The 144,179-nt window shown below is 42.0% G+C and overlaps 1 protein-coding gene across 2 annotated transcripts; it reads left to right on the top strand.

Moving 5' to 3' along the window:
- The first annotated feature begins 69,721 nt into the window (after nt 1–69,721).
- Nucleotides 69,722–114,612, top strand: LOC124607199 (DEAD-box ATP-dependent RNA helicase 20-like). 2 transcript variants are annotated; one of them, XM_047139422.1, is made up of 12 exons: nt 69,722–69,780; nt 69,927–70,011; nt 70,205–70,408; nt 76,235–76,360; nt 88,176–88,287; nt 110,502–110,690; nt 110,928–111,280; nt 111,406–111,516; nt 111,600–111,661; nt 111,744–111,803; nt 112,013–112,252; nt 112,348–114,612. In XM_047139422.1, the coding sequence occupies exons 2-12, from the start codon at nt 69,980–69,982 to the stop codon at nt 113,022–113,024; spliced, it is 2,166 nt and encodes a 721-aa protein (XP_046995378.1). In that variant the 5' UTR covers nt 69,722–69,780; nt 69,927–69,979; the 3' UTR covers nt 113,025–114,612. The 2 variants fall into 2 exon arrangements, with proteins under 2 accessions (XP_046995378.1, XP_046995380.1); XM_047139424.1 differs by lacking the exon at nt 70,205–70,408.
- Nucleotides 114,613–144,179: the final 29,567 nt, after the last annotated feature.

The raw sequence follows: 144,179 nt of genomic DNA, 5'->3' as shown, positions 1-144,179 counted from the left end.
ATCTCTTACTTTAGAAACAGGCAGCAAAAGGTCATTATTCACAATGTTGATAACGGCTGTGTTGTGGGGTATCAGTGGGGTACTGTCAAGTGGAAGGTGCCCCAGGGATCAGTTTTGGGGCCACTCCTGTTCCTTATTTATATAAATGATATGACCTCTAGTATTACGGGGAACTCTAAAATATTTCTGTTTGCTGATGACACTAGCTTGGTAGTAAAGGATGTTGTGTGCAACATTGGCTCAGTTTCAAATATTTCATGGCGTATAGAAATGGAAATGGAAATGTCGTGTGGCTAGGGCCTCCCGTTGGGTAGGCCGTTCGCCTGGTGCAGGTCTTTCGATTTGACGCCACTTTGGTGACCTACGCGTCGATGGGGATGAAATGATGATGATTAGGACAACACAACACCCAGTCCCTGAGCGGAGAAAATCTCCAACCCAGCTGGGAATTGAACCCGGGCCCTTAGGATTGACAGTCTGTCACGCTGACCACTCAGCTACTGGGGCGGACATGGCTTATAGAAAATAAAATAACACTAAATCACAGTAAGACTCAGGTTTTACAGTTTCTAACACACAATTCAACAAAACCTGACGTTTTAATTTCACAGAATGGGCATATGATTAGTGAAACTGAACAGTTCAGATTTCTAGGTGTTCAGATAGATAGTAAGCTGTCATGGAAAGCCTACGTTCAGGATCTTGTTCAAAGACTTAATACTGCCATTTTTACTATTCGAACGGTATCAGAAGTGAGTGATCGTTCGACACGAAAATTAGTCTACTTTGCTTATTTTTGTTGTGGTTGGCAGGAGAGCCAACACCGTGTTACTAGAGGAAGCCGAAAGGCACGTGTTGTAGCTCACGCAGGCTGGCGTGAGGTCTGGAACAGGACAAGGAAATTAGAATTTAGAAAAAACGGACTTAGCTGGTGGAATACTTAACATTAATCCGTTAATGGTGAACGTCGCTCTTGACGTTACATGCTTCACAGTATCAATAGTAACTGGTAATGGCGCCTTGCTAGGTCATAGCAAATGACGTAGCTGAAGGCTATGCTAACTATCGTCTCGGCAAATGAGAGCGTATTTTTTCAGTGAACCATCACTAGCAAAGTCGGTTGTACAACTGGGGCGAGTGCTAGGAAGTCTCTGTAGACCTGCCGTGTGGCGGCGCTCGGTCTGCAATCACTGATAGTGGCGACACGCGGGTCCCACGAATACTAATGGACCGCGGCCGATTTAAAGGCTACCACCTAGCAAGTGTGGTGTCTGGCGGTGACACCACATTCCTTCCCCGCAAATCGGCATACGGTTGTGGCATAAGGTTTCCGCCCATCGTGGGGGGGACCCCATGTTGACCTATGCGACGAGATGGGGAGCCTAACAACAGGCGTGGCTGTGCCACCTGCACCCTGCGGTTCGGACCACAGAGAGCTAGGAAACGCCTGAAAACCTGCTCCGGGGTGCACGCCAACATGTGGTGTATGCGCCTGCAGAGAGACAGGAGGGGCCGAAGGGTCGACCTCCATCGGGCCAGGGCACCCGATGGGCGAAGACGACATATGGTCCGGAGCGGGCAAGAGTTCCATGTCGGAGGACAACTGGTCACAGGAAGCGATCAGCGGCGCGTGACCCAGGGAGGCGCCCGGCAGTCGCAGCGACGCGTCCACTGCGGATGTCGTTGGCGGGAGAACAGGCAGCGGCGGCGGCAGCGGCGCGTCGCCATGGGGCAAAATGGAAGGCAGCGTCGGTAACACCTGGGGCTGAGGCGAGCCAGTAAATGGGTCCCCAGGGCGCTGACCGGATGGCTCCGCCGCTGAAAGCAGATGGGGAGTGGCCGTTCCCATGCAACGAGAGAGGCGCAGCTGATTAAGATGACGACGCACCTCACCAGAGGCCCCCAAAACCAGATACATAGCGCGGCTGAGGCAGCGAAGAATGTTCCCTTCGAGCCAACGCCGTGAACCTCGACAGTGGCGGTAGTAGACAACGTCGCCTGGGGCTAAAGCAGGTGTCTGCCGCTGCACAGGAACCTGATGCGGCGGATGTAGCAAAGACATCAAGGTTTGATGAGGGCGGCCGTGGAGCAACTCAGCCTGCGAGCGACCATCTCGGGGCTGAGAGCGATACAAGGACAAAAAGAGCAATAACGCGTCCTCCCGAGAATTCGACTCTTTCAACTTCAACATCTGTGACTTGAAAGTCCTGTCCAATCGTTCAGCGGCACCGTCTGACTGTGGCGAAAACGGCGCGGACGTCAGATGTTGAATACCATTGGCCTTGCAGAGTGACTGAAATTCTGAGGACATCAATTGTGGACCATTGTCGGAAACAATAGTCTGTGGAAGACCTTCAATGCAGCAGATAACGCTTGGATGGTGGCAGATGACGTCGTGGAAGACATCTGGACAACAAAAGGAAAATTGCTGAATGAATCTACCACAACCAACCATCGAACATTCCAGAATGGACCAGCAAAATTGATGTGTAAGCGTTGCCAAGGGGAAGTGGCTTTTGGCCATGCAAAGAATGTCTGCGGTGGTACTGATTGTTGTTCGGCACACACCATGCAAGAAGAGCACATATTCGTAGTCGCGGCATTGATTCCGAACCAAGTACAGTGCTGACGAGCAAGTTGTTTCGTTCTCACTATACCCCAATGTCCTTGGTGGAGAAGCTGTAAGGCAGAGGACTGTAACGAACGTGGGACCACGACCCTGGACTGATCATTATCAGAACGCAACAGCAAAAAACCACGTCATACAAAAAGTCTCTCCTGGTGAGCAAAAAATCGGCGAACCAACAGATCCCCGATCCATGACTTTGACAAGGGCCATTGCATAGCAACAAAACACAGACCAGTAGCAAGGACAGGGTCGGCAGCTGTGGCCATAGCTACACGACAAAAATCAATCGGAAACGATTTGACCACGTCATCGGTTTCCGAATCAACGAACACGCAAGCAAGTTTGGAGGAATCTAATGCTCTATCCTCAGCAACAGGCAAACGGGACAACGCATCGGCGTTTCCGTGCTTAGCAGTGGGCCGATACAAGATATCGTAGCGGTACTGTGAGAGGAAAATAGACCAGCGAATGAATTTCTGCGCTGTACGTGGAGGTACAGGCTTGGTCGGATGAAAAAGCGATGTCAAAGGTTTGTGGTCTGTAATGATGGCAAAGCGACGACCATACAAGAAATCATGAAACTTTGTAACACCAAATACGAGAGCCAATGCTTCTTTCTCAATCTGTGAATAATTTCTTTGCGCAGACGAGAGCAATTTGGACGCAAAGGCAATAGGGCCATCGTGCGAACCATCTTTGTGCGCAAGCACAGCACCGATCCTGAAATCCGATACATCCACCATCAACAAAAGGGGCTTCTGGGGATCGAATGGCGTAAGGCAAGTATTGGAAAGCAACGCCGATGTCAACTGGTGAAAGGCGCATTCGCATTCCGTCGTCCAGACGAACGGAACACCTTTATGGCGTAAGCGATGAAGCGGAGCTGAAATGGAAGAGGCATGCGGCACATATCTGTGATAATAGTTAATTTTTCCCAGCACACTCTGTAGCTGCTTCAAATTCTGCGGTGAAGGCAAGTCTTGTATGGCACGGAGGTGCTCGGGACTGGGTTGTATACCTTGGGCATTGAGTACATGTCCCAGGTAGGGCAAGTCACGAGCAAAAAACACACATTTGTCCTTCCGAAAGCGAAGACCATGTTGTCGCAAGACCTGAAATAATGTTCGGAGATTGGCTAAATGTTCTTCTTCCGTCTTTAGGGAGACCACAATATCGTCCAGATAGTTTGCTGCAGTCGGGACCGACGCACAAACAATTTGTAGATATTGCTGAAACAATGCAGGGGCGGATGCACACCCGAATTGCAGTCGTTTGAATTGATACAACCAAGATGCATGTTAACCACCAAAACGCGCTGGGATTCTTCGTGCAGTGGTATTTGCAAGTACGCATCTGCTCGGTTCAACTTCGAAAAATATTTACCCGGGCACAGTTTGTCAAAAAGATCTTCCAGGTGGGGTAAAGGAAAAATTGCAGTCACTAGTTGTGGATTCACTGTTGCCTTGAAGTCCACACAAAGTCTCAATTTTCCGGAAGGTTTTGGCAAAATTACTAAGGGTGACGCCCAGAGAGAAGCCTGCACACGTTCAATTACTCCTTGTGATTCCAAATCGTGTAATGTTTTTGCGACCTCATCACACAATGCATGGGGAACATTGCGCGCTCTGAAAAATTTCGGTTGCACGTTTACTTTCAGTTCCAAATGTGCTTTATAGTTCTTAGCGTAACTGAGGCCCAGTGCAAAAATGTCTGCAAATTCTTAACATAGACGAGAATCACTGTCTGAAGGCACAGTCCGGTTCACTGATAGGACCTGATTTACTATAGACAAGTTAAACAACTGAAATAAATCGAAACCAAACAAGTTCACTGCAGAAGAAGAACGAAGGACGTAAAATGACACAAGTTGTGTTTGTCCCTTGTATGTTGCAAGAAGGCTGCACTGTCCTAACACAGGGATCTCTTGACCTGAATAGCTAGTTAACTTACATTTGCAGCACGCAACGAAGGTGTGCCCAGCAGTTGGTAAGTGTCTTGATTGATCAGTGAAACTGCAGCCCCGGTATTGAGCTGGAATGGTATCACATTGCCGTTAATGTCCAAATCCACAAAAAGTTTATTGCCCTGCTGACGACAAGAGCGACTGTCTCGTGCAACGTGAACTGACACTGGTACAAAATCACTTGCGACTTGACGGGAGTTCCGGCGATGTTGACGCACACTATTTGTGGGACAAACACAGTCACTGTTAGGGAGAGTGGCACTGGGCGGAGTTGAATGAACTATATGAATTTCCATGGGCAAAGTTTCGCGAGCCTGAGTATCCTCAGTTCGATTCCAATTCCGGCGCGAAGCAAAGCGCCTGGAATGATTTTGAGTTTCCGATCTGAGCTTTTTCTGGCAAACACTTGGAACATGTCCTTTTTTATTACAGTAAAAGCAAATAGCTTGGCGTGACGGGCAATTCTCACGCGAATGTCTAGTAGCTCACCGCGGACATGATTTTAGCACTGCATTTGCTTGCCTGTGCAGCACACATGGCTGAGAGCCTGACAGCACCAGTGTGGTTGGGCACGAGGGCTGTTTGCTGTTCCGTGCAGCTCACCCAGAGGGCCGGTTAACCTGACACACGGCTGGCGAAGTTTCAAATGATTCCTGAGCAAAGTCAAGTGTGTCCTGCCGATCCAATATGTCCATCACTTGTTGAAGGGAGGGATTGACTAGTTTCAAAATCTGTTCCCGTATACGAACATCAGAAACATTCTGTGCAATTGCATCACGTACCGTAGAATCTGAATAAGGGAGTCCACATTGACACTCAAAAGCACTATCCCAAGTAAGGCCTTGCAAGGTTGCAACCCACTCCCGATTAGTCTGACCTGCCATACGTTTTGTACGAAAGAAGGTATACCATTTGGCAACTACATTGACTGATTCTTTGAAATATGCATTTAATGCAGACTGAAAATTTCGTCGTAGGACAGAGTTGCTACGTCACGTTGGGGAAATAATTTGACTATCAAACGGTACGTTTGTATGCCGACCGAAGACAACAAAAACGGCTGCCGCTCGTTACCTTGAATTCTGTAGGCGGCGAGATGGAATCCAAATTGGCGTGACCACTCTGTCCAGCTTTCCAGTGCAGCATCAAAAGGAAGAAAAGTTGGTGCAACTGTGTGTTGTGGCTGCGTTAGCGGTGGAGCGGCGGCTGCCGCATTGTTTTGCATTGCACGTTGACCCTGGACGAGCTGTCCGAGGGCATCCAGTAAGGCCTGCGTCTGCTGATTCTGTAAGCAATAAAATTCGGACAGTACATCTGGAGATGGTGGCAAAGCCATTACATAAGTAAATCAGGGCAGTATAGTTAAGAACGCGGTATTGCCTTGTCACCAATGTTGTGGTTGGCAGGAGAGCCAACACCGTGTTACTAGAGGAAGCTGAAAGGCACGCGTTTTAGCTCACGCCGGCTGGCGTGAGGTCTGGAACAGGACAAGGAAATTAGAATTTAGAAAAAACGGACATAGCTGGTGGAATACTTAACTTTAATCCGTTAATGGTGAACGTCGCTCTTGACGTTACATGCTTCACAGTATCAATAGTAACTGGTAATGGCGCTTTTCTAGGTCGTAGCAAATGACGTAGGTGAAGGCTATGCTAACTATCGTCTCGGCAAATGAGAGTGTATTTTTTCAGTGAACCATCACTAGCAAAGTCGGTTGTACAACTGGGGCGAGTGCTAGGAAGTCTCTGTAGACCTGCCGTGTGGCGGTGCTCAGTCTGCAATCACTGATAGTGGTGACACGCGGGTCCAACGTATACTAATGGACTGCGGCCGATTTAAAGGCTACCATCTGGCAAGTGTGATGTCTGGCAGTGACACCACAATTTTCATTCGCTTATGTCATGTGGTATTATATTTTGGGGCAACTCTTCCATTCTAAAAGGATATTTTTGGCTCAGAAATGGGTGGTTCGGGAAATAAGTGGTGTGAATTCACGAACCTCTTCTCAACCTCTGTCCACGAGTCTGGGTATTTTGACATTGGCCTCTCAATATGTATATTCCTTATTGTCGTTTCTTGTTACCAATATTAGTTTATTCCCAAGAATAAGCAGCTTTCACTTGGTTAATACTCAGCAGAAATCAAACCTCCATTTGGATCCAACTTCCTTAATTCTTGTGCAGAAAGGTGTGCAGTATACTGCTGCCTCCATTTTCAATAAGCTGCCACTCGAATTCAAAAATCGTAGCAGTAATCCACACACTTTCAAATCCAAACTGAAGAGTTTCCTCATGGGTCACTCCTTCTATTTTGTCGAGGAGTTCCTTGAAAAATTAAGCTGATTCTTATTGTATTGCTGATAGCCTTTACTTATACTTATGGACTGACTTTTTTCAGGTTCATGAACGTTTATTTTTATCTGTTATTACTTTTATGTTGTAATTTCATGTACTGACACATTCCATGACCTTGGAGATTTTCTCTTCAATTTGGTCCTATGGAACTTGATGAGTAAATAAATAAATAACAAACTTCTTCATCAGCCCACATCATACCATCACTATATCACTATGAAGGTCTTTAGTGCTCTTTATTGGGCTGCGAAAGGAAGTTCTGCTTGTTAACATAACCAGCTAATGGAAATGAGCATTATCACTCATTGTGACAAGTAGTCATCAGTCATCAGTTGAAGCATTTCTTTCTGAAAATATATGCATTTTGCATAATCTTGAGTCTGTAGTTGTTGAACCACAGCCATTTTATAAGGATGGATGTGTAAATTATAATGAATTATTCATGTTACACCATGATCAGGGAGATGCATAAGTAAAGTATGTGGAGCAGGCCACAGACTACAAATATCTCTGGAGTGAGAATTGTGTTCTGTGCATGTTGTCAACATTAAACTGGCATTGCCATGTGATCTCAGGATACCACTGTTTGCATACAGTTTCTGCATGGTTCAAAACTTTAATATTAGATGTATTTGCTGTGTTTTTACAAGTTAATCATTCACAATGACAGTGATGAATTACTACGGTTGTAACAGCTGCAAAAAGAAATACATTAAGGAGAAAGGTTTGTGTTATATGATTGTAACACAAAGGAATTACAGACATTGGCTGTGAGTAGGCATCAATTTAAATCAATGGGGAAAGTTGAAAACTTGTGCTGGACTGGGATTCAAACCCAGGTCTCCTGCTTACTTGGCAAATTCTCTGACCACTAAGCCATCTGGACACAGTGGTCATTGTAACTGCATGCTTCTCATCAGACCTAAATTTTCAGCTTATCCACATTACTAATATAGTATCCTGCCCATTATTCTTGTTACTCATGGTATTTCATTGATTCATGTAAGAGTTTGATCGTGGTGTGCATCCAAAGTGAGGAGATTGTGGTGGCCTGCAATCAGAAGAGTGACCTATCTTTAGACTGCCTTCTTTGGGGCTTGCAGCCGATAGTGCATGGACCTTCAGTTTGTTGCGAAGATTTGAATTAGAGTGACTTTGTGTTGATGTATAACAGCATTAAGCTGATCATTAATGTACTTCTACACGTGGAATCTTAGTGTATTGATTTGAGCCATCGTACCTACTTCCACATTGGTGACCCCGATGACAAGTTCTCCAAACTGTTTTTGTGTTTTTAATATCATCTCTTGTTGCTACACCATGTGGCCTTTAAACAGCCAACAGCAGCTACCTTCGCTTTCCACGACTCAGGCACCTTACTTATCAATGTACCAGATGCCATCGCAGCTTCCAGCTATGCAACCAGAACTTTCAAACACAAACTTTCATCATTTTTCTATTGTGCCTGATATGTCTGCTTGTGACTATATGTGCGGATGGATATGTGTGTGTGTGTGTGTGTGTGTGTGCGAGTGTATACCTGTCCCTTTTTCCCCCTAAGGTAAGTCTTTCCGCTCCCGGGATTGGAATGACTCCTTACCCTCTCCCTTAAAACCCACATCCTTTTGTCTTTCCATCTCCTTCCCTCTTTCCTGATGAAGCAACCATGGGTTGTGAAAGCTTGATATTTGTGGGTGTGTTTGTGTGAACTGAGTGTGATCAGCTGTTCAGGTACCAATATGAGCAATGGCCACATTAAGATTCAATACCCTCAGCACAGCTGATACAGGGAAGGAGCAGCAACAACAAGCACAATGAATATGCCCCTCTGTCTACCTACTGCTGTATGGATAATGCAACTCTCCCTGTGCTCCACTGTCATTACGACCTCTACCCCGACAAAGATTCACGTCAGTGGAGTTGATGTATTTTTTTTCCTTTGGTTCTGTTTAGCCTACCATGATATCACTCATGTGCCAATCTCTTTTTATCAGAGGATCATTTACACCCTATCTCCTCAATTATTTGCTATATATATTCAAATCTCTTCTCCGAGAACTGTTGCTAACTATTGCTCTCTCTTGTATCACAGAAGTTACTCCCTGATATCTTAAGACATATCATATCATGTCTTCTAGTTACTGTTTTCCACAGTGCATCTGAGGACAATACTAGCATTCCACAGCCAGTTTTCAATTTTGGTCAAATGTTTGGCACTTTGAATGATATGCAGCTTGCAGATAATTAGCTAATGAGCTGTAATGTGTACATGCCTCAAGAACCAGATCTATGATTCTAGCTCCTAGAACTTTCTTTTGAAACCTACAAAACTGCAGATGACAACCTGCAACTCATATTGACAATCAGAGCATTAAACTCTCAAACCTTGTTATTGTTGTGTGATGTTGCACATAACACTCTGCAAGTGAACAAGTACACACACTTTAAGGACAATATGCTATGCTATATGCATAAACATCTGCATACAGCAAGTTTTACAAAGTGAAGTCATTGGCAACAAGTCACTTTTTGTATTCTGGCATCATCTCCAGTCTCTAGTTTCCAAAGCTGAAGTGACAGGCTAACCTAAAGCAAGTGTACATTCATCAAGTAGTGTAGTGGTAAAGAATGCTGTAGTTGCAAGTAACATCTCAAATCTAGACTCACAGTTGCTCATTGCTGACCACATACATAATTTGTTGTTATCCAATGACACAAATGGGGCTCCAAAAACTGGTTGTGGCATCACAAATGTAGTCACAAGAGACACTGCTAGAGGAGAGCAGCTTTCAATAGTGGAACTAGTTACATTGTTATGGAGCACCTTCAGTACTCTCATATGACACCTCTGGCAAGCTCCTATGATTCCCAGCAGCTACCATCTTGTCAAGTGATGTAATGTTTGTCATGACATCACCTGACACCCAGAACAATGTTGGTATCATTTCCACCTTGAATGGCTTGCTTGAAAATGCACTCCCCCTTGCAATTACCCAAACAAGGACAGCAGCTCTTCTAAAATTTCCTCATTAAACAGCCCAACGTCAACAGTGAACTCCCAGTTGGAAAACATACATCTCGTCTTTGTATTGGAAATGTGGTTATTTTTGGCATGCCTGATGGATGCTCTGTTATTAACAGTTTTCCTACATCACATCATTTGTACATTCAGGGCACCTGCAGTGCACAAAATTATTTAATCAGCTGGGAATCAGATGTTACATCCTTCCAGTGAAGTCTGAGGACTAACTTCTGTTGCATCCTGACTCATGGCTGCAAACAAATCTCAAATACCCACTTTCAGACAATGCAGTGTGATAGTGAGTTTGGGTTTCATGAAGAAGTCTTGGTGGACCTCCTTGATTGTGGATGTCACCAAATCTATTCTTGGGCCAACTTGTTCTTCATTTCCACATCAACATGTCCATATTAGCGGCTCAACTCACACTGAATGATGAAACTGTTTAGGAAAGTTCTACATGTTCAAGCAGTGCTCATAAACAGACAGACAGAGTGCTTGTGTGTTCATCTGTAGACATGAAATGACCATTATTAAAAGAACTTCTTACCACAAGGAACATTGCTAATGAACTCATTGGGAAAGTGACAACCACAGAGGAAAATAAAGAATGCATTATTGCCAAAACGTGCTGCATGCTCACATTAATGATGATACAGCTCACTTCAGATGGCTCCCCTTTCAATGCTGCATGTCTGTCATCCTGCTATTCTTTTTCCCCTCCCTTGTGGAACATGTCTGGTATATTTTTTGGGAATGTGTTCTGAAATTTCAGTGACTGGTCACCAGAATTGTCCTTTCACAACTTGTTCTTTCATTCTTTCTTTCTTTCTTTCTTTCCTCATTCTCCATCTCCTATCCTTCCTCTGCTTTAGCATTTCAGGTTTCTTCTTCTTCCTCCCTGTAGACTCCCGAAGGCCAACCCACACACCTGACACACAACAGATATACCAGGTGATTGGGTAATGTGTAGCTCCAAGCACCAGGTCAACAGTTAGGGCTTGCATGTACCCCTGGTACATGCCAGGCCCAGTGGGGGGTGATTTCCTGAGTTGTTACCTTCCCAAAATGCCAATTGGTCACTCTGTCAGGAGTTTGGGAGCTGTGATGTGAGGTGTGAACAAACACCAAAGGTAGGTGAGGCTCCCTCTGTGAGAATCTCCCAAGTTGAAAGGAGAACGCCACTGGAGCCGCTAGCAATCATGGGGGACTTTCTTGCAATGAGCCAATCGCCATGTCTGCTATGTCTACAAAATATAAATGGAATGAGGCTAAAGATTCCAAGAATCTCCCAGCAGCACCTCGATTGCATGAGGTATCATATACTGAAGAAGGTTAGTCCTTTGCTACAGCTAATCCATTTGTTATTCAAAACCCCCATGAACCATGGACCTTGCCATTGGTGGGGAGGCTTGCATGCCTCAGCAGTACAGACAGCTGCACTATAGGTGCAACCACAATGGACTGGTATCTGTTGAGAGGCCAGACAAATGTGTGGTTCCTGAATAGGGCAGCAGCCTTTTCAGTAGTTGCAGGGGCAACAGTCTAGATTATAAGCTGATCTGGCCTTGTAACATTAACCAAAATGGCCTTGCTGTGCTGGTACCGTGAACAGCTAAAAGCAAGGGGAAACTACAGCCATAATGTTTCCCAAGGTAGTGCAGCTTTATTGTATGGTTAAATGATGATGGTGTCCTCTTGGGTAAAATATTCTGGAGGTAAAATAGTCCCCAATTTGGATCTCTGGGCGGGGTCTACTCAAGAGGACATCGTTATCAGGAGAAACAAAACTGGCATTCTACAGATCAGAGTGAGGAATATCAAATCCCTTAATTGGGGAGGAAGGTTAGAAAATTTAAAAATAGAAATGGATACGTTGAAGTTAGATATAGTGGGAAGTAGTGAAGTTTGATGGAAGGAGGAAAAATACTTCTGGTCAAGTGAATACAGGGTTATAAACACAAAATCAAATTATAGTAAAGCAGGAGTATGTCTAATAATGAATAAAAAAGTAGGGATGCATATAAGCTACTACAAACAGCATAGTGAATGCATTATTGTAGCCAAGATAGACAAAAACCCCACGCCTACCACTGTAGTACAAGTTTATATGCCAACTAGATCCACAAATGGTGAATAGATTGAAGAAATGTATGATGTGATAAAATAAATTATTCAGATAGTTAAGGTAGATGAAAATTTAATAGTCAAGAAGACTGGAATTCGATACTGGGAAAACAAAGGGAAGGAAAAGTATTATATGAATATGGACTGGGGGTAAGGAATGAAAGAGCAAGCTGCCTGGTAGAATTTTGTGCAGAGCACAACTTAATCATAGCTAACACTTGGTGTAAGAATCATGACAGAAGGTTGTATACGTGGAAGAGGCCTGAAGACTGGAAAGTTTCAGACAAATTATATAGTGGTAAGACAGAGATTTAGGAACCAGGTTTTAAACTGTAAGACATTTCCAGAGGCAGGGGTCGACTGTGATCACAATTTACTGGAAAAAGGTAGGAATTTAGGGAGATGGGACCTGGATAAACTGAAAGAACCAGAGGTTGTAGAGAATTTCAGGAAGAGCAATAGGGAATGGTTGACAAGAACAGGGGAAAGAAATACAGTAGGAGAAGAATGGGTAGCTCTGAGAGATGAAATAGTGAAGGCAGCAGAGGACTGAGTAGGTAAAGAGACAAGGGTTAGTAGAAATCCTTGGGTAACAGAAGATATATTGAATTTAATTGATGAAAGGAGAAAATATAAAACTGCAGGAAATGAAGCAGGTGGAAAGGAATAAAAACATCTCAAAAACGAGATCAATAGGAAGAGCAAAATAGCTAAGCAGGGATGGCTAGAGGCCAAATGTAAGGATGTAGATGCATATACCAGTAGGGGTAAGCCTACAGGAAAATTAAAGAGACCTTTGGTGAAAACCATTCCTAAGCAAAGAAGGGAAAGCAGAAATGTGGAAATGTGGAAGGAGTCTATAGAGGGTCTATACAAGGGTAGTGTACTTGAGGGCAATATTACGGACATGGAAGAGGACGTAGATAAAGACAAAATGGGAGACATGATACTGCGTGAAGAATTTGACAGAGTACTGAAAGACCTAAGTTGAAACATTAGAACTACTGATAGCCTTGGAAGAGCCAACCATGACAAAACTCTTCCAACTGGTGAGCAAGATGTATGAGACAGGTGAAATACCCTCAGATTTCAAGAAGAACATAAATAACTCCAATCTCAAAGAAAGCAGGTGTTGACAGGGGTGAAAATTACCAAACTGTCAGTTTAGTAAGTCATGGTTGCAAAATACTATCACAAATTCTTTACAAACAAATGGAAAAACTGGTAGAAGCCAACAACACTGAAGATCGGTTTGGATTCTGTAGAAATGTTGAAACACACAAGGCAATACTGACCCTATGGCTTATCTTAGAAGGTAGGTTAAGAAAAGGCAAACCTATGTTTCTAGCATTTGTAGACTTAGATAAAGCTTTTGGCAGTGTTGACTGGAATACTTTCATTCAAATTCTGAAGGTGGCAGGGGTCAAATACAGGGAGCAAAAGGCTATTTACAATTTGTACAGAAACCAAATGGCAGTTATAAGAGTCGAGGAGCATGGAAGGGAAGCAGTGGTTGGGAAGGGAGTGAGACAGGGTTTAGCCTATCCCCAATGTTATTCAATCTGTACATTGAGAAAGTAGTCCGCCCCCAGTAGCTGAGTGGTCAGCACGACAGACTGTCAATCCTAAGGGCCCGGGTTCAATTCTCCACTCAGGGACTGGGTGTTGTGTTGTCCTAATCATCATCATTTCATCCTCATCAGCGCGCAAGTCGCCGAAGTGGTGTCAAATCGAAAGACTTGCACCAGACGAGCGGTCTACCCGAAGGGAGGCCCTCATCACACGACATTTCATTTTTTCATTGAGAAAGTAGTAAAGGAAACAAAGGAAAAATTTGGAGTAGACATTAAAATCCATGGAGAAGAAATAAAAACTTTGACTTTCGCCGATGACATTGTAATTCTGTCAGAGACAGCAAAGGACTTGGAAGAGCAGTTGAATGGAATGGACAGTGTCTTGAAAGCAGGATATAAGATGAACACCAGCAAAGCAAAACAAGGATAATGGAATGTAATCAAAGTAAGTTTGGTGATGCTGAGGGAATTAGATTAGGAAATGAGACACTTAAAGTAGTAAATGAGTTTTGCTATTTGGGGAGCAAAATAACTGATGATGGTCAAAGTGGAGATGATATAAAATGTAGACTGGCTTTGGCAAGGAAAGCATTTCTGTGAAGAGAAATTTGTTAACATCAAGTATAGATTTAAGTGTTAGGAAGTCTTTTCTGAAAGTATTTGTATGGAATATAGCCATATACGAAAGTGAAATATGGTCGATAAACAGTGTAGACAAGAAGAGAATAGAAGCTTTCAAAATGTGGTGCTATAGAAGAATGCTGAAGATTACATGGGTAGATGGGGTATTGAACAGAACTGAGGAGAAGAGGAATTTGTGGCACAACTTAACTATAAGAAGGGATCGGTTGGTAGGACACGTTCTGAGGCATCAAAGGATTACCAACTGTGTATTGGAGGGAAGCTTGGAGGGTAAAAATCATAGAGGGAGGCCAAGAGATGAAAACACTAAGCATATTCAGAAGGGTGTAGGTTGCAGCAGTTATTCAGAGATGAAGGTCCTCGCACAGGATAGAGTAGCATGGAGAGATGCAGGAAACCACTCTCCGGACTGAATACCACAATAACAACAACAACATATTCAGAAAGGTATTAATGCAATTGCAGGCACTACGTAATTCTGCTCTCATTTATGTAATAGCACTTTGCTTTTGGAGACCAATTGTGATTTTCAAGCCCAACAACTGCTTGCAGCTTTGCTCCTTCGTGGATATCCTGTTCATGTTGAGGCCCATCAAATGCTGAATCCTTCACATTGTGTTATTTAAACTATCCTGCTCCATCAGGTAATGAAGAAGGTTGATGCAACCTTAGTGCCTATGTGCACTCTTTTCCTCAGATTTGCTAGAGTAATGCTTCCATTAAAAATCAAAGCCAGCTATGAAGTCATCATGGTCCAACTGCACATTCCAAAGTCGATGTGCTGTTGCCAGTGTCAACATTACAACAACATTCGAATGCCCTGTCAAAGCATGGCCAAAAGTGTTACTTGTGGTAAGGATGCTCACAAGAGTGATTGCCTGCCTCCTTCTCCCTGCTATATCAATTGCAATGGGAACCATGCAGCCTCTTCCTGAGACTGTCCTGTGTATCTCGATGAGCGGGCAGTCCAGGAGATCTGAGTGAAGGAAAAATTGCCTTAACCTGTTGCTCACAAGTTGTTGGCTGGTCAAAAGTACTGTGTTTTACCATCTTACACTTGCAGTACTGTTCTTGCTATGTCTTGCTTCAAAGGACATGGCCATGCGGACTTACGACCTCAAATTCAGCAATGCAGTTGTCAAATTGCCCAGTGTCATGGTAGCATCCCTGACCCCTTCCCCTCCAGCTGTGCAGCACGCCACCAAATCTTCATCTTTGGTGATGAAATCACCTGCTACACAACTGGCAGATCCAAAAGGAGAGAAGGCATACTCTCACGAAGACTTTTTGTGTTCCTCCAGCCAACAGCCATATGAGTTTACAGCTACCAACCACAAAGGCTCTAAGAAATCAAACAAAGACAAATAGTCTCCTCCTTTGTTGACTCGGAGATCCTCTTACACAGTGTCGCCACATGATACTGTCACCTGGCTGACTTCTGTTTCGCTGGTGCACACTAACAACCATTTCTCTGCTCTGGAATCTTCAGACCAACCCAGAGAGACTGCTGATGCCTCTGTAGATCTCATGGAACAGGACCCTCCAGCCTCTGCACCCTGCACCAGTGAGTCTTTGAAGGCTGGCACTTGACAGCTGCCAAGCTGATGATCCTCCATTATTTACCGCCCTCCCCTTTCCCTGTCATGAATCTCCTCCAATGGAACATTCATGGCATTAGATCAAATACGGTAGCGTTATGGCTGCTCTTGATCACAGCATCCCCTTCTTTGCTACCTCCAGGACAAAAAATGGTGTCCTCGTGACCTCTTTGATCTCCTGCATTTCTTTCCAGGCTGCTTTGATTCCCCCCCCCCCCCCTCACCTCCACCCCGAGGATGGTATTCTTCCATTTCTTGTTTCTTGGGGGGGGGGGGGGGGGGTCATGCTGCTCATCTGGGATGACATTCACAGTCAAACCATCTTCCTGAACACCTGGCTGCAAGCTGTTGTAGTCTGTATTTTCCTTCCTTGCTTCACCTTTTCTCTTTGTAATGTCTACAACCCTCCTTCATTTGGTGTCACTCGGCAGACTTGCTCCAGCTTCTTTGTAAACTGCCTGAGCCCTTTTTGCTGCTCACTGACTTTAATGCACACCATCACCTTTGGGGTTCTTCCAGAATCTGTCCAAGGTGTGCCCTCTTGGCTGACCTTCTCAGTCAACTCAACTTCATCTGCCTTAACACTGGAGCACCCATGTTCCTTTCAGGCTCCAGACATACCTACTCCCATTTGGACCTCTCATTCTGCACTGCTCAGCTTGCCCATCATTTTGAGTGGCCCATTCTCTCTGAGACTCAAACAACCAGTTCCCGTGTGCTATCTGATTGATGACTCCTACCCTACCTATGTGTAATCCCAGTTGGCAGCTCTCTAAGGCTGACTGGAGGCTTTACTCCTCACAGGTGACCTTTGATGAACAACATTTCTCCAGTTGTGATGACCAGGTAGAGTACCTTACAAACATTATTCTTACTGCTACAAAATGTTGGAAATCAGTGGAAGAGGTCCTTCTTCTCTCAGAATCAAAAATGCTACAATGCCACCTTTACTATGAGGGAGCTAGATAATGCTCTCACTTCATCTCAGTCTTCCACCCCAGGGCCAGACAATATTCACATTCAGATGTTGCAGTATCTTTCTTTTGTGGGCAAGCACTTTTGCCTTCATACATAGAATCACATCTGGGCAGATGGCATGTTTCCTTGATGCTGGCGTGAAACTACTGTCATAGCTACACCTAAGCCAGGTAAGGTAAAGCACCTTCCTTCCAGCTACTGCCCCATTTCTCTCACCAGCTGTGTTTGCAAGGTGGTAGAATGTATGATTCATGCCTGGCTGGTTGGTGGCTCATGTCTCACAATTTACTAACCACTGCTCAAAGTGGATTTTGAGTGCACCATTCTGCAGTTGAACATCTCATCACTTTGCCATACCATGTCATGAACGGTTTTCTGTGGAAATACCAGACTGTGGCCATGTTTTTTGATTTGGAGAAAGCCTAGGACACCTGCTGGAGGACTGGTATCCTCCATACTTTCTACACATGGGACTTCCTAAGCTGCTTGCCCCGTTTCCTTCAGGAATTTTTAAAAGACAAGATTTTCAAGGTATGTGAGGGTTGTGTCTTGTTGGACACCTTTATCCAGGAGAACAGGGTGCCACAGGGCTCTGCCCTGAGCGTTGAACTCTTTGCCATTAACCCTATTACGGTCTGTCTCCCATCAGGCATATCTGGCTCCCTTTTCATTGATGATTTTACGATCTAGTGCATTTCCGCATGGACTTGTCTCCTTGAGTGGTGTCTTCAGCGATGTCTCAATCATCTTTACTCATGGAGCATTGACAATGGCTTTTGCTTTTCCACTGATGAAACCGTTTAAGTTTCTGGTGGCGCAATGGGTTTCTTTCACCACCTTTACATCTTGCACCTGTTGCTCCTGCATTCTCTGAAACTACAAAATTCCTGGGGCTCACGCCTGATAGAAAACTTTCTTGGGCCTCCCATATATCTTACCTGGCTGTTCACTGCATCCAGAATTTCCTGCATGTCCTAAATGGTGGTTCCTGGTGAGCGGATCAAACCACCCTACCCCGTTTGTACCGATCCCTTGTCCATTCAAAGGTAGACTATGGTTGTTTCGTTTATGCATCTGCACCTCCATCCATATAAACACAGTCCACTATCATGGAATCTGTTTGCCTCTGGTGACTTTTGCACTAGCCCAGTTGAGAGTCTCTATGCAGAAGCTGCCAAACTACTGCTGTCATACTGGAGTGATGTTCTCTTAATGGGTTCACATGCCATTTGTCTGCCATGCCCATCCATCCATCTTATGACTCCTTCTTTGATGACTCCTTTGACTGCCACTATGTGCTGCATCCCTCTTCTCTGCTATCTCCTGGAGTTTGTGTTTGGCTATTGCTCCAGTAGCTTCATGTCATGCTACATGCCATTTTCCTGATGGGTGTGAACTCTTCACTATACTGACTTTGGCTGCAACCTGTGTTCACTTTGGACTTCATTTGCTTCCTAAGGAAACTATTCCAGGTTTGATCTGGGACTACAAGTTTCTTGACCTTTGACTCGAGCTTAGCAATAGTACCTTTGTGTACACTGGTGGCTTTCAGACTGATTGTGGTGTCAGGTGTGCCTTCATAATTGGCACTGATGGTTTTCATTGTCAGCTTCTGGAACACTGTTCAGTATTTACAGGAGAGCTCCTTGCCCTCTATCAGACCACACAATACATTCAGTGACACAAGCTTTTCAATTGTGTCATTTGCTCCAATTCTCTCAGTGCCCTTCACAGCCTCTGTGTGTCTTACACAGTTCATCCCTTAGTACAATGTGTCCAAGGAAGTTACCACTTGCTCTCTCTTGAGGAATCCACTGTGATGCTTGTGTGGGTTTCAGTCATGTCATTCTGATGGTAAATGAGGCTGCTGACACTGCTGCCACAACCTGATAGTTCTTTCACTCCTTCCAAAGATATCTGTTTTGTCATCTGTCAGCAGATGGTGTCACTTTGGCATCACTGGTCTTCACTTCATGGGAACAAGCTCTGAGGAATTAAACCTCTTCCAGCTGCTTGGCCAACCTCCTCTCGGTCCTCTCATTGTGAGGAGATCTCGTGTACTACGCAGTCATTTGAGCCATTGCCACTTGTTAACTGGTGATCCCCCACCATTTTGTACTCACTGTCATCAACCTTTGACTGTTTGCCAGTTCCTGACTGAGTGCCCTTTGTTTAACCACTTACATTCTAATGTATATTTGCCATCTGAGTTCTTAGAATACGCAGGCTGTTGACCATATTTTACTGTTTATCTGTCACACCTCTATTGTCTCTGCAACATGTTTTGTGGACATTTCTCCAAGAGGAAGTCCTTGCTCTTAGCTCTCTTTCCTTCCATTGATTGGGCTTAATGTGTAGTCTTTTTTAACTCCTTTTTTGTATTCATGTTCTGAGGTTCTGACTTAGGTATGTCTGACCTTAGATGTTTTTGCGCCCCTCCTCCCCCCCCCCCCCCCCCCAAAAAAAAAAAAAAAAAATTACCTGCAGTGCCTGTGTTGTTCAGAAGTATAATGGAAGTTTGAGTCTGGCTGTGAGTCATTCTCAGATAGTGACTGCTTGCAATAAGCAGAAAATCTGGGTTTGAATCTCGGTATGGTACAAATTTTCATTGTTGTCATTCCATTATACAGCTGTCGGCTGTCCATGTTCACAACTGTAAATATGTTATAGGAATGCGTGGTGTTCCTAGATGAGCAATGGCTCCACCTTCTTCAGGCAGATGCACAAGTACATCCGACCTCCTGTGGGAACTTCAGAGTAGTGAGCATGAAGGAAAAGGACAGGGACTGCGGATAGGTGGTGCTCAGTGGGAATGTGGATTGGCTGTGAGGTGTGCCGAGATAGCCCATGCAGTTGCAATAAAACTGTGTCCCAGATGGTGCAGTGGTTAACACACCTGCCCTGTAAGCAGGAAATCCCAAGTTAGAATCCTGGTCCTGTACACATTTTTGCTCATCACCACTGATTACACAGAATGCTCCGATGCAGCTATCAATAACCCCTCACTGATGCCCTGTCTGGCCCAACTTCCCAAGGACAACACTCCTTAACATGAAAATCAGCAATGTTATCTGAATTTGAAGATATCAAATCCGTCTTAAGAGATCTTGTGCTCCTAACAGACACTCTTTCTTCCGTACCACTAACAATAGTTATGAATGTGTGACGGACCTCAATAGGAGCTGTTCTACAATAGTATGTGGCTGGTATATGACAGTCGTGTGGGTTCTTTTTCTGTAAATTGACAGAAGCACAGATGAAATGGAGTGCACTTTTGGCAGTCTACTAATAATAAATGTGTTTCCTTGGCTTTCTCCAACCCCTCCTCCTCTCCCCCATCCCCCCAAGACTCTTTTTCACTATGGCATTTCCACCACATACAATTCATTAGCCAGTTTACTACTGACATTTGTCATTTGTGTAGTGCTGCTAATGTTATGGTTCACTGTTTTTCTCGAATAAATGCATTTTCCATGAGTGTTGACTTCAAACAACTGGCTGCAGCTCAAGACACCAACGTGCAGAGATACAGGAATTTCTCAAGAAATCAAACACAGGACTACATCTACAGTTGTTGTCAATATACAATTTCTTCATGTGGTGTGACATTTCTCAAAGCCGATCATATCCTTTCGTACCATCAAGTTTTCAGAAGCAGGTTTTTAATGCCATTCATGGACACACTCATGCAAGAGCCAACACCACTATACAAATGGTAATGGATAGATATGTGTGGCTGGCTGTGTAGCATGATTGTCAAGTGTGGGTTAAAATTTGTTTGGCTCGTCAATCAGTTAAACTGGGATGCTATGCCCACCAATCAATTAGTTAGTACATTAAAAGAGCCTACAAAGCATTTTTCTCATGTCCATATCAACCTTGTAGGGTTACTCCAGGCATTTCTAACAATGTGGATCTTGCAATTTGGCTGCTCTACAAATGTAATGATGGCCCAGGGCTGCCAATCTGAGTCAACATTGTTTCGTGAAATGGCAGATTTATGTGGTTTTATACATCATTGCACCACAAGCTAGCACCTGTCTATCAATAACATGGCACTGGTCTTTCAAGTCAGTCCTAATGTATCACAACTCTTCTGGTTGATGGCCTTGCCCCTTGCATTACTTGGTTTTGTGCTGCATTCAAACCTGACCTTGGTACATCATTTGCTGCATTTGTGTACAGCAAGAGCAAATTTTTCAGTGAACAACAGAACTACCCTCCTTGAGGACCCCCTTCTTAATTCAATGTATCAAAAACTGCATTTCCAGTTTCTGCCCATCCACTGTGTCCCATCATGTGCATCCTCCCATTTTTATCTAAAAAAACTTGTCTACTCATGTATGCACTCTCATGTGATGCTGCCAAAGACTCCATTAGGCTTCCTTTGCAACCACATTATACTAACCCACATTTGGCTTTAGATGGTAGTACTCACAGAATGACAGTTTGAATTAATGTGAAACACACGAAGGTCTACATTCAGAGTGTCAAGCTGGCTTATTTATTACAGACGTATGATGCTGTAGGTTGCCTCCTCTAATGTCACCCAACACCTATGTTGCTGCATGCTGCAGCTGACCAATCTACACCATTGAATTGCCAGGAGGATCCACCTGTCTCTTACCTTTGCCAGATGCAGCTATCAACAATGCTATGCTGCCACAAGATCTCTCTCAGTGCTGTGTCTGACTTTTTAGGCACTGAGGTGGTTAGTAATAAAACAGTTAATCAGAACACTCTGAATAAGTAATGCTGTATTAGTTACAACAAAACTTATCTTTGCTTACCAGGCTCAGCTGTAGCTATGAAACTACACATGTGGACTTGTGGTTCAGAATCTCTCTGGGGGATACTACCTTGAAGTAGCATTGCCCATGTGGGTGGAGAGGCTTGTGTGTTCATGTGAAGCTGAGGGCTATGCCGGCTGTGGGAACCTACAGTCGGTAAGGTCTTGGTTGATGGACCAGCCTAAGTGTCTCCCACAATGACCTGTCATCCCACATCCATTCCTTGTCCTTTCCCAACTTCTCAATACCCAACCCAAGGTGCGATGTGATCCATGCTGAGGGGTGCGTGGCACATAGGAAGATGTGTCACGAATGGAGCCTCAGGGATACCGGGCGACCTCCCTGTGTAGTTAGCCTTGCACCGCATGGGGTTTCTGTGGTGTGGACCGATTGGATCCCCAACTCTCATGGGACCAAAATGGACACGATATAAAATAGCAGTACTGAGGGGCAAGTTGAGACCTCAGACACCCAAACATCGGGGCTGGAACTGACGGAAAATATCCACTCCGCTAAACAGGGGGACAGACCTGTTCAAGAAGTGGGAATGATTACTAAGAAGTTGGATCAGATTAAGATCAAAGACTTGTCTGGGGCTCAGAGGAGGAAACTTCTTAGAGAACAAAAGCTAAAGGAGGGAAAATAGGCAGTAAGAGAACAAGGGAGGAATCTAAGACTCCCACTTCTCAGGATAAGCATATCCAGAAAAAAGCAAGACAAGAAATAGGGAAACAGACCTATAGTACTGCAATCTCAGTTTTTAGGATGGTGGTCATCCAGCAAGGCTATCCGCTGGTCAAGATCACCTCGCAGCAGGAGGAGCTCGTGCAGATGTCTCTCTTTGAGAAGATTGGGGGCAATGCTGGTCCAGGACCCAAATTCAGGAGAGTCTATCTGAATCACAGTTCTCTTACCTTTGTCTGTGAGGGGATGGGTACAATGGACTGGCTTAAGGAAAAGGTGCTTCTAATATCACTGTGGGAGGATGCAAAGCTCCTGGTAAAGACAGCGGCTGAGCTCTTCAAGGCCACAAAGATATTAATCTGGGTGTCAAAACTCCTTAAGGATATCCCTCCTGAGACTCTGATTGATAAAATAGGTCTCAAAACCCGAAAGTCTTGACAGAGGATTGGAGGGTAATCAGCCGGAAGGTTGCACCAAACAACCAAACCCTTGTGGTGGAAGTCAGAGAGAAGTCCCTGAAGGCAATGCGGGAACAGGACCTGAGACTATTCTTTGGGTTCTCGCAGGTTGCCATCAGGGTAATTAAAGACATCAGAAGCAACAATGGCAGCAAGATGGAGACTGAATGTGCTGCAGATAAATCTGCAACACAGTATAGGAGCCACTGCTGCCCTGAGTTGTCTACTGGGAAGACAAGATGTAGCTGTGGCCCTGATTAAGGAACCCTGTTTATATAAAAGGGGTGTATTGCTCCTTGGTGGCACTGGAGGTAAGCTGGTTTATGCTAGAAATATAAGAAACTCCAGAATGTACATTTATGTAAAAAATTGAATCACCTTCATGCTGTTTGCGGTCTTTTGTTCTAGGGACTTAGTGACTGCCAGGATGCGGCAATGTGAGGAACATGGCTACACTCCATACAAATACTTTCAGAAACGACTTCCTGACACTTAAATCTATACTCGATGTTAACAAATTTCTCTTCTTCAGAAATGCTTTCCTTGCCATTGCCTGTCTACATTTTATATCCTCTCTACTTCAACCATAATCAGTTATTTTGCTCCCCAAATGGCAAAACTCCTTTACTACTTTAAGTGTCTCATTTCCCAATCTAATTCCCTCAGCATCACCCGACTTAATTCGACAACATTCCATTATCCTCATTTTGCTTTTGTTGATGTTCGTCTTATATCCTCCTTTCAAGGATGAGATCTCTGTGAGATATTGGTTTTCAGGGATTCAGAGGGAAAACTGGGAATCTACCAAAGAATGTGTTGACCGTAGTAAAATCCAATGGATGGTGGGAATGAGGTGTAGCGCTGTATAACCATCCTGCCTTGGAGGCGGTTAAGTGGGAGATGTGTCTCAGAGCTGGATAGTGACAGATGGTGACTCGAGACTGGATGCGCATGTAGTTTATGTATCAGCCGTTAGAGGACAATACGGGATAGGGGACTGATTTAGTTTCGATTGTGCCCACTAGAGTGCACTAAAGCAATAGAATGTTTTTCATAAACTGTTCTAGTATTTTCATAAAGTGTTATTATGTCTTTTTGTGTAGGTAAAATGTTATAAATGTGTTTTGGCAGTATGAATGATGCGTGAGTGTGGTTTAAGGTTAATATGAAGATAATTGTTTAGCAAGTTATGTAGCAGGATTTAGTGCGGGAACATATCGAAGAAGTATGGATATGGACAAAGGGGATTTTTGTAGAATAATTTGTAAAGTAAGTTTATGGTAAAGGGAAAGTTAATTCAGGTATAAATAACAATAGTAAATAACTTCAAGCATAAGCAAAACTTCAGCATATTAGATAATTACGTCGGTAAAAAGTGCAGTCATTAGGTTTATTATTTTGCGATTGGTTATTGATGAAAAGTGCGGATTGACGCAGGAGAATGTTGTTTTGCTATTGGCTGTTGAGTGAACTGACCAATGGTAAAGCAATATTCTTCGCGCGCCGTTTCCTGCTGGTAGAGAAGACTTAGAGTATTCTAGAGTAGAGTGGGAGCCTAGACATGAAACAGTTCGGACGTGTGTAGTAGTAGTTCCGCTGGAAACGATAAGTTGCCGGACCTAGCAGTGTTTCATACATCAAAAGTGTTAGAAAGTGATGGTATAATTATTCCGATGTGTGTGTAGAAATTTCGGAATTTTTAAGTGAATTTTGTGACGAGATAAGACATATATTCCACGTGGCATATTGAGCAGGTCGGTGGCTAAAAAACTGTGACTGCATTTGGTACCAGCGGACTTAATATTTGGTGAGCATTCTCAGTCAAAAACAATCAGTATTTTTGTAGCTATTAGGTTTTCGGGAAATGCAACACCATAAGCTTGCTAACATGAGTGGAAGGGATTGTGAGTGACGGTGTTAAGACTAGCATGGGCTTGGCAGTGATACTTGTTCACCTAAGTTTCAGAATATATTAATTGAGGACAAAATTTCAGCGTTTCATTTCGTGTTTCTCCTAAAACGTAGATTAGTGACTTTAATTGCAGCCTGGTTCACGTCGAAGTACAGTAGGTTTCACTCGGCTTTCCTACTGATGATCTGCTGAGACAATGTTCACAGGTAGGTGCAGGCCCGTCATAAAGGGACGGAAAGAACCATGCCACCGTAGGAACACTCCAACTGTTCAAGTCACATGGCCCAAATGGAATTATTCCAGCACTCCTGCAACAAGCAGGAGTGAACTTAATAAGATTCCTATGCAGGTTATTTAGGATTAGGATAGCAGTAGGAATAATTCCTAACGTCTGGAGGGCAGTGAAGGTTGTCTTCATTCCAAAGCCAGGGAGAATTGATCACACCAAGGCCAGTGATATGAGACCAATCAGTCTGTCCTCCTTTCTTCTTAAAACATTAGAAAAACTGGTCAATGTGTGTATTAGGGAGAGGAGGTTGACTGGGGCCCCTCTACACATAATCCAACACGCATACCAACCACAAAAATTGTGTGAAACTGCACTCCACTAACTTGTAGGGAAGATGGAGAAAGCACTACACTTTCAGGAAAAAGCCCTCTGCATCTTCTTGGACATTGAAGGGGCTTTTAGCAACATGACCTTGGAACCCATGGTTAAGGCAGCAGAGGTGCATGGTTTGGAGACCACCATTTGCAGGTGGATTAGAGCCATGTGTAGTGGTAGAAAGGTAGAAACCACCATGATGCAAGAAAAAATGGTAATAAACACCACAAGAGGCTGTCCACAAGGAGGAGTTCTGTCCCCTCTACTGTGGAACCTTGTGGTGAATGAACTCATTGTAGAATTAAACTCTAGACAGAACTTTTGCCAGGGATACGCAGACGATCTTGTCATAGTAATACTTGCCAAATTTTCAAATCCAGCTAGAGCAATGGGACAAGGAGTATTGAACATTGTGCAAAATTGGTGCAGGGAACAGAATATAAGGGTCAGTCCTAAGAAGACTGTTGTAGTACCATTTACAAGGAAGCAGATCCAACACACATATTGGAATCTCAAGCTTCTTGATGAAACTCTACCAGGGGATAGTGAAATATCTAGGGGTAACCCTGTATGAGAATCTACCATGGAACCCTCATGTAAGGAGAACCTGTCCCAAGGCGAAATGTACCCTAATGAGTACCAGGAGAGCTTGTTGTAAAAACTGGGGCTTAAGCCCCAAGAGCATGTATTGGATACACAGCACAGTAGTAAGACTTATGATCACTTATGGGCTACAGTGTGGTGGAAAAGGTAGAACAGCAGGTAGCTACTAAAGAACTTGCTAAGGTGCAGAGATTGGCCTGCTTAGTCATTACAGATGGAATTAGCAGCACACCCACAACTGGGATGGGAACCATGCTGGACATGCCCCTGTTACACCTGTGGGTAAAGATGGAGGTGGCAGCTGGAGCATACAGATTAAAGACTGGCAAAAACTGGAACTCACTGGGGTATCCAGGATCTCACACTAAAATACTGAGTGAGGAAGACATAGGTATGGTTGGGGAAGTGCCAGCTGACTATGTAGAATAATAACTCCAAACTGCTTCAACAAGCCTTTCAATGTAGTAACTGGAAGAAGAGAGCTCTGGGAGAACAAATTTCGACACCGTACTGGGTACATAGTCTGGTTCACTGACAGTTTGAAAACAGACAAAGGTTCAAATGGTTCAAATGGCTCTGAGCACTATGGGACTTAACATCTATGGTCATCAGTCCCCTAGAACTTACAACTACTTAAACCTAACTAACCTAAGGACAGCACACAACACCCAGCCATCACGAGGCAGAGAAAATCCCTGACCCCACCGGGAATTGAACCCGGGAACCCGGGCGTGGGAAGTGAGAACACTACCGCACGACCACGAGATGCGGGCAGACAAAGGTGTTGGGGCTGGGGTACATGGAGTACAGCCAAGGTTGGAGAGTGCAATCTCTCTAGGGAAGATGGGTACTCTGTTTCAAACAGAAATATCTGCTCTCAGTGTGTGTGTGGAGGAGAATTTGTGGTGGTGCTACAGAGGTCATAGCATTTTCATTTATTCAGACACCCAAGCAGCCTTGAAAGCACTGGCAGCCTCTGCAATAAGACCAAAGATCATGGCAGAATCCCACAAAGTCCATATGGAGCTAAGGGAAAGCAGTAGGGTAAACCTATTGTGGGTCCCTGGCCACTCAGGGATTAGTGGTAATGATCAAGCTGATAGGTTGGCTAGGAGGGGCGATGACACCATTTATTGGACCAGAACCTGTCCTGACAATCACCAACACAATGATAAAATAAAACTACGAGACTGGACAAGGAGACAGCATGTAGAATATTGGGCTATGGTCCAAAAGCAAAAACATGGCAAGGTGCTGATGCTGAAGCCACGTTCTAAGAGAAGTTTCTCAATCCTGGGCTTGAACAGGAGAGAAATGAAACTCATGGTTGGACTGTTGACAGGCCATGGGGATTTCAAAAAATCCTGCATACAGTGGGGATAATAGAAGAAGATCCCAAATGTAGGATGTGTGATGTGGACGAGGAAACCGTATCACATTTGATCTTCGAATGCGAGGCATAGGAGATTAAAAGACACGGAATATTTGGATCAACCAGAGCTTAAGAAATTGTGTCTAGCAAAGCTCTGGTAAAGGATCTCCTTGCATTGACTTTATGAGAGACACAGGGAAAAATACTCCACAATAAACTCTGTTTTGGTGCGGACAGCAATGGGCTTGACCAATGTTGTTTTTGCTTTCCTGATAAAATCAAATCAAATCAAATCAATGTGGTTCAGAACATACTAAATGGCCCATGATTCCTGAGTGGTAAATTGCTCCAAGTTCAGAATGGCCATACTTCACTGCAGTCACTAGAAAACACAAGTTCATAGACGCTTGTTGACACAGTTCTGACAGTGTTGGCACATAGGCACAGTTCACAGGAGGCAGAAGTCTTTTCACATCCTGATGGTTGACACAGGCTGTGTCACGGAGAGAAGCAGCAAAATGATTTTTCTCTGACAGGAACTTCCTGTAAGTGGGCAGGATCTGACATCAAACAGAACTGCCCTCCTGGCTTCTGGTGGTGATATTTCATGGCAGAGATACAGCATTGGTGCCTCAGAACTACAGGAGGCATGGTTTCTTCCTAGCATCTGATTGGATACAGTGGTGGTGTCTCAGAACTACAGGAGGCATGGTTTCTTCCTAGCGTCTCATTGGTACCTCATGATACCACTTTCTGTAATGTATCTCTTTGGTGGTCAATACTTCTTATTCTTATGCCATTCTTGATACCCAATGACACTGCATTCCCCCCTCCCTGCAAACATCTGCCCCAGCATTGGGTATAGAGATGGGACTTAATGGTATTGGGGGAGGATGGAGGGATGGAGTGCCGATGCAACCGCGGAGGTAGGTGCCGAAACTTAAGTCATTGCAGATCACCCATTCACATCCCAGTATCCACCTTGCAAGTGGCTGGAAATACCAATTGGGAAGCCAGCCAAAGGGTGCTTGTCAGTGGCTGTAGTCACAGAGGCAGATATCCTATTGCTGGCCACATCACAGGCACCAGCATGACTGTGACACTGGTGGTGGCACAAGGTTGATGACCATGGATGTCTCCTGCTGTGGTGATGACTGTGCTGCCACAAGTGATGTCTGCAACTGTGACAATGACCACTGCATGCCCTGGCTACATGCTGGATCTGTGAACAAAAGGGAGTGGTAGAATCTCCTGAGTGGATTGGCTGAAGTTGGTTCCAATGCTGCCCGTGCAACCCTTGACAGGGTTGTAAATGATGTAGGTGGAATGGTACAACACCTCAGACAAGACACCCTGTTCCCGTCTGCGACCCCTTCCAAGCACATGAAAGAACACTGGTTGCTGAGGCTGAAACTGTGAATCAGAAGAAGGGACATAAGGTATCTGTGATACACATATCAAATAGAGCAGAGTCCTATGGCATCAACCATACAGGAGCGCTTCTGGCGACTTTCCAGTTTTGGGCAGGGAGCGATACGATGACAAAAAATCTTTCAAAGCCTTGTCCTGTATGTGGGTGGCTCAAATGTGGCTCAAAAACTTGTCCATCTATGATTGAAGGTCCTTACGAAGTGTTTTGATTCACCATTTGACTGCAGATGAAAGGGTTCTGTAAGGATATGCTGAATACTGTCTGCACAAAACTGTTCAAACTCCCAAGTCATGAACTGCGGCACATTATCCGGCACTATCACCTCATGTAAGCCTTCAGTGCAGAAGCCTTCAATGTAAGAGCTGACACTGTGCTGCTGGTGTGGTAGACTCCATTGGAATGGTGAAGGGAAACTTGTTGTACACATCTATAACTACTAGCCAGTATATGTTCCAGTATGGCTCAGCAAAATGTGTGTGCAGACATTGTCAAGGCCCATCAGGACATGGCCACTCAAAGTACCACTGTGGGGGAGTAGATGGATACTCTGTACACATTGCACACTCTGCATCCATTGCCAGCCATGTACAATAGCACCTTGCCAACTGCCTGGTGTAATAACTGCCTGGTGCAACAACGGCTCTTCATCGTCACTTCTGGTACGCATCAAGAGGACGCCCATCCATATGGAGATGGCATGCTGATGACAAAGTAGTGACCAACCACCACATGGCAGATCATCTTCAGGCTCCTCTACCACCCACGACAAAAAAACTCGAGCGTCACCTGCAATGTCGCATCCGATGCCATCGCTTGCACCACATACAGGAAGGTGGCCAGAAAATCTTCCCAAAACTGGATTTCTTCTGAATCAATGTGATGACAGGAGTCCTTGGAGGAATCAAATACAGCATTGGAGCCAATAATGAGTCTCAACAGGAGTTTGGCATTGGAGTGTTTTATGGTGGTTCTATATGACAATTCATACTGGTAATTGGACACAAGAAGGGCCCACCGTTGTGACTTCTGCACTGTACATGCTGGGACAGACTGGGAGGACCTGAACAGAGCCATCAATGATCTGTGGTCCATAACTAGAGAAAAGAGGCGGTTGTACAGATATTGATGAAAATGGGTGGCCCCATAAATGATAACCAATGCATCCTTTTCAAGTTGGCTGTAGTTGTGCTAGGCCTTAGTGTCTTTGTGTCTTTGACTCACATGCAAGTGGCCAGCCACTGGATCCCATTCAGTGTGACAACACCACACACACACTTAAAAACTTTGCAACCAGGTTTGTATGTTTTTGCACTTTGTTTTTGAGTGTCTTTCATACAGTTGCATTAAATAAAGTTTCTGTAGTGTCGTTTCCAAATACTAACACATAACAAAAAAATACAAATACAATTAGAAAACGCAGTTATCCTATCCATTTGCTGACATGCCATTATCGTCAGTTATAACATTATAGTCTGTAACATATTCTCTCCTCTTTTTATATATATTTTCATTGTTTGTCATTTTGTTTTAGTACATTTTGTTAAATTACAATTTCATTACATTATTTGATTCCAGTTATATGAATACACATTTTACTCTCATTTGGTTATACATTCATCATATAACATTCATACAATAATACGAGGGTAATCCAAAAAGTAAGGCATCCTATTTTTTTATAAGTACATAGACCTGTTTATTCCTTCAATGGTTTACATCAGTTTACAGCTTGAACATTTAGCTATTTTTCGACATAATCACCATTTCTGTCAATGCATTTTTGTAGACACTGTGGCAGTTTTTGTATGCCCATGTCATTCCAGCTCGCCGACATGCTGTTCAGAAAGTTATGAACCTTTCCTTTCACCTCATCGTCAGAGCTGAATTGCTTTCTGGCCAAATGTTCTTTTAACCTTGGGAACAGGTGATAGTCAGGAATATAAGGTGGGTGCGTGATTATGTTCCACTGCAACTGTTGCAGGAGAGAAATGGTTTGCCGAGTGATGTGTGGGAGAGCGTTGTCATGGAGAACGTGTGCACCCTTGTTCAACATTCCTCTTCTCCGGTTCTGAATTGCCTGTTTGAGTTTTTTCAGAGTCTCACAGTACCAGTCAGCATTAATTGTGGTCCCAGTGATTCAGCTCCGATGACGAGGTGAAAGAAGAGGTTCATAACTTTCTAAACAGCATGGTGGCGAGCTGGTATGACATGGGCATACAAAAACTGCCAGAGCGTCTTGAAAAATGCATCAACAGAAATGGTGATTATGTCAAAAAATAGCTAAATGTTCAAGCTGTAAACTGATGTAAAACATTGTGGAAATAAACAGATCTATGTACTTATTAAAAACAGGAGACCTTACTTTTGGGATTACCCTCACAGATTCTGTTTTCATTTATAGCATATATTGATATGTTGATCTACACACTACAGGGTTGAGGCAGTTCCACAGAAAGGCCTTTATGTGCTCAGTTATGTCTCGTTAATAGACTTAACTGTTATCCCAAGAACAAAATAGTTTGTTGTTTATAAGCACAACTCAAATCAGACGATACAAATCGTATGAAATACTTATTCATTGTTTAAAAGTACAGCTCAGTATTTACTTGTTATGTTCAATGTATAAAGGATAACCATGTGCTGAGGTGTACGGAGCTGTATCATCAATATGATATATTACATACAATGATAGTAAAACAGTTTTTACATAAGTAACAAACAAGCATAAAAATTTTGATGTTAATCATGTGTTTGATGTTTTCGTGGGTAGTCAACACTCACAGTAGTTAGGTTTTGACCCCTTAATTATTTGGTAGTGTTCAACTTTAGTTCAGCATCACAATATGTGACATACTGCATCTGTTTTCTTCTTCACATACTTTAACACTATCCCATTCATACATATCATAAACTTATGACTATATTTATCTTGTGGTGTGTCCTCTCTTATATTTATGTGGTACCTAACACTCTACAAGCATTTATCTTTCTTTTCTTTAGGGTGTGTCAATGCATCATTCCCTGGAAGAAAAAACTTAATACTAACTTAAAACTAAATCTTCATTTGATGGCTACTAATACCTTTTTCATATATTCAACCATGTATTCATTCACTCCAATGTGCAGTCGTGCTATCTCAAAACTTTTTCAATGTCATGTGTTCATCTCTACTTACCTTGTTGTTGTTGTTGTGGTCTTCAGTCCTGAGACTGGTTTGATGCAGCTCTCCATGCTACTCTATCCTGTGCAAGCTTCTTCATCTACCAGTACCTACTGCAACCTATATCTTTCTGAATCTGCTTGGTGTACTCATCTCTTGGTCTCCCTCTACGATTTTTACCCTCCATGCTGCCCTCCAGTGCTAAATTTGTGATCCCTTGATGCCTCAGAACACGTCCTACCAACCGGACCCTTCTTCTAGTCAAGTTGTGCCACAAACTTCTCTTCTCCCCAATCCTCTTCAACACCTCCTCATTAGTTATGTGATCTACCCATCTAATCTTCATCCATGTTTCACTTCCATATATGGCTACACTCCATACAAATACTTTCAGAAACAACTTCCTGACACTTAAATCTATACTCGATGTTAACAAATTTCTCTTCTTCAGAAACGCTTTCCTTGCCATTACCAGTCTACATTTTATATCCTCTCTACTTGGACCATCATCAGTTATTTTGCTCCCCAAATGGCAAAACTTCTTTACTACTTTAAGTGTCTCATTTCCTAATCTAATTCCCTCAGCATCACTTAACTCGACTACATTCCATTATCCTCGTTTTGCTTTTGTTGATGTTCATCTTATATCCTCCTTTCAAGACACTACCATTCCATTCAACTGCTCTTCCAAGTCCTTTGCAGTCTCTGACAGAATTACAATGTCATCGGTGAACCTCAAAGTTTTTATTTCTTCTCCATGGATTTTAAAACCTACTCCGAATTTTTCTTTTGTTTCTTTCACTGCTTGTTCAATATACAGATTGAATACAGGGTATATAGGTCCACACAAACCTGTTGAATTGCTTAAACACCCTTTCTATGGGGGGATGCTTTGGGATGAAATTTGGATGCTAAAATGTGTTTGATTTGGTTGGAACCTACAAACTCTTTCCATTTACATCCAACAAAATATAACACATTATCTGTTAACATGACTACTGGTTTTCCTACTCTTGCAAAATAATCCTCTTTGAATTGTCTTGTAATTGAACTGGCTGTAATGTTCTGTACAGCATTCAGCTTTATGTATTTGGTGAAAATGTCATACATATTTACTATATACTTTACTCTCCTCTTACCTCTAGGATAGGGTCCAGCCACATCCAGCTACGTCTTTTCTAGAGGTTTTTTAGCCACAATGGGATGTAATTTTATCTGTTTGGAAATATTACTGTTTTGCTTTCTGGCAGACGATACACTTTCTTACCAGCTGTAGTTCACTTCGTCTAAGGTTGGGGAAATAACAATGTTTTTCTATTTTGTCAGTGCATTTTGTAGTTCCATAATGGCCCCAAGTATTGTGTGTGTATAAGAGAAAAAATCATCCACGTATTCCTCTGCAAACACATGCACCATTGTTCTTGTTCGGGATGGTTCCTATAGAAACAGAACACCTTTGTGAGTAGTGAAAAGTCTTTTTAACTCACCATTTTGCGTAAGTTTCACTCTTACCTTACTCCAGTGTGTGTCTTCCAGCTGTAATTGCTCCACGTATTTACACATGTGGACATAATATGGGCAGAGTGTTTTGTCTTCCATCAACATAGCTCTTATTTCACCATCCTGCTATAAAAGATCATTTAATTCCTGTAAGCCTTGTGGTAATTCAGAAAGGGCATCAGCTATTATGTTTTGGTTTCCTTTTCTGTACACGATTTCAAAATTGAATTCTTGAATTTATGCCCCACCTGGTGTAGCCCCATTGGTGTAGCAATTTACAAATTAACAAAAACAATAGGAACTGATGATCACAGTACACTTTTTTGTGTTTGACCCAAAGGAAATATTCAGACTTTTTAAAGAACCAAATTACAGCCAAACCCTTCAACTCCATAACTGAATATGAACATTCAGCTTCAAATAAGGTGCGGCTGGTGAAGCTAATTACTTTAGGGATGAGATTTCCCTCTTCTTCTACCATTTGAAAAAGGCACGCACCCAGACCTTGTGAAAATGCGTAAACAAAAATTCTTCTTCATGTCTGGATGAGATAAAATATTAGCATTTAATAAGTCTTGCTTGATGTTCTTGAAATCAGTTTGACATTGCTTGTCCCATAACAAGGTCTGTTTTTCTGGAGAAGATTGAGTAAAGCATCACTGTTCATAAGTTTGTTAGGGATGAATTACCTGAAAAGTGAGACTAGGCCTAATTATACCTTTAATTGCCTCTTGTTTTGAGGAACAGGGCAGTTCCCAATGGCATCAAGTTTTTTAGGATCTGGCAGTATGCTTTATGAAGAGATTATGTGTCCTAAAAATTTTACCCTTTCTTGTCCGAAATTAGATTTCTTGAGATTTGCTGTTGCTCCATATCCAGAAAAGCGGCTCAATACTTTTTCAATTATCTTAAGTGTTCTACCGAAGTTTGTGTAGCAACTAAAAGGTCATACACGTATACTGTTACCTTGGGCCCTGGCACTTTGTCTAGTGCAGAGATAAATACACCTGCCCTTACGTTCAATGCAAATGCTAGTACTTGAAATTTGAAGCTCCTGCCCCCACATATGAAGGCGAAATACTTCCGACTTTCTCCATGTAGTTTTATTTGCCTATATGAGGACCAGAGAATGATTACACCAAGAAATTTAGCATCATGGAATTTTATAAGCTGGATCGGAAATCAATTATAGTAAGAAATTTCATAAACTGTTCCTCTAAGATGTTTGGATGTGTTTGGACTGGTACAATAATCTTATTATGAGCATTGAGGACCAAGCACAACTTACCATCTGGCTTACTCATGGCCAAAATAGGACTGCAGTAAGGGGAAAATGATGGTTGTATTATGCCCCATTCAAGCATCCTGTTAAACTCTTTTCTTACTGCTTCCCTGTTTGTCCAGGGTAAAGGGTATGAAGTAGAACAAAAAGTTTTGTGAGGATATACTTCTGTTTTGTACACAAAATCCTTAACAGTACCTAGTCTTTTTTCAAATACATGTATATAAGCAAATATCAGTTCCCTATGTGATTGTGTCTCCTGAATTTGAGAATATGCTTCACTAATGTTTTGTAACTCACCTGCAAGTTGTTGCTGTTTATTGTCTACAGATGATACTTTTTCCATTAACGTATTTATATTCGAGGACACATGGGTAATTATTTCTTGTTTAAGTTGTTTACCAGGTTCTGTCAACTTCCTGAATAGTTCATCAGATAATTAAGGGTTTATAGTTTTGCTCACCTCACTGAACTGTTGACTAATAATATTCTTGAAATCATTAAATGCTTGATTTTTCTGTGTAAACTGTTGTTCTATATTTTCCTGATGCTTTGTGAACTGCTGTGTCATACCCTTAAGTTGTTGTGTTACACTTTCCTGAAATTCCTGTTGTTTTGTAAACTGTTGTGTGATTTGTTGCATGAGTTGTATCAAATTGTGTGTCTCACTAGTATTTACATTGATTTTATGAACTGTTTCCTGTTCTTGCATTTGCAATGTCATGAGCAAGTAATCAAAGGACTTTTCGCTGTCGCGTCCTTCAGTTTTACTATTTGAAAAAATGTTTCCTGATGAGAACTGAGAAATTGTTTCATCGAGTGTCATAAAAGTGACATCATGATTAGATATACTACCAGTGTCATCATTTTTTGATAGTGGGACACCATTCTCATTGTTTTCATTGCTATTGGCCAGTTCACAAGTTGGTGCATTACCTTCAACTGTTGCTAAGCTCGGATTACCGACATCTTGGCATATTGCATTTTGTAATGAAGTTTCAACAATGGCCATTTCCTTTGACTCCATTGTGAGTAGTTTTAACAAAATTATCAATGATATTTTTTTTCAAAAATGAAATTTTGTCTGTAGCAGTGCTTTTCAATTAAAGTAAATTTAGTTGCATATTCACTAATGAACCTGATTATTATCTGACACAGTCTTATAGAATTTGAATGACTTATCTTGCACTTTAATGATGACTTTGTACACATTTTCATCTTTTTTGTAGAAATGCACTTTCCGTAAAGGATGTTAATTGGAAGGAAAAGAGATTATCTACTGCCATAGAGATGGCGCCAAACAAGCCCATATAAGCATACAGTGTAACAGCTTCGTACCTTTACTGCTGAAATCAGCATTCCTAGTGCATCTCGTTTATAGGCAGGATTTAATTTTAATTTGCTCCTTCAATGATTTTCTTATTCCCAATTCCACAGACATGTAACAAATACAATGAATGTTTCATTAGTTTCTTGTAACAATAAAATTAATCATTTATCTCAAAAAATTTTTTATCTCAACAAATGAAAGGTATGTTCATATTTCACTTGGTGCCATCCTTTAAACAGTCACCATTGAATAGTGGCATATGTGTATGGTCAAATAATAGAAATTAATTAATAATTGCTGCTTGAATAATTGAAAAAAAAAATTGATTGGAAGGAATAGTTGAAAGAAATTGGAAGATAATTTATAAATTTGTATGCATATCCTGGGTGAACTTTAACTGGTACCAATGTCAAGAGACCTTCAATATCAATATATTTAAGATCAATATTCATAATTTGATTTACATACTGTTTCTTATTAATTCCATTGTGTGCAGTCCTGATTCGAACAATGCCACTGCAGGATCACTCCACCGCTGCTCACACAAATTCCTCTTGTCTACCCTGAACCTCCTGATGCAGGATCTTGGCGGTGAGCGAAATGATGAATGGACAGGTGAAGTCATTGTGAATGAATGAATAAACTTTGCTTTCCTAAAAATTTTTATAACACTTTCAATGTATGGTTGAAATACACATTTTTAAACAATACTGATATAATGGATCTAATTGTATGTCCGCCCACTGCCACTTATAGAAACAAATAGATGAAGATACAGGAATTAATAAATTGAACAGCATATTTCTTCCTTTTTTCATGCAAATGTATCAAAACATTAACCATGCCACAAAACAATTCATTAATTTATCTTTTTCATGGTCTATAAGTCATTCAGTTTACATATAGCTTACATGTATGAAAAGAAAAGGACGGAGAAAAAATTATGATTCAACATAAATGTACATCTACATCTCCATCTACATGATTACTCTGCTATTCACAACAAAGTGCCTGGCAGGGGGTTCAATGAACCAATCTTCATGCTGTCTCTCTACCGTTCCACTCTCGAATGGCACGTGGCAAAAAACGAGCACTTAAATTTTTCCATGCGAGCCCTGATTTCTCTTATTTTATCATGATGATCATTTCTCCCTATGTAGGTGGGAGAAAACCGGTGATTGAAATTTCATGAGAAGATCCCGTCGCAACGAAAAACGCCTTTGTTTTAATGATTGCCACTCCAATTCATGCATCATGTCTGTGACACTATCTCGCGTATTTCGTGATAATACAAAACAATCTGCCCTCTTTGTACTTTTTCAATGTCATCCGTCAGTCCCATCTGATGCGGATCCCACACCGCACAGCAGTACTCCAGAATAGGGCGGACAACCATAGTGTAAGCAGTCTCTTTGGTAGAACTGTTGCACCTTCTAAGTGTTCTGCCAATGAATTGCAGTCTTTGGTTTGCTCTACCCACAATATTATCTATGTGATCATTCCAATTTAGGTTATTTGTAGTTCTTCTGATGTTCATATGAATATGTGTGTGTCAATATATATGTGTGACAGTAGCACTAATTATGTCCAGTGAGAGCTTCCATTTCTTTGCAAGAACCTGTTAGCCATTTTTGGTTCTCTTTGAGTAGCAAGTGGATTGTACTGGAGCAGCAAATATGCTCGTGTTTTGTTCTACTTAATTTATTACCAAGCTTCAGATTTTTTATTTTAATTACATTGCATTTTACAATAGTGCTGAGTAATTATTGTAACATAGCTAGTGTTATTTTTTTAATAAAGCCTCCTTCCTCATTACATTTTGTTGTATAGTATTAAGCATAATTGTCCATGCATTTATATCCGTTTGCACTAACTCCTGTTGCAAAGATTTGGCACACTTAATTAAAAAGAATATTTCTATTGGAATCAGGGAACTGAACTGCAGCAATCACTTCCAGTGTGCCAGGGTGCAGACATGTCATTCATCACTGCATGGCAGTCTTAATTTATTTCCTCGAAGTGTTAGCTCATATGTCACAGTGGTGATTATGGAACTCAAATTTTGTAGCTTCGTGATGAAGTTCATGTGGTTAACTGTTGTGACTGTACCATCTATATATATAAATAATGACATGTTATGTTTATAATGTTTCTACTCAAGTATGGGAATGTTTCCGTACAGCTTAAATTGATTTCTGATTCTGTATCTGTATAATGTGGATGTATCTGTACACCAGGCTACCTCTGTATGTATGTTTTTAAATCTGTGTGTGGTCATCATTAACTGACATTAATAACTTGACTGATAAAAGCTTGTATATCATGACTGTTATTATAATAATATAAATATTTCCTTGATCACTGAAAACTGTACTGTGACTATGTTGACTCATGAATTATTTTATTATTATCATATTTTACAGACTATAAAATGCATTTTTTCTTTGAATAATTTGCTCCAAAATTCGTGTGCACCTTACACTTGAAATTAAAATTAAAATGTCCACTGTTTGATTTAAATTCTCATCAGTCTCTGTCTGGCAACACTAATTTCAACTGGCAGCAGCAGTGCACTGATGTGACAAATGAGTTTCGAGGACTCAAAAAAGTTTGCTAACACTGTCCTTCACTTGCCCCGCCATCACAATCCAAGAACGCTGTCCAGCCTATGATGTTGTTGTTGTGGTCTTCAGTCCTGAGACTGGTTTCATGCAGCTCTCCATGCTAATCTATCCTGTGCAAGCTCCTTCATCTCCCAGTACCTACTGCAACCTACATCCTTCTGAATCTGCTTAGTGTATTCATCTCTTGGTCTCCCTCTACGATTTTTACCCTCCACACTGCCCTCCAATGCTAAATTTGTGATCCCTTGATGCCTCAGGACATGTCCTACCAGCCGATCCCTTCTTCTAGTCAAGTTGTGCCACAAACTTCTCTTCTCCCCAATTCTATTCAATACCTCCTCATTAGTTATGTGATCTACCCACCTAATCATCAGCATTCTTCTGTAGCACCACATTTCGAAAGCTTCTATTCTCTTCTTGTCCAAACTATTTATTGTCCATGTTTCACTTCCATTCATGGCTACACTCCATACAAATACTTTCAGAAATGACTTCCTGACACTTAAATCTATACTCGATGTTAACAAATTTCTCTTCTTCAGAAACGCTTTCCTTGCCATTGCCAGTCTACATTTTATATCCTCTCTACTTCGACCATCATCAGTTATTTTGCTCCCCAAATAGCAAAACTCATTTACTACTTTAAGTGTCTCATTTCCTAATCTAATTCCCTCAGCGTCACCCGACTTAATTCGACTACATTCCATTATCCTCGTTTTGCTTTTGTTGATGTTCATCTTATATCCTCCTTTACTGCTTGCTCAATATACAGATTGAATAACATCGGGGAGAGGCTACAACCTTGTCTAACTCCCTTCCCAACCACTGCTTCCCTTTCATGCCCCTCAACTCTTACAACTGCCATCTGCTTTCTGTACAAATTGTAAATAGCCTTTCGCTCCCTGTATTTTACCCCTGCATCATTACAATCTACGGTGCCAGTGAACTTGAACTGAAAGTGATTTGCGTTACTGGTAAGAATAACTAGTCCTGTAGTGGAATAAAAATAAAAGGTACTGATACAATGTGGTCTATAAATTGAAAGTGATAGTATATGCAAAAGAACATGGAAACATAGCAGCTGAGCAGCATTTTTGCCCTCCACTAACAGAAAAAAACATTCACAATTCATGGGTTAGTAAGAAAGGAATGAAAGAGTAACAGAACTGTTGCCATGAAAGGTGCTAAAACTGTAAGTGTAAAAACAAGTGGATATGAAAAAATGCAATACACTTTGGCCTTTAGTGTTGTGCAAAACATTGCCAAAATCTTCTACGTATATGAAAATTGTTGAATGGACGAGGCTGGTATGAAATAATGGATTAACAGAGTGTGGAAGAGAAGGTGTGATAAAGCAGGCTGGGATCTCTTTACTACCTCCCTTGTTTTGTCATCTGCCTCCTTAAATTCATTTTATTTTCATTTTTGTCTAATTACCATTAACATGCATGAGTATACTCTGAATTTCCACAAAAGAGAAAAATTGGCCCCCAGTCTTATGGAATATAGCACCGTAACTAATTTTGTGCTTAGTCCTGTGTATGTAATTAATTTCCTAATTTATTTTGACCATTCCTAGTTAATGTGTTTTGTTATAGGCTGAAATCAGTAATTGTTTCATGACTTAGAGTCTATTGTTGACTTATAAACAAATATAAATTCTGTACTAATTGTAAACATTTGTAAGAAGAACTACTAGGATTCTTAAAGTATTTATTTGGCTCTACTCAAAAACATATTAGCAAAGCCAACCCTTAATTAATTACAAAATAATTACCAGGTTTGTCAAAAGTATTGTTGGTATAACTATGTCTGTTAATTTCATTATTTAAACAAATAATTCAGACTAAGTTTTGTGATAGAACGAACTGTTAAAAAGGAGGAATTTTTCGATGTATTCAGTTAATTGAGTAAGTTGTGTTTTAATTATAATTTCTGTAACTTAAACATCAAACAATGTATAGTTTCAGTGCCTATTATTGTGAGGATATATGTACAGGATGGACGGATGGGAATGCGGTGGACATAATTAAGTCATCAGGATAATATTTAGATGAAGGCCATTTATTCGCGAAAGCATGTTAAAAAGGAGTCACATAGCCAGGCCTAGGGAGGCGAGGGTGAGCCAGAGCGTAGTGTTTGCCGAAACATAGTTCGTGAAGCTAACAAATGTTGGTGTCTGCCAGTCGGGTAAGTTCAAGCGGCATGCCGGCTGTGAAACTAAGTCCATGGTACCGCAGCACCGGGAGGTGTTCACTGCTACAGGGCGTGCGTCCAAGAGAGTGGGCCCAGTGGCTGGCGACTGAGTACTTCCAGCACAGCCACACAGCTTCCTCTGCTGTGATTGGTCAGGACCAAGAAACCTGCAGGGGCAACAATAGAACTTTCCAGCAGCAATGGAGCATTCCAGAGTGTGGCTTGGTCAGCGAAGCCTGGGACGACATTACTTCGTCAGCTCACGAGGGAGGCGCATGATCGAGTTTGCCTGCCTTGCTGCTGACTTCCTGTTGCTAGACTGTGGGACGAGAAAAATGAAGTTACCATGTGAAAGCTCATATAATAAAGTAATATCTCCTACTGTCTGGCTCATCCTTACACTCCTTCCCCTTCCATGGGAGCAAAGAACGTAAGTGAATTCACTTAAAAAGTGAGTTATTTAGATGTAGATCATTTTAGGTTGCAGAACAACATAAATATTACTTGGATATTAAAGGTTCCCACAGTAAAGACCTCCTAGGGGTCACTAAAGTGCTTACGTATGTCAACAGTATTGTGTGTATACAAAAGCAAGACATAAACATTACAAAACATCAGAATAAAATCACATTTATTGCGAAAACTCAAAACAAAATTAAATGAGCGCACAAGTGTGGTTTGAATGTGGTATACATGCCAAATGTTCTCTCTCTCTTTTTTTTTTTAATAAAATTAACATATTCACATCACCACAAGAATCACATGCAAGGCAAGTGGTGCAAGGTGGCGAGGTGTGTTGTCCTCAGTGGCAGTGCACATGCTGCCAGTGAGAAGGGGGCATGGCTGTGGCCAAGCCCATTCACTGGGACTCAGTGCAGTGGGGTGTGAGGGGAGGTTCACACGTTTCGTACACATTTAAAAAAGGAGTTAACACTGGGGGAGCACTTCACTACGCTACACTAGTTTTTCCACCTTAGTTGATATCACAATTGCACTCTTAAAACTAAGGGAGGGTACATGCCTGATAGATTCTTTCTTCTAGTAACAGTGACTGGGGTTACTGTGGCATTGGGTACAATGGTGGTATGTAGTTCAATGGCTGGTTGCCTTTCATCTAAGTGTGCTAACAGGTGATTGTAAGAAATTCGTCCTTTCTCATGTTTTAAAAGGTCATCGATTGACGTTAAGAGGTGATTATTTGATATATTAGATAAAGCAAGCAAATCAGTTGACAAGGGAATCATGAATGAGTTTCCAGGTATACAAAACATAGGTAGATGAGTGCGAATAGTAAGTGAGTAAGCCATAGTGGCATGAAAGGTTATAAGTGGCATAATAATATCACAATAAGAATGGTTGTAACAACGTAAGGCTAGTGTGTAATGTTGTAATAGCATTAATAAGGTGATTAGGAGTGCGGCAGCTGATTGCAAGGCTACACTGCATCAGCCATGGCAGCTGGCTGCAAGGCTGAATCTTGTGCTACATCAAATGGCATGAAGACGATTATTTCCAAGGCCAGCACAGCAGCTGAGAAGTGACACCGACCGTCAAACGCAGACTGCATGCAGTGCGCATGTGCGCTGTGCAAGGAGCACAACACAACACTGCACAAAAACTTCCAGATTGGAGTAGAGATTTATAGGTTTCAGAATGAGCAATGATGAATACGAATGTCACAAAAAGAGGGGTATAGCATTACTGAATAAAGGGGAATAGATGTGCGTAATCGGTATGGTTTATTCGACGATGACCAAAAAAACAATAATTATGGCGTTACGTCAGAGCAGCGCACGACAGAGGTGGGATTATGCATGACATCACGCTAGATAGGTTGTTACAGTGGGTTCTGTTTAAAATTACATTATGCATTAGAAAATTGGTTCATAAGTGACAGATACGCTGTAATTAACACTAATATTAATACTCGTATGAACGAATTGTGCATACAGAATCAAGACTTATGTAGTTAAGTGTTATAGATGAAACATATTCAAATAAATTCAATATCTTCAAAAGTGCAGAAGTGCTAGCTTGTTACCTAGATCCTCCTATATAATAGGCTTTAGTCAACAATGACAAGTGTCGACATGATAATTGAGAAGGGTCTCAGCAATAGAGATGTAGGCATGTGGACAGAGGGGTGGATACCTTGGTACTCTGACAAGAAGTAAGAAATAAAATAGAAGATTCGGAGTGTTGGAATCGAAGGAAAAAAGATGATAGACCCCAAAGACAGGAAAACCACCCCCACCCCAAGATCCCCTACTGTTCCAGTACTTCACTGTGGCGCCAGAGGGTGAAGTGTGTTCAGCATTCCCTACAGAATGGACTTGCCACAGCTTCACCTTCCCAGTCCCCAAAAATTAACCCCCAACACTCCCTATTAACTGATCAATGAAGAGTAAACAATTAGCATTCTTCAAGACAAAGTAATTAAAGCTTTTAACATAATGTCAGTTACATCCCGTACCAAAATTCCTATGAAATCCATTTTAGCCCGAATGTAATTGTTACATAAACACGAAAATATAAAAATGAGGTACACAAATATCATGTTACATTGCTGCATATGCTATATCAATAAGTAAACAAAGTTAAAAGCCTCTTTGGGTTGACCGTCCAAGTGTAATAACATTTCACATTGGGAAAAGAAATTGACAAAGAAAAAAAGAAAAGTGACTCCAGTTTGGTGCAGATGGGGCATCTCATTGCCTGGGACTATGATAATGTTGTTGATAATGAGAGGAGAGGGGGGGGGGGGGAACCTCGGCGAGAAGCTAGAGACTTTCATAGTGGAAACAGAAAGCATAAGGAATTGGATTAGAAAAGACTAAATTGAGCATAATTTCTGAAGGACTTTTCCTTTGTAGAAGGTGTAGTGCACGGTGCATCACTGACACAATGGTATCGCCTACTTAACTGGGTATACAATAATGCTGCGATTCCAAGATAGCTACTACATACTTATTCTTAAAACCCGATCTTATCCTCTATCCTTGGGTATATCGTGGTGTCCTGAGAAACATCACACAGTTAAGTAATGCTACTTCAGTAGTCGATATTCCTTTGGAAAATACAACCGAAAAACAGTGTCAAAGAAGGCTCAAGTTTTGAACGGAGATTTTCGCTTACTGGCGGTTTAGCTTTGGGCTAGACGTGGTTCATGTTTGATGGTGCCTGATCAGCTGTTGTCAGAGAGCACAGAACACTGTTCCTGTGAACTCTTCTTTGACATCAAAATTAAAGGCTGTGTTAGTTCACCTGAATTGAATAGTTCTGCTGCTAGTTGAAAGATGAAGGTGGTCAGGGTGGACTATGCCACAAAACTGAAAAGTTAAGGAAAGGCACAGACAGCTAGAGTTTGGCACGGTTGCCAGTCGCATCACATCAGGTACATGTCCTTGCGGGAGTTGCATGACTCTTCATGTCTTGTTCTGTTGAGAGAGGAAAGATGAAAGTGAGTAGGATGGACTATGCCGTGAAATTGAAAAGTTAAGGAATGGCACAGACTTCTAGGGCTCCGCGCGACTGCCAGTCGTGCCACGTAAGGTACGTTCCCTTGTGGGATTGGTTCTCTTGTTCATCCAACAGACTAGGTATGTGGCCAAAGCTTGCTCATCCCGTGGGTATGATTCACTCTATTTACGTTACCTATCACAGGGGTAGACATGTTGTATGTCCCTCCAGATAAATATTCAAATACAAATGAAATAAAACATGATTACATCTTAAATTACCCTTCCACAGTAGTTGCTTAACTAGAATATTATTAATAAACACTTAAGTAATTGAGAATACTCTGGAACTTGCTCTGGCATAATTGGAATCCCACAAATTGAATAATTATCCCCATAATTCTAGCTGCAAAGTAACACATTAGGTTCAGGTTCAGGTACCCATAGACTAGATTACCGGTGCTGACAAAACTCTAGCAAGTCTCTCCAATAAACTGATAATAACATAAACAAAACATGGACAAAATGAACAATAGTAAATATAGTACATCGAAATAAGTAATTGGCAACTCATCATGGTGACACAAACGCTGGCAAAACCTCAATAAAAGCAAAAGTACAAACTATTATTTCCCTTACACAAAACTCCCTTATTCTCCAGTTACATTTCATAGCAAAATAAGTGCAAGCATTCTCTGTTATTCCCTTATGCCCTTGTTTATATTTCCATACTGAATGACATGGCTTGAATATGTCTACCTACAGCAAAGCTGTTGTTGAGTTATGTCAATGTTATGAGAAATGCTGTGGAAGAATGAAGTGTTCCGTTAATATTTTCTTTAGAGATATTTAATTTAAAGTAGTTTTATGTCTCCTTCAGTTAACAGATCAATATTTACTAAACATTTTGTACGATATTTCCTGTGCTGATTTGTACTCCTTGTCTCAAAACTGTGATTATTGGTGTTTATCAGTCGCCCAATCAAATGTTCAAGGGTATGATTGTTGTTCCTTTTGTTAATTCTCTCACCTACCTGCTTCCTTATACTCATTATTGACAGGCTGATGAAGCTAGCTGCATCTCGAAGATTTCAATATGACTTACCTGTTGGTGCTTTTGTTTTTATTAGAATTAGAGTACAATTGTCATGCGTAGAGTGTATAGGAAGGAAAGTAAGTTCCTTAGTATTGAAAATGTGCGTAAAGTTATTCAAAGGATTCGTTACATAATGGTTAAGAATTCTGTGTTGGGATCCAGCGCTGCTTAGAGCAGTAAGGCATCGTGCTCGTGAGATTGTATGTTGCTGACATTATAGTTGACAGTACGGCTGCGACCGGTTTCAACTGGCTCTGCGGAAGTACTGGCGTCTGCATGCATGAATGCCGAAGCTACTATACTACGCTGTGGGCGGAATTAAGCCTTACGAAATGCGGGTTCAGTGATTGTTTTATGGCATTTATGGTGGCTACCAATGTGCCGTGTACTTAATATCTTAAATAGAGGTGTAGATGGCTTGTTAAGTAGCTCTTTTACAGGTCATGGAACTTTTATCCCTCCCTTCGTTACAACTCCAGATTAATACATACATAAAGCATTCCCAATCTTGCTGTTGCAACAGTTTACACCTTAATTTCAATAGAATAGCGTTAATGAAAGTAAAAAATGATCCCTTATAAAGTGAAGATTTCAGTTACTTCCTGCTTTTACTATCGTCGTATATTGCATTAGACGACATAGCTCAGATGCTGCCTGAATGCAGACAATGCAGATGGCCAAGCCTGGTCCCAATGAGGGGTGGCGAGGGTGAAATAGAACTGAATAGGCCTTTGTATGTGGGTGGCTGGGGGATCTTCTTGCTACATGTTGAGTTTAGTTCTTCGGGATGGTCACAAAATTTCCTTCCAGAGTTAGCTTCTGTTGTTCACGACAGTTATTCATGGAGGATGTTTTCAAGGAACTCAGATAACTCAATCGTTAAAATTTGCGAAATTATGAGGACTCGTATATTTGCTTGGATACTCTGTTTTTCTAAAATGTACATAATTTATGAATTTTTATACTTCTGTATGAATTGTGAAGAAGACTTGGCTCTCTTAGAGATCACTTACTTGAAACTAGTGGCTAATAACTTCTGAACTGGACACTAATGTTAGGGTTATTATTTGGAACTAACATTGACTTGGTTGCTACTTGACTTTACTGTATTGCACGTTGGCATTTCGAACTCGATCCTTTGGCTGACGGGTTTCCCACACAGCGTTCGTTCACAGAATAAATATCACGGCAAGGGCCAGCTTCCTTGATGCCATGTCGACCTGTTTATTAACCACAAGAGAGGTAATACAACACAGCTGGAGACTGGTCTGAAATTCCAATGTCTCCTACTTTTTGGTGGTGTAGAGTGTTTATAATGAAAAAAATTTCTTTTCACTCTAGGTTTTATTCTTTACTCAAAATTAAAATAAACGTCACAAATAGATTTCCATTATTGGGTAAAACTAGCAAAATCTGTAAAGCAATAGTAAGCTGGTGGATTTTTTTTAACTATCTTCTTGGATTTACTGGTTATGCTGCAACGGTATGAATGTAGTGTAGGTGCTGGACCCAGCGTGGCTGAGGCATGTGGCCTGCAGGGCGAAGGGGGGTGGTAAGGAGGGGCGAGGGGAGAGGTGCAGATGCTGCCCGTGCCAACGGCTGAGGTGGGGGCCGGGGGAAGGGGAACCGTAATGGCCGCTCACTCGGTGAGAAGACCTTTGGGGAGAGGGGACAGGAGTGGGGAGGGGGTGGGGGGGCACTAAGCTGCGAGGAGCAGGGCTTGTTGTATGCAAACAAACTGCAATGACTGACGTTAACTGAGCAACTTCCTTCTTGTCATTTAATACACAGAAATACATGGTATCATAAAAACTTACCTTGTTGTCTCTTCAAATCGCATTATGAAAACAATAAATCAAATAGAACTTAAGGAAGACTCCTTGTACTTTAGAGTAACATATTTGTTGTTTAACTTGGACATACATATTCTTGTTATTATTGTTGTGTGATCATTTAGCAAAAACATACATGTAATAGTGTGTATTTCAAATAGCAGGTAGATGGGTAGATGGCAGCATGTTGTCACTGATCTACTGGCAGTTACAAAGGCGTGTTACTATCATGTTTTTATGGTAAAGCTTTAACAGTATTCACTAAATCAACACATGAATTGTGAATCCCTTTGACATATACAAGATTAACTGATCCTTAGCTCAGCATGTTCTATTGGCAAGGACAATTTTCCCCTTAAATCCAGTATTTGTGTTTTCAGTTGTTGACTGCTATGACAACATTACTGGAGACGTTAATTGGCACAAGACAAAATGATTACAAATACTTCAATCACTTCCATTAACATGTGACTTCCTAAATTCTATTACCAATGGTTGCCAATTCTTATGTCTACTTATAACTAACATGCACAACTTAAATGAATATATAGTAATGACGGTATTTTCCATCAATTAATTCCCTTACTTAACACAGGACCTTTCCAACTGTTTACATTTCATCTCAGATCTAACTCCTGGAACATAAATCATAGGGGTACTTTGACCTTAGAGCATATCTATGTTGTGGTCTAGGCAGTTGTATTACCTTCTTTCTTGCTTTCTTGGGTGGAACTACTGGCGTAATAGGCCCTGTTTCGCTATCGAGTGGGGGTGGCTCAGAACCTTTGTACAACTTTAATGTGTCGAAATCTGCGGCTGCTAAAGCCCAAAGGCAAGTGGCTTTTGGTACTTGCTGTAAGGGCACTTTCGGTGCATTCTGCTAACTGAATTTCCGCATTTACTGGTGAAGTAAGCCGGATGATACGGTATGGTACTTCATAAGTAGGTGTAAGCTTCTTGGTTCTTCCCTTTTTTACTGCTGGATTGCTTAAAATAACTGGGTCTTCTACCTTGTACACAGGCGTTTTTGCTTTCAGATTATCCCTCTTCAACTGTTGAGCAGTGGCTTTTGTGTTATTCGCTCTCACTTTTTCCAAATGGCTTTTTGACATCAGGCCAAACCTTTCACATCTTTCGATTTAATTCCAGGGGGCAGTTTGTCAATCTCAAAAGGCGAATTCATAAGGCAGCCATATACTGCTTCATAAGGGGAATATCCTGTAGCTTCATGTACATGGCTATTATATGCTGATGTGATGTATTGGACATACCAGTCCCAGTCAGTGTGATTTTTATTGACATAGTAAGAAAGTATGTGCGTAACGGTGCGATGGACCCGCTCTAGGCGTCTGTTCGCTTTTGGGATGAAATGGTGTCATTCTCCACTTGTTGATTCACAACAATCGAAAGACTTCTGTGAACAATGTAGACTTAAAATTCATGCCTTGATCTGTAAGTACAGCTTAAGGACTTCCATAGGGCAACACCAAATGGGTGACAAATGCACGAGCCGGTATGGGAATGAGAATTAAGAACCTGGAAAAATGACCTATGATGGACACTATATATCTGTTATTCTGTGGACTCAGAGGGAAAGGACCAACGATATCTGCGGCTGCTATAGCCCAAAGACAAGTGGCTTTTGGTACTTGCTATAAGGGCATTTTCGTCTGAGGTGGCAATGACCTCTTAACACAAGGCAAACAATTTTGTATATAGCTTTGCACATCTCGCTGTCTGCCTTCCCAGAAGTAAAGGGTGGCTATTCAGCAATTGGTGGCATGAAAACCATTATGACATGCTCGCAGACTATTGTGACATTGTACTATTATTTTGGGACATAGTTCTTTTGGAATTACCACTCATTTACCCAAGGGGGTCTTTCGATATAAAATTCCATCTTCAACAGAAAATTCAGGCAAAGCCTCATATTTCTGACATTTAACATCTCTTTGCTGTGCTTCCCACAATTCTTCAATTAAAACATCATTAGTTACAATCACTCTGACTTTCCGACTTAATGCAACGGCGTTTTGATGCAACTTGCCCGGTTTGTGTTTTACCTCATACTCAAATTCGCTCAATTTTAAAGCCCAATGAGTTAACCTGCTGCTAGAGTCTTTCAGGCTTAGCATCTACTGTAATGCAGCATGATCGGTGATGACAGTAAATTTTCTCCCATACAAATAACATCAGGAATAGGTTACACCAAACATGAGAGTTAAAAGCTCCTTCTCAGTGATACTGTAATTCAATTCTGCTTTGTTAAGCAGCCAAGATGCATAACCAATTGGTCGTGCCTCTCCATCCAATTCTTGTGACAGGATGGCTCCTACAGCAATCGGAGGCATCTGCTGACAGAATGAAGAGCTCTTCAAAATCTGGGTATGCTAGTACAGGGGCTCTAGTTAAGACATGTTGGATTTGTTGCATTGCTTCATCACATTCCTTGGTCTAGATAAAACTAGCTCCTTTTTTCAATAATTTAGTCAAGGGCTTCGCAATGATAGCATAATTGTTCACAAAACGTCTGCAATAATTTGCAAGGCCTAGAAATGACTGTTATTCTTTGATATTTGTTGGTGTTGGAAATTCCTTTACTGCTGTGGTCAAATGGGGATCCGGTTTGACATCTTCTTCACTTATTATATGCCCCAAATATTGTACCTTCATTTGAGCAAAGGCACACTTTTCCAGTTTCACACTCAATTGAGCTCCTTTCAACCATTCCAAAACATCCCTCAGCCTTCTGTATGTTCTTTGATAGTTTTAGAAAAAATAAAAGTGTCATCTAAATATACCAAGCATGTAGTGGGTTTCAATCCATGCAACAACAAATCTGCAAATGTTTGAAAAGTGGCGGGTGCATTCCTCAATCCAAAAGGCATTCTTACAAATTCATATAATCCTGTAGGTACGACAAAAGCAGTTTTACGGCGGTCCTGCGGTGCAACAGGGATTTGATTATATCCAGAGCACAAGTCAAGGGTGGTGAAATACTTGCAGTTGCCTAGGCAGTCTAATGTATTGTCAGTGTGTGGTAACGGATACGTGTCTGGTGTCATTACTCGGTTAACTGCCCACATATCGACACATATCTCCATTCACTGATTTTTTTAGCACAACAACCACAGGGGACACCCACACACTTGAGGAGGGCTGAATGATTCCTTCAGCTAATTGCTGCTGAATTGTATCTTTGACTACAGATTGCAAATAATACAGTATACGATATGGTTTTTGTGCAATCGGCCGTGCTTCACCGGTCGGAATTTCGTGCTGAACCAAATCCGTGGTGGGTAAGAATTGCCTCTCTTCAAACAACCAAGAAAATTCCTCTAACACTGGCTGCAATACCTTCTTTTCCTCAACGTTTAAATGACTTAAATTCTCTGACAATTGACTCCTTCATGATGACACGACATAGCGCACTTCTCTAACTGAACACTTCTTTCTCCTCCGTCCCTTGTCATCTTTACTTCGTTGCAGCTCTGCTCCTCCTACTCCTTCAAAAGTTTCCTGTCCTCTAGTAACAATAGTACCTTTCAGTATCACAACATTTTTCACACTAAAATTATCTATACTCACCGGTATGGAAAAACCTTTCTGTTTTCTTTCCGGTCAACAAATACTTCTCTTTATTTGTACTGATTGACGATCTAATACATCATTCTGGGTGAGCGGATCCACCAGAATGTCTGTCTTCATCTGTGTATGATTTTTGACATCTATCCAAAGAATCTTTCCGCTTCCACTTCTTATCGTTACAGACCCTGTAACGATAAGAATTTTTATAGTCCACATCTGTGGTTTTATGGGAGACTGTCTATGGCGCCTTTCACAGCTTCCTCCTGGCTGGTGGGATGGTGCACCGCTGAAATGATGAATTGCTTCACCGAACTGCACAGTGCGTATTCGATAATTCACTGTCCCCTGATAACGGTGCAAGAAGTCATTCCCTAATATGATGTCAATATCACCTTTCTTTAACCTTACTATTTCCATTTCTCGACTATTTACCCTCGTCTATTTGCAAATTCACTACACACGAACCCACAAGGACAATTACTTCCTCTCCACGGCCACTGATATGGAATCGGGGTGGCTGTAACATCCTTTGATCATTTTTATCTACAAATAATACACTAATTTGTGCAACAGTACCAACCAAAATTCTAACTAATTTGTTCCTGAGTATGCCATTTAAACTAACATATTCCACCTCTTGACATTTTTGGGTCCTCACCAGGTGTATTATTTTTGTCAGGGACACAGGTGGGTGGTGGAGCCTGCCCCCCACGCGTTTCCCTGATTCGACCCCGTGTTGGGGCAGTGGCCAGGCATCTGATTAGAAAATAGTGGCTTTGTGGGGCAAACATCATTGGTATGGCCTATAGTCTGGCAAATAGTGCAGAAAGGTGTGTGACTGCACATTGCCATGTGGTTGGGTCTTCCATAACATTGACAAAATACTTCCCTTGCTGAAACTGGTACTGGGTCCGGTGGACCTGGTGCAGCAGCGCAGAAGCGCAATAAATCTTCACATAGAATTGCCAAATGAACAGCTTCAAACATTGAGGTGGTGGAGGCTGCTTTAACTTCTCCTCTGATGCAGGGATCAATACCGTGAACAAACACATCAATTGCACACACTTCTGCTTCTGAGCGCAAAATTCTATTTTCACTGGCATTTTCGCCTAGCTTGTAGGTGTGACAAGATACAGCTTGTATGCGATCCTTAAAGGCATCAAAATCTTCGTTTTGCTTCTGCCTGAGGGTTGATAATTGATCTCTATAGTATACGGTACCTCTGGTATCGGTATAACGCATAGTTAGTCTGTGGGCCAAAACTTCAAAGTCACACATATCACACAATTTGTCCACTGTTTCTACAAACATTTGGGCTTTCCCTCTCAACTTCAGTCTGGCTACATTGACCAATAGATCATCCGGCCAGGCACAAGTGCAATCCATATTGCTAATATTCTAGCCACATTTTTATGGGATTTCTGAGAAAAGGTGGGAACGAAATCAGCTACAGGAAAATTACTTACAGTTGCCACGTTAGCTGAGATTGTGGCAGTCGCATTAGTGACAGAATTAGTGTTAGTGACCATGGGTTGTGCACTTGTTACAGGTGAGGAACTAGCCATAGGTATGGAAGTTCGCACACTGGCTTCCAGCGTCTGTTTCAAGACGTGGTTTTGCTTAAGTAATGAAAAATGTATGAAAAGAAAAGGAAAAAGAAAAAAAATGATTCAACATAAATCTTCCGATGTTCATATGAATATGTGCGTGTCAATATATATGTGTGACAGTAGCACTAATTATGTCCAGTGACATTTATTTTCCATTTCTTTACAAGTAATTGTACACCATTTTTGGTGCTCTTTGATTGGCAAGTGGATTGTACTGGAGCAGCAAGTGTGCTCGTGTTTTGTTCTACTTTATTTATTACCAAGCTTCAGATTTTTTTATTTTAATTACATTGCATTTTACAATAGTGCTGAGTAATTATCGTAACATAGCTAATGTTATTTTTTTTAATAAATTACATTTTGTTGTGTAATATTAATCATAATTGTCCATGCATTTATATCTGTTTGCACTAACTCCTGTTGCAAAGATTTTGTGCACTTAAAATTAAAAAGAATATTTTTATTGGAATCAGGGAACTGAACTGCAGCAATCACTTCCAGTGTGCCAGGATGCCGACATGTCACTCATCACTGCGTGGCAGTCTTAATTTATTTCCTCGAAGTGTTAGCTCATATGTCACAGTGGTGATTATGGAACTCAAATTTTGTAGCTTTGTGATGAAGTTCATGTGGTTAACTGTTGTGATTGTACCATCTATATATATAAATAACGACATGTTATGTTTATTATAATGTATCCAATCAAGTATGGGAATGTTTCTGTACTGCTTAAATTGATTTCTGATTCTGTATATTGTGGATGTATCTGAACACCAGGCTACCTCTGTATGTATGTTTTTAAATCTGTGTGTGGTCATCATTAACCAACATTAATAACTTGACTGATAAAAATTTGTAGTTCATGACTGTTATTATAATAATATAAGTATTCCCTCGATCACTGAAAACTGTACTATGACTATGTTGACTCATGAATTATTTTATTATTACCATATTTTACAGACTGTAAAATGCATTTTTTCTTTGAATAATTGGCTCAAAATTCGTGTGCATCTTACACTTGAAATTAAAATAGATATGTCCATTGTTTGATTTAAATTCTCACCAGTCTCTGTCTGGCAACACTATATTCAACTGGCAGCGGCAGTGCACTAATGTGACAAACATGAGTTGCCAGGACTCAAAAGTTTGCTAAAACTGTCTTCCTCTTGCCATACCATCACAAACCAAGAACACTGTCCAACCAATGATACATCATTACAGTCTACAGTGTCAGTGAACTTGAACTGAAAGTGATTTGTGTTACTGATAACAATAGCTAGGTCTGTAGTGGAAAAAAAAAGATACTGATCCAATGTGGGCTATAAATTAAAAGTGATAGTATATGCAAAGAACATGGAAACATAGCAGCTGAGCGGCATTTTTGCCCTCCACTAACAGAAAAAAACATTCACAATTCATGGTCTAGTAAGAAAATAACTGAAAGAAATGAGAAAGAAATAGAGGACTGAATGCAAAATGAGCAAAACTAGATGAAAATGCATTGAAATGGATTCAAGGACATTATCAAAATGGCACTGGAATGAATATAAAAATGATTTAAGTACATGATCATAAGCTATCACTACCATTCAACTTAACAGACTTTAAGGGTGGAGTTGGTTGGTGCTACAGGTTTGTGAAGCATCATGGACGTAATGTGTGAACCAAAGCCACAATATCTCACAAAATGCCACAATAGTATGAAGAGAAAATATTATCTTTCCATTGCTTTGATTGTCCAACGTTGAAAGAAAACCAGTGTGGAACTAAGCAAACAGCGGACATGGATGAAACTCATCTGACATTTGATGTGCCGAGTAACAGAACTGTTGCCATGAAAGGTGCTAAAACTGTAAGTGTAAAATAAGTGGACATGAAAAAATGCACTACACTTTGGCCTTTCATGTTGTGCAAAACAATGCCAAAATCTTCCACGTACATGAAAATTGTTGAATGGACGAGGCTGGTATGAAATAATGGATTAACAGAGTGTGGAAGAGAAGGTGTGATAAAGCAGGCTGGGATCTCTTTACTACCTCCCTTGTTTTGTCATCTGCCTCCTTAAATTCATTTTATTTTCATTTTTGTCTAATTACCATTAACATGCATGAGTATACTCTGAATTTCCACAAAAGAGAAAAATTGGCCCCCAGTCTTATGGAATATAGCACCGTAACTAATTTTGTGCTTAGTCCTGTGTATGTAATTAATTTCCTAATTTATTTTGACCATTCCTAGTTAATGTGTTTTGTTATAGGCTGAAATCAGTAATTGTTTCATGACTTAGAGTCCATTGTTGACTTATAAACAAATATAAATTCTGTACTAATTGTAAACATTTGTAGGAAGAACTACTAGGATTCTTAAAGTATTTATTTGGCTCTACTCAAAAACATATTAGCAAAGCCAGCCCTTAATTAATTCCAAAATAATTACCAGGTTTTTCAAAAGTATTGTTGGTATAACTATGTCTGTTAATTTCATTATTTAAACAAATAATTCAGCCTAAGTTTTGTGATAGAAGGAACTGTTAAAAGGAGGAATTTTTCGATGTATTCAGTTAATTGAGTAAGTTGTGTTTTAATTATAATTTCTGTAACTTAAACATTAAACAGTGTATAGTTTCAGTGCCTATTATTGTGAGGATATATGTACAGGATGGATGGATGGGAATGCGGTGGGCATAATTAAGTCATCAGGATAATATTTAGATGAAGGCCATTTATTCGCGAAAGCATGTTAAAAAGGAGTCACATAGCCAGGCCTAGGGAGGCAAGGGTGAGCCAGAGCGTAGAGTTTCGTGAAACATAGTTCGCGAAGCTAACAAAAGTTGGTGTCTGCCAATTGGGTAAGTTCGAGCAGCATGCCGGCTGCGAAACTAAGTCCACGGCTCGCAACACCTGGAGAAGCAGAGGGTGTTCACTGCTACAGGGCGCACTTCCAAGAGAACGCGCCCAGTAGTGGGTGGCCAAGTACTTCCAGGACAGCCACGCGGCTTCCTCCGCCCTGATTGGTCAGGACCCAGAAACCCGATGGGGCGGCAATGGAACTTTGCAGAGTGTGGCTTGGTCAGCGACGCCTGGAACAGCGTTACTTCGTCAGCTCACAAGAGAGGCACATGATCAAGTTTGCCTGCCTTGGTGCTGACTTCCTGTTGCTAGACCGTGGAATGAGAAAGTTTACAGGCAGCTGATGCTGCTGGCCAAGGTTTGACCGTAACAAGAAAAATGAAGTTACCATTTGAAAGCTTATATAATAAAGCAAAATCCTCTACTGTCTGGCTCATCCTTCCATATATAAAGGATCAATTTTTGGTCCCGTGACAGAGAGTCCATGGCTGATTTTGAGATGCCAACCGTGTATTGTTTAGGTTAACAACAATGCATCAACTTAACAGTGGAATAAGTGTAACACAAATAAGCCATGCATGAGAACAATTAATCAAAATGTCTGTTTAATTTATTTGAAAAATAGTATCACATGTACTGTATTATTCTGCAAAAACTGTGAATGGTGTGGTTAGGTTTTTACTTCTCATAGATATTCAACAGCAAACTGTTGTAGCAGTATGCTGATGTTGTCTGCAACCTATTAATAAGGCTTTTCAACATTTACCAAAAGTGAACTGGCCATATAATTGTGTAATATTGGGGAGTTGTGAACAGTGAAAGTAAAGAACTGTGAAATGCAGTTGTGCAACTGTCAACTGTATCATTTACAGTATTCAGTGTTGAACTTCCACCCCCCATTTTTCAGGGCAGTATAAAAATGCAGTGCATTGACGCCCAAGACTATCAGCAAAGAAACAAAGCAGGCAAACCTCACATATGATGTCCTTTTGGGCGAGGAATATTGTATTTTGACAGAAGAAACAAGTACTTGTGAACTTTGAACAGTGAACAGTGCATTTTGAATGAAGTGACTGAATTTAAAGCACTCGTGGTACCAGTATTATTGAGGACAGTGAATGGACTAATTGACAATGGAAAGTAATTACGGTATTCCGAAAGTTTGATTGTGTATGAGCATCACCAACACAGCATAAGCACAGAAGATCGCTGGCTGAGGTTATGGAGGACGGCCGCGGTGACAGCGGCAGCAGGAGATGGGTGAATAAAAATAAGGTATGTGGCACATAATGACTGGCCTTAACGAACAAGACAGTGTGATGGAGGAGGAAGGACAACAGGGGAGTGATGTGACTGATAACAAAGCCATAGGGGTTAAGTTTTTAAATGAACAGAAAAACTTAATGGGGACTGCTTTGCTAGATGGTAGTGGTTATAAAGCAAACATGAATGTAACTTTGAATGACGGGAACAAAAGTCATATTGTAGATGAAATGATAAAAGTGTCATCTACATTGTGTGGTGATGTGAGTGAAATGGACGAAAACAGTAATAAAGTGGGTGAACTCGTTAAGGCTAACGAGGAAGAATCTAGTAGCGAATGTCAGCAAAGGCAAAACTTTATGGCAGACAGAAAATTGGAAGCAATGTCAAGGCAAATTATGAGTAGTTTGAGTAGTATGAGTACAAAAGAAGCCATTAGTAGAATGGAAAATAGTATGAAAAAAGACATTAGTAGGGTGGAAAATAAAACGGATAGCATTAAAATTGACATGACTAGCTTAAAGGATGACCTGTAGAAAGAAATTAAAAAGGAAATAAAGGTAGTCAGCTCTAATCTTTCAGCATTAAATAAGAAGATTGAGGCAATAGTGAAAGATTGTGATGAAAAGATAAAGAAAGTAGTACAGAATACTAATGAGAAATTTGTTATAACTTCAAGTTGAACAAATATATTTCAAGGAAGACGCAATACATGAAAGTCACAGATCAGGTAAACAGAGTAAGACGTGTGTACACTTTAACAGTCAAATCATAACTGAGTCCGAGTCTAGTGGCTGCTGGCTGGCTGGCTGCTTAGGTGGTGCTGCTGCTGCATGGCTGGCAGACAGCGCCGCATGTAGAGGACGCGCGTTACTGCGCGGCGGCACTTTGAAAGATCGGCGAGTCACAACACTTTTCCCCCCTTTGAAGTTTTTGCACAGGTCTTGATGGAGGTGGCCTGTAGATTGCTAACATCCATAGGTGTTGTTTGACTGGCCGTAAAGTCTTGAGGAGGAGGCTTCCCGTACGGACGGAAGTGTCCCCGATGATAATGGGTCGAGATGACAGAGACGTGGGGGTCAAATGTGCTGGGGCCCCATGCACCAATCTGCCCGTTGCGGCAAGTCTGGTTGTTATAACAGGAGACATGGGTGATGTGTCCGCATCCGTAGGAGAAGGAGGCGAGTAGAGTTGCTCCGACAGATGATGGTCATCTGGGTCCTGCATGGGCACGTCTCCTGGGGGCGTCAGTTCTTGTGCTGGCACCGATATGATGGTGAGAGGACTGCGTTGTGAGTAATGAGAGATTCCAGTATCCTGAGCACCAGTTAGAGCCGAAGGTGGTGTAGCGGCATCCGGAACAGGCGTTGCCAGCACACGAGGCCGAAGCTGGTCCGAATGACGCACTGCAACATCTGTGTCCATCTGGATTTCATACCGGCGTTGGCCACAGCGTGGTGTCGTAAGATGCGGCCAGGACTCCATTTTGGCCGCCTGCCATATCCCCGCACCCACAAAAGGTCGTCGGCGGTGAACCGGCCAAGCGAAGGCACCCGCAGCCGTGAGGTGGAAGGCCGCAGAAGGTGAAGTAGCTTGCGGGGCTGTCGGTCATGTAAGAGCTCAGCCGGGCTGTGGTCGCCCATGGGGGTGAAATGGTAAGAAGCCAGAAATTAGAGAAGCGCATCATCAGCAGCAGAAGAAGTCAGGAATTTCCTCATCTGAGTCTTAAATGTGCAGACCAGTCGTTCAGCCTCACCGTTTGACTGTGGATGGAACAGAGGGGCTGTGACATGACAGACGCCGTGACGGGCACAAAAATCGGCAAAATTGGAAGAGGCAAATTGCGGACCATTATCAGTAACAAGAGTAGAGGGAAGGCCTTCCAAAGAGAAAATGCGAGCTAGAGCATTGGTGGTTGCCGCGGTGGTAGGCGATGTGCAACGGACAATGAAAGGAAAGTTAGAGTAGGCGTCAATAACGAGAAGCCAATAAGTACCTAAAAAAGGTCCCACTAAGTCAGCATGAATACGCTCCCAGGGCTTCTCAGGTGAGGGCCACGGTGACAAAGATGACTTCGGGGTGGCGGCCTGTGACGCACAAGGGCCACAGGCAGCGACCATGTGTGCGATTTAAGAGTCGATGCCGGGCCAGTACACATGATGGTGCGCCAGAGATTTTGTGCGAAAGACACCCCAGTGCCCTTGGTGAAGGAGGCGCAAGACCGAAGCACACAAAGACGCAGGTACCACAACACGCGGCAAAGCATTTTCGGTGGAAAGGAGGATAACACCATCCCTAGCCGTGAGGCAGTAACGCAAAGTGTAGTAGTTCCGCAACGGATCAGAAATCTTAGCGGACAGATGACCTGGCCAACCCTTCTGAATACAGCGTAAAACCCTGGAGAGGATAGGGTCAGAACCCATAGCAGCCGCCAGCTGGTCCCCGGTGATGGGGAACCAGTCCACAACCCGCTGCTCGGCAACATCCAGGTGGAAAAACAAAAGTTCGTCCCTATCGAATGCCAGATCAGGACCCATGGGAAGGCGATACAATGCATCAGCATTCGCATGTTGAGCCGTCAGCTGGAAATGAATCTCATAATTGAAACGAGACAAGTAAAGAGTCCAATGCTGGAGGCGGTGTGCAGCCTTGTCGGGAAGTGACATTGATGGATGAAACAAGGGAACAAGTGGTTTGTGATCCATAACAAGATGAAATTTGGATCCATAGAGAAAAACACCAAACTTATGAAGAGCATAAATAATGGCCAAAGCTCCTTTTTCAATTTGAGAATACTTTTGTTAGGCATCTGTGAGCGTTTTGCAGGCATAAGCAATGGGTTGTTCAGAACCATCAGAAAAATGGTGCGAAAGGACTGCACCGACCCCATATTGAGAGGCGTCCGTGGCAAGAACAAGATGTTGGCCAGGTCGATAAGTAGCCAGGCACAGGGCCTGTTTCAGCATAGTCTTCAATTTCTGGAAAGCCGCATCGCATGACGCAGACCAGTGAAAAGGCATGTTTTTATGCAACAGGCGATGCAACGGCTGAGCCACCGAAGCAGCAGATGGTAAAAACTTGTGATAGTATGCTATTTTCCCCAAGAAGGCCTGCAGTTCCTTAACAGATGTAGGGTGAGGAAGGGAATCGATCACAGCGACAGTTTGCTGAAGCGGACGAATACCATTCTGAGAGAGTTGAAACCCCAAGTATGTGATGGATGCTGAAAAAAATTTTGATTTCTGAAGATTACACTTAAGACCGGCAGTCTGTAAGACATGAAAAAGTGTGCGGAGATTTTGAAGATGTTTGTCAGTGGTGGAGCCAGTGACAACAATGTCGTCCTGGTAATTTATACACCCAGGGACAGTGAGCAATAATTGTTCCAAGAATCGCTGAAAGAGAGCAGGGGCACTGGTAACCCCGAATGGCAATCGTTGGTATTGATAGAGGCCAAAAGGCGTGTTAAGGACCAGAAACTGCCGGGAAGCAGCATCGAGAGGAAGTTGATGATAAGCTTCTGACAGGTCAAGTTTAGAAAAATACTGGCCTCCAGCAAGTTTAGTCAACAATTCTTCAGGTCGAGGCATAGGGTAAGTGTCGGTAAGGCATTGAGCATTTACAGTGGCTTTGAAATTGCCACAGAGATGAATATCACTATTTGGCTTAGCAACGACAACAACAGGAGAGGACCACTCACTGGAAGCGACAGGAAGCAAGACCCCTGAAGCAATGAGACGATCCAGCTCCCATTTGACCTGATCACGAAGGGCTGAGTAGTGGGTTTGAGTGTGATATGAGCTTCAAAGTCATTTGCACAGCCTAACCCAGGAGAAAAAAGGGACAAAAATGTCGTCAACAAGGAATCCAATTGAGCATAAGAAATAGCATCAGAGACGATATTGACAGAGTCATCTATGGACCACAAATATGGGAACAGTGCAAACGACAGATTTGTAAGATAACTCAGCATAAAATTGTCCCAACAGAGAAATCTTCTGTTTATTGTAAATCTGTAATTGCCTAGTGACAGGTGACAGGATTGGAGAACCCAACTGAAGATACGTCTGAGAACTGATGATAGTGGCAGCAGAACCAGTATCCACCTACATGCGAACATCTCGACCAAGTATTTGGACAGTGAGGAATAACTTCCTTGAAAGGGAAGAAGTACAATTGACAGACAACACAGAATCAGAATTAGCGTCATGTTCATGAACATCATGTATGCGGTCGGATTTGCAAACGGATGACACATGACCCTTTTTTTTTGCATTTGTGACACACAGCCCAACATTGTGGACAATCTTCTCGTGAATGTTTCGTAAAACACCGTGGACATGAAGGAAGTTACTGTGGGTTTTGCTGCAGTTTCTTAGAGGTTTGTTTACGGTTAGGCCGAGGCTGCACTTGGGAGCGCAATGCGGCCACGTCGGCCGGCGGGGACACACCACATGCTTCGTCAACATCGCACAGAGGTTGTATTTCCCCGACGTTGCCCCATGCCTCTATTTGTGCTCCAGCAGTGCAAGAAATTTCAAAAGACTGAGTGATGGATAGGACTTCATCCAGAGTTGGATTTGTCAACTGAAGGGCATGTTGCCTAACTTCTTTGTCGGGCGCCGATCGGATAATAGCATTCCATACCATGGAATCAGCGTAGGATTCTTTGTGAACTTCAGTAACAAATTGACACTTTCTACTGAGGCCGTGAAGTTCAGCAGCACAAGTGCAATAGGATTGATTTGGTTGTTTTTGACAACGATAAAAGGCAACATGAGAGGCCACCACAAGCATTTGCTTTTGAAAATAAATGGACAGAAGTGAGCACATTTCAGCAAAGGACAAAGACGCAGGATCTTTCAAAGGAGCCAATTGCGACAACAACCGATACATTTGAGGTGAAATTCATGAAAGGAACAGAGACTTACATGTTTGTTCGTCCGTGACATGAAATGCCAAGAAGTGCTGTCGAAGATGTTTTTCGTAATCAGACCAGTCTTCCTCCGTCTCGTCGTGAGGAGGAAAAGGAGGTAGAGACAACGACGAGAGATTTGATGCTGCGTCGAAATAACAAATCGCATTTATGAGAAGCGATTGCTGTTCTATGAGACCTTGCAATAGTTGCTCTAAAGTAGCCATGGAAACATGTGGGTCAATGATGGAAAAGAAAAATCACTACCTCGTCGCCAGTTGTTATAACTTCAAGTTGAACAAATATATTTCAAGGAAGACGCAATACATGAAAGTCACAGATCAAGTAAACAGAGTAAGACGTGTGTACACTTTAACAGTCAAATCATAACTGAGTCCGAGTCTAGCGGTCACTGGCTGGTTGGCCGCTTAGGTGGCACTGCTGCTGCACGGCTGGCAGACAGCGCCGCATGTAGAGGACATGCGTAACTGCGCGGCGGCACTTTGAAAGATCGGCGAGTCACAACATAATTAACATTAATGAGTAGTAAATGTGTAGAAGAGAGAAAGAAACTTTGTGATAACTATAGAAGTGTGGAGGCTTCCGCGAAAGTGTAAAGATGAAGTCAAAGCTGCCAGGAAACTTTGTGCTTAAAGTAGGATTAAACTTGAAAACGCAGTCGGTCAAATTAAAAATGATTTAGAAACAAAGGTAGAACCCAACTGTGCAGTAGTGGTAAAGGAAAAACTGGTAAAAGTAAAAAAGAATGTAGATTCAATATTGACTGAAATGGAGAAAAAGGTAGAAAAGGTACGAAATGTAAAGCATAGAGTATGTAGCATCCCAAACAATCCTTCATTCATTAGTAGTATGAAATTTAATAATTTTGAACCATATAGTGAAGTGTCTCCACTGGATTTCATTAGGGAATTTAATGATTTTCCTGAAACATGGAATGACAAAGAGAAAACGTCATTTGTGAGAGGCTTTTTGAAAGGGGATGCTTATGGATGGGAGCTCAGTTAGCTGATAGGTGTACTTTGTGGCATAGCTTTAAGAAAGCATTTTTGGATGAGAAGCGGCAGATAATTTTGAATGAATTTTGGGGAGGGGAGAGATTTTACTCTAGGAAGGGCACTGTAAAAGTTTTCGGTCAGTTTTGGATAAACAAATTGAAATACGTGGACAAAAAGCTAGGTAATGAATAAATAAATATGGGTTTAGAAACTAAGTTGCCTCAGAAAGTTATAGAATTGCTTGTACCTGCCCCTAGGGGTAATGTTAATGATTTTTTGAATTGTGTTGTTAAAGTGGAGACAGTGAAGCCCACAGTGGAAGATTGTGGGAGGAATTTTGATGATAATAATCAATCAGGGAGAGAGTCTCAGGTAATAGGACAAACATAACTAATTGTAGTAGAAATTCAGGGAATGGTTGGGTGGAAGATAGCCAGAATGGGACAGAAATGGTATGAGAAATTCAAGGAACAGATATGGAGGGGAGATGGTAATTCTGGATTAAACCATTTAAAATAAACACGTAGGGGGCTCAACATTCTGTGTTGGATTCAATTATGGGTGCAATAATGCTTACCCCAGCAGTCTGTCTCATTTTTTGTGTTTCTTGAAGCAGTCAGACTCTTCTCCTATCCTATCTGTAGTTTATAAGTGAATCAGAAACATTCTATCTTCGAGTTTCATGTGATTTTGTACAGAAGAATTATTTAGTATAGGAATATTTTAAAAAGGTTTCGCCAGTGTTATCTATCTACATATTGTGTTGTGTTAGTGATAAGTAATGGAATCATAAGAGGATGGAAGAAAAGGCAATATAAAGGAAAAAAACAGCAGTGGTATTCGATAAGAATCTATGAGATACTGTGTTTATCCTGGTTTTATGAAACATGAAGAAAGTAAATTGGTGTCAAGGTTACCAGAATTTCTGTCAAACAAAGAGGAAAAGTAAACAGAAAATAAAAGGTGTCAGCATATGTGGAGGAGAAGGTGCACATTATTTGAAACAATAATTAACATCTGAAGTAATCATCTCATGGGTGAAATTAGTATAATTTGTGCAGCAGCAGAGGCAATATGCAGTAAAAATCATCTTGAATATTAGGTCTTAATATTAATTATGGTATAATAGAAGTGTTTGTGTTCAGTGGAATCAGTATACGGAGATAACTATCTACCTATAGAAGCTTGTCATGGTACAGCCTCTTCTAACATTAAGGAAATAAAAGGTTAAACATAGATGCCCAGAGTAATGTGTGTGGAAAGAATAGGCAACATTTTTATGTATATCGCCTTTCAGGCTAGAATCTCAAGCAATTTGATGGAATACAGTGAAATAATAATTTTTCTAAGTGATAATTTTGTCTGATCAGTAATGAGAGTTGAGTTTGCCTTAGCACAAGGATTTGTTACTGTGGAGTATTTTTCAGGAGAATCAATTTTGTATTGGATAAGCAGAGCAGGTGTTTATTTATTAGATAGTGAAGCTATAATGAAATAATGAATAATGTTAGGGTCTTAATGGTTAGGGCCCCTGTCTCTGCAGTAGGGTCATTTTTTGAGAACACACTCCACTAGCTAACGAGGTAAAAAATTGTAAGTAAAATAATGGAGCTGACAAACAAGATTGAGTAATGAAAAAGATAACTGTATAAAAACAAATGTCAAATAGTCATGTAGTGCTACATTATTGGATCTATAGGTTATCTGAAAACTTCTATTTGTGCTCTAAAGAATTATGAGCTTAAAGTGGTAATACTGGAATGAAGAAAAGTAATTTTGCTGATTAACTGATAACTGTGGTGCTAAAGTGATGTGAATATTCTGACAGGTCAACTATTTGGTAACATCGTGTGAGAATTTAATTTTCTGCTTGATGAGAGTAGTACTCGGAGTTGAGTGGAGAAGTAGGGCAATGATTTGATATGACTTCCATCCCCTTAATTCTGATGTGTGTAGTAATTAAGTTATGTGATGGCGACTTTATTCTTTCCAATAATCTAATGATTAGTAAATCTATGCTACTGCACATCACGAGTTTTTCCTAGAGGTAATGTACATATTTTGGACATTAAGATGATAAGTCCATAAGTGAAAGTCCCCATCTTTCATACTGTAGTCAATTTTAGTGCTAATTATTGTGATGTTATGAGAACTGTGTAATGTATTTATTTGTGAAGTAATGACCATTATTTGCCATTAGTATGAGGTCACAACTGTCATGTTGCTGAGCATGCTCCGCAACAGTATATAGTGTGTTGCCAATGTGCACTGAAGCACCAAAAAGACTGATGCAGGCATGTGTATTCAAATACAGAGATATGTAAATATGCAGAATATCACACTGCAGTTGGCAACACCTATATAAGACAACAAGTGTCTGGAGCAGTTGTTAGACCAATTACTGATGCTACAACGGCAGGTTATTAAGATTTAAGAGAGTTTGAACGTGGTGTTATAGTCGGCACATAAGCAATGGGACACAGCATCTCTGAGGTAGCGATGAGGTGGGGATATTCCCATACAACCATTTCACAAGTGAATATCAGGAATCCAGTAAAACATCATCTCCAACATCGCTGTGGTTGGAAAAAGATCCTGCAAAATGGGACCAGTGATGACTTAAGAGAATCTTTCAACATGACAGAATTGCAACCCTTCTGCAAATTGCTACATATTTCAATGCTGGGCCATCAATAATGTTAACATGTGAACCATGCAATCAAACATCATCAGCATGGGCTTTCAGAGCTGAAGGCCCACTCATGTACCCTTGATGACTGCCCAGCCTCACCTGGGCCCATCAGTTCTGACGTTGGACTGTTGATGACTGGAAACATGCTGCCTGGTCAGATGAGTCTCATTTGAAAATGTATTGAGTGGATAGATGTGTACAGGTAAGGAGACAAGCTCATGACTCCATGGATCCCGCATGTCAAGCTGGTGGAGGCTCTGTAATGGTGTGGGGTGTGTGCGGTTGGAGTGATATGGGACCTCTGATATGTCTAGATATGACTCGACAGGTGACACATATGTAAGCATCCAATCTGATCACATGCATCCATTCATTGTGCATCCATTGTGTATTCTGACAGACTTGGTCAATTCCAGCAGGACAATGCGACACCCCACCTGTCCAGAATTGCTATAGAGTGGCTCCACTCTTCTGATTTTAAACACTTCTGCTGGGCCACCAAACTCCCCAGACATGAACATTATTGAGCATACTTGGGATGCCTTGCAGTACTCTGTTCAGAAGAGATCTTCACATCCTCGTTTTCTTATCTATTAATGGACAGCCCTGCAGGATTCATGGTGACAATTCCCTCCAGCACTACTTCAGACATTAGTCGAGTCCATGCCACATCATGTTGCGACACTTCTGCATGCTCGTGGGGGCCCTACACAATATTAGGCAATTGTACCAATTTCTTTGGCTCTTACGTGTACATCCTCTGCCTATATGCCCTTTTATCCTAACTCAAAACTTGACAGCAGTCTTGCTGACATAAAAGGCTGAATAGTGTTTACAGAACAGCTGACACATGTCATGTATTATTTCATAGGTGTCTCTCTATTTAATAGTATATGTTTTGTCAGTTAAAAGGCTGGTGTAGGTGGTGGTAGAAGAGTGCGTGGGGACATCTTATGGAAGGTAAGCTCACAGGGGTAGGAGCCACAGGGTAGGGAAATAGGTGCAGAAGAAGTATAGGATCTGGCAGGATATTGTGGAGATTGAAAGGCAGATGAAAAGCTATTACAGATGTGGTGGGCAAATGTCAGACAGAGTGGACCTCATTTCAGGGCATGATGTTAAGTAGTCATAAACTTGTTGAAGTAGTTGATTAATACTTTCAAGACCAGGATAATACTGAGTGACAAGAGGTGCACTCCTGAGTTATTTTTTGGAGGAATCAGCAGTACCAGGATACTTCCAGGTCTCCTAAGGATATTGTTATCTGGAGTGGATGGATAGTCACCTAATCTAAAATACCCTTGTGTCACCCCACATATAGTCAGCTACCTGGATAGCAGCCTTGCATGTATAGGGCACACCTTATCCACTTATGGGGACTGGACAGTTTTCAACCCTGTGGCACAAGTGTAGGAAGTCAAAGTTTAGCTAGTTTCAGAATCTTGGAAGTCTCTGGTTCAAGCCTTCCTCTCGACTCAGAACCAGGAGGCAACAATTCATTCTGCAGGCAATGCTGCAGACTGTGAACTTTGTTGAAACTCTGCGAAAAAGACTGGTATTCTCAACTTTCTCTGCCATTCACTGGAATGAAACAAGTATGACCTCGGAGGCCAGACAACAGGCATCATTTGTCCCAATGCCCCTGTGCCCTCGCTGACTGACAGAATAGGCTCGACAACACGTTGAATGAGGTCTCTAAGCAGACACACTGAGTGCATGTAGTGTTTGTTCTCAACCCTTGCTGTCATTTTCCTAAAGGGTGCCATTATTCATCATACATTTGGGCTGCCAATGATCAACAGACCCCTGCCATTTTGTGTCCCCCACTCCCCGCCCTCTCCCCCTTGACATGGAACACAGTACATTTTCCAATTGGTGAAGTTAGTCTCACTCGCTCAATTTCAGTGGAAGACCACATCTCAAGCTTGTTGGTTGGGGTGATGGGAGTAACATCCTGAGTTCTTCCTGGACCCTTTCTCTGCTGCGCAGACCTGCCACTGACATGTCATCACAACCAAGTGGACTAGTAGTGATACACTCTTATTTCCTGTAGAAGAGACAGTATCAACAGGAAAGGATAATAACTGAGTACTCTTGGTATCTCTGGTACATGACTCTCAGTAGCCCTCAAAAACACACCCATTCATAGCAGCTCCCTATCGCTTGCTTGGCAGTAGTAAGGGTGATTTTCAGATGCTTGTGAACAGTGAGTAATCATCCCATGCCCAAGAACAGCATGCACAGTGGGCCTGCATTATGCCTAGCACAATATTTAAGGAACAGCAAACTAATAACTTCAAATGAAGCTTACTGATTCTCTCTTCATTTACAGGTACAACATGCTACAAGTATTACCAGTAGCCTTTTAGAACTGAAACGAACTCTGGCACATCTTTACTACTGGTACCTCAGTGCACAGTTATAATTTTTATTATATTTACTCTTCTCCATTTGGAGAATTTTGCATATATACAATTTAACTGTGCAGTGAAATATGTAGCAGGTCTTTTCAAACAAATCTTTGTTGCTTATCCTTCCTCATGCCTTTATGTTTAACTTTGTTGTACACATTTATTGTGTGTAATAGCTGCCTAATAACAAACGCATCTTGGGCATACATAGGGCAAACTGATGGACTTAATTGGTTATCCAACTGTTACATGAAGTGCATTATTTGCCTATTTTATGTGCCACAATGACAATATATCACCATTAATAAAAATCTTAACCATTTGTACCATAATAACTTTGTGTCCTGCATTTAACCTTTGAATATACTGTTAAGGGCCAATAGCTGTAAAGCCATTTGCGAATACGGCTATTACAGGGCCTAATTATATGGAAGTAATGTAATTTATACTACGCAAAATTCATAAGGCAGGTGTGATGAGGTAACTCTGCAACCTATAAAAGTAAATTTGAAAGACGTATTTTATGTGACCAAAACTCTTAAGAATTAAAGATGGGCTCTCTTTCCAAGTGTACAATTAATGATTTATTTTTTTATTTATGAGAGAGCAACTGCCAGACCATCAGGCACTAAGAATGGAGAGTCAGACGATATTGAATCCGCGGTGCTCAAGCAGAAAACAAGAGATAAGTGCTAGCAATTAAATTTGGTGCAGGGGTCTCTCTGTGTCAAGCAGTGGGTAGCTTTTTAATAAGAATTAAGTCCTAAATATGAAAATGTGCATAAAAAAGTGTCAATTTCGCAAACCCTAACGAAATATTCGTTCACCCATACACCCTTTGCTAAGCTTCACACATACACACTGCCAGTATCACATACTCAGCAATATCTCTGATAATACTGGCATATTATATTGTATGTTGGGATGTGAGAGCAATGTTCAGTCTATCAGTTGCCTGGATTTTTTTTCAGCATTTTATATTATTAAGTAGGTACCAAACATCCTAATAGAATGAATGGGCACAAGTAAACTGTCTGCATCATAAACAACCAACACTCTGTTACTGAAATGCGTTATGGAACAAAAGCAGGGGTCTGCATACATGTTTCATTACCTGTGTAATATGAATCATGTTTCTCAACTCCAATGTTTCTAAATTGGGAATCTGGTTCTTCAATATATAATTAGACATTACTCTCTACATGGTCTTAATTAACACTAAGTTTCTCTGTTCACTTCTACAACTTATCTTATCCAGTTTCCTATTTACGTTCTTCATATATGTTCATTTTTGTCTCACATTATTTGTATTTGCTCCTCGTTTAGATATTTTATTTTCACTATCATCATTTACTCTTACTATCCCCGTAACCCACCATTTGTAATCTGCTGTCCCAGTAACCCACCATTCTTATCTTTTCAAACTCATTTACCTTTCTTTTCCTTTGCTCTCTGTGATTTATTAAAAGTGCAGAATTCTTTTTTAATTCAAGAACTATTAACAGTTTACTATTAGGTGTACTATGAAATATGTTTCTGAATGTTGGTTGAGGGCAACTAAGCATGCATATTGTTCTACTGATCAGTATTTGGCACATTTTTTCTTTTCATGCAGTACCTGCACATCTTACATTTGTTATTTCTTTTTACATTCAGATACTGAGAGGTTATTATTGGTTGAAAATTCTAGGCTGCTAATGCGTTAACTACTTGCCAATGTCACAGAATGACGAGTTGGTATGAAAAATATTTTCTAACGAGGAGAAATTGTGGTGCCTTGGAAAAATAAAAATATATTCCAGTTCTTCTCCAAAGATCCAGTGCTCAATAAGGGCTTGTCGTGCCGAAATGTTTGTTTTGGCAGTCTAACGCTTCTGGTAATCTTGACTTGCGAATATCGTTACAAACATCCCGCAAAAGAAAAGTGTAGCTTCCTTTGATGTTTCCAGAGCCTGCATCACTTAATTCCTCATTAATTGTCAGTAAATCTGATTTTGAATAAATATCTCTGATTCAATATGCAATTTTCAGACGAAATGATAACGTTGACAAACCAACGAAGTCTCAAACGACCCGCTTGTACCGAAAAATGAGACCTCTGCCGGTTGCAATGAGGTTGTGCGTGCTCTGGTGTGATTGGTCGAAAAGTGGCAGGCTTAACGAAGGTTAGTACTGCGCTGAGAGAGTCAGCCATTATCGTTTTGTTCGCCGGTCAGGTGAGTGGAGGTGTAGAATTCAAGGGAGTGAAATTGGTCTGTTGTGTCTAGAGGGCTTAATTGTCAACGTTTTTGCATTTTATAACTGCAGTGAGAAAAGGGGTAGCAAAGATTATTCGTACAATCATTTTTTTTTTTTGTTACAGAGTTGGTTGGTGGCAAGTGACACTTGGAAACCAGTCTGCAACGTTGCTGTAAAATGTGCAGCAACGGCTATTCCAACCAAACTATGTACGTATTTCTTAAAATTTGCAGTTTTTAAAATTGTTTTAGCATTGAGGTAGTTTGTTGCGTGCTACTTCTTAGTGGCTTATGCCGCCATTTTTCTCGGATGTTCCAGTAATACGTCAAATTTTGCGAGGATAGTTAGTAACAGAAGTAAGTTGAATAGCTTTGAAGTGTTTGAGTATTACTTTTATTGTAGGTTTCGAGGGGAGAGAGATCAGTTCGTGAATAAAAATCGGTTTTGGAGCAATCAGAACTTCGCCAGTAAGACAGAAGGAACTGCTGCAAAAAATGGAAAGAAAAAACAGCCCGGAGAAAACCTAAAGAAACCGCAGTGGGATACAACCGCGCTTCAGCCCTTTTTGAAGAACTTCTACGTCCCCCACGCGAATGTACTTAATAGGTAAGTTTTTGCCCCTTTTTCGGAGGGATGGTTGTGGGGAAGCTGTCAAAGCACTTAGTTACAACGTGCAGATGTTTATCGACACTTGACAGCTGACAAAGATAAGACACTTTGTGTTTGACTTTTGGGTTTTTTTTTCCCTTCTTCTAGCAGCAATAACTTCTGAATGGTATCTGTCAAAATACCTATTCAGTATGGTAAACATTGCTGCTTGTGAATGCGGATTATTTATGTAGTATTCGGTTTAGGAACTCCGGAATGAAACTTAATGAAAAATCAGATTTAGAGTAAATCTGCGAAGCTAGGTCGCAAAAATGTTCTCCATACTGTAAACTTTGAAGCGGCGTGGTAACATTAGAATGTTCTCGAAGTATATTTGTATGAAGCGCATTATCTTTGGATTTCTGGTAGTGGCCATATTCATTGCGGTTTTGCGTCTTGGGATCTTTGTCTTCTTCAGAGTCCCATGTTTATATTTGTGTTAACTTCTCGCAGACAATTTTGGCTACGTTATTAGTATGTGAAGATTTCAGGGAAGAGCTAAAGATAGCGCCTGCGCTGTGGTATTTTTCATAAATTTAGTTACAAAGGATTTTCTTGTAGGAGAGTACGGAACAATTGCAGAACCTAGATGTAGGGTCATGCTGCAGACAACCATTGGTATGCATGTTTATTGGCTTTGCTTATTCTTAAACAATTAGCTTTTAATCCAAGCTAAGCTTCAGAATACCGTATGGTTCAATCTGCTGTAAGTAAGGTTTCAGATGACATGGGCTACTGTTAATCTTTAACATTTGTTAGAACTGCTTTTGAGCTTACTGACATATATACTTGCACTGTGTGCTAATCGTTGCATATTCCTAAAGCTAATCCGCCACTGTGACAAAAGAAGTATCACTGCACTGTTCCCCTTCTTTCTTAGGTTGAATAGGTGTGCAAGTTGCTCTGTCCCACAAGTGTCCAGGAATTGGGGGGGGGGGAGGGAGACAAAATCAAAATACACTTGCACCCCAGATCAATCGCTTCTGTAGTAAATAGAGATTTTAATTGCATATATCTTGTCAGTATGTAGTCACTAGTGTGTAATGATTTTATAATTCGGCAGTCGTGGTTCAGTTGCAAAGATTCCTCTGCAAAAGGTATTGGTGTTACTGTTGTTGGTTGTTTAGAATTGCATTTCTTGAATTTTTCCCTACTGTGGCTTTAGTCTAGAGCTTGATAATTTTGTTTCAAATAGATCAGGAGTAAAGATCTGCAAGGAGCCCTCCTAAAACGTTCTATAACTGAACTGACAACATCCAGTTAAAATTTGCTGAACTGCAACCTGGGTTTTTGTTGAACTCGTGTATGGGTTTTCGATGTTTACTTCAGGGAGTGGAGGTCTATTGCTAGATGTGGACTTGTATTTTTTTATTTTATTTATTTATTTTGCCCTTTCATTTTTAACAAAACTGATGGAACTGTTATTCCTTAGATTTTAATGGTTCACAGTAAGTGTCCCTCATATTTATCATAGTAACATATGTACATAAAATGCAGCAAAGGACTTGCTGGAGTCTTGTCCATTATCTGATATCATTTTCTGAGTGTACCTTGCAGTTTTAGCTTCTGTGACAAAAATAACATTAAATATGGCATGTATGTAAACATTGGTGTATACTACAGACCAGTCTGTCATCACAGCCTAAGATTCTGAGAGGGGGGGCTGGTCCAGTATCACATTATAGCTCAAATCTGTCTGACCCTAGTTACAGTTGACTTGGCTTCACTAATTCGTATTTAGACGAATGCTGGGATAGTTTGAAAATGATGCAGCAAATTTCCTTTTCACACATTGTTTTCATTCTCCTATTTAAGATTGTTCACTGTCGTAAGCTCTTTTGATGCTGAGATCTTCTTCGTTAGTTACTGTATGTAGACTAGAGTAGTGGTAAGGTTGATGGAATTGGTGGTGGCTTTTGAAGACCGTTGCTTGCACTAGGGAACCCTAGGTTTATCTACCCAAAATGACTGTAACTGTCCCCTAAATATTTCAAACAGCAAATCAAAAGCTTGAACTCCAGTAGCGACATCAGTGGTTGCTTCCTGACATCTCGCATTCTTATTGGCTGCTGATTTTAGGTAGGATAAAATGCTAAATTTAAACACATTGTGTTGATGGTGTTTTAAATAATACAGCAATAAAACAACATAAGAATTTATGCTGAGTTGTTTTAAATCTGTAAACTTATTATGAAAATTCGCTGCAGTTTTATTGTTGTATTTAACATTAAAAATGTGACTCAGTAGATTGACAAGGGAATAAAACCTGTTAAATTATATACAGTTTGCCACCTGCTCAGTGAACAACTTAATAGGTGGTATTAAACTTTTTTTACTTTGCCATCTAGTGTAAGCATAGGATTTCTATGAAATACTGTACTTACATAATTCTGGAAAAATGTTAACAACTCAAAGTAGAGGCATGGAGTTAAGTGTTGTGTATGCTTGCCCCCCCCCCCCCCCCCTCCCGCCCAACTCCGTCTGAAGAGCTCAGGAACACCCATACCACCTTAATTGTACCCTACAGAAACAAATACTGAGTGATCAAAAGTAGCCAGACACCTGGCTGAAAATGACTAGTTCGTGGTGCCCTGCATCAGTAATGCTGGAATTCAACTGGCCCACCCTTAGCCTTGATGACAGCTTCCACTCCGCATGCATACATTCAATCAGGTGCTGGAAGGTTTCTTGGGGAATGGCAGCAAATTCTTCATGGAGTGCTGTACTGAGGAGAGGTATCGATGTCGGTTGGTGAGCCCTGGTACGAAGTCGGTGTTCTAAAACATCCCAAAGGTGTTCCATAGGATTCAGGGCAGGACTCTGTGCAGGCCAGGCCATTACAGGGATGTTATTCTCGTGTAACCACACCCCCACAGGCCGTGCATTATGAACAGGTGCTCGATCATGTTGAAAGATGCAATTGCCATCCCAGAATTGCTCTTCAACAATGGGAAGCAAGAAGGTGCTTAAAACATCAATGTAGGCCTCTGCTGTGATAGTGCCACACAAAACAACAAGGGGTGCAAGCCCCCGCTGTAAATCTCAGTTTTACTGTTGCCACTAAACACGCTGGCAGATAATGATCGCCGGGCATTTGCAACACACATACTGTGTGATTCGTCACCCCACACAACAGTTCCCACTGTTCGATTGTCTAATGTTCACGCTCTTCACACCAAGTGAGGTGTCGTTTGTCATTTACTAGAGTGACATGTGGCTTATGAGCAGCTGCTCGACCATGAAATCTGTTTTCTCACCTCCTGCCGAAGCGTTGTAGTAATTGCAGGGGATCCTGGTGCGGTTTGGAATTCCTGTGTGATGGTCTGGGTAGAAGTCTGCCTATTACACATTACGATCCTCTTAAACTGTCGGTCTGTCAGCAGATGAGGTTGGCATGTACGCCTTTGTGCTGTATGTCCCTTAAAGTTTCCACTTCACTATCGGATAGGAAACAGTGGACTTACGGATGTTTAGGACTGTGGAAATCTCGTGCACAGACATGACACAAGTGACAACGTTTGAAGTCCGTGAGTTCCATGGAGCACCCTATTCTGCTCTCTCATGATGTCTAATGACTACTGAAGTCGCTGATAGAGTACCTGGCAGCACAATGCACCTAATATGAAAAATGTAATTTTCTGGAAGTGTCTGGATACTTCTGATCGCATAGTGTAGCTGTGTGCAGCTTTTAGCAAGTGATAGTTTTAAGGTTAAGGGAAGTTGAATGCAGAAAACTGACCTCTGGAAAACAAAGCACAGAACAAATAATGAAAACACTTTCCCTTAGCAACAATGTAAATTCATTATTTGGAAATCATTCAGGATTATGCGACTGTCGGAGCCTTAATTATGACTATAAATGTTATTAATGGTTGAATGCACTTGTGGTGTCTGTGTAGGTAGTTGGAGACAGCTGCAGCATATCAAATGAATCAGTATGAGATGTTCCCAAATTATTTGGATCCTTTACTGAAATACTTTCCTTGCTTTGATGTGGCTATCACTATAGACAGCCGACCTCAACATGGTATTGTCACACCAGAATACTTCATAATTAGGCCTACCATTTGTATTGTCTCTGGTCAACAGTGAGAAAGCGTTTTCACCTCCCTCTCTCTGTCTGGATTTTGATTTCCTTTTTCTTTAAAAAATTAAAGCAAATGTGATGTGCTACCCAAAAGGTTCCAGAATAAGTGTATAGCTGATGAATTCAAACTAGTATGGCAAAATTCTGCCAAAGGCAACATCATATTTTAACAATGAATGGCTCAGTTGGCTTACTAGGTGGTCATGTTTGTAGTTGTCAGCATAAGTTGAACCCTAACAGTTGCAGAGGGCTGGGTGCAGCATCTTCTTTGGGCTGACTCACCTAATAAAGTAATAAGATTTTATAAAAGGCTAATTGGCAATGCCTCAGTGTTGTCATAGCCTCTGTAGATGGCTATTGTTTTCGCCTGCAGCCATTAGCACTGTGGAGTTGAAACTTGGCAACAGCACTGTGATCTGTCAGGATATACTTCCACCATCTCGACTAGTTTCTGTGCACTATTTCCCATTCTCATATGTTGTGTGGCTTGTGAAATTGATGGTGGTGTGTGTCTACGAATGATATCTGGGCATGAATCATTGTTTCCAACTCTGAAAACTGCTGTGTAAACAAATACTTTGAAGCAGTTGAGAAGGTGGCTTAGGTCAGTCATAACTGCTATAATTGTTTCCAAGATGGCAAAACATTTGACAGTCTCCATTCAGGATGGCTGTAACTGGAATTACTGGTGGAAATGTCGCAGCTGTTGGAAATACGGTGCTGGAAGACCATAGGAAGGTCAACCAGGACGTATGCAGTGTTGTGGGGCTGTCTTATGGAATGTATCGGACGATTTTCTCCGACAAAAGTGGCACATGCACTATTGTTTCCTCCAGCATGACACTGTGAGGTCACACTTTGTTGATTACTGTGCAGTTTCTGGTGATAAACAAAACAGTTGTTTCCATCTGTAATATTCACCCATCCTGGAACTGATTGTTTTTTATTCCCCAGAATGAAACTAAAGTTAAAAAACAAATTTTCACACATTTGATATTAAGACTCAGAAGTTACCGTAAAAAGGCTTATGAAAAATGCATTCCAAGGAGGTTTGAGTTCATGGAAAAATTGGAGTGGTATATAAACCCCCAAGGGACTACTTTAAAGGTGATCTTGATGAATAAGATCCACTTACTGTAATTTTATATGCTGTATTCTGAAAACTTCAGAGTAGCACCTCTTACCTCACTTGAAAAAGGATGCAGTTTCTTTTCACATATTTACCTTGTCAGATCTTGGTTTCTTAGACTGTATTTACAGTATATTGTAGAATATTAGTCTATGATAAATATAATTTAACGTTGATACTAATGTACATTTAAGACTTGTTCAGTTCTCCAATTTTTGGCTTTTTTCATAGTGCGAGCAGTCTTTTGCCTCAGGTATAGACAAGTCTACAGTTAGATGGCATGATGCGCTGCTGCTTACTATTGTTCTTCCTCATATCTGTAATTGTAGGAAATTATTTGCAGTGTTAGCATTTGCTCTTTTGGTGTTTAAGAAATTATTATGATTGAGGTCCACATCGAAACAGCATAACCTGATTAAATACTTTAAATCCTGGTAGTTTATTTTCAGGAGTATGAAATTGGCTCATTGGTGTAAATGGACATTTAGTACGTAAGAAAATTAAACAATTGCCGCATGGAGATGTTACTGTGCCCTAGATTGAATTAAAATTGTTGATTTGTTTGCAGGACGGTGGAGGAAGTAAACAAATATCGAAGTAACCATGCAATTACTGTGAAAGGAAATAATGTTCCTCACCCAAGTCAGTTTTTTGAAGAAGGAAATTTTCCTGATTATATAATGCAAGAAATAATGTAAGTATGTCAAGAACATTTTTAGCACATAATGTTGATTGTAACTGTAAGAAATTAGTGCACCATGGTTTGGAACAATCAAACGAATATATATACTTTAAATCCTGGTGTATAGAGGGAAACATTCCACACGGGAAAAATATATTTAAAAACAAAGATGATGTGACTTACCATACGAAAGCGCTGGCAGGTCAATAGAAACACATACATACACACACACAAAATTCAAGCTTTCACAACAAACTGTTGCCTCATCAGGAAAGAGGGAAGGAGAGGGAAAGACGAAAGGAAGTGGGTTTTAAGGGAGAGGGTAAGGAGTCATTCCAATCCCGGGAGCGGAAAGACTTACCTTAGGGGGGGAAAAAAGGATGGGTATACACGTGCGCGCACACACATACAGACACAAGTAGACATCTATATGTATATGTCTGCTTGTCTGTATGTGTGTGTGTGTGTATATATATATATATATATATATATATATATATATATATATATCTATATCTGTGTGTGTGTGTGTGTGTGTGTGTGTGTGTGTGTGTGCGCGCGTGCGCGCTCCTTCCCTCTTTCCTAATGAGGCAACAGTTTGTTGCGAAAGCTTGAATTTTGTGTGTATGTATGTCTGTGTCTGTGTTTCTATCGACCTGCCAGCGCTTTTTATATAGATTAAAGCCTATGGATCTTCCCAGCAGGATTCAAATTGGGGAAAAAAACTTTGTAAAATAAAAGTGCAGCATCTAAGTAGAGTGATGGTGGGCACGCATTGTTAGATTTCCCGCAGCTACTGTGGGGGTGGAATACACATTACAGGCTGCAGACTAGAAAATGTGTGCTGAGATACTTTTTGGCAGGAATTCCAGCTGTCTGAGCAATTGCACAAGCCATTTTTCAATCGGTGTTTCGTCATTTGCACACATCAGATGAGAACATATCACTGTTGATGTGCAACATAGATTACGTGAACAGTGATCACTTCGTTCTGGAGGTAAAGTGTATTGATGATAAAAGGTGCCTTGACTATTAAACAGGAGTGTAAAGATGGAGTTGTGATTGCACTCACCGTAACAGTGGGGAGACAGAGAAAATTTAAATGGAAACTCGTGTTTAGTGTAGGACAACCCCTTAGACCTTGGGACAGGTGACTGACCAATGACTAAAACAGAAATGGTCTGCAAAGTAGTCTTTCAAATTTTAAACTTACGTTGGTCTTAGTTCTGCATATAGACATACTTGTGGATTGAGGCACCTTTAATGTCGAATTTTTTTTCACGGGGTCAAGTGCTTCGAACAGTTTGGGAGTTCCCCATCTGGGGACTTGACATGTATGTTGAGCATGGGGATCCAGCACTTTATTCCTGTGCTGCTATCTGTCCTCTCACTCACATGGTGGTAGCCTTTAAAGTTGCCCCAGCTGTTCCCTGGGTTTTGTTTTCATTTATCAGACTATACATTTATTTACATCACCTTTGACTGAAGTAATTTTTTGTTCCCTTCTGAGTTTTTCATTTTCAAAATTTTTCCTACAGTGGGGGCCGACTGGAAGAACCTTAAATAACGCATGTAAGCAGTGTTAAAGATAAGTGCAGAATACTGGCATAGACTCAATGTGCTGTAAAAACAACACAGTAGCCTCTGACATGGTGGGCTTATGTACCCCTTTCGCGTGAGGCCCTGAGAAAACTTATCAAACTGCTGATACCTATTCTGCTAGCACATATCTAAGCTGCCAGCATCCAACTCTGGCAATGGCAGTTGTGCCATACGGTCATGGGTGTGGGTGGATGGTGTCTTTGGAGAGCTGTTGGAGCAGGTGCCACCAGGGCAGATGGACATGAAGCATATCAGATTACACCAAAACAGGGGCTGCCTCACCAACCAGTATTAGACATTTATGTGGTAATTTAAACTCCTGTTGCATTCCATACGCCGGTTACCCACATCTGGGAGTGAAACAATTTATCCAGTACTTTGTAAGTACTTGAACTGACAGGGATACTTTTACTGCAATATCCCATCCCAAAAATAGAAAAAGCTAATTGACTTGAAATACTAAAGTTAAATTCTCGCAAAAGCTAATTGTTTCGAAGTGTGATATATTTTATATTGTCCGCAGTAGAACAAGGAGAGATGCCCTATAATACATTAATTAAAAAGTGAATCTCCCTACAGCTGATGAAGTGAAACTCTTCCATTACTAGATTTCATAGTGGTCAGGTTAAGTCATTGTTTGGTGTAAGTAATTTGGTGATGGCAGACTGTTATAATATGAAGCATAATGAAACAGAATACTTTGCATTATACTAGAAACTTTGATCGAAGTTTGATAAGAAATTTAGACTGCAAGGTCTGATTTTTAGGGTGCAAATCTACACAAAATGAAGTGAAGTGCAACATTAGTATAGTATAGTTGTATCATTTCAGCAATAAAATGTATATAAAGTCCTTATTGTTGTCATTGAGCAATAAGGCCTGTAACATCTCATTATTACTATAATTGCAAATTTACAATGAGCAACAAAATGGCATGCTTACATTATGAGATGAAGACAGATAAAATTCAGGAGACAATTTGAGCCTCAATTAGTTTTTGAAATTGTCACTCATGTTAAACGGTGTCAAAGATACTAGATACATTTAGAATTTTGGGTTAAGCATATCGGATTAGTTTATTACAAACCTGGAAGTTTTTTTTAGGGAAGTCAGTATCCTGTGGGGGTTGTTTTAATTTTTTGGAATACACAATTTCTCACTATTAGCTAATTTTGCCCTTAGGGCATTTTCAAGCTACTTGGTGGTGAAACAAATGGCAGAAGTTGTAGCAGCTTAAAGAACCAAAAAGTCAGAAATACACATGAAAACTTCCTACATCTGTGACACAGAAAGACTGTAATCCCATCTTATCTTACACACATTAATGTGGGGAAGGACCACCTCGTAGTGTAACAAATAAAGGTTGCTTGTGAATGTATTGCTGATGAATACAACCTGCGTATACATCACTGAGTACAGTTCACATAAAATATGAAAAAATATGAGTTGGGTGTGATAATGGTAAATGATTTCAACTTGCGCAGATGTGAATTCCATATGTAAAATTGTAAAATGCAACCCATATGCGGGCATTTGTCGCTTTGTCAGTAAACAACAGTAATAAATTGACACACTGAGAATTTTCTCACTGTGGGGTGATATGTGCATTCATTCTTCCCTAACTGGGCAGCTATGCTTTTTGTGTTACTTGATGCGTGGAGGTGGTCATATTCAGACACCAGACCTTTTTAAGTGGCACAAGTCCATTCTTTTAAAATGAGATATCATGTAAAATAATTCTACTCTAAATTACAAACTAGGTGGTACATCATTGAAGATTACACACAGTTGTATTGACATATTTGTCGTGTGTGCCTGATAGGTAATACATTATATGAGGGTTGCCTGGAAAGTAATGCACCTCTTTTCTTCTCATCTAAAAACAATGCTACGAATGTGAAATGTTTCATATGTATCATTTGAAGTCTCCTGAGTTAGCACCAAGATTCTGTCACTTCAGACACACAGTGTAGCTGCAGGACAGTTTCAAAATGCCATCTGTAATGTGATGTACGTTAAAAAGCAATGTGCTGTCATTGAATTACACTGCAGAGAAAGGAACTGGGGAATGTTCACAAACACTTATGCAAAGGCTATGGAGCATCTGCTTTTGACAGAAGTACAGTTGGTCACTGGGAACAGAGGGTGAGGTCATCAGAAGGTGATTTGGCAGAGCCACGATTTTCAGCGATTGGTGAGACCATCCATAGCTGTTACACCTGACCTAAACCTCCTGGGCTTTCACTTGTTTGGGCCATTAAAGCATGTCATTCAGGGAAAATGTGTTGAGGGCGATGAGGTGGTGACTCGCAGGGAAGCCCTGACTCCGCGACCAGAACAAGGATTGGTACTGACACGGCGTATGCACCCTTCTTTCGTGCTGCAGGAAGGCAATAGAACAGTATGGAGATTATGTGGAAAATAGGGTGTAAAGATAAAAACACCATTTTTGTGTGTAATTTTCATGATGTTCAATAAAGAATTGTTGAAGAAAAAAATATGGTGCTTTTACTTCCTGGGTGACCCACATACATTAGTGTATTGCTGTGACCACAATTGGTGGTTCATCAGTTCAGCATGAGCCACAGTGGTACACTCTACTCACTGGGAGGATATAGTGTGAGCCACCCGTGGTACATGCTGGCACGAATATGTTGAAACATGGTAGTTGATATTTCAAATAAAACTTCACATGACATGGTCAGTGTCTAAAACTCAAATGGCATACATATTAACAAATTTAATTGTGCTTATTGTATGATAAGAGGTATAAAAACACATAGCTTAAACTAAAGAAATAACCATTTGCTCAAAGCAGTTACTTCATATATCAGAACTAAGTTACACACGGACTCTCAAAATTTTAATAGCCTTATATCGAAAATATGTGAAACATTACATTGAAAATATGTGTTCAGAGAAGCCGGGGAGTGCACGAGGCAGCAATGAACCAGCCACATCGACAAAAACACTGCTCAGTCAGAAAACTACTAAGATATGTGTATAGAGCGAGAAATTATCAGTCTTCTGTCTGCTTGATGAGTGATTGAATGTAATACTCAGCCAGTGAGACCATTTCATCCAACTGTTATGTTACCTTGTAAAATGGGACAGCTTAAAACAGTAGTACAGGTAACGAGCAAAATACTAAATCCTGGATACAGATATGAAAGCAGTATAAAATTCAAACATCTGGGAATCGTGTACCATTTGTGGCAGAATGTCCAATATGAAAAGTTATATCATACATTTAAGTAGAAAGATACATTCCAAGCACATGGGAAAATGCATTAAATTAAAAATGTTTAAAAGTTATATGTACATTGTCTTAAAATCAAATTTTCAACTTCTGTTCATTTGAAATCTCTTCTTTGTGTTCATTAAAATGGTTAACAATCTTGATCTCTGATTAAATATTCACAAGACAACCTGTACCTAAAATAAAATTTTCACCCTGCATTGGAGTGCACTGGTACGAAACTTCCTGGTAGATTAAAACTGTGTGCCAGACTGAGACTCGAACTTTACCTTTTGTGGGCAAGTGCTTTATAGGCTGAGCTACCCAAGCACAACTCATGTCCTATCCTCACAGCTTTACTGCTGCCAGTTTCTCGTTTGCTATTGCAAAAGACAAACATCGTGAGGTAGTGTTGTCTGGCACATTTTTAATGTGCCAGGAAGTTCCATCCTTCATCTATTTCATGTAATGTATGCAGAGCATTGTCAGTATCTGGAGTGGCACTGCTCTGTTCTGAAAATGCCCCTCGGGCAGAAAGATTTTAATAAGGAATTAATAATGACGTGACCAATTGTAGTGATGCAGTGATCCATGCTATTCATGGAAGGGCATGTAGAGCTCAGAGTAAAGATGTGTGTGATTGCAATTAGTTTGTAAACATTGGGCCACATAATATGGGAAAGTATTACCAAACAGTTGCAAAATCTACCTGCTGGAGAGGATTTGTAATCTCTGTGGAGCCAAGATGAATGAAGGACCTCGGATACCATAGATTTCCAGCACTGAGGAAGACGAATATGATGTATATAAGCCATTGTTATATACTACTCACAGAAAGCTAATGAGAGGTCGTTGAGACAGTGATATTAGTTTGTTCCCATATAATATATAGCCTTCTGTCAGAGGTTGTGACAATATGCAGAGTTAATGGGAACCAGTTTTCTTCTTCTGTTGGGCTTCAGACCTTGGTGAGCCTTGTCTTTTTCGATGATTTACCTCGATATTTCTCGGTTTGTTTGCCACTCTTTTTCCATCCCTGGACTCGGATGCTGGTGAGGTCCACTGTCTCAATGCATCTTCTAGGTCTCCTTTCCCACTTATGAGTGCATTACACCCTTCATTATTTTCTTTGGACTTTTATCGTCTGCCATTCTCTGCATGTGTTGTCCATTTACAGAAATCTACATGGAAGGAAGTAGATGTATGCAGAGGAAGAACAGGGCACAGCATAGCTGAACCCTGAGGTAAATAGTTTGTAAGGCTGAATGTCTACACCAATGTAGGAAGGGTGTTCAAGTAGTAGTGTTAGGTGTAGCTGCGAGCAGTAATACATCAAAAACAGATTTTGCTCAAGAAGTCAAAATATCACCGCACTAGCTAAATACAGCAGTCATCAGCGACTAATAAACACTCAGAAAGGTAAATTCAGATACAGAAATCCCTTTTTGTGTAGGGAATGTGAGTGTGATGGAAAGTGGGTGCACTGTTCCATACTGCTGCAAAATATGTGATAAAAGTTCCATAATATAGGGCGTGTCAAAAGAATCATCTGATTTGGCTCGTCTATATTTCTCAAACTAGTAAACATGCACAATTAATTTTTTCTTGATGAATGGGTAACTGTTTTCCATACCTTTCCATAGATGTTTAATATGCCCCTTGAGATGCATGGCAGATGTCAGTTTGGTATTAAAATTGTTCTCACACAACAGTGAGCATGTCTTCACTCGAAGCTCCCACAGTTGCTGTTATGTGATGTCTCAGTTAATTCAGTGTTGTTGGTAATGGAGGCCGATAAACAGTCTTTCATAAATCCCCGCAAGATAATGACATAGTCGGGTCTGGTGACCTTGAAGGACAGTAATGTAAGGCTGAACCATTTGATCCAGTGGGACCCATCCATTGTTCAGAAATCCTTTGATTTAAAAATTCCTGCATTTCCGGGTGCTAGTGTGGTGGAGCACCATCCTGTTGGTAAATGAAGTCATTCAAATCAGTCTCCAGCTGTGGGAAAAGAATGTTCTGAAGCATATAGAGATATATGCATCCTGTAAAAGTGTTCTCAGCAAAGAAAAATGGACCACACACCCCTCCATGGCTGCTGCCTTGGCATACCAAAGACATTGTAGTACCTGTTCAGGATAACTGAAGAGTCCTAAAACTTTGATAAGTAGGTCTGCAAATGATGACACTTTCAAACAATTTTGCGCCAAAGCTGATTTAAGTAGACACAGTAAGAAGGTATGCTGGGAGTGCTAAGTCTCGTCCCTGGGTGTGTGCACCTTGGTGTGGGCCAAGCTCTGTAGTCTTCTGGGCCACCAAAGATCCATAATTGTACAGTCTCTTTCATTCAGTAGGGTGTCTGTACTGAAGGATAGACTATTGCTGAACACTTGCAGTCCACATTGCAATGGCATTGGTGTCATCTCACGCAACTGCCTTCCAGATGTGTGACAAACTGGACATCAGAGATTTGCCTCTGCAGCACACGAGGTTGATCTTCATACCCTTCCTTGAAGACGATAGATCTCAGCTGACGATCCATCCTCCTTGTAAAATCTCTGTTGCCCATGTGGCCAGTATCATCTGGTGGATGCTCCCCATAAATTGTTAATCAAAATGTTTCTATATCTGTTACTATACCAACTTTGTCTGAGGCCTTGCTGTTCTTAAGGCTATTGATAATTTATTTCTTTCCTGTTCTGTGGTATGAAGTTGGTTGGTGGAAGGATGCTCATGGAAGATAAATCTCTCCTTAGGTTCCTCTGTGTTGAGAAACTTGGAAGTACCCTGCAAGGGTATTGGTGTAGTATTTAAATGCTTTACATCAGGTTTGCAAACCTGAGGAGTGGGAGCTGTGTGTGGTGTGATCTTCTTGAATCATAATTACCTTGGATTTAAAATGACTGCACACTTTTTCATATGTACACCTAATTGCATGTGGTTTGGAGTAAATTTACTTAATACTGTTCAAAGGGTACTTTAACCCGAACACTGCTTCAGGTGTGCTTGCCGCATGCTGTAGTGTGTGATGTCTCACTAGCTTAAGCTGGCTACCAGTGCCAGGACCCATCTATGACCGACAATTTCATGTTTGTTGAGTAATGTACTCTGGCCTGTATGTGCTGTATTGAACAACTTCGGACTTAGTTTGCGAACTAGGTGTGTAGAATCCAATTTGTCTGCCCTCTTGGTGCGTGCAAGCAGGAGGAGTCATCCAAAAAACAATGCACAAGGGAAATGAAGTGCTTACTAGAACATACTAATAGCAAAACATCTAGAATCGTTTACTTATATACTCTAAATTTTGTTAAATATAAAAATATCTTGTACTTGTTTTCTTTTTACATGTGGTGCATTTTTGTTTTCAAGAATCGGGAAGCACAGAATTTTTAAAGTTGAAATGATGAATGCACAAAGATTTTGCACACCAAGAGCATTGGACAAGTCCTATTTCATGACAGTAATAGGAAGGAAGAGGTGAATTCCCCTCTTTCTCTTGGTTGACCAGCTGTACCAAAGTGCATGGGCAGCAGAGGTGGGACAAGTGTTGAGGAAATCACTGTGTGTTATTATGCATAGTTTGTGTCTCTGATTGTGATGGCAGACATACCCAGTGTTGGATGTGTAGTCTGTTTTCTTAGCTTATATTTTATTGTTTAAGTGCAGTTATGTATACTGTTAAGTCAATGAAACAAGAAAATATTTTGCATTTACTGTGTACAGAGTTCGATCAGCTGCAATATAATGCGGAAACTATGACCACTAGCAAAGAAGTTATTGTAATCTAATCATTGAAATCTGATACTAAAGGTGTTACCAATAATGGCATTCATGGAAAGTCTTAAAACTTTTAAGGATAAATATGATAGAAGAGAAATGTGACAGACCTTGAGTAGGAAAACCATTACATTTTGGCATTGTTAAAAACAAATTTGAAGCTGTAAAATGTAAAACAGTCAGATTATATATATATATATATATATATATATATATATATATATATATATATATATATATAAAATCTAATGTTTGTACAAGGGGGAGGGGGCAAAAATTGCTACAGGTGTGAGGAGAAATGAAGCTATGTGTTTCCAAGTATGTATTCAATAAATTTGTAATTGCTGTGGACAGACCAGTACCAGTAAAATATCTGGATATACAGAAGTAGGCTTTATGAGGGTTGACAGTAATGTAACATTTGTTAGACTTCATCAAAATTGATTCATTAAAGTAAAACACTGGATTGTTTAAAGGACAATGAATAATTTCATCACTCGAGTACAAATAGATATTGAAGAATTGAAGAAAAAGGCTTATGAATTTGTGAAATTGAAAATTGTATTGATTGGAAAGGCCAGTGTGTAGAATTCTGACTTTGTAGCAAAAATCCCTTAACACTTCCACAATACAGCCCATTATATATTCAAGTGGAAATTTGTCAGCCTTGCTCAAAGTTTTGAAAGAAGAAAATTGCGAGCTGGGACCAAAAGTTGAAAGAGATCTATATGGAACAGATGAGAATCCTTGTGTTCACTTCTCAATGTTTGATACATTGACATTGGAGCTTATAAGGAAATGGTTTATGTAGGTTTATATACATAGTATGAATAAAAATCTGTCTTGTGTTCAGATTCAAGGATTGGAGAAAATAAGAAAAATATTTAACACCATTGATAAGCAGAGGAAGGAGGTGAATTTGATCCTTGGTGGAACAGATAATGTCAGCCATTAGACATACATTTCAGCTGTGGAAAATTTTCTTGAAAAATTTTTGCACATAATTGTAAAATTGATAACTTGCATTTAAGAAATAATACCCTAAAAATTCAATCCATCATTCACAATCAGTTTTCTTCTTCCAGATTGGTCAGTCTTTTTAATTATGCATGGTACTAGAGTGGTTACGTTAAATGGAAACTTGCACATCTTCTTGCTTTGAATACTGTGATCCAGCCCGTGACTCCTGTCATGAAACTGCAATTGTCTGATGTGCTTGGTGTTTAAAATCAGTGGATTCAGCATTTTTTGCCCCAAACAATGCTGTGCATCATTAATGTACAGATTTACAACAATGTACCCACAGTTCCAAATATGACATAATTGCATCTGAAAAGGTAGAAACTTCAAGGGGGAAAACCAGATGTAAAAAAAGAGAACACAAATAAAAAATTTATATTTCATAAATTAAAAGAATGATATAGGCATTGAAGCAGGCACATCAGGCATGAGTACAATGGTTTAGAGATACAGGGCTATTACAAATGATTAAAGCGATTTCATAAATTCACTGTAGCTCCATTCATTGATATATGGTCACGACACACTACAGATACGTAGAAAAACTCAGTTTTGTTCGGCTGAAGCCGCACTTCAGGTTTCTCCCGCCAGAGCGCTCGAGAGCGCAGTGAGACAAAATGGCGACAGGAGCCGAGAAAGCGCATGTCGTGCTTGAAATGCACTCACATCAGTCAGTCACAACAGTGCAACGACACTTCAGGACGAAGTTCAACAAAGATCCACCAACTGCTAACTCCATTCGGCGATGGTATGCGCAGTTTAAAGCTTCTGGATGCCTCTGTAAGGGGAAATCAACGGGTCGGCCTGCAGTGAGCGAAGAAACGGTTGAACGCGTGCGGGCAAGTTTCACGCGTAGCCCGCGGAAGTCGACGAATAAAGCAAGCAGGGAGCTAAACATACCACAGCCGACGGTTTGGAAAATCTTACGGAAAAGGCTAAAGCAGAAGCCTTACCGTTTAAAATTGCTACAAGCCCTGACACCCGATGACAGTCAAACGCTTTGAATTTTCGGTGCGGTTGCAACAGCTCATGGAAGAGGGTGCGTTCAGTGCGAAACTTGTTTTCAATGATGAAGCAACATTTTTTCTTAATGGTGAAGTGAACAGACACAATGTGCGAATCTGGGCGGTAGAGAATCCTCACGCATTCGTGCAGCAAATTCGCAATTCACCAAATGTTAACGTGTTTTGTGCAATCTCACGGTTTAACGTTTAGAGATAGGAGCAGAACAGAGAAGACACTGGAAATGAAAAATCCAAATCAGTGGAGACTACATATTCGTGGTGGTGGAGTTACACCCCCCTCCCTCCCACTTTTTAACTCCACACCAGTGAACTTCAACATGAAAAAATTTGCCCACATGCACTTATTCTCTCTACCACAATTTATTTCCAGGTCTGAGTCAAAACCCCCAAATAAACCATCCCTAGGGGGCAGAGGTGGAGGAAGGACAGTGGTGATTGAAGAGAAAAACAGCAAACTAAGCAAGAAAGTCTTTGGAAATGAGGAAGAAAGTACTGACAGTGGGACTGAGGGACTGTAAAGGTGGCTGAGTAGGGATGGGGAGGGGGGGGGGGCAGTGCCAGTGGGGGGAAAATGACAGTTGATGTGTAGACAGTAGCAGTGAAAAGATGTTCAGTGTGAAAGCTTCATCAGAAAGGGAGACTGGGTAAAAGGATTTAGAATTTCTTTGTGTTACAGAGTGTGAATATATGTGCATGCCAAAATTTTTGGTATCTTAGTGTGTGTGTGTGTGTGTGTGTGTGTGTGTGTGTGTGTGTGTGTGTGTGTGTGTGTGTGTGTGTGTGTGTTCTTCCTTCTCTAGTTGGAGACACAACCTAAAAAGTGTGTAGGCTAATAGAACTGCCTTGAAAGTTGTCATTCTGTGTCATGTTGAATCATATGCAGTGAATTATGTTCACAAAATCTGGTGTTTTCAGTTTATAGCCATTAACATTTTATGTGAATTGGTATGGTTGATCAAATTGAAGACAAAGTGGCTGTATAGTTAAAATATAGCACTATTTTCTCCTGTAGAGGCCAGCTGAGAACAGGATTGAATCATGTAGTTAGTATTAAAAGTTGTATGAAATTCTCTACACTAAATTTTCAATGATAAAGATATATATTGTTGAACCATTTAGGTATTGTTACTGGATTCTCATACATGTCAAAATTTCTTTGTAGGAAGCAAGGATGGTCAGAGCCTACAGCAATTCAAGCCCAGGGGTGGCCTATTGCACTGAGTGGCCGTGATTTGGTTGGAATAGCCCAGACTGGATCAGGGAAGACTCTTGCTGTAAGACACTATTTACTTTGAAGTTACTTGGATGTTGGGTTGTAATTGTAAATTATCCATTTGCTATTAAATGTTTTTACTTTTTGAAGTGTTACATTGAATTTTGTCAGTGGATTTAATATAGTTTTTTCCCAATCAAAATAGTGCTGGCTTGTCCAAGGATTGTACTTCAGCTTATTTGTGCACATTCATCTCCTTAGGTTGCAAGAAGTACTACCTGTTTACTGTTATTAATTGGATCAGACTTTCATGAAACTCTCAACCTCAGTTGAATTTTTTCATGTTACTCTTAAAATCGGGAGTTGAAACGAAATTTGCTTGACATAGCCACTCAGATGTGAACATTAGTTAATAATCCCTGTTGAAAATCGTAAGTCAAAACATGTTGAACCTTCCTGCATTTTATTACTACAAATCTTAAAATGTGTGCCTTCATTTGAGACGTTTCACAGTCCTGATTAGTCACTCATTTTTCAGTTCGTTTGCTATTGCTAGTGTACCAAGTCATGACAATACATTGTTGTATCTTAGCCATGTGGTAGTTTTTGTAGGTCCTAATTTACTGATCTCATGGTTTTCATTTTCTTGTTAGGACATAAGTGTTTCTAAATTAATTTGGCTACCTTTTATTGAATTAAATGTTTTAGGTTCTTGACTTTCACTAATTCAGTACCTCCGTCTTAGTAAACCTACCAACCATAGCAACACCTCCATTTGGAACAGCTGTCAGCCATTCCATACCAGGAAGCCCTTTCAATACAGCCTGTGTTCTCAAGTCTAGTGATCAACAGTCTCTCTCCATACATATCAAGGGTTTCAGTGAGACGGGTGAATATTATACAGAAACAGAGGTCCTGTGCCTTCTCTAGTCACCTTAAACCTCCCACATACTCACCATCTGGCTACAAAGGAACACTTCCCTCATGACTCAGTACTGTTCAAGACTGGAGCAACCGAATCACATTCTCTGCCAGGCTTTAGACTACCTCTTGCTTTGCCCTGAAACAAGGAATTTCATATCCACTAATCTTACCACCCCTCCCATAGTGGTATTGTCACCCACAAAATCACCTACTCATACTTGTCTGTCCCTACTCCAATCCTGCTCCCAATACCTTGCCTCATGTCTTGTATCCCTTAAATAGACTAGATGCAAGACCACCTTCAGTCTGGTCACAGCCATCTCCTATCCCTCACAGATGGGGCAACCTGTGATTTATAAACTAAGGTGCAACCAGTTTGCTGCTTTCTATGTGGACATGACAATTACGAAGCTGCCTGGCCACATAATAGCTGTCAACAAACTGTGGCCAACACACAGTTGGACAGCTAAACATATTTTCCAGCACAATATACCTCATTTAGTTAGTCCCTGTTCTCCACCTGCCTATCTCCTTCCCTGCTTCCACTCCAGCACAACACAGATTTCTATTCTGCCAGTGCACCCACCTTTTTCCCCCTTACCCCTCCCTCTCTTCCTCCCCACCTCTACTGTTCTCTCCAAATCTGACTGCACCTGGCAGCTCTACTGTCTACCTGCAGGCTCACAAGCAGTACTAATTCTCCCCCACCCTAACATGATATCCCCCTGTGGGTCCAGGAGTTAGGAGTTATTCCTGCCTGTTGTATGAGGCAACTAAAAGGGGTCTCTCACTTTTCGGCCCTACGAATTCAGATCTCATTCTATGGTTTGATCTGCCACTTCCACAATTCTACAGAAGTGCAGGCCATAAGGGGAAGGACGCCTTACGTGGTGCACGAGTTATCCTGAATCTCTTACCGTGGCTTTGCATCTCCACCTGCGATTCAAATATTTGGGCTAGGACACTTTCTGGTGTATGCCATCTTATGATGTTGTCTCCTGTCCTCTTTTTGCCCCCATGGCAAAACTGGATTTCTGTGCCCAATATCCAGCACAGTAGCCAGTCCATTGTGGTGGGGCCGTCATGTACCCATTTGGTGGTAGCCCACTGACAACGCTGTAATCACACTGCTGATGCCCAAGCTGTAAACTCGCCACATATGCCAAGGAGTAGATTTCTGTCTTCCTGGGGCATCAGGACTCCTGGCAATGCTCATCATGGCAGCTGGCCTTTGCTGTGGCTGTGTGGTGCCCGTGGGGAGAGCCCCTGATCGGAGAGGGAGGCATCAGGGTGGATGATACGCAATGAAGCAGACTGACAAGGGGAAGGCCTCGGACATGGCTAACCGATTCAGCTAAAGATTTGGCAGGTCGCTTGTGTACAACCTAAAAGGAAGGGCTCTAAGATATTTTGGCTCAACACCTAACTGTTTTTGAGAAAATCGCCCCAAAAGATTGACAAGCAATCGACTCAAAAGTGGTGGGATCAATAGATAATTGTAAATAGAGCATTTCTCATCATCAGGTATAGGGTCCACAAATGCATACTTTTCCAGAAATCGAGGAAATAAACTTACAGCTGCCGCTTACGTATCCATGTGGTAAAGGCCTTTCGCCGAGAGTGCCGATATGGCAATGGCCGAGGTAACTGGCTGGGATGTTATTCTTCTCATTTGTATTTTTCCTTATCTCAATTGATAGGGGTAGGAGGGTTAATGAGGCAAGTAAATCAATAAGGAAAGAGGCAAGTAAATTTCTTTTGGGATAGTAAACAGGTAAAATGTTACTCCTGGTCACTTCACAGTGGCTCTTCCAGTCACTGTTACATGTCCTCACTTCTCTTCAAACAACTACATAGGTGGTACTTGCAACAGCTTCCTCTGGCTCCTCTCGTGCAGAAGGGGTCCCTTGGGGACCCTCTTCCAATGTCTCAACTAATGCCATGGTGGACACTCACCAGTGGCTCAATGAGCCAAAAGCTGCTGGATGAAGAGCTTCAGTCTTCCTCTGTGCCTGAAGCTGCTTCAGAGAAATCTTCCCAGCAAGCCTCTAAACAGAAGCGAGAGAGCAAGCAAACTAAATAGTAGTCTGCTAAGAAACAGGACTGTCTGGTGGCCCCAACACTGTCACTCCCTATCAATTCTGCACCTGAGGATGCGGTGGAGATCTTAGCATCCCCTGCGGACCTGGATCGTACTGATGCCTCATCCACCATAGAAATGACTCCAAATACTCAATCGGTGACCCTGAGACATAATCTGCCTCCTTGAGTGCATGACTTCCCAGCCTTGCGCTAATGTCATTCTCCAGTGGAATTGCAGTGGTTTTTTTCCACCACCTGGCTGAGCTATGGCAACTCTTAAGCTCTACCCCTCAGGGGATCCACAACTCTTTTATGGATACGTGCGTAGCGAGCATGGGACCCCGAGCTAATGTGGCCTTCCTTCCTTTCCGGGCTGCATGCCTTCCCTTTCCGCATCCTTCCCCATCCCCCATCTTCGCCCCCCCCCCCCCCCTCACCTCTGGCTCTTTCCTTCCCTTTCTCCCCCTCTGGGAGTATGGTTTGTGCCTACGTCCGGAGACGGACGCTTGTAAATGTACCGCGTTCTTCACCTTCCTTGCTTGTATGTCTTCATCTTTCTTCGTCCTTCTCTTTTCCTTACCTCTTCTCTTTACCCTTTCCTCCGCTGCGGCATTTGAGACCTCTCTTCTTTCCTTTCCCTGTCTCTTTCTTCCTCCCTGTGCGTGTCTGAAGGCCGACCCACGCACTTCCATGCGTAGCCGGTGACGGGGTAACGCGTAATTCCCCACCCCGGGTAGACAGGTAGGACACGTACGTACCCCCTGGTAACGGCCAGGCCCAGGGAGGGGTGGTTACCCAAGCTGATACCTTCCGAAAGTGCCGATTGGTCCCTCCGTCCGTTTGTCAGGTGGTGTGACCTGAGGTGTGAACAATCACCTAAGGCGGGAGTGCCCTCAGTGAGGGCCCCCACAAGGGAGGAGCGCGCCATCGGAGACGCCGGTAATCATGGGGGATTCTTCCGCAATGGTTTCCTCAACTTCCACTATGTCTGCTCACAAGTGTAAGTTCACTGAGTCTCGGCCACAGACAGTTCTTCCATCGTTGCCACAGTTCCTTGTTGTTTCTCGGTCTGACGAAGGTCACGACTTCTCCACGGTCAACCCTTTCATTATTCAGAAAGGTGTCGACGCAATTGCAGGTCCTGTAAAGTCTTGTTCCAGATTACGGAATGGCACCCTGTTGTTAAAAACACACAGTGCCCTCCAGGCACAAAAATTGCTGCGTACTTCTCTGCTCCACACCTTCCCTGTCCGGGTGGAACCGCATCGTACCTTAAATTCCTCGCGTGGAGTCGTTTATACATGCTCCCTCGCTGGATTGTCTGACGAAGAAATTCAGCACTACCTGTCTGACCAGGGCGTAACGGCTGTTCATAGAGTTATGAAAAGGGTTGACACGAACATCTTTCCAACCCACACTGTCTTCTTGACATTTGACAAAGTTCAACTCCCATCGAAAATCAAAGCAGGCTATGAGATAATTTCCGTTCGCTCTTACGTCCCAAACCCTACACGTTGCTATCGATGTCAGCGGTTCAATCACACCAGCCAGTCCTGTTCCAATCCGGCCAAATGTGTTACGTGTGGCAAGGATACCCATGAGGGTGCTTGTCCACCTCCATCCCCTCACTGCATCAACTGTATGGGTGACCATGCTGCTTCCTCTCGAGATTGCCCCGTTTTTAAGGACGAAAAGCTCATCCAGGAAATAAGAGTGAAGGAAAAGGTGTCGATCTTTGCTGCTCGAAAATTATTCGCCAGTCGACAGCCCACTGCCTCAGACAGGAAAATACAGCACTGTCCTTGCTTCTCCTCGGCCAACAAAGGAGGCGGCCACGCAGACTTGCGACCTCACCTTTAGTGCCACGGTCGTCAGATCGGCCAGTGCAAAGATCGCCCGTTCAACCTCCCCACTCTATGGCTCACCCTTCGTCGGGTTCTGCTAAATCTCGAGCCCAAAAGTCAGACACAAAGTCTTCGAAAAAAGAGCATACTCGTGAAGAGTTTTTACGTACCACAACTTCACAACCATCGGTTCCTCCTTCATCTAAACATCATACTTCCAAGAAGGCTACAAAGAAATCCAGTTCCTCTCCTCCTCTGCCAAGGCGTGTCCCATCTACAGCACCACCTGGCGGAAATCGCCCTCGGCCGTCTTCTGTGTCGCCGAGGCGCACTGCTGGTGGCCGGTCAACCGGCCGATTGCTGGTGGCAGGAGCTGCTCCTGACCAACCTATGGATCAGGATCTTCTGCCTTTGGCTGAATGCCATTCCATGCTGTCAGTCGCAAGCTCTGAGCAGTCGTTGAGTTGACAGCGACCTTGGTCACAGTCCTCAATTTTCTGTTCACCCTATGTCCATTATCCACTGGAATATCCGCGACATTAGAGCCAATCGGGATGAATTGTCGATCCTCTTACGATCCTACTGGCCGGTCATCTTCTGTCTTCAGGAAACAAAGCTGCGTCCCCATGACCGCTTTATTCTCCCTCATTTTCAGTCTGTCCGATACGACCTCCCCTCTGTTGAAGGCACTCCAGCCCATGGAGGACTCGTGATTCTTCTCAATGATACTCTCCATTATCACCCAATCCCCTTTAACAGTTCCTTCCAAGCTGTCGCCGTCCGTCTTTCCCTTTCTGGATACACGTTCTCTCTTTGTACTGTATACATTCCATCGTCCACACCAATGGCACGAGCTGATCTCCTTCATCTTCTTGGTCAGCTTCCACCCCCCTATTTGCTGGTTGGGGACTACAATGCCCACCACCCGCTTTGGGGATCTCCACATCCTTGTCCACGTGGCTCCCTATTGCTAGATGTCTTCCACCAAGCGGATCTAGTTTGCCTCAACACTGGGGGTCCCCACATTTTTGTCTGCCTCCACGACAAATTTATCTCATTTGGATCTTGCCGTCGGTACTGTTCCGCTAGCTTGGCGCTTCGAATGGTTCGCCCTTGATGATACACACTCGAGTGACCACTTTCCATGTGTCCTTAGACTGCAGCCTCAACTGCCATATATGCGCCCGCGACGCTGGAAGTTTGCCCAAGCCGATTGGACACTTTTTTCGTCTCTAGCGACATTCGATGACCGTTGCTTTCCCAGCATCGACGATGAGGTCACACATATTACCGACGTTATTCTTACAGCTGCGGAACGTTCAATACCACGCACCTCCGAATTGCCCCGGCGCCCCCCAGTTCCTTGGTGGAACGAGGCATGCCGTGACGCAATACGTGAGCAGCGACGTGCTCTTCGCATTTTCCGTCACCATCCTACTTTGGCCAACTGTATCCGCTATAAGCAGCTCCATGCGCGATGCCGTCGCGTCATCCGCGATAGCAAGAAGGCAAGCTGGAAATTCTTTAGTAGCTCATTTAACACCTTCACTCCCTCCTCGGAAGTTTGGAGTCGGCTTCGACAGTTCTCAGGCGCGCCTAGTTTCTCCCCGGTCTCTGGGCTCACTGTCGCGCATGATACCTTAGTGGACCCCGTCACAATTTCTAACTCATTGGGTCAGCACTTTGCTGAGATTTCGAGCTCTTCAAATTACCCGCCAGCATTTCTCCCGAAGAAACATGCAGCGGAAGTGCGACATCTTGCTTTCTCCTCTCAAAATCACGAAAGCTACAATACTGTTTTCTCCATGCGGGAACTCCAACATGCCCTCTCTTCTTCTCGCTCCTCCGCCCCAGGACTGGATGGTATCCATGTCCAAATGTTGCTGCATTTATCCACCCATAGTCTGCGTTTCCTCCTTCGCCTTTATAATCGAATTTGGACCGACAGTACTTTTCCCAGATGATGGCGGGAAGCTATCGTCGTTCCTGTTCCGAAACCTGCAAAGGACAAACATCTCCCCTCTAGCTATCGCCACATTTCTCTCACGAGTAGTGTCTGTAAGGTTTTGGAGCGTATGGTGAATTACCGTTTAGCTTGGTGGCTGGAATCCCGCAGTCTTTTAACACCTGCCCAATGCGGATTCCGGAAGCATCGTTCTGCAGTTGACCATCTTGTTGCTCTCTCCACTTATATCATGAACAATTTTCTCCGGAAACGCCAAACGGTAGCAATATTTTTTGATCTGGAGAGAGCATACGATACCTGTTGGAGGACAGGCATCCTCCGCACACTGTTCTCTTGGGGCTTTCGAGGCCGGCTGCTCCTTTTTCTTCGCGAATTTATGGCAGAGCGCACATTTAGGGTGAGGGTGAACACTACTCTCTCCTGTACTTTCTCCCAAGAAAACGGGGTACCCCAGGGCTCCGTGCTGAGTGTTGTACTTTTTGCCATCGCCATAAATCCAATTATGGATTGTCTCCTTCCTCATGTCTTGGGCTCCCTCTTTGTGGACGATTTTGCGATCTACTACAGCTCTCAACGGACAAGCCTTATTGAACGACATCTTCAAGGATGTCTCGATCGCCTCCACTCTTGGAGCATCGAAACCGGCTTCCGTTTTTCTCCCAGTAAGACCGTTTGTGTTAATTTTTGGCGACGAAAGGAGTTTCTTCCACCCTCCTTACATCTAGGACCTGTCAACCTTCCGTTTTCAGACGTTGCTAAATTCTTGGGTCTTATGCTTGACAGAAAACTGTGCTGGTCCTCCCACGTTTCCTATCTTTCGGCTTGCTGTCTGCGATCCCTCAACACCCTCCGTGTCCTGAATGGTACCTCCTGGGGAGCGGACCGAGTGGTCCTTCTCCGCCTTTATCACGCCTTAGTGCACTCGAAATTGGACTATGGAAGCATAGTTTACTCCTCTGCTCGGCCGTCTATTCTTCGGCGTCTCTACTCTATCCACCATCGTGGATTACGTTTAGTGTCTGGAGCTTTTTACACCAGTCCTGTGGAAAGCCTTTATGCTGAGACTGCTGAACCTCCGCTGTCCAATCGGCGAGCAGTCCTTCTGAGTCGTTATGCTAGCCATCTGTCTTCCATGCCTGCTAATCCAGCCCATGACATTTTTTCGACGCCTCCTTTGATGTAGGGTATGCAGGCCGCCCCTCCTCCCTACTACCACCGGGAGTCTGCTTCCGTCAACTGCTCCATTCTCTTTCCTCCCGCTTTCCTAAAACTTTCTTGACAACTTGGGATACAGTACCGCCTTGGCTCCGTCCCCGGATCTGCCTGCTCAGAGACCTTTGTCGATTTCCCAAGGATGGTACCCCTTCACTTGTTTATCGTCGGGTATTTGCTGCTCTATGTGCACAAATGACGGACGCCACATTTATTTACACCGACGGCTCGAAAACATCGTTAGGTGTAGGGAGTGCCTATATTGTTGGTGACACCCCAAATCACTTTCAGCTTCCCGATCAGTGTTCGGTTTATACTGCGGAGCTTTACTCTGTTCTCCAGGCTGTCCACTACATCCGCCGCCATCAGCGGATACAGTACGTTATCTGCTCAGATTCTCTCAGCTCTCTCCTCAGTCTCCAAGCTCTTTACCCTGTGCACCCTCTGATCCACCGGATTCAGGACTGTCTGCGCTTGCTCCACCTGGGGGGCGTCTCGGTGGCGTTCCTCTGGCTCCCGGGACACGCTGGTATCTGTGGGAATGAGGCGGCCGATATAGCGGCCAAGGCTGCAGTCTCTCTTCCTCGGCCAGCTATTCAGTCGATTCCCTTCACCGATCTACGGAGCGTTTTATGTCGCAGAGTTGTTCGTTTATGGCACGCGCATTGGTCGACACTTCCCCATAATAAATTGCGGGACGTCAAAGCTCTTCCTTGTGCTTGGACCTCTTCCTCCCGAACGCGTCGTCGGGAGGAGATAATTTTAACTAGACTTCGGATAGGGCACTGTCGTTTAAGCCATCGACATCTTTTAAGCGGCGATCCTCGCCCACTCTGTCCCCACTGCTGTCTGCTGTGGACGGTAAGACACCTTTTACTTGAGTGCACCTATTTTACTCAGTTATGCGCCCGTCTACAGCTGTCGCCTGATATATCGTCCATTTTAGCAGATGACACACGCTCAGCCGATCGCGTTCTCGAGTTTATTAGTGCCAGTGAGATGACGTCAGTCATTTGAAGCTCTTTTTGGGGACAACCAACCCCTTTCTGTAGTGGTTTTTTAAGCTTTCCTTCTGCTTTTAGTTTCTCCCATTTTTTTGAGTTTCGTTCCCATTGCTGCCAGTTTCCATTTTCGTTTTTTACCTTTCCCTAAGTCACAGACCAGGTGCTAATGACCATAGCAGTTTTGCGCCCTAAAGCCAAACAAAAAAAAACTCTTAAGCTTTACACCTGCTTTCTGCATTGCCCTTGGGAAACATGGTTCCCGGAAACGTGGACCCCTGCCCTCCACGGCTGTCGGGGATATTACAAGAACCGTAGTGAACAGTGGCAGGTGGTGTTTGTGTCTGTCCGAACTCAGTATGCAGTGAACCTGTGCCCCTTCAAACTCCTGTTGAAGATGTGGCAGTCACGATGAGGACGAAGCGGGAAATGACTGGCTGCAATGTTTATCTTCCTCCAGATGGTGCAGTACCCCTGAACGCATTGGCTGCACCGATTTATAAACTCCCTAAACCTTTCCTACTTTTGGGAGATTTGAACGGTCATAACCCCTTGTGGGGTAGCACTGCTTAATGGCCCAGGCAGAGGCGTCAAAAATTTACTGTCACAACTCTTCCTCTGCCTATGAAATACAGGTGCCCCCACACATTTCAGTGTGGCACATGGCACATACTTGGCCATTGATTTCTTGGTTTGCAGTCCTGGTCTTCTCCCATTCTTTAGGGTGCCTCCCGGCGAAAGGCAGTCCCTTGGTGGTCACTGGAAGTTGCTGAGGCAATTAAGAAGTGCTGGTGAGCTCTACAGCGGCATCCTTCCCTGGTGCATCTCGTAACCTTTACATGGCTCCATGCCTGTGTTCGCCAGCTTATCAGATGACAAACAGGAATGTTGGGAGAGGTACATGTTGACCATAGGGGGCCCAACAGGTGATCTCAGTGTTAACATACATTACTTGTTATCTAATTACACAAACGCAATTGCCAAACATTTAGCTGAGAACTACGTTTGCACCTCTGCAGCAGAGAATTAACCCCCAAGCTTTCGTACTCTCAAACGGCGGATGGAAGTGAAAGTCCTCTTGTTCCCTTCATACCACAGTGAACCCTACAACGCCCCATTTACAGAGTGGGAGATCCTCAGTGCCTTTGCAAATTGACCCGACAGCTCCTGGCCAGATCGAATCCAGTCGGGTGATTAAACATCTCTCGTCTGACTACAAGCTAAGTCTCCTTGATCTTTAACTGGATCTGGTGCGATGGCGTCTTTCCATTGCACTGGTGGGTGATCATTAACCGGATCTGGTGCGGTGGCGTCTTTCCATCGCACTGGCGGGAGAGCAGCATCGTACCAGTGCTCAAACCTGGCAAAAACCTGCTTTATGTGGTTAGCTATTGGCTCATCAGCCTCGCCAATGTTCTTCGTAAGCTACTGAAACATACGGTGTGTCAGCTGTTGGGGTCCCTGCTTTCTCCGTGCCAGGGCAGTTTCCGCCTGAGTCACTCTACCACTGATAACTCTTGTGTCCCTTGAGTCTGCCATCTGAACAGCCTTTTCCAGATGCCAACACCTTGTTGCAGTCTTTTCTTATTTACAAGAAGTGTGTGACACCACCTGGTGACACCATATCCTTGCCACATTATAGGAGTGGGGTCTTGGAGGCCCACTCCAGATATTTATCGAAAATGTCCTGTTACTTCGTACTTGCATGTCCAAGTTGGTGCCTCCCATAGTTCCCTCCCCCATATCCAGGAGAATGAGGCTGGTTTTAGACATCAGATTGACTTGGCTTCCTCACCTTCATCAGCTTAAGTGTAAGTGCTGGCAGCACCTCTGCCCTCTGCTGCCTGAGCAACACCAACTGGGGTGCACCCCCCAGGGGTCCACAACTCCTTTGTGGATACGTGCGTAGCGAGCATGGGACCCCGAGCTAATGTGGCCCTCCTTCCTTTCCGGGCTGCATACCTTCCTTTTCCGCATCCTTCTCTATCCCCCATCTTCGACCCCCCCCCCTCCCCTCACCACCGGCTCTTTCCTTCCCTTACTCCCCCTCTGGGAGTATGTTTTGTGCCTACGTCTGGAGACGGACGCTTGAAACTGTAACGCATTTTTCGCTTTCTCTGCTTGCATGTCTTCATCCTTCATTTGTCCTTTTTGCCTTACCCTTTTCTCCCCTGTGGCGTTTGAGATCTCTCTTCTTCACCTTTCCCTTTCTTTGTTTTTCCCTTTCTTTGTTTTTCCCTTTCTTTGTTTTTCCCTTTCTTTGTTTTTCCCTTTCTTTGTTTTTCCCTTTCTTTGTTTTTCCCTTTCTTTGTTTTTCCCCCTTTCTTTGTTTTTCCCCCTTTCTTTGTTTTTCCCCCTTTCTTTGTTTTTCCCCCTTTCTTTGTTTTTCCCCCTTTCTTTGTTTTTCCCCCTTTCTTTGTTTTTCCCCCTTTCTTTGTTTTTCCCCCTTTCTTTGTTTTTCCCCCTTTCTTTGTTTTTCCCCCTTTCTTTGTTTTTCCCCCTTTCTTTGTTTTCCCCCCCCCTTTCTTTGTTTTCCCCCCCCCTTTCTTTGTTTTCCCCCCCCCCTTTCTTTGTTTTCCCCCCCCCCTTTCTTTGTTTCCCCCCCCCTTTCTTTGTTTTTCCCCCCCCCCTTTCTTTGTTTTCCCCCCCCCCCTTTCTTTGTTTTTCCCCCCCCCTTTCTTTGTTTTTCCCCCCTCCTTTCTTTGTTTTTCCCCCCCTCCTTTCTTTGTTTTTCCCCCCCTCCTTTCTTTGTTTTTCCCCCCCTCCTTTCTTTGTTTTTCCCCCCCTCCTTTCTTTGTTTTTCCCCCCCTCCTTTCTTTGTTTTTCCCCCCCTCCTTTCTTTGTTTTTCCCCCCCTCCTTTCTTTGTTTTTCCCCCCCTCCTTTCTTTGTTTTTCCCCCCCTCCTTTCTTTGTTTTTCCCCCCCTCCTTTCTTTGTTTTTCCCCCCCTCCTTTCTTTGTTTTTCCCCCCCTCCTTTCTTTGTTTTTCCCCCCCTCCTTTCTTTGTTTTTCCCCCCCTCCTTTCTTTGTTTTTCCCCCCCTCCTTTCTTTGTTTTTCCCCCCCTCCTTTCTTTGTTTTTCCCCCCCTCCTTTCTTTGTTTTTCCCCCCCTCCTTTCTTTGTTTTTTCCCCCCCTCCTTTCTTTGTTTTTCCCCCCCCTCCTTTCTTTGTTTCCCCCCCCCCCTCCTTTCTTTGTTTCCCCCCCCCCTCCTTTCTTCGTTTTCCCCCCCCCTCCTTTCTTCGTTTTCCCCCCCCCCTCCTTTCTTCGTTTTCCCCCCCCCCCCTCCTTTCTTTGGTTTTTCCCCCCCTCCTTTCTTTGGTTTTTCCCCCCCTCCTTTCTTTGGTTTTTCCCCCCCTCCTTTCTTTGGTTTTTCCCCCCTCCTTTCTTTGGTTTTTCCCCCCCTCCTTTCTTTGGTTTTTCCCCCCCTCCTTTCTTTGGTTTTTCCCCCCCTCCTTTCTTTGGTTTTTCCCCCCCTCCTTTCTTTGGTTTTTCCCCCCCTCCTTTCTTTGGTTTTTCCCCCCCTCCTTTCTTTGGTTTTTCCCCCCCTCCTTTCTTTGGTTTTTCCCCCCCTCCTTTCTTTGGTTTTTCCCCCCCTCCTTTCTTTGTTTTCCCCCCCCCCTCCTTTCTTTGTTTTTCCCCCCCTCCTTTCTTTGTTTTTCCCCCCCCTTTCTTTGTTTTCCCCCCCTTTCTTTGTTTTCCCCCCCTTTCTTTGTTTTCCCCCCCTTTCTTTGTTTTTCCCCCCCTCCTTTCTTTGTTTTTTCCCCCCCTCCTTTCTTTGTTTTTTCCCCCCCTCCTTTCTTTGTTTTTTCCCCCCCTCCTTTCTTTGTTTTTCCCCCCCTCCTTTCTTTGTTTTTCCCCCCCTCCTTTCTTTGTTTTTCCCCCCTCCTTTCTTTGTTTTTCCCCCCCTCCTTTCTTTGTTTTCCCCCCCCCCCTTTCTTTGTTTTTCCCCCCCTTTCTTTGTTTTTCCCCCCCTTTCTTTGTTTTTCCCCCCCCTTTCTTTGTTCCCCCCCCTTTCTATGTGTGTCTGAAGGCCTACCCACGCATTTTCATGCATAGCCGGCGACGGGGTAACGCATAATTCGCCGCCCCGGGTAGTCGGGTAGGACACGTACGTACCCCATGGTAATGGCCAGGCCCAGGGAGGGGTGATTACCCGATCTGATACCTTCCGAAAGTGCTGATTGGTCCCTCTGTCAGTTTCTCTGGAGGTGTGACCTGTGGTGTGAAAAATCACCTAAGGCGGGAGTGCCCTCAGAGAGGACCCCCACAAGGGAGGAGCGTGCCATTGGAGACGCCGGTAATCATGGGGGATTCTTCTGCAATGGTTTCCTCATCTTCCACTATGTCTGCTCACAAGTGTAAGTTCACTGAGTCTCAGCCACAGACAGTTCTTCCATCGTTGCCACAGTTCCTTGTTGTTTCTCGGTCTGACGAAGGTCACGACTTCTCCACGGTCAAACCTTTCATTACTCAGAAAGATGTCAACGCAATTGCAGGCCGTGTAAAGTCTTGTTCCAGATTACGGAATGGCACCTTGTTGTTAGAAACACACAGTGCCCTCCAGGCACAAAAATTGCTGCGTACTTCACTGCTCCACACCTTCCCTGTCCGGAAGGAAGCGCACCGCACTTTAAATTCCTCACGTGGAGTCGTTTATACATGCTCCCTCAACGGATTGTCTGACGAGTATATTCAACACTACCTGTCTGACCAGAGCGTAATGACTGTTCATAGAGTCATGAAAAGGGTTGACACGAACATCATTCTAACCCATACTGTCTTCTTGACATTTGACAAAGTTCAACTCCCATCGAAAATCAAAGCAGGCTATGAGATAATTTCCGTTTGCCCTTACGTCCCAAACCCTACACGTTGCTATCGGTGTCAACAGTTCAATCATACCAGCCAGTCCTGTTCCAACCCGGCCAAATGTTACGTGTGGCAAGGATGCCCATGAGGGTGCTTGTCCACCTCCATCCCCTCGTTGCATCAACTGTATGGGTGACCATGCTGCTTCCTCTCGAGATTGCCCCATTTTTAAACATGTAAAGCTCATTCAGGAAATCAGTGAATGAAAAGGTGTCGACCTTTGCTGCTCAAAAATTATTCGCCAGTCGAAAGCCCACTGTGCCTCAGACAGGAAAATACAGTACTGTCCTTGCCTCTCCTCGGCCAACAAAGGAGGCGACCACGCAGAATTGTGATCTCACCTTTAGTGACACAGACGTCAGATTGGCTGGGGTGCAGATCCCTGTATGCTGCTGCAGCTCAGCAGAGCCCTTGTTCAATCCTGCCTTGACTATGGGAGTCTGGTTTATGGCTCGGCAGCACCTTCAGCATTGCATTTACTCGACCCAGTGCACCACTGTGGTGGTCGCCTAGCGACAGGAGTTTTTAGTATGAGTCCGGCGACCAGTGTCCTTGTGGAGGCCAGTCCCTCCGTTGCAGGTTAGGTGTGTACAACTGCTGGCCAATTACTTTGCATGTGTTTGTAGTTCTCCTGTGTATCCGAATCACCTGTCTCCTCTTCCCACCCACGGCAGTTCATCTCCCATCAATTGAAGTTAGCCTTGGGTCATTTCTATCTGAACTGGAGTCCTTGCTTTTTTTACCACCTGCACTCGATGTGTACACCTCCATGGTGTACACCTATGCCGTGGCTTCGCCTTGACCTGTCACGTGGCCTTAAGGACTCAGTTAAACCCGCAGCTCTCCGCTGCCACTTCATCTAGACTTTTTGACATGTACCGAGGCCACAAAGTGGTTTACATCAATGGCTGATGGTCATCTCGGCTTCATGTATGTCCATGGAGGACATGCTGAACAGCATTCCTCGCCCTACACTGCAGAGCTGGTGGCTATATCTCGTGCACTTTGAGCACCTCTCTTCATATCCTGGAGAGTCGTTTCTTCTGTGTACTGACTCCTTCAGCAGCCTACAAGATCGACCAGTGCTACCCTTGTCATCGTTTGGTAGCGACCATCCAGGAGTCCATCTATGCCCTGCAACGGTCTGGTCGTTCAGTGGTGTTCGTTTGGACCCCAGGACACGTCGGAATCCCAGGCAATGAACTTGCTGACTGGCTACATGGAAACCACTGATGATGGAGCTCGGCATTCCAATAACTGACCTGCATTCATTTTTATGCCACCAGGTTTTTCGGCTTTGGGAGACAGAATAGCATAGTCTCAATACGCACAACAAATGGCATTCCATTAAGGAGACTATGAATGTGTGGCAGTCCTTCACACGGGCCTCTCACAGGGACTCTGTGGTTCTGTGCTGGCTCCACATTGGCCACGCTTGGATGACCCACGGCTACCTCCTGCGCCTTGAAGACCCGCTTCAGTGTGTATGCGGTGTCTGGTTGACAATGGCCCATATTCCGGTGCACTGTCCCATGTTGACTGTTCTGCAACAAAATCTTCGGCTACCAGACTCTTTGCCACTAATATTATCTGACACTTCATCAGCTGATTTGGTTTTACATGTTTTTTGTGAGGGTGGGTCTTATCATTGGATCCAAGTTTTAGTGCACGTTCTTTGTTCCTCTGTGTCCTCCATCCTAATGCTTTCAGGGTGGATGTTTTAATGTGTTGCAGTGTGTCTGGCTTCTCTTTTTATTCTCGTGATCAGTCAGCCATTTGTCGTTTAATGTATTCTACCTGTTTCTTGTGTTTCTGTGTTTTTGTTCTCCCCTTTTGTCCATTTAAGTTTTCGTTGCCCTTCCGCCATTCTTATGATTTTACTTTTCTGTCTGTTTTTGTTGTCAGTCTTGTTTCTTATTCTCATCCTTGTGGCATTGTTTTATTCGGAACAAGGGACCAGTGACTTAGCAATTTGGTCCCTCCCCCCCTCTTTTAAACAAACAAACAAACAAACCAACCAACTAACCAACATGCTATCCCTCCCCTCTCCTCCCCATGCTGCCTCCTTGCCCTCACCACCCACACCAAATTGCCACACCCATCAGGCAGTTAAGATGCATATGTAACTTGCTGGGTATATTATGTACCAGGAAATGATGCTGACAGCATTTAGTGGTCAAACCTTTTAATGTTAATGTTAACTGTAGTTAGCCTGCTGGGTTAACTAATTCCAGATACCGTAAATTAATTCTTGGTAATGTTGAAGTTTGTCTCCTAAGACAAATGGCTGCATTTATGAGCAGAATTTGGTTTGATTTGATTTTGACAGGGAAGCTAAAACGGCTTAGGTCTAACCCGCCGCTGCCCACACCGAAACGAAGTTTGTGCGGTATTGCTTCCTGTGTATCTAGTTAAGCCAACCAATGCCCTTAAATAGTGCAAGAAGTCCCTTTACCAGTTTTTTGTTACACAATTTCTTCAGGTCTAGTTGTCCAGAAGATTCTGTATCTTTTGTTCTCCAATGCCATGCATTTGAAGATTAGGTGTGATGCAGTTTCTTCACCCTCATCACAGATCCTACATTTAGGGTCTTCTTCCGTTATATCCATTGTGTGTAGGTGTTTTTTGAAATTCCCATGGCCGGTCATTAGTCCAGTCATGTTTGATCTTTCCTGTTCAATCCCAGGATTATAGAGCTTCTTTTCAAACATGGCTTGGGCATCATTACCTTACCATGTTCTTGTTTATGGACCTTTGTCAAATAGTATACATGCTGTTTCCTGAGCCATTTCCATAGTTCGTTTGATCGTAACCTTGGTGATTGTCAGGACACATTCCAATCCAATAAAGGGAGTTGTTACCCCATCCTGGCCAATCTGTTTGCTTGTTCATTGCCACAGATCCTGAGTGGCCAGGGACCCACACTAGATTTATCCTGTTGCTTCCCCCTAGCTCCACCAGAGTCCTGTGGCATTCTACAACAATCTTAGATCTTATTGCAGGAGCTGCCAGTGATTCAGAACTGCTGGCTGTCTGAATAGATGTAGATGCTACGGTCATTGTAGCACCTATGCATATTCTTCTCCACACATGCCCTGATTGCAGTAATTTCAGCTTGGAATACAGAGGCCAGTTTTCCTAGAGAGATGATGCCCTCCAGTCTGAGCCGAACCCCGTACGCCCTTGCCCCAACACCTTGGTCTGATTTTGACCCATTGGTGAACCAAACAATGTCCCCCATATGGTGTCGAACTGTTTGTTCCCACTGCTTCCTGCTTCCAATTATTATATTGTAAGGCGTGCTGAAGCAGTTCGGAGTTATTATATAATCGGCAGGCATTTCCCCAGCCATTCCTATGTTTACCTCACTGTTATTGTGTGATCCTGGATATCCCGATGAGATCCATTTTTTGCCAGTTTGTATGCCCCAGCTGCTGTGTCCATCTTGACCCAAAGGTGTAGTGGAGGCACGTCCAGCACGGCTTTCATCCAAGCAGTTGGTGTGCTGCAGCCTGTTATGCCTAAGCAGGCCAGTCTCTGCAAATTTGCAAGCTCCTTAGCTGCAACCCGCTGTTCTACCTTCTTCCACCACACCATGGCCCTGTAGGAAATCATATGTCTAACCCCTGTGGTGTATATCCAGTGCATACCTCTTGGGCTTAGGCCCCAGTTTTTACCACAAGCCCTTCTTTTACTCACTAGAGTACTTTTTGCCTTGGAGCAGATACTCTTGATGTGAAGGGTCCAATTTAGTTTCTCATCTAAGGTTACCCCTAGATATTTGACTATCCCCTTCACAGGTACAGTTTCATTGAAGAGCTATAGATTCCAACTTGAGTGTTGGCTCTGCCTCTTTGTAAATGGCACCACAACAGTCTTCTTAGGATTAATACTCAGATCATGCTTATTGCACCAATTTTGCACAATGTCCAATCCTCTGTGTGCCATATTTCTGTCAGTAAATTTGCCAAGTATTACTATGACAAGGTCATCTGCATATCCTTGGCAGAAGCATTGTCTGGAATTTAGTTCCTCAGTGAGTTCATTCACCACTAGATTCCACAATAAAGGGGACAGAACTCCTCCTTGTGGGCAGCCTCTAGTGATGTTACTAACCATCTTTTCATTCATCATGGTAGCCTCTACCTTCTTTCCACTAAGCATGGCCCTTGTCCACCTACATATAGTGGTCCCTAGGTCATGCACCTCTGCTGCCCTTACAATGGAATTGGTCATGTTATTGAAGGCCCCCCTCAGTATCCAGGAAGATGCAGAGGGCTGTTTCTTGGAAGTGAAGTGCTTTCTCCAGCCTCCCAACGAGTTAGTGGAGAACTGTCTCACATGATTTACCTGGTTGATATGCATTTTGGTTTGAATGTAGAGGGGCCCTAATTAGCCTCCTCTCCCCAACATATAGATTAACCAGTTTTTCCAATGTTTTGGGAATGAAGGACAGATTGGTTGGTCTCATATCCTTGGCCTTCGTATGATCAGTTCTCCCTGGCTTTGAAGACAACCTTCACTGCCCTCGAAACATTGGGAATGATTCCTACTGCTAGGCTAACCCTGAATAACCTGCATAGGACTCTTAAAGAGATTCTCTCCTGCCTGTTGCACTCTCTTAGAGTGTCTGAGAACCATTGTCTTGCTGGGATCACATTCTGGTCTGTGTTGTCCAGCAGAGCATATTGAGGAAAGTGAGTTTTGAGGAGCAGTTCCAGTGTCTCATGTGCTGTCTTTGTATGTTCCCCATTCTCCTTCAACGTACCTCCTAGATTGATTGGTACTCTAGTTAGGATTCTGTAAAGTGTGGCTTGAGCAGCTGTGCTCTAGATTTCCTCATAGAATGCCTTCCAGGATGACTTCTTTGCTTGTCTGCTTGCAAGGTTGTAGTTGACAAGGGCCTCACAATATTTAGCTCATTGTCTTTAACGTCTCGCAATGTTCAGCAGTCTTTGTACTGGTTTCCTGTTAATTTCCATGAGCAGAGTTCATTGTAGCAGTTATTGAATATAGGTGCAGTGGAACTTTGATTTTACATTGTCCGTTTCCACATTTTTCATGATGAAACATTATAACTTTGTAGCCCTTGTGAAAAACCCATAAGATCTGTGCTAAAAATTTGCTAATTTTACATTTCTTGTTGGTAATATTTATATCAAAAAGTTTTTACTTCACGTGTCACTTTACTTTGTCCCGTTTTCTTCCTATTGATCTTTGATGTGACTGAACAAGTGGCTCCAAAGGCAGATGGTTCGCATCACGGATGGTGGCGGAATTAGGGAATATTTTAGGCCATTGTGGAGAAGGGAGACATGAGACGAAATGCTGATGTATCCATGATTGATCTTTCTTGCACAACAATTCACAACTTAACTGTGCAATTTTGAAACTACTGCTAGGCTGCAGCAGTAATGGAAAGAGACAGTCTATGCAAAGTGTTCCGGACTGAGGGGCCTAACCACCACCTTTCCTTGTGCCTCTTATAACTCTGCCTCATCTTTTTGCATGTATTTCCGGTGTACTTTATTTGGCAACAATATTATCATCTCTTTTAAATTTGAAGAGTGTCTCTCAAGGAAACATAGCTCAGCCCATTTCTGGCTAGTTAACTCTCAATGCCTAGTGATTTAAGTCACCCAATAGCCATTACAGCCACCACACCACACTAACACATGTAAAATGAGCACACCTACTGGATGTGTGGAGAGGGGGTGTGGCTCTTCAGCAAATGCAGGTAGAGGTGAAAGCATTTTCTGAAATGCTGAAAATATACTTTCCGTGCAGACTGTTCTGTGACAGAGATGTTCATGGAAATATATACTTTGCACCATACACTGTAGATCGGGAAGATTGGCAGCAGCGATATAGGGCATGAAGTGAAACTGTAGCACCTGAGCTTTCTTTCAAATTTGCATTTTACACAGTGTACAGAAGTTCTCTGAGCCAGATTCTAATAAGCGTGTAATGTCACCTGGAAAGTAAACTCATTTTTTCAGGTCTGTTTCTCTCGTCGAGCTTAAAATAACACTTACGCTCACCACCGTTTATTAAGTGAGGCTCACAAGAAAAGCATTAACCCTTTAAGTGGGTATGACAGATATCTGTCCACACTCTGTTAATTCAGTGGGTTCAACGGATATATACGTCCACTGCGTTTTGTGGCTAGTAGAAAGTGGGATTGAAGAGATAACGGCCTGCCGTTTGACGCTGTGGTATTGAGCTTCATCCACTAGATGGGAGCTCTCTTCAGGCAATACAGCATGTTCTAGGCTAGTTATGACATTGTCTACTTGAGTGCGCATGCAGTGAAGCAGCCACAAAAGTGGGCCTTCTTCGTCTGTGTTTACTGCTGCGTTAGTGAATGATCTTTTGCAATGGCGAAAAGAAGTCATTTATCAGATTCGGAGATTTAACAGCTGCTTTTAGAAAGTGATGATAGTATCAGTAAGAGTTCTGAAAGTTTTCAAAATATGGAGAATTAGTTGACACATACTTTTCTTCAGGAATCTGGCTGGTGCAAAGCTGTTTCATCTTTTACTGAAATTCCTCCTCTTCGCTGACAATACCTCGTATGACCCACTAGGCACTATCAGCAGAAAACTATTCAATGTTCACCCCATTATGGAGCATCTGCAGTTTAAATTCAGATCAGTATACATGCCAGAAAGGAACATCACTGTTGACAAATCGTTGTTTTGGGAAGGACGGCTTGGATGAAGGCCATATATTCCATCAAAGCATAGCAGATTTGGCATCAAATTGTATGAACCCTGTGAAAGCAGTTTCGCTTATGTATAGGACTTCGTTTACACTGGAAAGGACACTAATTATGGTAGCCCCTATCCAGATGAAAAAAACCTCTCAAATTGTTTGGAGCTTGCACACGATCTACCCGGGAAAGGCCACTGCATTTTTCTAGGCAACCGGTACACCAGTCCAGATTTGGTACACAAACTAACCAGCAATAACACCAATGTTGTCGGTACAATGTGGCAAGACAGGAAGGGGTCCCCTGGCTTCGTAAAAAAGGAAAAACTGAAGAAAGGGAAGTACATAACAGGGTACAGAGGCAAGCAGATGGTAATGAAATGGAAGGACAAAAGAGACATTATGGTCAGCACTTTCTATGATAATGTGTTTAAGTGTAAACTCAAAGAAGGGAATCGTTTAAAAGCCACATGTTGTCATTGACTAAAACAAGAATACGGGGGCATGGATAGTTGCGATTCTTAGTTACAAAGCTACCAGATGGCCAGGAGCAGACTGAAAAAAATTATCAGAAGCTTTTCTGCCACTTGTTGGACATTGCATGCTTCAATGCATACATTATGTACAAGAAGCATAGTGACGAACAAAGTAGAATGAGCTTCATGATTAGTCATGGGGAACAGTTGACCGTATCTTCACCACAAGAAATGACGTCAGTAGGATACCCACCTCGAACGCCGAAAACGCGTTTTACGGCCAGGCATTTTTCAGACCTTCTGCGGCCCACAACAAAAAAGACCAACAAGGTGGTGTGTGGTGTGCAAGAGAAAAGACCATCGCAAAGATACTTCATACTGGTGCTCAGAATGCAAAGTGTCCTTGTGTGCAGCACCTTGTTTTAAAATATTTTACACTGAAATGATTTGTAATATTGTGAAAATAAAGTTTTGTTAACTTCTACAATATATTTTATTTATTTCCAATATCAATTTAAATTAAACAACGAAAACATGAAGGAAAACTTTTATGCGTGTGAACAATATGCAGCACCACCGCGCACAGGCCCCCTGGCACCTATTACCCACTGCGGAAGAGGCTCATGCGTGCAAACTACCCATTTAACAGGTTAAACAGTTACAGCAATGGTGACAAATTGTCATGAAGCAGGTGTAAGCATGTATACTTATGGTTTAACTACTTAGCTTCTGTGTTGTTTTTGGTTTAATTCAATATGTTCATCAGTTTTGGTTTTTTCTGGGAAAGCACAAAGGATAATCTCTAAAACACATATTTTGAATGTATTAATTGGAGTCGTAGCTTGTCGGAAAACAGCTTGATTACCTTGTACCCAGATACCAATTTCAATCTTTTGACAAGTTTTTACTTGCTGTTTTACATCTGATTTTTTAAGAACTGGTGAAATTTACTACCACAAATTATTCTATGAATGTTGTATTGTACTTTTAATTTCCTTCACTTACACAGATTTTATACAAAGTATTGGAGATGATTGCGATTTTCAATTGTATAGGCTAATTACATGTGTTTTTGCTCATTTTGTGGGTTTTAACATTTTCCTCAATTTTGTTTTTAATTCTGGACCACTTAGCAATGTAAAACAAAGTTTTCACTGTATTTAACATTTGTCATTAATATCATCTTTTGCAGTATGTCCTGCCAGCCACAGTACACATCAACAACCAGAAAAGGTTGTCTCGTGGTGATGGTCCTATTGTCCTTATTCTTGCTCCTACACGAGAATTGGCCCAGCAGATACAGACAGTGGCCAGAGATTTTGGGACATCAACATTGATCCGTAATACGTGCATCTTTGGAGGAGCCCCAAAGGGACCACAAGTTAGTAAGATTTTATCTTAATATGTAGTGAAATGAGCAGGTGTAGTTTTTGTGGTCTTCCACTAATTTTAACATCTAATACAAAGTAAAATTACTGAGTTAAATAATTCAGTAATTTATAATTGTGTGAATAAGCATAGCATATATGCTTTATTTTGGGACTTCCATTTTACATTCTATACTGATAACCTTTTTTGCATGGCGGTGATGTAAGCAGTTTAAATTCTCCTTATACAGGCTCGTGATCTGGAGAGAGGAGTGGAGATAGTGATTGCCACACCTGGTCGTCTCATAGACTTTCTGGAGAGGGGAATTACAAACTTGCGGCGTTGTACGTACTTAGTGCTTGATGAAGCAGATCGCATGTTAGACATGGGATTTGAACCACAGATTCGAAAAATAATTGAACAGATCAGACCAGATCGCCAGGTATTGATGTGGTCAGCTACATGGCCTAAAGAGGTGCAGGCATTAGCAGAAGACTTCCTTACAGATTATATACAGATAAATATTGGTTCATTGACACTTGCTGCCAACCATAACATTATGCAGATTATTGACGTTTGCCAGGAGCATGAAAAGGAAACAAAGTGAGTGGTGTTTTTTTTTTTCTGTGCTTCTTTGAAATTTTGTACTTTTTCTTGGTCAAGTAAAGTTCATTGTAAGTGTCTAGAACTTAATTTGTTCCTCATAAAGTTTTATTTTTTACACTCAGACTGTCACAGCTGATGAGAGAGATATGTTCTGAGAAGGGGAATAAAACGATAATCTTCGTTGAGACAAAGAAGAAGGTTGATGACATAACTAAATCCATTCGAAGAGAAGGGTGAGATAATATCTTGTACTTTGCCTTCATTGTAACTGTAATTTTAATATAAAACTAGTAACTGATCAATTAAATTGTTCCAGGTGGCCAGCAATCAGTATTCATGGAGACAAGTCACAGCCTGAAAGAGATTATGTGTTAACAGGTTGGTTGTATTGTTAATTAATGTTCAATCCGTGAATAATAGTTTTTGATAAGCTTCTCCACACCTTGATCTTTGGTTTCAGAGTTCAGGAATGGGAAGTGTCCCATTCTAGTTGCCACTGATGTTGCAGCCAGAGGTCTGGGTAAGTTGGTAAAATTGATTGTAATTAATTTAAGAAAATCGTTTTTTAGACATAGAACAGCTATTCGACCCTTTCACTTTATATTCAGAACTGTTCAACCTTCTGCCACAGTTTTTTTTAATAAGCTTTGGAATTAAATTCTTGTTTAATGTGTTTAAGTAAACAAGTCCTTTTTTTGTGTGTACATAATCTGAATTTATTAATTTCAGATGTTGAAGATGTGAAATATGTCATCAATTTTGACTATCCTAACACTTCAGAGGACTACATACACCGTATTGGAAGAACTGGTCGTTGTAACCTGAGTGGGACAGCATATGCATTTTTTACACCAAACAATGCACGCCAGGCGAAAGAACTTATTGCTGTTTTGGAGGAAGCCAATCAGCCAGTCAACCCAAAACTGATTGATTTAGCAGCATTAGCTAGAACTGCTTTTACTGGAAAGGGTAAGGTTTTGATATGAAATAGGTGGGAAATATGCTAATGCAATTTCATGGTGTACATGGTCAGGGAAGGTAATTTTGTGTGGTTTTTTTTACAGGACGCAATCGTTGGAACACGCGTAGCAAGGATGCAACTGGCACTGGTACACAAAATGTATCAAGAAACATACCAAACAACTGGCAGCCGATGCAGAATGTCAATGATCAAGAATATCGTCATTCCTCTGTGCCGAGATACATCTCAAATGGTAATCTCAAAAATAATTCTGAAGCTGGCTATAGAAACGGCAATGGATATATGCAACAGCAGCAGCACCAACAGCAACCACAGCAGCAGCAGCAGCAACAGCAGAATGGTTACAGTCAGTCAGGGTTTGCTCATCAGAACGGATATGGCCAGCAGAATATGTACACACCACAGAGTTACAGTCCACAAAATGGAAGACCATATAATAACCAGACTGGGAGAAATGGTTACCAGCAGGGCCAAAGAATAAAGAGAAACAGTGCTCAGTCTTATGGTCCAGCAACTGGTGGAAATCAGGCTGCAGCCCAAGGAATGTATGCTGTACCACCACCATTTATGATGCAGGCTGGTGCAGCAGATGCTAACTTACAGAGCATATTAGGCCACAAGTTCTTCCAATCAACAAGGCCACCTCCACAGGCCAATCCATGTGCTTACCAAAACATGGCAACAAATCCATTTGGCCAATACCACCAGCCAATGCCATATGCATACAGTTACAGCCAGCCTGCAGCTGTTCAACAGTAAGCCCCCAACCCGTCTCCCTTTTAGAATGGTACGGCCTCAACAAGTCCTGCTTAATTTAATTCCAGTTGTGCTCTTTAAACTGTAGATTGTTCAGAAGTAAATTTTGTTCCGTAGAATTCATGTAGTTAAATCAGTTTTCTCTTTAATGTTTCATCTTAATATCGGTGTGTGGGAAGTACTTTCTCAGTATTTGGTGTCAATCAGATTTTGAAAATTAATAGCCACATTCCAGTTTCCGTTACTACTATCTTGTAGAGATTAAATATTTCTGTATGCTGTTGAGATGCACGAAACATTCAGAAGGGGGGTGGGTTGGGGGCTAATAATATGTTTTGTTAATATAAGGATAATATAGGTACTTTTCTTACTAGATGCCGAAGTATAGACTACTGTTATAGTGCAAATTGATTTTTTATTTTTTCATATGTTACACACTTGAGTACCAAATGAGCTGTTTGTAATATGAAAGATTTTCAGGCAGCTGGTACTGTTATTTCCAGTATCATTAGGAGTAAAAGGCATCATTGGGAAGAAATGCAAAAGTGCAGTATGCATTGTGCATAATGCGAGACAATATTTAAGTCTTTGTTGTTTTTTCTGTGTTTTCAATAATTCTAATGGTTGTTTCTCAAAGAATGTTCCTTAACCCCCTGAAGATCTGTCCGCCCTCAAGGGTCGTGTAAATAGTAGTTTACTAAACGTTCAAATGTATAAATTATTATATAATTGGAGCTCATATTGTGGCCCATAACTCAATATACACTCAGTACTGTGATATAAGATTTAGAGTAATTTTAAACTTATATTTGCAAGTCCAAGAGAAAGGTCGGTATCAAACTATGCCAACACTTGTGCACAGTATTTTGATAAAGGGAACACAATGTTTTAACTATAGTCTGTAGTATGTGATACTTTCTCAAAGACTGATATGAGGATATATTTTAAGTAACTTAATGCTGGAGAGGATTTTTGTCGCAACAGTGCTGCTGATCTTCAGCACGACTTATGAGACTTTGTTTTTTTAAAATTTGCTGTGCTGTATTGAGAGTTTGTTCTAATGCTTCTTGTTTGTTTCTTAATGTAAATCACAAGAATACTTAGCATAGGTACCTAAATTAGACTGCGTGACTGTTTCATGGTTAACTCGGAAATATTTTTCCATGGTTAATTGGGAAATTTTCCACCAACCTTTCTCATTGGAGGACGTGCAGAAGGTTTGAGTTATATTAAGTAATTTGTCTGAATATGCAGTCTCATTAGATTGTGTAAGTGTAAGAATTTTTATGTAAAAACAGTGTGGATTCTAAATACCATACTGAACTGAAGACTAGTCTTCTTACTGAAAAGTATTCAGTAAAACTAGCAGATGTGCTGGTATTTGTAATGATTCATGACATAATATCATAATTTCATGTTACGACCCTTGTGAAAGAGATAGATAACACTTCCTGGAAGTGTGGGAAGTACCTTACTCTTCTGTAGGTTTCTTTAAAGTGCATTTCTTAAATGTATTACAGTATTATGGTAGTAAAAAGTTATTGCATACAATTTTGTACTTTGATTCAATATATGTCAGCTTATTTTTTAATATGTCTATTTATTTTAGCGGCTTTGCCCCATGCTGCTTATTAAAGTATTCAACAACTAAGACTATAAATTTATACTATTAATAGCAACTACTGTTACACATGTGAAAATTAGTACAGTAAAAATTACGTTCAGTACTTGAGGAGCAAATGGACTGCAATTACAGGGCTATTCTGGCAATATGAAGTTGTTGCCATGTTCGTTCAGATTTGTGTCTGGTGGAATGTGCCACAGTAATGCAGCAGTTTACCTGTTCACTCGTCTCAACTGCAAAATAATGCTTAGGCAGTAAATTGTTTTTATGCACTACTTCTAGCCTGCAAAAATTACACAATGACAGCACCATCTTATTGCAGATTTCATTTTGTGCAGAGAATTTGCTAAATGGCAAATAAGATGTGGGTAATGCAGGGGAAATGCGACAGATGTCAATCACTATGTGAATACAGACATCCTCATTAATTTTACGTAGCTTCGCTTTCGTAAAGCTTTACTCCAACATAACCGTAGTGACTTGGCTTTACAAGATGGCATTATCACAGCAATTTTGTTCTATGCATCTGTAAATTTTCTCAGTGTTATCCCAAATCACATTTGGTGAGTTTCTCCAAAACAATGTAATGAAAGATGTTAATGGTGAACCAACATGTTTGCAAATGACAGAATGCAAAATTGTGCGTTCTTGTAAAGCACGTGTTTTGCAGTTCATTCAACATTGCTGTGACCAATAATTTGATAAAGTAAATACGTAGTACATTTTACACAAGATCAAAAACTAAAGTGATTAAAGGAGGGAGGATTCTGTAACTGATAAATAAATTGACAAATTGGAAGACTCATAACAAGACCTACTGCTAGAGGACAATTTTCATGGGCTACAAACTGATACAATGGCCTTAATTCTTGGCATGTTTTAATATTAAGTTTTTGGATAACATCTAGTTGGATTTATTGGGCTTGGGCATTCTTATTCCAGGGCTTGGTCGTGTTACGGTGGTGTGGCAACAGTAATGTTGCTATCGACATGACTGATACATTGCTATATGGCAAGGAAAAATTGCTGATTGAGCAGGTTGCTGTCCACCAAGGGTGGAAAATATTTCATAGTGCTGGACTATTTTTGCTTCTGTCCTTCTCCGTGAATGCTTCTGTCCTTCTCCGTGAATGCTTCTGTCCTTCTCCGTGAATGCTTCTGTCCTTCTCCGTGAATGCTTCTGTCCTTCTCCGTGAATGCTTCTGTCCTTCTCCGTGAATGCTTCTGTCCTTCTCCGTGAATGCTTCTGTCCTTCTCCGTGAATGCTTCTGTCCTTCTCCGTGAATGCTTCTGTCCTTCTCCGTGAATGCTTCTGTCCTTCTCCGTGAATGCTTCTGTCCTTCTCCGTGAATGCTTCTGTCCTTCTCCGTGAATGCTTCTGTCCTTCTCCGTGAATGCTTCTGTCCTTCTCCGTGAATGCTTCTGTCCTTCTCCGTGAATGCTTCTGTCCTTCTCCGTGAATGCTTCTGTCCTTCTCCGTGAATGCTTCTGTCCTTCTCCGTGAATGCTTCTGTCCTTCTCCGTGAATGCTTCTTTCCCTCAGCCTTTGGTACTCTCGTCATGCAGACAGCACTGCAGTGCCGAGTTGCATAATCCGAGTGGTGCAACATTATTATTCAGCTTCACTTCCTCAAAAGGTGTTGCATTTGTGGAGAGGCACTAGAATTGCAGTGATTCGAGGGTGCATTTCCGGAGAGGCACTAGAATTGCAGAGATTTGAACTAAGACAGTTTTCACAACTTTCCAGAAGGAAAAAGTGTAGAGAGAGATAACAAAACAAAATAGATTATTGTTACTTCTATCTATAATATAGAACATAACTTTTCATACTCAAAATACAATCTGGACATTTAATAGGTACTTATTTCAGTTTTTAAAAAACAAACTTAAGGCTTTTCAGCTCTGTGGGCTTTAGCAAATTCATGACCTGTATTGATCAACAAATTCAGTAAGGTGTATTGATCACATGTGTTTTATGAAATACAAATTAATGAAAAAGAGTAATAATTAAAAAAATGTGTTATCACTGTGACTAAAATTTTAACCCCTGAAGAAATGAAGATAAATACGTATATACATACAAAGCCTGACAGGCGGCTTTATACAGATTCACTTAGACTGCCTCTTGTTGGCCATTTCAGAATGTCTAAAAATTCCACTGCATCTTAAGGAACATTTTCTTTCCAGTATCTTGTAATTTCTTAGTGGTTGAACTTTATTCTTTTTGTCTTCATTGCAAGATTTTTCAGCGACTTAAGCTTTGAGAGTGTTTAACAGTCACTGTAAGCACATATTTCAAACTCTCCAATCTTGTTATTACAGTACTTCAAATTTCTTGAATTTTAAGGGAGAAAATACCTGCTTTTATCTCGTAGGTGTTAATTTTCCAAGGATATGTCTTCTTAAAGGAAATTCTGCATGTAGTCAAAGGCAGTTGCCATTCATTTCTTATTTTTTGAAGATACCCAGATGTGACCTCCTTGAAGGCCTCTTGAAACTTGACTCTTTTTAGGATGAACCTGCAAATTTGTGTTGGCTGAAAGTTTTGAAGCTCCACAAAATTTTGAAACTCCAGAAACTCGCATACTTTCTTAACTTTGCACAAAACTCTTCGCAAAGAGAACATTCATCTGTGGTCTGCTGAATGTATGCTTATAATTTTCCTGAACATAGTGCCTTGCAGAAGTTGTATTTCCCAACTGAGTCTTAGTATGCAGCACAGTACACCTTATAAATTTTCACGCACAGCTGAGAATGTAAATACTGATTTTGCCTTCCAGCATAATGTGAGGAAAAGATCATATATTTTCATATATTATTTTCAGGATGCTTCCAGGAATTGCATTTCTCTTTGTATTCTTCCTGTGTTTACCTTGTGGCAGTTTACCATTTATTAATGTGTGAGATAAACACTTGCTCCATTCCATTGGAATGGAAACTTCTAAGTGATCTTTTACACACCTGCATCAGATTTGGATATAACAAAATACTAAAAATTGAAACAACACTTATTTTGTTCAGCCCCATTTAATTTTCAGGATCTGCACCTCCCTTATCGCATGCTTCAGTAAGGGCCATCATCTTTGTCTCAAAGGTATGAAATTTTTCCAGTATATCAATTTTGTCATTGTCAGCAATTATGCTGAAACAGCCTTTCTGGCACCTCCATTTAAAAGAATTAGTTAAAAATTTGGCATATTCAATAGTGTTTTGTACAATTGAGTGTACTGTAGACACTGAAAAAGAACACAGGAAACATATGCTTCTGAAAATGGTATAGTGGAAACAAAGCTTAATTTTGTCAATGTTGTAGTAATAAAAGTTCGTACTGACAATTTCTTTCCTGTGGTGGGTTACCCACTGTAGTTGGTATTAAGGTATACTTCTAGTTATGGCATGATTTTTACATTTTCTTAGGAATGAAATCATTTGTCTCTTGGGTGAAATGGTGAAACATTGACCTTGACGTGGAGAACTAAGTGGTGAATCACAATAAAATATAAACGTTTCAAACAATCTTAGTGGATTCTTTCACCAAAGCATTAGTAGCATCAAGGTACATATTTGTGAAAAGTCTTCATTACTTTACTTCATTTAATGAAGCCACTGTATCCATTCTGGTATATAGTATTTTTTTATCAGATTATCTATAGAGAAACTTCTAGTATAAGGACAAGATGTTCAAATGATTGTATGGCATTGTCTGGGAGACTGACTGGGGTTGTTCAGCTGCCTGATTGAAGTCTCTGATGTCACTTCAGTTACATGTCTTTCAGGAATAGAAAATTAAATGAGTCCATGAACAAAGAAAACTGCTGACTTCGCCAGTAATAGAGCTTGAAACCCCACGGTATAGAGGCATTGTTGCTAACCACTAGACTGCGAGCTGTGGATTAGTTTGGTGTTCAACCATTGTTGAAGGCAAGCAGGTACAGATATCTGGAACCAGTGAATGAGTGGCTCTTCACAAGATAAGTGATATTTAATCAGCAGAGAAAATTTTATAGCTGTCATAATTTGATGTGGAAGTGTTTCTGCCTACTATAGAGCAGGCCTGACACTACTAAATGTTGGTGCCTGTGTGTTTCCACTTATGCCAATTTCAATTTGTGACAGCTGTTTCTGAAGTATTATGTCTGTATAATTGCCTCCATTCTTGCTTAGCTTTTCAGTTCTCCCATTGCACCAACTTGTGCTATTTAGAGTACCAGTTCTGGGCACTGCCTAGCAATTTTTAATAAAAAATGTACGCTTTATTTGTGGTAAGGTGGGGTGTTTGTCTCCTGTCTTTGGTTGGTAAGACATTCTTAGTATGTACGTTGAAAATGATCAGTTTTGACAATATAATGTAATTGGATAGATAAAAAAATACAAAGTGGGGCAGAATAACATGCATATATAAACGTTTTACATATGCATGCTTTTGAAGTCAGTGGCTCACTCTGACAGAAGGGTTGTAAAGGGAGGAAAAGGGCTAGTGAGATTTAGTAGAAGGGGTGGAGTTTGGAAAAGTCACCTAGAACCTTAGGTCAGGGAGACATCTGGATGGGATGAGAACGAAGGATTTTCCTTCTCATACTGTCCAATAAGTCTCTTTTTCCTAAACCTCTCGAGTCCTTTTCCTTTACCCATCTTCCATCCCTTTCAAATCTGCTGCCACTTGGTGAGTAGATACTTTTATCAATCCAGTTATTTACATTGCAATTTATGTAGTACATAATACACTAATGAATCTAGGTATCACAGTAATGTCAGTCTTAACATGTTTTTTTTTTTTTTTTCTCTCATAACGTGCTGTTCATGACAGATGAGAGTAATTACATGTTAACAAAATGCATACAAGAAGTGCTGAAGAAACATGTTCGAATTTGATTGCCATGTCACCCATTTGCATTACATTTGTACCTTACTCTCAGCCTTCCTCACATGAAACACTTCTACAACTTCAAGTATGACATGTACAGGAAAGGATCTGGTAATTATTTTAATATATCCATCTTATGGACCAGGGGTAAAACTTGCTAAGTCAATTATCTTTATTTATGTGCAACCAGATTAAAATGTTGTATTCTAAATAACGAAAAGTTTTCATCTTTACAGTCATCTATGTATAAGTTTTGTAGTTCCGCAACAAAACGGTGATGAACATCGGGTAGAAAATAAATTAAATTTTTAAGTTGCACTAGCTTATGTATGTGTGTTCTGAAATGGCTGACAATGTTACTCTTTCAAGGACAGGTATTACAGAAGTGTGAATTTGTTACAATGTACATGTAACAAAGGTTTCTAGAGCTGCATTGAAATGTGGTAGACATTGTTGGGGTCAGTGCGTAGTGAACAGATTAGTAATGAAAGGAAAAATGCAGAAAGGCCCTAGTTTCACGATTGTTGATGTCGATGCCAAGTCCGAGGGCAGAGAACCCCCAACCGGCTGGGAATCAAATCTGGGACCCCGTGATCCAGAGGCAGCAAAGCTAGCCACTAGACCACAAGCTGCAGTCAAGATTCATCGTGTTCTGCATCTTGTCGCAAGGGTGCCTGACAACAAATGTTTTGTCGGAACCAGTCAGTATAATAAAATACATATTTAATTTAGGTTGGGTTTTTCTGTTAAACATGTTCTTAGTTGTATTTGTTTAATCATTAATTTGCCAGGCAGTATTATTGTAAAATTTTGATTGCCATTGCCTGGACAGTTTGCTCATTGCCGATGTCCACTTAGCTTATAGTATCTTAACTGTTTGTATTTGATTAGTTGTTGAAATTGGTTCTCCTGATAGCTTTATGTACAGTGCTAGTAGGAACATTTGTCACAAAAACCGTATCTTTCATATGTTACTTTGTTGCTGGTGCAAAGTTATTACAGTTTGAGAAATGGCTGCTGTTGTCATTTAATTCATCTATATTAAGTTGACAGTTGCCCTTAATTTTCTGTGCTGATGCTGCATGGCTTTGCTCAAGGGTTTCAATCTGCATACACCAGAGTAGGCTTGTTCGATTTTCATTGTTGCACATTGTGACACGCTGCTCTGAACTTAACAGGTGTGTGCTAATGAAGAATTTCGACTGAATTTCCTGCATTTACAGTTTAATTCAGCTCTTTGCTGTTGTACTGCTTTTTGTGTTTGACTTGTTTGAAGTTAGTGTACTAAGCGCATCTTTCCCCCAGCGCTGCGCGGAGTGGGTGTGCGGTTTGAGGCATCATGTCACGGATTGTGTGGCCCCTTCTGCTGTAGGTTAGTCTTCCCTCGGGCATGGACGTGTGTGTTGTTCTTAGAATAAGTTAAAGCAGTAAGTCTAGGGACCGATGACCTCAGCAATTTGGTCCCTTAGGAATTCACATACATCTGAACTTTTTTTTTTTCTCCAGCGGTATGAGTAAAACATTTCTCCTGCCACACTCGAATTTTTCTACTTAGAAAATTAATCTTGTGAATTCAGTAGTTCTTGGGGTAGTTTGTTACGAAAACTTAAGTAACCTCACCACACCTACACTAACCTAAAAAAAATGTAATTGTTCTGTGCACCCTTAAGTGCATGTTGCAGGTGCAAAAGGGTAATGCTCTGGACTGGTGTTAGATAATATGCTACCTCTTCCTACTACATATTCACTAGCCACCTTATGTGCACATCACATCCATTGTATGTGATATGTTTAGTTCTAAATCAGAATTAACTTGTGCACTTCAAATACCACGATCAGTTGGGTGATGAAGCTTGAGAAGCTTATTTCTTGAGAGGAGCAGATGTGACGGTTGGTTTGTGTCATGTCTCTAATAGAATTATTACTTACAGATTGAACTGAGAGAACAAATTGTAAAACTTACAAAATGAGCTGTTATCTACTGCATTTTTGCGAGTTAAAAGTAACTGAGGTATATTTCAGCTCCGTTGCCCACGAGATTACTTACACCATTGCTACTGTGCGCTTGAAAGGGAAATGGATCACCTGTTTCTGCTACACTAGACGTTCTTGAATGACAAAAGCTAAGGGGAATGTGGGGAAAAAGGAAACAGACCCTGTGTGCTGTAATTACTATATTCTTGCCTTGCACTCCCTTTGGGAGCAGTATACAAGGTACACACACACACACCCCTTCCTAGATTGCTCTTTGTTTTTGAAACTTCATAAGTAGGCTTCCATGGTAGACTGGCTCCATGAGCTAGTTCATTTACCTCCAAGCATCTGTTAGTTCAGGTTTTCCCACATCCGTGATGCTCTCCCATGGATCAAACAAACCTGTGACCATTTGTGTTGTCCTTCTCTGTATGCATTCAGTATTTCTTGTGAGCCCTATCTGAGCAATGTTGTAAGCTGGGGTAAAAGTGTTCTGTAAATAGATTGGTAGAGTGGCTCCAGGTATTTGTAAGAGTTCATTCTGTTTGTTTTGTAATTCATTGGTATTGTAGTCACAACGTTGTTTCTGATCGTTTGCATGACTTCAAAATTGTATAAAGAGCTGACTGAATATTTGTACAACTTTTTTTCCCCACACTACTTCACTGTAGATAACTGCATCATCTATAAAAAAATACATTGACATTAATACTGTCTACCAGGTCTGTAATATATGGCTTCTCATGACAGTGTCTGAGGAAGGCTGGCTGGCTGGAGTCTGTTATACAATGGTTAAAATGAGGGTTAACTCACATTCACATTCTGGTCCAACCTGTTAGTGATACTAGCCTCTTCTTTAGTTATTTCAGAACTCCACTGGCACTTATCTAAATCTCTCATGTTTGCAGTGACGTGAAACTTGAACTAAGGCAGTAACGCTTTCTCCTTCATAAAGCAAAGCATTGCCGATTTTGCTTCGCTATTCTAAGTAGTTGCTGTGACATTCATGGACACTGACTTCGGCGCCAAAGACAGATTTTAGATAAGAATTTAATTGGGTTTTGAGAGAGGTCTTTCAAAATTGTTTTGCTATTATGCTATTCATTGAAGGCATTGCCATTTTGACAGCACACAGAGGTTTTTTGCCATTTCTTTTTCTGTAGCTCTGTACTGTGTGGCATTAATTATGTAGTAGTTAGTTTCTTCAGAAGTTTGACTGTAGGCTTCCATGGGTCTCTCCCAGCATGAGCTGTACAGACATAAATGTTAGGATTTCCTCCTTGAGATATGACAAGACCTCTGTAACTAGTCTATTAAACTCCTAAATCTTTATACTTGTTTTAGCTGCCCTTTGTACTTCGGTAATTGTTCTTGCTACAACTGAGTCTCTGGTAGTAGTTTCAATGTAGACATCTTCAAAAAGGTTAGGTCCACTTTGTTTTTATCTTGAGTGGGTTCTGAACCATTACAGGTAGTTTCTTGAAAAAGCACTCACTGTTATCCCACATGATAGTTTCCTGCACCCATCACTTACAAACCTGTAACTGTTCTAATTGATGGATAACAAGGGAGCTCTGAGTGTGATTGGGAGTATCTGTACTAGGGAGCTGCATTGTCTCTAAAAGATTTTAATGATACATGGAGATCAGTGGTGATCGGTAGGTGACAGCTATAAATTTATGACATGTGATCAGAAACTTGCCCAAATAAGTCTCATATGAAGCATAAATTTCTATCTATGTAGAATTGAGTTTGTCTACTGTGACAAAGATGTCATCTCAACTTCCCATTAGCCAATCCTTCCAATATATTGTTTGCTTCACAACAAAATCTAACTGTTGTAAATTTTGAGTTTTCAACCAGCTTTTTTGTACATGTTTATTAAGAAAGTGTCACTCCGCCACTTAACAGGCATCAACATCTGGTCACTAGAACTTTAATACTGTTCTGGTGGGGAGTATTTCTTATACGAATTTTCCAGGATTTCTTACAGCTATCATGTGAACTGGATGGAAGGAGCAGACAGTTCAATAAGAGTGATTGGCAATGAGGCTGAATGATAGCTTTTGGTGAGTGTCGAAATCAGCATTTGAGAGATTGTTGAGGGGAAGGTGCAATTGATAGTATTTTAAGTGGCTGAATTTATAGCGTCCACCAGTTCAAGAAACCAAATTTAAGCATATATTAAATTTTAATGAATTAATGAACCTAACAAAGGGACATTATGGAGTGGCCCTGTTAGATTTCCTTTGTACATATAGGACTTGACAAATGTCTGTGTGTGTGTGTGTGTGTGTGTGTGTGTGTGTGTGTGTGTGTGTGTGTGTGTGTGTGGGCGCGCACGCATACCTGTCCTTTTTTCCCCCTAAGGTAAGTCTTTCCGCTCCTGGGATTGGAATGACTCCTTACCCTCTCCCTTAAACCCACATCCTTTCGTCTTTCCTGACGAAGCAACCGTTGGTTGCGAAAGCTTGAATTTCGTGTGTATGTTTGTGTTTGTTTGTGTGTCTATCGACCTGCCAGCACTTTCGTTTGGTAAGTCACATCATCTTTGTTTTTAGATATAAAGCTAAAATTTGATAGACAGAAAGAATTGTTTCCTGCCATCACAGCTTGTGATGGGCACAGGTCTTGTCGACATTATCTTTCAATCATCATTTGACTTCACTAGCCTTCTCCAATTCCATACTACTGACTTGCTAAGATCTGTCTCTACATCATTCAGCTATCACAATCCTGGTTTTCCGACTGAGCAGCTAGTCTGGCTTTGCAGTTAGCACCGTCATTGGCACTCATTCTTCCATTCTGTGGACATGCTCCAACCAGTGTAACCTTTGTGCTTTTAAATCTACAGTTATTTGTGGATTTTAATAGAGTATTTAAGATTCTGCATTGGTCCTAATTCTCAAAGCACCATTTTACATAACTCATACACCATGTGTGCTACTTAGTGTTTCCATGCATCCAAGACATATGATGTGGTATGTTCAGATTTTGGATTCATACATAACTGGTTGTGTAATTGTTTTGTAAACTATTGTCTTCAGCTGTCTTGATGTGTTGGAGGATCACATATTAATGAAGCTGTATTAGCACCTTCAACTGTGTTGGTCTTTAACTCTGTTGGTACCATATTACCTTCTGTAAACATTGCTCCCAAATTCTTAAACTGACTTACTCCCTTCAAACTGATGAACACATCTCCACCTTGTTCTGTTTCTAGCATTGATTGTATTATATTTTGCTTTTTTCCATACTTATGACCAGCTAAGTGCAGCTGCTTTGCATTCCAAAACTACATAGTTCACCAGCAAATATTCTCTATTTGTCCCAACCATGGCTATGTAGTCTGCAAATGCCATATTCTGAGTCATGTGGAAAGTAGTATCATCTGTTTTGCTTAGTTTTTTGCATGAAAGGCTCCAGAATGAAGTTAAATGATGGTGATACAGAATCTCCGTGCTCAAAGTCCTTGAAAGATTGGAAAATTACTGGAATATTTAAGATTAGCTTTAATTTTGCAGTTGGTGTTACTTAGTGAATTCCACGAGTCTTATTTGCTTTGGTGGTATCCCCATGTCTGTTAATGCTTTGAAAAGACCATTTCTTTTGACACTGCCATAAGCTGCTTCCAGATCCACATAGTTGATGCTTCTTTGTAGTGTACTCATAACACTTGCCCTGTTAAAATTCTAATGGTGAACATGTGATCTGTTGCTTTTTCTTTCCTGAAATCACTGGTATTCCCCAGTTGTGGCTTCTGTGTCTTGTAATATAGGTGTATGAACACAAAAATTCTGGTACTGATTTGAAAGGAACTTTGCCATAGTTGTGCCCAAAAAAGTGTGTTCATAGGCATTAAGAGAGTTAAAAGGAAGTAGACAAATACACACAAAGGAAAGTCTGGCACCTTCCAACCAACTTCAACCAAGTGTACTGATCAGGTAGAAATGACTCGCAATAACATTCTGTGAAATAGCATTCTAAAGATGTTAATATTTAAATATTGTTTTAGATAGTTCATTTGCAGTAACACAGATAGCGGGCAGTTACAATGCCACAATTCCTACATCGTCGATGTTATCAGACATGGAAAATGAGACAGCAGCGAGGTCATTGTGGCAAATATGTTTATTAGCATTGTTTTTTCACTTTCTTTCGTCTAATAGTAAATGGAACTAGCTTAGTGTTCATTTTGTGCTGTCCCAAAATCTGAAATGTTAATAATTTTTATTTATTCAGTTTGAGTACCTACGAACTCACTTATTATACAGAAACTATTTGTTTTGGCATATGTGTCAAAGAACACTAACAGATTGGAATGAAACACGGAGCTAGAGAGACACAGTTAATGTGTAAATAAAGGATTGGGAATGGTGTGGATGTTAATGATTTCATTCTTTTGAAAGATAAGTTTAAATATGTGCTGAACATAATTCCAAATAATTTTGAATTATAATTGTGGTTTGAATTTACAGCACAGATTTTGTGAAGCAAATCATTTCACATCTGAGGCTACTTTATTCGATACAATGGCATTTGTTGCATTGTAAGGGAAAAGTGAGTTTGCCGCTGTTAACACAATTTATTTTTCAGGGCTGTGTAAGGAACTTCAAGTAATTAAACAATTGAAGAGAAATGAATTATTTCCATAATACTCATAACGACAATGCAGTATTTCCAGAGACTAAAATTTTGAACAGTTTAACATGGAGTGTATCGCTTCAAGACACACTGTGTATTTTTATCACGTATCATGTCCACTGACTCAAGTCTCTGTCTCTCTCTACAAGTAATTTTTACTTCATCTAGTCTCTTCATAATTTTGTCTGGCCCATGTAAGTCACTGGAATATCTTCCTAGCACGATTCTATTCAGTAGCCTTCCCCCAGTCATCAGTGAACCACACACTTCGTGTCACTGTTTTGCAGCTCCTGCTACACTTCAATCACATACTGCATTGTTCTTTCCATTAGTTACAAAGCTCTTCCGGGCTAGCTTCCTCCTGAATGATAATCTCATCTCTTCATCCATCCCCCCTCTGGGTCCGGGGGCTAGAATAGTCCTGAGGTGTTCCTGCCTATCGTAAGAGGTGACTAAAAGGAGTCTCTCACGTTTCTGCGTTTGTGATGGTCCCCTGTAGGTTTTGACCTCCATTTTTCAAAATTTTCCTGAAGAACAATCAAATTGAAGGGCGCCTTACATGGTGCATAGTGTCCTTCAAGCACTGAGACCTCTCGCATGCTTCGATATGGATCTGCACTTCTCTCATTCTCACAGTTAGGTCACCCTTCTGGGTGCGTCTTTTGCCATCAACTGTGAAGTATCGTTTTCTGTTATAATAATGGACTTGTTTGCTCGGTTTCACCTGATATCCAGCATAGTAGGTAGTCCGTTGTGATGGGGCTGCCGTGTACCCTGTTTGTTGTAGCCCCCAGACCACAGGGATTGCTCGGCTGATGCCTGCTCTGTTAACTCCCCACATATGCTGAGTAGTAGATGCCTGTCACCCTGGGGCATCAGGACACCCGGCAATGGCCATCCTGCCAGGTGACCTTTCCTGTGGCTAGGTAGCGCCCCTGGTCAGAGTGGGTAGCATCAGGGCAGATGACATGATTAAGCATAGTATATCATCTCGTGCTGCTGGTCAAACACCAGCAGTCTGGGTGTTCATGGGCTCAATTCAATGCACAGAAGTACGACCCCAAATCGTTCCCCTCTGTGGTCACACCATGGAGGAACATGAGGCTAAGCTCTTATTCGCCCCAGTACCTTGTGTGTCAGCTGATTGAGAATCTTTCATGACAATGAAGCCTCAGTTTTTCGTTGAGCATTTAGAGAAGTTTGGGGAGTTGGAGGGCTTGTCCAAAATGAGATATAGGTCAATCTTGATCAAAACGGCATCCTCTGCGCAGTCACGGGCGTTACTCGCTTCGGACAAGCTGGGGATGTTTCTGTAACCATCACACCCCATAAGAGCTTAAATATGGTCCAGGGTATCATATTTCACAGGGACCTTCTTCTGCAATCTGCCAATGAGCTGCATGCCAGTTTAGAGCGGCGAGGTGTACTTTCGTTCGGCATGTACCCTGGGGTCTGAGGGATAATCAGGTTGCCACCAGTGCCTTCATCATGGCCTTCGAGGGTGATATATTACCCGAGAAGGTAAAGGTGATGGTCTACTGTTGTGATGTAAAGCCCTATATCCCTCCGCCAATGCGGTACTTCAAATGCTGAGAGTTTGGCCATATGTCTTCCAGCTGTACTTCTAGGATAAGAAGTTGAGATTGCGGACGCCCAATAATCCATCTGCCCCGCCTTCTGTCTGTGTCAGCTGCAGAGAGCACCATTCGCCGTGCTCACCTGACTGCAGCGTTCTCGAGAAAGGAAGGAAAATCTTGGAGTAAGAGAGCCTGGACCGACTGACCTACACTGAGGCTAAGAGGAAATTTGAACGCCTACATCCTGCACTTACGAAATTTTCACAGGCCACCACAACAGTTCTAGCCCTTTAAGCTGTGCCAACCCCAGTCACCTCTGAGCTGGAAGACCATACCTGTCCTCTTGATAGTGGGGGGGCACTTACCTCCCTGTTGCTCCTGCACCACCTACTTTGGGAGCAACACCCTCAACCATCGGGGATATCAGTCCCCACTTCTGAGCTGGAGAATCATAAGTTTTCTTTGGCTTCTCTGGCTAGGAAGGGGTCCCTTGGGTCACTCCCTTCCCAGGTCTCTGCTAGTGAGAAAGATCACGCCTGCCACTGGCTGAAGAGCCCAAAAGTAGCTGGTCATAGGGCTTTATGCTCATCCTCATCCCAGAGACTGAATCAGTGAAGTCCTCGCAGCCAGGGAAACCCAAGGAGCAGTGAGAAAAATCTAAAAAGGACCCAAAGAGCAAGGGAACCATGGTGGCACCCACACTACTGCTACCTACAAGCTCTGTGGATGATGTGGAGATTGATGTCTGTTATGGTTCAGCAGCGTCATCAGCGTTGCGTTTAATCGACCCAGTACACCACTGGCATTCACCTAGTGACAGGAGCTTTTAGAGCGAGTCCATTGATCAGCGTCCTTGTGGAGGCTGGAGTCCCTCCATTGCTGGTTAGGCGTGCATAACTGCTGGCCAGTTATGTTGCACACATTCGTGGTTCTCCTCCTCATCCAAATCACAGTCTCCTTTTCCCACCCATGGCGGTTCCTCTCTTGCATCAGTGTCCCAGGTCAGGGCTTCCAATTGCAGTTCATGTCCGATCCCTTCTTTCTAAATTGGAGTCCTTGCCTTTACCACCTATACTTGAGGTCCATTCACATACACCTCTATGGTGTACACCTAGGCCACAGATTCGCCTGGACCTTTCACATGGGCCTAAGGACTCAGTTAACCCCGCGGCTCTCCGCTGCCACTTCCTCTTGATTCTTGACATGTACCGAGGCCATGAAGTGATTTACAATGATGGCTTGATGGCTGATGCTCATGTCAGTTTTGCGTATGTCCATGGAGGACATACTGAACAGCATTCCTTGCCCTATGGCTGCAGTGTTTACACTGCCGAGCTGCTGGCTATGTCTCGTGGTCTTGAGCCCATCCATTCATGCCCTGGTGAGTCGGTTCTTCTATGTACGACTCCTTGAGCAGCCTACAAGCTATCGACCAGTGCTAACCGCGTAATTCTTTGGTAGCAACCATCCAGGAGTCCATCTATGCCCTGGAACGCTCCATTCGTTCAGTGGTGTTTGTCTGGACCCCAGGTCACGTCGCAATCCCAGGCAACAAACTTGCCGACAGGTTGCCCAAAGAGGCTATGTGGAAACTGCTTACGGAGATCGTATTCTCCGCAACTGACCTGTATTCAGTACTATGCTGCAAGGTTTTGCGGCTTTGGGAGACGAAATGGCATAACCTCAGCACGCACAACAAAGTGTGTGCCATTAAGGAGACTACGAATGTGTGGCATTCCACCGTGCAGGACTCACAGCGCTCTGTGGTTCTCTGACGGCTCCGCATTGGCCACGCTTGGATGACCCATGGCTACCTCCTGCGCCCTGATGACCCAGCTCAGTGTTGGTGCGGACTCCGTCTGTCAGTGCCCCATATCTTGGTGAGCTGTCCTTTTTGCTGCCCTCTGACGGACACTTCATTTACCGGGCTCATTGCCATTAATTTTATCTGACAATGCCTCATCGGCTAATTTAGTTTTACGTTTTGTACGTGATGGTGGGTTTTATCATTCTATGCAAATTTTCACAAATGCCCTTTGTGTTCTCCTCTCAATGCTTTTGGCCGGATGTTTTAATGTGTTGCAGAGTGGCTGGCTTTTCCTTTTTATTCTCATGGTCGGCCAGCCACGGTCATCTGCTATTGTTTTACCCCTTTTACATGTTTCTTGCTTCTCTCTGTAGTATTCTTTTCCTGTTTAGTCCATAGTAGTGTTAGTTGTCCTTTCTCCTGTTGTGCTTATGTGTCTCCTTTTTCTTCTTTCCCTTGTGTAATTATTTTACTGGGAACAAGGTGTGGGGCGGCAGGTAAAAGTTAATTTGCTTTAATTTGTTCGCCGTTTTTCTTATGCAATGGCACTTAATTTTGTGGTCGGCAAGAAAGCGAAGGAAAACATACTGACCTTAGTTTCCAGTCTGCACGGCCACATTCTGGTGCAGCCCATTGAAAGAAAAGTTTGTCCTATTTTGTTATGGGATCAAGACTGGTTTTAAATAAAATCATAAAGTTTCTCCCATACAACACGGGAATTCACTATTTTCAGTTGAAAGTAAATCTTTCTAACAGCACATTCAGCAGTTCAAGAGGCGACCTCTACAGTACGTCCCTACCAAATTGTCTTTCGCCCTGTCTAAAATTACCCAATGAAAGTTCGTAATGTTCCAAATTAATGCTCGCTATGAAAGTGGAAATAGTCACCACCTGCCACGCGGAATTGTAATTCTCACGGACGGCTCACTAACAGTTACTTCGGCGAATCCTAACTGATCCAGGACAGTGTGCAGTCCTCAAGAGTTCACTATCCGTTTTTACTGCAAACTACGTGATTTTTCACAGTTCGGCTTCGACGTCATCCGAGGCAGAGTGCGATCCGACGTTGAACAGACGTGGATCTTACAGTGGCTAAGTGCGAAGTGAACCTTACTACTTCCTCTCTATTTATACAGGTGCCGTAAGGGACGGCCAAGGGAACATGTTGTCTACGGCTATCTGCATACTGCAGCAGCCTCCGAACGACTTTCTCGAGCACATAATCTTTAATAACATGGTTACAAATTACTTAGGAAACCTCTTAATTTTTGTTTGTATTAAGATAAGTTCTTTGAAATCGCCGAAAAAGTTTCAGCTCGCTAGAATGAAAACTTCACCTTCTAGAATTTTTACAGTGTAATTAACGGTAGATCGTTACCTCTGAACCATATCTTAAAGATATTATCTTTACTAGAACTTTGCTGTTATTAATAATACAGCTCTCAAATATGGTATAGCTCTGTCACTTCTTATGTTTTATCATCCACTTTAACCAAAATTCTCAATCATTAAAATCATTAATCTACAACAACTGGGTACATTTTAGTTAAAAAATTGGTTTTTACGTACTCAAAAACTGAGGTAGCTTAACGTAGTTTGTCAGTTTTTATTTCTGGGATGAACTGAAGCATACAACAAATTTTCATGTTTCTAAGTCAGTTATTTAGCTCCTGATTTTTCCCAAAAACCTGGATTTCGGTGTTAATTTTTGTTACATGGTTTTGGAAACCTGCACCGCTTATGAGCTCTAACTGCACCTTCTGACAAAATTCTTGCTTGCTAGCTTTATTATTTAGCGCTACTTATTTTTCTGTTAAAACGTCATTTTTACGTAAATGTAAAGTCTAGAATATTAAGCCTTGATCTTTGAAACATTATAACATTGAACTATATTTTAACAAAGTTTTTAACATAAATTTTGATTTTTAATTTCACACTTATTTGTGAAATATTTCTGCGCTACCCGCAGACGCATTAAGGTGACGCGGCGCTACTACGAGGTGCATTAAAGTTCTAAGGCCTCCGATTTTTTTTCTAATTAACTACTCACCCGAAATCGATGAAACTGGCGTTACTTCTCGACGTAATCGCCCTGCAGACGTACACATTTTTCACAACACTGACGCCATGATTACATGGCAGCGGCGAAGGCTTCTTTAGGAGTCTGTTTTGACCACTGGAAAATCGCTGAGGCAATAGCAGTACGGCTGGTGAATGTGCGGCCACGGAGAGTCTTTCATTGTTGGAAAAAGCCGGAGCCAGGTCAGGTGAGTAGGGAGCATGAGGAATCACTTCAAAGTTGTTATCACGAAGAAACTGCTGCGTAACGTTAGCTCGATGTGTGGGTGCGTTGTCTTGGTGAAACAGCACCCGCGCAGCCCTTCCCGGACGTTTTTGTTGCAGTGCGGGAAGGAATTTGTTCTTCAAAACATTTTCGTAGGATGCACCTGTTGCCGTAGTGCCCTTTGAACGCAATGGGTAAGGATTACGCCCTCGCTGTCCCAGAACATAGACACCATCATTTTTTCAGCACTGGCGGTTACCCGAAATCTTTTTGGTGGCGGTGAATCTGTGTGCTTCCATTGAGCTGACTGGCGCTTTGTTTCTGGATTGAAAAATGGCATCCACGTCTCATCCATTGTCACAACCGACGAAAAGAAAGTCCCATTCATGCTGTCGTTGCGCGTCAACATTGCTTGGCAACATGCCACACGGGCAGCCATGTGGTCGTCCGTCAGCATTCGTGGCACCCACCTGGATGACACTTTTCGCATTTTCAGGTCGTCATGAAGGATTGTGTGCACAGAACCCACAGAAATGCCAACTCTGGAGGCGATCTGTTCAACAGTTATTTGACGATCCCCCAAAACAATTCTCTCCACTTTCTCGATCATGTCGTCAGACCGGCTTGTGCGAGCCCGAGGTTGTTTCGGTTTGTTGTCACACGATGTTCTGCCTTCATTAAACTGTCGCACCCACGAACGCACTTTCAACACATCCATGACTCCATCACCACATGTCTCCTGTTCAAGTAAGGAAAACGTCGCCATTTTAAGTATTTAAAACAGTTCTCATTCTCGTGCTGGCGGTAAAATTCCATCTGCTGTATGGTGCTGCCATCTCTGGGATGTATTGACAATGAACGCGACCTCATTTCAAAACAATGCGCACGTTTCTCTCTCTTTCCAGTCCGGAGAAAAAAAATCGGAGGCCTTAGAACTTGAATGCACCTCGTAGCAGTGAGCTGGGGGAAGTCCCGGCACACTAGCTCGCCTCTGTATCTCGCCCACGATACAATGCTTGGCTTGCTTCAAAGGGACTGAGACCTTGCATTTTTGTCAATTCCCCCACCCCTCCTTAAACCAACATTCATCATCTCTCTTTGGAACTTCTCTGCATCTACATGGATACTCTGCAAATCACATTTAAGTGCTTGGCAGAGGGTTCATTGAACCACCTTCACAATAATTCTCTATTATTCCAATCTTGTGCAGTACACGCACAGAAAAACAAACACCTACATCTTTCCGTGCCAACTGTGATTTCCCTTATTTTATGATAGTTTCCCTCTATGTAGGTCGGCGTCAACAGTATTTTCGCGTTTGGAGAAAGGTGGTGTTCGAAATTTTGTGAGAAGATTGCGTCGCAACCAAAAATTCCTTTGTTTTAATGTGAACCCCAAATCCTGTGTCATTTCAGTGAGTCTGTGAATTTCTTCGATGTACTCCATCAATCCTGTCTAGTAAGAATCTCACATTGCAGCAGTATTCTAAAAGAGGGAGGACAAGTATAGTGCAGGCAGTTTCTTTAGTAGATCTATTACATTTTCTAAGTATCCTGCCAATAAAACTGTCTTTGATTAGCTTCCCTGAAATATTTTGTGCGTGTCTTCCAATTTGTTTTTCGTAATTGTAATTCCTAGATAATTAGTTGAATTTAGGGCCTTTAGATTTGAGTGACTTATCGTGTAGTCAAAGTTCAATGGGGTTCCTTTTAGCACTCATGGATGATCTCAAACTTTTCATTATTTATGGTCAATTGCCAATTTTTGCTCCATACAGATATCTTTTATGAATCATTTTGCCGTTAGTTTTGATCTCCTGATGACCTTAATAGTTCGACAGCATCACCTGCAAACAACCTAAGTCGGCTGTTCGTATTGTCTCCTAAATCCTTTATGTAAATAAGGAACAGCAACGGGCCTAGAACACTACCTTGGGAATGCCAGAAATCACTTCCGTTTTAACCTCCCCCCTCCCTCCCCAGGGGCTCACCTCTCACTGTCAGGCTTGTGCTTGGCTACCACAGGGCTCCAGTGTTTGCAGCATCTTCTTCCATCCATGCTGCATGTGTATCATCTTGCAGTTCTTTGTCCCCCTCCCTTGGGGACATGTCTGGGCTGTTTCTGTAAATGTATTCTACATATTCAGTATTGTAATACTGTCCACTCTTCCTTTTTTTCCTCTTCGTTCACCTTCGCCTGTCCTTCCTCCATTTTGGCATTCAAGAGTCGTCTTTTTCTTCCTCCCAATGCACTCCTGAAGGCCAGACCACATGTCTAATGCATAACAGGTGAGAGGGTAACAGGTAATTCAGCCCCAGGTCGGCAGGTAGGGTCTCTGGTGCAGGACATCCCCAGGGATGGGAGATTGAGCTGCTACCTTCCCAAATTGCTGATTGGTCCCTCTGTAAGGTATTTGGGAGGTGTGCACAATAACCTAAGGTAGGTGTGCACAATAACCTAAGGTAGGTGTGCCCCTTTCTGAAGCGGGCCCCCAGTTGGAAGAAGTGCGCCATTGCAGATAATGCTAACCATTGGTATTTTGTTGCAAAGAGCCAGTTATCTTCGCAGTCAGTGCCTACAAAACATAAAAGAAATTAGGCTAACAATTCACTCTCCCAACTGCACCATGGTTCCATGTTGTTTCACGAACTGAAGATGGTCAGTCTTTCATTATGGTAAACCTGTTCATAATTCAGAAAAGTGTTGGCACAGTTTCTGGCCCTATGAAATCCTGCTCTCGTTTATGCAATGGCACTTTGCTTTTGGAGGCAAGTTCTGATTCTCAAGCACTACTGCTGCTTGCAACTTTGCTCCTCAATGGTTATTCTGTTGGTGTCGAGATCCATTGAACACTGAATTCTTCCTGTGGTGTTATTTACACTAGGCTGCTCGATGGCCTGACTGAGACAGAAATCCAAGTGTTCCTCTCTGACCATTGCTTTCCATTAGGTGAGGAAAAAGTAGATGGCTCCTTAGAGCCCACGCACACTCCCACTTTTGATTGGGTGGGTTCTCCAGCAGAGATCAAAACAGTTTATGAAGCTATTACAGTCAGATCATTTATTCTGAACCGAATGCACTGCTACCAGTGTCATCATTCTAACACCACTAGAGTCCTGATGACACCCAGCCAAATGTGCAACCTGTGGTAGGGGTGCTCAGGAGGGTGATTGTCCACCTCCATCTCATTGCTGCATCAACTGCAATGGCGACCATGCCTCCTCCTTCCTCGATTGTCCCATGTATCTCAATGAGCTGGCTGCCCGGAAGACAGGAGTAAAGGGCAAAGTGTCTTACCCAGTCACTCATAAGTTGTTGCCTAGTTGGTGGAAACCCTGTGTTCTATCATCTGGCACCTGCAGTACTGTTCTTGCTGCATCTCGCTCCACAAAGGTCATGGCCTTGCAGATATGCAACCTCAAATTTAGCACTGCAGTTGTGAAATTGCCCAGCACTATGGTAGCATCTCCGTCTCCTCCTCCAGCTGTGCAACACACTACCAAATTCGCACCTCACAGGGTGAAAAACTGGCAAGCTGGAAAGGACAGAAGGAATACTTCCATGAAGACTTCCTATGTTCCTCCAGCCAACCAACACCTGAGTCTTCCCCTGCTAATTGGGAAGACTTGAAGAAATCGATCAAAGGTAAACGGTCTTCTCCTTCACTGACTCAAAGATACTCTTGGACGGTGTCGCCACATGACACCCTTGCCTGGCTGACCTCTGTGTTGCTGGTGCACACCACCAACCGTTTTTATGCCCTGGACTGTAGGCTGACAGCAGAAGAATGCTGATGCTTCTGTAGACCTCATGGAACAGGATCCTGTCTCTCTGTCCTGTAGCAGCGAGTCTTCGAAAGCTGGCACTTGGCAGCCGCCAAGGTGACACCCCTTTTGTCCTCGTCATGAGTCCTCCAATGGAATGTTTGCGGTCTTCAATCCAACACAGGATGTATGGCTGCTCTTAGAATTGCAGCGTCCACTTGCTACCTGCCTTCAAGACACAAAATAGCGTCCTCATGATACTTTAAGTTGTTGCGTATCTTCCTGGTCCATTTTGATTTCCCCCCCCCCCCCCCCCCCCTCCTACCCCTGATGGCAGCATTTCATCCCATGTGGGAGTGATGCCGTGCATAAGGGATGAAATTCATAGTTGACCCATCTCCCTAACTACCTACCTTCAAGCTGTTACAGTTAGCCTTTTCCATCCTGATTTGAGCTTTTCCCTTCGAACCATTTATATTCCTCTTAACATTCAATATTACCAGGGCAGACATCCTCCAGCTTATTGGGCAGCTAGCTCACCCCTTTCTGTTGCTCAGTGACTTCAATGTGCACTATCCCCTTTGGGGTTCTCCCAACCTGTCAAGATGTGCCCTCTTGGCTGACCACCTCAATCAACTTAACCTCTCCTTCCTTAGCACAGGAGCTCCGACTAGAGTTTGAATCCATGCACACCTATTCCCATTTGGACTTATTCTGCATTGCCCAGCTTGCCCATCGTCTAGAATGGTCAGTTCTCTCTGACATTCTCGTGTGACCATTTCCCATGTGCTATCCGTATGCTGACTCCTACCCCACCTATATGGACACCCAAGTGGTAGCTTACTAAGGCCAAATGGAGGCTTTACTCCTTTCTGGTGACCTTCAATAAACATTTGCCCCATTGTGATTACCAGATGGATTATCTTACAAATGTTATCCTTACTGCTGCACAAAGTTAGATTCAGTGCAGTTCCTCTTTATCACGCCATGTCCTGGTGCTTTGGTGGGCTGATGTGGGCCAGACACAATTCGCACATGGAGATGTGCTCCCCATATTTTTAACTGTCATCCTATGATCGGAAAACTGTATTTATAATAAACAGATGCATGCATAATGTTGTCGCATTCTTCGAGATAGCAAAAAAGCTACCTGGGTTTCATTCATTAGTTCATTCAACAGTTCCACTCTCTATTACATTGTGTGGGCCAACCTCTCTTTGGTACCAAGATCAATTCCCCAATTTCTGGTCTGACTAGCAGTGTCATCATGGATCCTATTGCAATCTCAAACACTGTGCAGAGATTTTGAGCTCCTACCAGTATCAGCTTGCCTTCCTCCATTGGAAACGAGTGGAGGAGGCTCGGGCACTCTTCTTTGAATCATGAGTGCTACAATGCTGCCTTTACTAAGAGGAGCTAGATCATGATCTCACTTCACCCTTATCCTCTGCCCCAGAGCCAGATGCTGTTGACAGTCAGAGGCTGCAGCACCTTTTTCTTGTGGGCAAGCACTTTCTCCTTGATATGTACAGCCACATCTGGGCAGAAGGCTCATTTCCCAGATGCTGGCATGAAGCCACTATCATACCCATACCCAAGCCTGGTAAGGATAAACACCTTCCTTTTAGTGACCACCCCATTTCTATCGCCTGCTGGGTTAGCAAGGTGATGGAACATCTGATTTGTGCTGGTCTGGTATTGTGGCTTGAGTCTTGCAATTTACTAACCACTGCACAGTATGGATTTAGAGCATGGCATTCTGCAGTTGACCATCTTGTCACTTTTTCCACCCATGCCATAAACGGTTATCTGCCGAAATCCCAGACTGTGGCCATATTTTTTGATTTGGAGAAAGCTTATGACACCTTCTGGAGGACTGGTATCCTCCGTACTCTCCACATGTGGGGTTTCTATGGCCACCTGCCATGTTTCCTTTAGGAATTTTTAAAAGACAGAGTTCTTAAGGTATGTGGTATGTGTGAGTTCTGCCTTGTTAGACACTTTTATCCAGGAAGTCAGTATACCTCTGGGTTGTGTTGTGAGCATTGCCCTGTTTGCTATTGCCATTAACTCTATAGTGGCACGTCTCCTGCTGGGCATCTTCTGCTCCCTTTTTGTTGACTATTTTGCCACCTATTACAGTTCTCCATGGTGTTGCCACATTGAGTGGCGTCTTCAAAACTAGACTGGGGGTCTCATTTACGCATCTGCACCTCCGACCCTCTAATGCTGTCTCAATACTAGTCACCATCGTGGCTTGTTTGGCCACTGGTGCCTTTTACACTAGCCTGGTTGAGAGTCTGTATGCAGAAGCTGCCGAACTACTGCTGTCCTAGTGTCATGACTTCCTCCATAGCAGATATACATGCTGTTCGTCTGCCAAGTGTGGTCACCCATCACACGCTCCTTCGATGACTCCTTTGATCGCCAGTATGGGGTATGTCCCTCTTCTGTTACCTCGTAGAGTATGGCTTCAGCTCTTGCTCAGACAGCTCAACTTCACGCTACCCGCAACTTTCCCAGTGCATGTGAACTCTTCACCACCTTCACTTTGTGCGGCAGCCCATGTTGACGTTGGCCTTCATTCTCTTCCTGAGGACACTACTCCAGCCTTGCTCTATCACCTTCAGTTCCACTACCTTCACATGGAAATACGGGATAGCACCTTTGTTTACACTGATGGCTCTGACTGTGATATTGGGTGTACCTTCGACATTGTCGCCGACGTTTCTGGTACAGGCTTCCGGAACACTGCTCAGTATTTACAGCAGAGCTCTTCACTCTGTATTGGGCCACGCATTACATCTGGTGACACAGGCTTTTCATCTGCTCAGACCCTCTCAGCACCACTCAAAGAATGTGTGTGCTGCACACCATTCATCCCTTAGCACCATGGGTCTAGGAAAGCTGTCACTTCGTCATTCTTGATGGAACTGCTTTGATATTTATGTGGGTTCCTGGTCTCATTAGTCTGACATGAAAAGAGGCCACTGGCACTGCTGCCAAGGTTGCAGTCTTCGTCCCTCAGCCCACTAGTTGTTATATTCCCTTCGATGATCTCTATGTTGCCATCTGTTAGCAGGTGTGTCACTTTGTTCCCATGAAGTGAAGACTAGTGGTGATGCCAATCACCAGGCTATTAAGCCTGTCCTGGCGGCTTGGTCGACCTCCTCTCGCCATGAGAGTATCATTTCAACTATGCTATATATTGGGCACTGTCTCTTTAGCCATTGCCATTTGTCAAGTGGTGCTTCCCCACCACTTCATGCACATTGTGCCCAACTTTTGACTGTCTACCATTACCAGACAGAATGCCCTTTTTTAACTGCTTATGTTCCCATTTGTGTTTGCCGTCTGAGTTATTGGCTTTTTAGTGAATGACACACAGGCTGTCACCTGCCTTTTACTTTTCATCCATCGTAACAATATGATGGCCATTTAATTTTTAGCTCTGTACCTCCATTTCTGTGTGGTCAATTTTATAGACCTTTCTCTTCGTCTCTGTGTTTAGCTGGCTTCTCTTTCATCCATTAGGATTGACGTGTAGTCGTTTTTAACTTCTTTGTATGAGTGTTTTACAGTTTTGACCCGGGCATGTATTACTGTAGTTGTTTTTGCGCCCTGAAACAAGACAAACTACTGTTTTATTGACTACTTTCCATCAGTTAGTAAGAACTGACCCTTCTGACAGGAAATCGCGAATCCAGTCACATAGCTGATATATTCCATAAGCACACAGTTTCACTACAAGCTGCTCCTGTATTACAGTGTCAAAAGCCTTCTGGAAATCTAGAAGTACGGGATCAGATTGAAATCCCTTTTTGAAAGCACTCAGCACTTCCTATGAGTAAAGAGCTAGTTGCGGTTCACACGAATGATGTTTTCTAAATCAATGGTGACTATGTGCCAATAGCCTGTTCTCTATGAGGTAATTCATAATTCTTGAACACAATATATGTGCCAAAATCCTACTGCATATCGACGTTAATGATATGGGCCTGTAATTTAGTGGATTACTTCTACTAAGTTTCTTGAATATCGGTGTGACCTGTGCAACTTTCCAGTCTTTGGTTATCGATCTTTGATCAAGCGAAAGGTTGTATAAATTGTTTAGTATGGAGCTATTGTATCAGCATACTCTTAAAGGAACCTAACTAGTACACAGTCTGGACAGGAAGACTTACTTTTGTTAAGTGATGTAAACTGCTTCACTGCTCCGAGCATTTCTTTCTACATTACTCATGTTGCAGTTATTCTTGATTCGCATTCTGGAATATTTACTTAGTCTTCTTTGGTGAAGGAATTTCGAAAGTAACTCTGCTTTGGCAGCAATGTCATCACTAGTATTTCCATTGCTATCGCACACAGAAGGCATTGTCTCTTACTGCCAGCATACTTCACGTATGGCCAGAATCTATTTAGACTTTTTTTTGCCCAGGTTTTTGTTGTGGAGTCCACACTAAATTTAGAACTTTTGTAAAAGATCGCCAGTCTTTAATATTTTGCATCTGTTTCAATTTGGCATGTTTTCTCATTGTTCCTGCAACAGTGTTCTGATCTGTTTTGTGTACCAAGGAGGATCAGCTCTGTCGTTCATTAATTTATTTGGTATAAATCTCTCAACTGCTCTTCTCTTTCCCTCTCACTGGTGGTGATTGGATCCACATTATACTTCCTGCCCCTTTCTGTGTGGTTATAGATTTTGGTTGATGTCCTCCACCTGTATTTGACCATCACAATATAGTGAGCCAAATCTGCATCAACCTCACCTTATCATGCTGCCTTTAGAGAAGAACAAGTTCTGGTTGGCTGTCTCGATCTGGAGGTTTCCACAGCCTTTTATGTATATTTTTCATTGGGAATATGGTGAGGGTTTTGCTTACAGCAAAATGAACCAACCTCAGTCCATTGACATTATATTCTCCATGTAAACCATGCTTTCCCTCATGTGGTCTAAACACCTCCACTTCCCACATTGACGTTCATCTCTCCTGGAATCACTTTCACATTTTTTTTCCTCTATTGCATCACTATATGCCTTCAAGCTGGTACAGTATTCTTTGGCCTCATTTGCTTCCTCTGTTGGAGTATGGGCCATATTGATGAATCCTAGGCCTAGGGTTTCCACTTGTGCTGGATATATTTGTGACTAACCCCCCCCCCGGTGCACTACCACCAGGTAAAGTACAGTACCTTTTCTGTCATATGGTCCCTTATCCTTTGAGAATCACTCATCTTCCTACTAGGCAGCACATTCCTATTGTTGGCCTTTGTAGGCTTGTGCCCCGTTCAAACAGAAAAGGGAAAAATGAGACACCCTCAGGCCTCACAAGCTAATGCTGTTGGGGTCACAAAAAAAGTTTGCCAAGAGAAACTGATGGGAAAGAAAACAGGAGAAACATGACACAGGTAAATGGAAATAATGTAATTAGAGGCCCTTGTGGTTGCCACACCTATACTCCCAAGAAGGGAGCCCCATAGGGAACTTCACTTCGTCTGAAGTCTCACCATCTGAACAGTTTCGCATGGATGGTGTGATGTGGTGTGTGTGCTGTGTCGTGGCGTGTAGAATGTCTGTATGAATCGTGTTATAATATTAATTTATTGTAAAGTACAGTAAATCTTTGGATGTGGACCTAGTTCAATATTGATTGCATAATATGTTACATGAAGCTTTCCCAGAGCCTCCAGACTGGATTTTTGCGAGCTTTACTTCTTCTCACCCCTGTAAAATTTTCAAAGTTTACGTGACTGTTCACAACACATTTAAAATCGGGCAATGTTTGCAGATAACATGAAAGAAACAAGTAAATATCCAAATGTATAAAAGAAGTTAATGTGCTGGAAGGTCAAGCTTAGTATGAATGTCATCAAAAACATGTATGTAGGGCACAGGATATTGTGTTTAAAATTCTTACAGAAATTGAGATGTTTCTTGAGGTTGAATTTACAATTATGTAATGAAATTAATGTTCAATTTTGAAATGTCGTCTTGGTGGCAATGCAGTGTCTGGAAAAGGTGGCAGTGTGCAGCATACAGGAGCAGTGGGGCATGACAGTGTGTGGTGAGAAGGCCCTGGGCCCTTGCAGCCACTATGTTGTCTTCCCCCTTTACATGCCTGATCTTGAAGTTGTACTGTTGCAGTCCAAGTGTCCCCTGGGTAGGTCTTGCATGCAAGATTCAGTATGTTAAGGTGAAACTTAACGCACAATGATCACAAAATATCACTAAGTGACGCCCATACATGTAGTAAGTGATCTACATCTAATGATTAATCTGCTATTCACAATAAAGTGCCTGTCAGTGTTCAATGACCCTCGAACAGCGCGCGGGAAAAACGAGCACTTAAATTTTTCTGTGCGAACCCTGATTTCTTTTATCGTGATGATCATTTCTCCCTATTTATGTTGGTGATAACAGAATGTTTTCGCAAACGGAGGAGAAAACTGTTGATTAGAATTTAATGAGAAGATCCCGTCACAACGAAAAATGCCTTTGTTTTAATGACTGCCACTCCAAGTATCATGTCTGTGACACTATCTCCCCTATTTCGCAATAATACAAAACGAGCTGCCCTTCTTTGTATTTTTTCGATGTCATCCGTCAGTCCGACCTGATGTGGATCCCAGACAACACAGAAATACTCCAGAATATGGCGGACAAGCGTGGTGTCAGCAGTCTCTTTACTAGATTTGTTGCACCTCCTCAGTGTTCTTCCAATGATTTACGGTCTATGGTTTGCTCTACCCACAATGTTATCTGATCGTTCCGATTTAGGTTTTTTGTAATTGTAATCCCTAAGTATTTAGTTGAATTTACAGCCTTCAGATTTGTGTGACCTCTCGCGTAATCAAAATTTAGCAGATTTCTTTTAGTACTCATGTGAATAACTCACACTTCCTTTTCTTTAGGGCCAATTGCCACTTTTCGCGCCATACAGATACCTTATTTAAATCATTTTGCGATTCGTTTTGGTCATCTGATGATCTTACTAGACGGTAAATGACAGCATCATCTGCAGTCAATCTAAGACCGCTACTGAGTTCTATGTCGTTAATATAGATCAGGAACAATAGAGGGCCTATAACACTTTCTTGGGGAACGCTGGATATTACTTTAGTTTTACTCGTTGACTTGCCATCTGTTACTACGAACTGTGACCTTTCTGACAGGAAATCACGAATCCAGTCGCACAACTGAGGTGATATTCCATAGGCACACAGTTTGGTTAGAAGATGCTTATGAGGAACGGTGTCGAAAGTCTTCTGGAAATCGAAAAATGTGGAATCAATTTGACATCCCTGTTGATAACTCATTACTTCATGAGTATAAACAGCTAGCTGTTTCGCAAAAACAATATTTTCTGAATCCATGCTGACTGTGTCAATAAAAAGTTTTCTTTGAGGTACTTCATAATGTTCGTATACAGTATATTTGTATGTTCCACAACCCAACTTCAAATCGACGTTAGTGATATGGGCCTGTAATTCAGTGGATTACTCCTACTTCCCGTTTTGGATATTGGTGTGACTTCAGCAATTTTCCAGTTTTTAGGTACGGATCTTTCTGTGAGCGAGTGGTTGTATATAATTGCCAAATACAGAGCTATTGTATTGGCATACTCTGAGAGGAACCCGACTAGTACACAATGTGGAGTGCATGCCTTGGCTTCATTAAGGGGATATTCTCGTGAAAAGACCAAAAATTGTATAGAAAAGAGCATTTCATTCTGATTTCAAAAATGTGTAGTTTATGGGCATATCATTTTCTGTTCATTCTAAAATTGAGGTTGAATGTAATCTTGCAGAGGCGCCACCCCCATCTGTCAGTTTGAAGCGCGTCAGAATACATGAGGCATAACTATGTTCTTCAGTTTTTTCCGTCATTAGTTACGGATCATTAACGCAGGTGTATTCTAGAAAGCACTGACTCCTGGAACGAAAATACAGGCATTTCTAGAAGGATATGCTTCGTATGTTCTCTCTCTCTCTCTCTCTCTCTCTCTCTCTCTCTCTCTCTCTCTCGTGTGGTGTGTGAATCACTTGGAAATCATTCCGCAACTTTTTTACAATTACATGATCAGATCGGAAGGAGTGAAGACTATCACCTTTTTTAAGTAGATATACTTCGCTTTTCATTTTGATGGTTGTAGGTTTTACAGTATTCAGCCTAGCAGCAAATGCCTTGTGGTCGCTAATCCCCGCATTTGTCACGATACTCATTGTTTGTCGAAGATTATTTGTTGCTAAGAGGTCAAGTATGCTTTTGCAACTACTTACACTTCGAGTGGGTTCATGAACTAATTGTTAAAAATAATTTTCCAGTATATTGAGGGTAGACTGAAGACACCACTGACTATAATTGTATGAGTGGAATACCTATTTCAAATGAGACTCAAGTTTTCTTTGAACTGTTCAGCAACTACATCTTCCGAGTTGGGGGTTGGTAAAATCACCCAATTAATAGTTTAGTCAGATTGTCAGGTACAACCTCTACCCATACTATTTTGCAGGAACTATCTACTTCAATTTCACTGCAAGACAAACTGCTTCTGACAGCAATGAATATTCCACCATCAATTGTATTTAATCTATCCTTCCTGAACACTGTTAGTTTGAA

Source organism: Schistocerca americana, chromosome 3 (genome assembly GCF_021461395.2).
Source record: "Schistocerca americana isolate TAMUIC-IGC-003095 chromosome 3, iqSchAmer2.1, whole genome shotgun sequence".
Lineage (NCBI taxonomy): Eukaryota > Metazoa > Arthropoda > Insecta > Orthoptera > Acrididae > Schistocerca > Schistocerca americana.
This window is presented reverse-complemented; position numbering and strand designations above follow the sequence as displayed.

Bases quoted from the DNA above. Each gene is read 5' to 3' on its own strand.
- LOC124607199 (XM_047139422.1), top strand. From the start codon at position 69,980: ATGTGCAGCAACGGCTATTCCAACCAAACTAT. The intron at 111,517-111,599 runs GTGAGATAATAT...AAATTGTTCCAG, and splicing joins AAATCCATTCGAAGAGAAGG to GTGGCCAGCAATCAGTATTC. The intron at 111,804-112,012 runs GTAAGTTGGTAA...TATTAATTTCAG, and splicing joins TGTTGCAGCCAGAGGTCTGG to ATGTTGAAGATGTGAAATAT.